The sequence below is a fragment of the Erpetoichthys calabaricus genome, chromosome 2, assembly GCF_900747795.2.
Source record: "Erpetoichthys calabaricus chromosome 2, fErpCal1.3, whole genome shotgun sequence".
Lineage (NCBI taxonomy): Eukaryota > Metazoa > Chordata > Cladistia > Polypteriformes > Polypteridae > Erpetoichthys > Erpetoichthys calabaricus.
This window is the reverse complement of record NC_041395.2, coordinates 253,262,290-253,402,718: the sequence shown is the minus strand read 5'-3', so window position 1 is coordinate 253,402,718 and position 140,429 is coordinate 253,262,290. Positions and strand designations below refer to the sequence as shown.

At 38.0% G+C, this 140,429-nt stretch overlaps 2 protein-coding genes across 5 annotated transcripts; one reads left to right on the top strand and one right to left on the bottom strand.

Moving 5' to 3' along the window:
- Positions 1-19,580: 19,580 nt before the first annotated feature.
- rtkn2 (rhotekin 2) lies at positions 19,581-102,020 on the bottom strand. The gene is made up of 12 exons (XM_051922836.1): positions 101,799-102,020; positions 68,642-68,841; positions 63,852-63,910; positions 62,826-62,879; positions 59,731-59,848; positions 57,026-57,223; positions 54,765-54,859; positions 50,999-51,105; positions 28,203-28,334; positions 23,334-23,499; positions 22,737-22,844; positions 19,581-20,941 (listed from the first exon to the last, which is right to left on the bottom strand). The coding sequence occupies exons 1-12, from the start codon at positions 101,931-101,933 to the stop codon at positions 20,382-20,384; spliced, it is 1,932 nt and encodes a 643-aa protein (XP_051778796.1). The 5' UTR covers positions 101,934-102,020; the 3' UTR covers positions 19,581-20,381.
- Positions 102,021-102,229: 209 nt separating this feature from the next.
- Positions 102,230-125,370, top strand: znf365 (zinc finger protein 365). 4 transcript variants are annotated; one of them, XM_028795379.2, is made up of 5 exons: positions 102,230-102,315; positions 106,695-107,401; positions 117,240-117,411; positions 118,837-118,883; positions 123,430-125,370. In XM_028795379.2, exons 2-5 carry the CDS (start codon positions 106,695-106,697, stop codon positions 123,629-123,631), a joined length of 1,128 nt encoding a protein of 375 aa, XP_028651212.2. In that variant the 5' UTR covers positions 102,230-102,315; the 3' UTR covers positions 123,632-125,370. The 4 variants fall into 4 exon arrangements, with proteins under 4 accessions (XP_028651212.2, XP_028651211.2, XP_028651213.2 ...); XM_028795378.2 differs by having other exon boundaries at positions 102,298-102,359; XM_028795380.2 differs by lacking the exon at positions 102,230-102,315 and adding an exon at positions 102,633-102,752.
- The last annotated feature ends 15,059 nt before the right edge of the window (positions 125,371-140,429 follow it).

Here is a 140,429-nt window from a genome sequence, read left to right as displayed (position 1 = left end):
TAATGTCTCCAAAATATATTTGTTAACTTACAGACAAGTACTACATAACTGTTTTTTACAAAGTCCTTGTTTTAACTTTAGGCAAGAACCATACGCGAGCCCCAGTTAGGATTTGAACTCGCATCAACTCACCTTACCGCTGCAGCAGGGACAACTGCTTTTATGCTTTGAGCCAAAGCAGTTCAGCAGACGAGTGAGTGACCAGATCGGCTGCTGACTGTGCAGATATCAATGACGTCATTATGCTAGCGTACCTCAAAATCATTTGACGGGTGCATTTGAAACAAGCCTCGAAGCTGTGCTTCGAGCTCCAGTGCTTCGAATGCTCGATACAATGTCGAAACCTCAGTATCAAGCGGCCCATCACTAATACACTGTATTGTCACACACGTGAGCATGGGAGCTAGCCACAGGGACCAAAAAAAAGGAATTCCATGCCCAGCCGGAGGGTGGTGGGGTGCATTCAACACTCTTATTTTGTCACTGCAGACCAGACACGGGAAATTCCACCTGAATATGAAGACATCACTTCCACCTCAGCTCTGAAGACATCACTTCCTGTCCCAGCCCCCAGGACCACATCACTTCCGCCAAACTCCCTATAAAAACCTACTCCCTTCCTCTGTTAATTAGTTCTGTTTTGGACTCTGTTCTGTACATTATTGTGCGGAATATTTTGCTTGTTTTGCAGCCATGGTCAAGTACATGGGTGGCTGCCCCAAACCTTTGTCTTGTGTCAAGACATCTTATTTTACAATTATACAATCATATGAAAAAGTTTGGGAACCCCTCTTGGCCTGCATAATAATTACTCTACTTTCAACAAAAAAGATAACAGTGGTATGTCTTTCATTTCCTAGGAACATCTGAGTACTGCGGTGTTTTCCAAACAAGGATTTTTAGTGAAGCAGTATTTAGTTTTATGAAATTAAATCAAATGTGAAAAACTGGCTGTGCAAAAATTTGGGTCCCCTTGTAATTTTGCTGATTTGAATGCATGTAACTGCTCAATACTGATTACTTACAACACCAAATTGGTTGGATTAGCTCGTTAAGCTGTGAACTTCATAGACAGGTGTGTCCACTCATGAGAAAAGGTATTTAAGGTTGTCGATTGCAACTTGTGCTTCCCTTTGACTCTCCTCTGAAGAGTGACAGCAAGGGATCATCAAATCAACTCTCAAAAGATCTGAAAACAAAGATTGTTCAGTTTCCTGGTTTAGGGGAAGGCTACAAAAAGCTATCTCAGAGGTTTAAACTGTCAGTTTCAACTGTAAGGAATGTAATCAAGAAATGGAAGGCCACAGGCACAGTTGCTATTAAACCCAGGTCTGGCAGGCCAAGAAAGATACAGGAGCAGCATATGCACAGGATTGTGAGAATGGTTACAGACAATCCACAGATCACCTCCAAAGACTTGCAAGAACATCTTGCTGCAGATGGTGTATCTGTACATCGTTCTACAATTCAGCGCAATTTGCACAAAGAACATATGTATGGCAGGGTGATGAGAAAGAAGCCCTTTCTGCACTCAGGCCACAAACAGAGTCACTTGTTGTATGCAAATGTTCATTTAGACAAGCCAGATTCATTTTGGAACAAAGTGCCTTGGACTGATGAGACAAAAATTGAGTTATTTGGTCATAACAAAAAGCGCTTTGCATGGCGGAAGAACACCGCATTCCAAGAAAAACACCTGCTACCTACTGTCAAATTTGGTGGAGGTTCTATCATGTTGTGGGGCTGTGTGGCTAGTTCAGGGACTGGGGCCCTTGTTAAAGTCGAGGGTCGGATGAATTCAGCCCAATATCAACAAATTCTTCAGGATAATGTTCAAGCATCAGTCACAAAGTTGAAGTTACACAGGGGTTGGATATTCCAATAAGACAATGACCCAAAACACAGTTCGAAATCTACAAAGGCATTCATGCAGAGGGAAAAGTACAATGTTCTGGAATGGCCGTCACAGTCCCCTGACTTGAATATCATTGAAAATCTATGGAATGATTTGAAGCAGGCTGTCCATGCTCGACAGCCATCAAATTTAACTGAACTGGAGAGATTTTGTATGAAAGAATGGTCAAAAATACCTCCATCCAGAATCCAGACACTCATCAAAGGCTACAGGAGGCATCTGGAGGCATCTAGAGGCTGTTATATTTGCAAAAGGAGGCTCAACTAAGTATTGATGTAATATCTCTGTTGGGGTGTCCAAATTTATGCACCTGTCTAATTTTGTTATGATGCATATTGCACATTTTCTGTTAATCCAATAAACTTAATGTCACTGCTGAAATACTACTGTTTCCATAAGGCATGTCATATATTAAAAGGAAGTTGCTACTTTGAAAGCTCAGCCAATGATAAACAAAAATCCAAAGAATTAAGAGGGGTTGCCAAACTTCTTCATATGACTGTATATACAGGATGGTCCAGATCTAATTATGCAATTATTGTATTGCATTAAAAGCTGCATAGTTAGATCTGGACCACCCTATATATATGACCACCCTATGTATATGTGTATACACACACATATTATATATATATATATATATAGATGTATAAAATGCTGTGGTCTGCAGTGTCAAATGCTGTGTTTAAGTCCATGAAGAACAGATATGTTGTTTCAGTCAGCATTAACCTGCAAATTATTATACTACTTTAACCAATACAATATCTGTACTATGATTTGCTCTAAGACCCGACTGAAACTTATTAAGAATAAAGCTTTTATTAAAGTATTAATTTAGCTGATTGAAAAAACTGCTTTTCTAGAATTGCATTTAAAAAAAAAGGCAGGTTAGATATAGCTTTAAAATTGTCAGACAGAAGAGTCAAGATTATTTTTCTTAATTAGAGGTTTAACTACTGGAGTCTTTAAAGACTCTGAAAAGAAGCCAGCACGTAATGAACATTTAACTATTTCTAGTGTCCTGTCAATTAGCACATGAGAAACTTTGTAGAAGAGGCCTCTTGGGGACTGGTCTAAGACACAGGTGGATGATTTAAGTTAGGCAATTATTGTGCAAAGATCAGGTAAACCTATTTTAGTAAAAGAGTTTAATTCACTATAATGAGCACTGTATGGTTCAAGAAGATTTGCCTTTGATAGATGTATTATATTTCATATGATATTGTTTATCTTTTTAAAAAAAGTGCTACAAATCCTCACTTTTTCCTCTTGAAGTTCTCAGAAGCCATTCCATTGATGAGCTGAATTAAAAGGCCATCAATAGTTGAAAACAATACTCTTGGACATCCCACATTATCTTTTTTAATTTTAGAAAGGTAAGCCTGTCTCTCAAGTCAGACTGCTGTGTTGTATTTAGTAGTAGGAGCCTTCGTTTTTTCGTAACAGACTACAGTGGAACCTCGGTTCACGACCATAATTCGTTCCAAAACTCTGGTCGTAAACCGATTTGGTCGTGAACCGAAGCAATTTCCCCCATAGGATTGTATGTAAATACAATGAATCCGTTCCAGACCATACGAACTGTATGTAAATATATAAACTTTTTAAGTTTTTAAGCACAAATATAGTTAATTAAACTAAATGTAAAAACATTGAACAACAGAGAAAACTAACATTGCAAGAGTTCGCTCTATACTGTAGCCTTATGACCGATCACTGTAAACACTCTTTTTAAATGAGTTTTAAGCACAGGGGAAAAAAAGGAACATTTGAACAAATCCGAACTTTATTTAAAAACCAACCATAAACCACCAAGAAAGTAACATTGAAGGAGTTCACGCTAATAGCCTTACAACCCGATCGCTGTGTAATCTTTTTTTTTAATGAGTTTTAAGCAATGGGAAAAAAATTAACATTTGAAAAATCAGAAATTTAAAAAACAACCAAGAATAGTAACATTGCAACAATTCACGCTACGAACCGAAAAATGAACATTTGAAAAATCCGTGATACAAAAACTAACCATAAACCACCAAGAAAACTAACCTTGCATGAGTCGAGTTCTGGCATGAAGTGAGGAGGAACTGGGTGGAGAACAATCCGGTCTCGTTGGAGTTGAAGGCTTGTTGCGGGATGTAGCCTTTGTCCTCCACTAATTTTATGAAATTTTTCACAAATTCTTTTGCAGCTTCAGCGTCGGAACTAGCAGCCTCTGCATGCCTTACCACACTATGAATTCCACTTCTCTTGCGAAACTTTTCAAACCATCCTCTACTGGCTTTAAATTCCTCACTTTCGCCACTAGTAGAAGGATAGTTTTGCAGCAAATCGCCATGAATCTTCCTGTCTTTCTCACATAACATTGCATCGCTTACGCTATCCCCTGCAAGTTGCTTCTCGTTCAGCCACACTAGCAACAGGTTTTCCACCTCTTCCAGCACTTGAGGCCTCTGCCTGGTTAACGCTGTAACTCCTTTTGCAACACCAGCTGCTTTAATAGATTCTTTCTGCTTTAGAATAGTCGAAATCGTAGATTTTGACTTCTTGTACTCGGCGCCAAGATCAGTAACACGAACGCCACGCTCATACTTTTCAATAATTTCTTTCTTTACTTCGATTTCAATTTTCTGCAAAACTTTCTTCTCACTCGCTTAGAAGCCATGGTTAACTGCAAAAGCACATGAAATACTATAGAGCACAAAGAGTTCACAGGTAAAGCACGCACGTCTGACTGAGAACAATGAACAGGGAGAGGCTGAACACGTGCTTAAATACAGTAATCGGCGCGTACGAACCAGAAGGGAAATGAAATAGAGCACAAAGAGTTCACAGCGAAAGCACGCACGCACGTGCAAGCACGCACATCTGACCGAGAACAATGCAACACGTGCGGAAATTATCTGTGCGCACAAACCGAAAGGGAAACTGGCTTGTTCGTATACTGAGTGTGTGGTCGTGAACCAAGGCAAAAGTTTGGCAAACTTTTTGGTCGTAAACCGATTTGTACGTGTACCGAAACGTTCGTGAACCGAGGTTCCACTGTACTTTAGTTTTCTTTTATTTTTGCTCAGTCTTCAGACCTTTTTGTTTAAGTTTAAACACTAAGCATGGTACTTTGATAGAGGAAGTTTTTTTTCAAAGGCTACTATGTCTCACCATATCGTTGAAAATTTCCATCTTACTGTTTACATTGCTGGCTGTATTAGGATAAGCACTAAATTCAAACTGACTAGATAGAACATAAGCAAACCGGGAAGCTACAGTGGAATAAAAGTAATATTCTTTAACAAGATGCAACTCTATTTTTACTCATTGATATTTCTACATAAAATAAAATCCAGAAATGATCAGACATACTAATTTCCATGACCTGCTGCATGTTGATTTGTAAACCTTTTTGAAATTCTTATGTCCAGATGTGTCCTCCTTTGTGTATCAGCTGGGTGACATGTTAACTGAGATCAGAAGAATGTAGTAAGTTAATAAACTCTCTTGCTCATACTATGTAGTGGTGTCTTAGTGGTTCTGTGTAGGTAAGACAGTCAGGCTCAGGGCAGGGGCAAAAGTGATCACAAACCACCTCTTCTCTCCTCTCTGCAGACCAGAGGATGAGTCCCAGGACAGACTATAAGGCATCTTTTGGAATGATCTTGGAATTACTGCCCCTTTCACCCTGGAATCCACTGAAATTGCAAAGGCACTGCCCTTGTAGACTTTGCTAATTTAGTATCAACAGATCAGTGAATGAGAAGCCCTTTTCCGACCCAGGGGCTTCACTCACACACCCATACCTGTATATATATATATATACATAAAACACTGTGGTGCTTTCAGAGATTTGCAGCACTCATAGATCACATAAGTGCCTGTTCTGTTTGTTTCTCTTTCTCTGCAAGATATCTATGAGTAGTGTAAATTTTGCTCAGAGTGGCAGAGACTTTTTAAAGGACTAATACAAAGAATATTTAGGCTTGTGAGAGTCAAGAGCGAACTATAAACAAAAACACAAAAGCCAAAATGAAATCCAAAAAATACAAAAAAACAACCATACGTGTCCACACACCATCAAGGCATCTCTTTGACACTCCAGAGGGTCTTTCCTTTGTCCATAGAGTAAAGTTCAGATACTTCTTGTGGGCACAGACATGTTTTATAGTGTCAGGCCGATGCCATCACACATCATGATGAATGATGGTTATTGTTGTTATAAATAGTAGGGTGCCTACCATGGAATATAAAGTAAAAGACCACACTTACTGTAACATAAAACAATAACACAAATAACAACAATAATAAATGTGGATGAATAAATAAATCAGGAGAACAAAAAACGTGTTCCTGACAATTATGCTCTCAACAGTGAGCACTGGCACAAGTCCAGTGATATCTTGATGGCACCCTTAATTACCACAGTCAGATGAGCTCTCAGTTGTATATATCTATGTGCTTTTGTTTTTGTTTTGTTTTTTGCAAATTTATGTAGGGTGTAGTGTAAGTGAAAAAACAAATGAAAGATTCCTAATTTAATGTGTAAAACTTTAAAAATGAAATGTGTGCTTTTACGTTGGACCAGTACAGAGCAGTGTACACATGGTATTAAATAAACAGCAGAAATGACATGAATATGCTTAGATGTCCTTTTATTATAAACACTAATTCATAATGTGAAATGTTTCCTGGTTATTTTAAGGTACGTGTGAACACCTAATAAATATTCAAACAGCACTTTGACTTAACTCAGATTGAGCTTACTCAGCCTCTGCAAACAATTTAGATTATTGGCATTTTCTCAAAAAAATGGAAACTGAAGAATTTATATCTGTTGACTTTTCTTTGTGATATAAAGTGATGACTAGAAAATTGCAAACATGTTTGCATGGGGCTGTGTAGTTTAATACAATACCCACTATAACACAGTGAAAAGAGACTAATTTACAATTTTAAACAGAGTTGCAAAGAATAATTGTTCTCCCCATGTCTGTGTGGATTTCCTCCCACGGTTCAAAGACATGCAGGTTAGGTGGATTGATGACACTAAACTGGCCTGTCTGGGCGTGTGTGTGTTTTTCCTTGTGATGTACTAAAGTAGAAGAAGAAGAAAGCCTTTATTGTCATTGTAACATAATTACAACAAAATTAAGAGCACCAATTCAACTGGTTACAAAAAGCAAAAACAACACTACTTTTCGTGAAACACAACCAATGTTACAACACCTGCCATGCACTCTATGCTTGCTGGGTTTGGCTCCAGCCCCCAACGGCCTTGCTCAGGATTAAGCAGGCTAATAAAATGCTATGGCATGGTTTCTTGTAACACAATAGTTTGTGTTACTGTCTCGTAGCACCAGGAGCTCTTGGTTTGTTTGCTTGCATGGTCACCAACGACGAGTCCTTTTGTTTTTAATTTTGAGTTTTCCTCTTAGAGCTCAAAGCCACAGATGTTAAAGTAACTGCCAACTCTAAACTAAACCAAGTGAGTGTTGGTTTACAGTAAGTTCAAGTGTGCCCTGCAATGGACTAGAGCCCCACACCCCTCGTCCAATGCAGCTATGGCATGGGAAAAATGAGTTCACAGTGTAGATGAATGGATCAATTTATATTGAAATTAACATATACAGTACTAGGAAATACTCAAACCTCAGTTCTTTAAAGAAAGATGGTTTATGTGTCTCTTTTTCCTGCTTACTATTACAGTTCTTCTGAATTTGGTGTCATGCATGGAGGCTGTCTGACAAGTTTAGCAAGTGCCTCAGTGGCCCTATATTCAAGCTGTCCTCTCAGTTCGGTATATGCAGCATTGTCTTGCCATCTCATCTTTTCTTGTTTGTCTTCAGTAAAACAGCTTCTGCTTTTGGCTTGAAGCTGAGCTGAGGTTGTGGGCCTTGTTGTTTTTCATGTTATAACAGTTTACATGACTTTGCTTTGTGATCAGGGGCATTGAACGTCTTTTGGTTGCAATGAAAAGGGCCATTGTGCTGTAAAGACCCGAGCAGACAGCTGTGTGTGCTTATTGCGCCCATATTGTGTATCCCAGAGTTGACGTGTGTCTGATTGGCCTGTGAAATGTGCTTCACTCTCAGCAGATGTCACCACTGTTCCTTTCCTGTCAGGCATAGTGTGTGTATGAGCCACTGTTTGCCATAAGAATAACCCGAGGCCAGATTACATTGCTGGAGTAGCTGGCACCTCCAAATTTTTGCTACAGGTGCACATGTCGCATTCATAAGCTCTTGATTAAGAATAGGGTCCAGTGGTCCATCAGCTTTTGTGTGACAGATGGACAACTCAGAATTTTATATACAATATATATACATTTCATTAACTCAGTTTTACTGATGCTTTTACACATATGTATATTTAATATCAACAAATAATGACTATTATTAAATAAAACAATATTTCTCAAACAATTGAGCTTATTATTTTATAGTTATGGGTTAGATTTCAGTTTCAATTTTATTAATCCAGTGTCCCCGATTCCAATCCCATGCCCAGTCAACATCCATGTGGAGTTTGTGTGTTCTCCCTGTGTGTTCATGTGTTTTCTTTCTAGTTTTAAATTGTTTTAAGCAAAGTTATATTTTTAATCTCAGTATTGAGAAAATTTAATAACAACTTATTTTATTTATAAAGAAACTATAACCTGCAAGTGTATATAACTTTAGGTATTAGGAAATCACAAAGCCAGCAAATCTGTGGTTGTTTTCCTTGTTCGTCTGCCAGAGCACAAAGACATTGAAGGCATATAATTTTTGCTTCTGCAAACCTCACAAGAGGAAATAAAGCCAAAAGCAGCATAAAAGAGACTCACATCTGAACCTTTCTCAACATAAACTCATAATACCCTAAATCTGATTACGCAAGGTAACAGTTACAGTACATCCTTCTAAAGAGCCAATAATATGTATCACCGCCTTGGAAATGTTCACATTTAATTGTAATATAACATTCAATCAAAGTGGATTTAATTTGGGTTTTTTGGCACTGATCAATAGGAAAAGACTTTAATTCAAAGTGAAAACAGATCTCTCAAAGTGGTCTAAATTAATTACAAGTACGTGTTTTCCAATAGTCTGCAGATCTCTTCATTGTCAGGCTTTATCACCCACTGCTTCCTGCTACTCTTATGCATTTTTATTATTCATTTCCTATGTGGTCAATGCCATCTTCTCTAATTGGAAATGTTGTATTGACTTTAAGAATCCAAACAGAATAAAACATCGTGATGTCATGGTGGCTTTGGTTAAGAAAGTGTACCTTGAAGAATCATTTTTTCAAATCTTCATTTTTTTATCTTTTGATATTCTCCTTTGCTAAATTTTGATGCCATTTTTTTATTGGTGCCTTTGCTTTTTGCAGATTATTTTCTTTACTTAGTGTTTGAGCATATCTGATTTTTCTTCTGCTTTTGTTTTGTTGGTCTCTCTTTCTACAACTCACTGTAGTTCTTCTTTTTAATACCATATGATGAACTCTTATGTAAACTCCTGTTATCACGACCTTGGTGACTTATCAGCACTTTATGTTTTTTATATGTGCCAGCTGAGCTGAGATAATAATGTACTAGGATAGCCGGGGTGTGAGAGACATCTGATGAATTTAAAGGCTATTCGTAAAAATAGTACTACAAATTTAACAAAGAGTACTCTGTGATGTATACATGCAATGCAGTCATCTGTATAGCACCACCTGTTGTTATGTCATTGAACTGCATTCAGCAACACAATTTTTAACTACATAGTCAAGCTTATTCATCTGTCACCAATTAATCAAAACGTGTGCTTTTGGGATGCTTCAGGAATCACAAACAGACCCATAAACATGTAATCTTCACGTAGACTAGGCTGGTATCATCATTGTCAGTTTTTGGTTTTTTTTGTTTCCATTGTTTGTGGCCATTTGTGTCAATAAACCCCTTCCGGGGTTTTCAACTCAGAGAAACATTTTTCAACATTTTTAAATTTAGCAAGATAAAAATAAAAGTGTTTTTTTCCCCCCATTATCTCACAGCTCCATTTTGTTTTTCTTGTGGGCTGTGCTGTTTTCTGACAATTGCATGGTTCTTTTCCATAATGATATTTCCCAGAATTCCCTGGGGCTGTGTGACCTGTGACATCATCTGTGTGACTGTATAAAGGTTAGCACAAGTGCTTCCAGACTATCCAGGTTGGATTAAAAAAAAAAGCACACTAATTATTGGTGACCTTTACTTTGTTATGGTTTCTGGTTTAAAGGCATTCCTTTGTGACTTTTTTGAATTTGATTTGTCCCTTGGCTAGATGAAAGATAGGCTTGATTTCCAGTTATTTGCCATGGTATGGGTTTTGTTTATGTCTCCTCTCCTGTACCATTAATAAAAACATTCTTTCTACATACATATATCTATATATATATATATATATATATATATATATATATACATACATATACACACACACACACACATCCATCTATATATCTATCTATATATATACTGTATATATATCTATCTATCTACTGTACTCTCTCTCTCTATATATATATATATATATAAATAAAACAGAATGTCTGTCAGTATGTTCTCTATACAATCCTACATCCCTTTGACTGATCTCGACCAAACTTTGCATAGTTGGTCTCTAGGACCATAAGGAGAAGATAGACTACTTTGAAACCCAAAAGTTTGACCTCAGGGGTACCAGTGGGTTTTTTTTATTCATGTGTGCTACATTTTGTACATCTGTGCCACTTTCTGGCTCAGAACAAGTGAAACAGTCAAACAGACTGAAGCAGGGTAGCAGACAAAATGACCAGAACTTAACATGACTTACCCAGGTAACGCCGTGTGCTGCTTCTAGATAGATAGATAGATAGATAGATAGATAGATAGATAGATAGATAGATAGATAGATAGATAGATACTTTATTAATCCCAAGGGGAAATTCACATACTCCAGCAGCAGCATAGTATAATACAAAAAAGATTAACATGCACTTTTGTAGGGGGTGTTGGGTGAGGCTTGATCGAGAGTGGAAGTGCAGCACAACACAAAGGAGAATCAAAGGGTTGTTGTTTAACTCCTGCTTTGCCAGTTTTTCTTCATAATTTAAGCACTATGAACTGTCCACCTTGAACTAAGAGGACAGTTCAGACTTGACAGAGTTCATGTTTACAAAGCAGCAGTCTCACTAGAATTCTGGAATCCAATTGTACCCAAAAAGAACAAATGTTTGACTCACAAAAGCAGAGATATTGATAGGAAGGCAGCGTTGATGACGGATGGGGCGGCTAGCAATAACAACGGGGTCACTATTTAAAATAGACATCAACCTTTGCTTTCTATCCTTAGCTCATTCCACAAATATACCTGGACAACACTTGGTACTTCGGCTAGTCATTATATAAAAAAGAGATGAAGAAATTTCTAGAAATTATATCTTATATAAAATATGCAATTTTTGTCCTTTATCTGTTTTACAATGATCAGTAAGATATAAAAGTGATTTGAGAGACTGCTTTTGTTAAAAAGATTAATCAGGGTGGAACTTTTTTAAATGTTAAATGGTGATACATAACTATCTTAATGAAAAGACCATTGAAATAAATGTTAAAAAAAATAAACATTTATCTCAAATGAAGTGACAACATGGCATTTCATTAGACTATTTTATTATGTAAACCTTCTGAACTAATTTACTCCTCAGGTCACTGAAAAAATCACCTGTGCAGACAATGCAAATTAAAGTAGGTAAATACAATTACAAATAGAAAAAAAAATGGAAGAATCCCTAATGGAGGTGAACTTATCGAATGCTGGATTATGAAACATTTAGAGGTCAGTCTGTTCTGAATATTTTATTTGTACTGTTAATACATACATGTTCTTGTGAGGGGTTCTTAACTGGCTAAGTGATTAGCAAACAACAAAAAAAATGAAACAGAGATCATTCTATTACTAGGATGGAGTTCCCATAACATTCCAATAGTAATTGGAAGTTTCCAGAACATTCAAGCATTAAGTAGTAGTTTTAAGATCATTCCAATAGTAATTGGAAGTTTCCAGAACATTCAAGCATTAAGTAGTAGTTTTAAGATCATTCCAATAGTAATTGGAAGTTTCCAGAACATTCAAGCATTAAGTAGTAGTTATAAGATCATTCTAGTAGTAAGTATAAGTTACTAAGTTATAAGTTTCTGTTTAAGCCCTTTTTGATGACAGAGTCTCAGCAGAAACAAAGGGAAAGATGTTGGAAAGCTTGCAGTAGCCACCATTACCAGATATTCCTCCGTATTTTAAGCGGACAGGAATCTGAACAGCAGAAGTTGGAGGATCTGGTAAGAGAAATAACATCATCTGTCTTTGATGTCCTTATGGAAAAAGGCAAAGAAACGTCTCAGTCATTACTCAAAATCGCCAGAACAATGGACTAATGATTCAATCTTCAACAAATTTTGCAAACTAACAGCACACATTACAGTAGTGAATGCCGCAGCTGAAAGAGGAATAAGTCTCATCAAAAAGTACAATGATATACTGACAAAAGACAAGGAACAGAAATCGTTTATTCAACTGGTTACAAACCATCAAAAGAATTTTCAAACTTCATAAAAAGACCACGTTAATGTTGTAGATCTACACGTGCGAGTAGTTGTCTGCTGCCAAGTTCAAATAACATAAAAACTGCCAAATAGACTGACCTCTAAATGTTGTATATTTCTGTAAAAAGTTTGTGTGTTTGTGATAAATATGATAAAGAATAAAACTAGCCTTGTAGAGAACATGAATCTGTTAGTTGATTTTTTTTTTTCCTTTTTGAACAGCCAAATTATTACATGCGGCCACTGATGACTGTTACTTTACTCAAAAAAATTTTTAATGTACCTTTCATAATAGTTTGTATCTGTATATACTTCAACTGGATTACATTTACATTTGGCATTAAAATGAGTCTTGTTTGTTCAACTTTATCTGCATAGTACATTTAACTGCAAACTATTTAGTTCTGCAAAAATAAAAGCAATCAGAAAAATGTGTGCCTTTGACAAATAAAGGTTTTAGTTCTTTTGTGGGAGTTTTCCTGCACTAATTCCACATGTGTCTGCCTGTCGTTTAGTGTTTAAATGAAGTTCTCTAGTTAAAGGAAACAAATAAAACACTGGTGTAATTTCCTGCCTTGTATAGACATTTTGTTCAGCTTTGAGCCATGTGTTGTGGTTGTTCTGGTAGAGTGATGCCCACTTTCCCAATTATATTGACAATTCTGGTGATTGCAATCCTACAGATGCATTGGGTATAGAAATGATGCTCGGTAACATTCCTCCACGTCACTTGATGCATGGGTTGTCTTAGCCTCATCTGTAGGAATCAAGAAACACAAAATGGTGGTTGCAAACAAACACAAGGGGCATTGTGTTACAGTGTGGGACATTTTCCAGCAGAAAAAAAAAACACATTAATGTGCACAATTGTGCATTTTCATGCATAAAATATGCAGCTTGGTACAGTTTTTGAAAACCTCGCATTGCTTATCTGTGGTAATGTGAAAAAAATATAAAATATAACTGGTTTCATTGTTGTGCTATGGATACATTATGCAGTTGTTGAAAAGTATGCAGATATGAAGGAGGCTTTAGGAAGCAATGTTAATTGTTTTCCACCCCAAAAACCCTGTAAAAAATCCTCTTTAGTGAGGTTTGTGTTTTATAGTTGGTAAACTGCATACAAAATGTATTTGAGTGTTAATTTTGCATAAACTATTTTTTTTTTTTTTTTTTTTTTATATGTGAAACAAAACCAACTAAACTTTACTGAGCAGCTAATTATGTCTTTTATGCTGTTGATTAACCAGGCAAGGAATTGTGTTGAGAACCCTATAGGAACTACAGTACACCAAGAATGCAGGTGGACAGTTTAAAATGAGTCTTTTTTTTTTTTTTTACAAAGTTAAAGAATAATTTTACCAAAGGAATACAATACAGCATTCTGAATAGGAGGATCAACTAGCTATTACAGAGGTCTATATTATTTTATAATTATTTATTTTATATATATAACCTTCACCTCCAATACTTTGTTCATTTAGAAATTTCGAGAAATAACCATCTCACTATTTGGACTGCTGTATTGTATTTTATTTATATACTTAAGATTGCTCAAGTTTTTCTATTTCCATAGTAGATGATTTTTAGATTTTAGAGTTCATAGTTTTTTTCCTGGGGCTACTATGCTGAAGAACAGCCTTTGGTCAACCATTAAGATTAACCACTTGGCTATTTAAATTGACAGAAAAAAGTACTGACCATTAATCCATCCATCTATCCATCCATTATCCAACCTGCTATATCCTAACTACAGGGTCACAGGGGTCTGCTGGAGCCAATCCCAGCCAACACAGGGCATAAGGCAGGAAACAAACCCCGGGCAGGGTGCCAGCCAGCAGGGCACACACACACACCAAGCACACAACTAGGGACAATTTAGAATCGTCAATGCACCTAACCTGCATGTCTTTGGAAGGAAACTGGAGTACCCGGAGGAAACCCACGCAGACACGGGGAGAACATGCAAACTCCACGCAGGGAGGACCCGGGAGGCGAACCCAGGTCCCCAGGTCTCCCAACTGCGAGGCAGAAGAGCTACCCACTGCGCCACCGTGCCACCCATACGGATACTATCAAATTATATATAAGGATTATAGACCACCGTTAATTTTTTATTAACAAAATGAAATTCTGTCGGCTTATTGCTCAGTGACCATAAAATACTAAAATAAATAAAACTTCCTTAAAATACATACTTAAATATGTACATACACACATATATATAAAATGTGTGTGTGTGTATATATATCTCTCTATTATAAAAAAAAATCCTGGAAAGAAAAAAGCAGGGCGACAATACGTGATCTTCTCGGAAGTTCTCGGAAGACATTTAAAAGACCCGCAAGACAAAAAAAGACTGGCCACGGAGCGTCTTGCGGGGACCGCAAACATGAGACTTGGCACCAAGAGATTGTCCCAGGGCCGTCTCGCAGGGTCGTGGAACATGAGATTCTTGCAAGACACGCCCTACTTTCAAACGATATCAGATAAGAGCACGGCCATCAAAACGCTCAGTCATGGAAAGGCACGTAGCACACACAGATCTTGTGCTCTCGGCACATATAAAATGTATAAGGACAATACGCTCTAGATGAAACATCAACAACTAAAAGCAAAGAAGAAACAGCAGCACTGAGAAAAGAGACCCAAAAGCGTTGGAGAGAAAAAAAGGCAGATAAGAGATTATGAAAGCAGTGGAATTCGAAAGGCTCAAACAAACGATGGCGCGATACACATGCAGAGAAAGGTACAGAATATGAAAGCAGTAAAATTCGAAAGTATTGTAGCATCCTAGCCAGGCTGAAGCCTTTTCTGTTTTAAGTGACTGTTAGGTCCGATTGAGGGAAGGCGGAGTACAGCACAGAAGACTGAAAAAGTACTGACCATTAATCCATCCATCAATCCATTATCCAACCCGCTATATCCTAACTACAGGGTCACAGGGGTCTGCTGGAGCCAATCCCAGCCAACACAGGACGCAAGGCAGGAAACAAACCCCAGGCAGGGTGCCAGCCCACCGCAGGGCACACACACACACCAAGCACACACTAGGGACAATTTAGAATCGCCAATGCACCTAACCTGCATGTCTTTGGACTGTGGGAGGAACATGCAAACTCCATGCAGGGAGGACCCGGGAAGCGAACCCGGGTCTCCTAACTGCGGGGTAGCAGCGCTACCCACTGCGCCACAGTGCCGCCCCTGACCATTAATAATACTTTAAAAAGGGGAGACAGACACTGCATCAAAATAACATCTATTAAAATATTTTCATGACAGATTCTTATTTAAAATGAAGCTATTTACATTTATATCAAACTACACTGTTTCTAGCACATCTGCAGTTAGTTATTAAAGTAACAATATAGAGGAGTTTGTAGTTAGTCATACTTCAGTTTCTTTATATTTTAATATGTGTTGGTAACTACTGTTATACAAATCGATAGACAGTCACACTTTGCTACCTTGCTGCTATTTGAAAGAATCTTGCAGCCTTGCCTGCTTGTGTTCAAGCCATTCTATCTGTATAAGTGTATTCATTTCCCACAAAAAGTCAGAGTTGTTCACAAATCTAATGCAGTAATTTACATAGAAAAAGTTCAACCAATTGTTCAGAGACATGATTTTACTGTTTTTTTGGCCTGATCTAATAAACATCAGCAGAAGGAGATGAAGAGGGACAAGAAGTTATACGACTGGCAATCACCACACCATGGTGGATGGAAGTACAGATAAATTAGACATGGCCCTCCCTTACTAAGGTTAGGAAAAATATCACTTGGTCTGATAACTCTTGTTTCCTGCAACTCCAAATTAAAGTGGTGGAGTGGAGTATGGCAATAATCCCAAGAGTTTGTGGATTCATTCTGTTGGGTGTCAACAGTTCAAGTGAATAGCAGCAGCACAACGTTGTGAGATATATTTTCATGACACGCATTGTGTTTTTTGATACTAATAGAAATACTGTATTTTTGAATGCCACACAATATATGAATATTCTGCAACTGCTGATCTGCGTCTCATTGGAGCAAAAGCAAATCAGTCAGAGAATGAACTGTTTTACAGCAATAGAGCTCCATTATACTAGGCTAGGAAAACCTTGGAACAGTTCTAGGAAATTCACTGTGAATTTAGCTTAACGCTATAACCTCTTCAATTAGATCAAGCAACTCAGTGGATGGCTGGAACATGCTATTTGAAACAGAAGTGCTCTTCCAATTACTTTGTCTCTACTATGCAGTGAATGCAGGACACTGAACCGTACTGTGAAGACTTTGTTAAATTCATGTGTCCAGGCTTGTGGAACAATTTAGGTCAACTAAAAAAGTAGCCACTCGCTGCATTTTTAATTTTGCAAATTTCCCAGATTTTTAAAATATAGAACTTACAGAAGAAGAGGACAGACAAAAGAAAATGACAGATAAAGATATAGTTTGCAGTCTGAATGAATGAATAGCTGTTTATACTCCAGGGGAGTGAGAAAGACAAAAGAGTGTGCTTAAAGCAAAACATAATCTGTCTTTTTGCCATAAATCCATGAATAAACCATGTCAATCAAGATAAATAACTTCTAATTCAGGAATGCTCTATTCTTTGTCGTCTTCATACTTGCTTTCTACATGCAGTTGCACAGAATAAGAAACATCAAACAGAGCAAGGATAAAGCAGCTGTCACAGCCTGGAAGCAAAACCCAAATAGACAGATACTGAGAGAGTGAAATAACTTGTTTTCCATAAGTAACACTGTGCTACTTGGTTCTTTACAGATACTAGTATAACATCTCAATTTGCTAAATGTTATTGTAAAAAAAAAACAGTTCAAAATAATAGTGCTCGTCTGCCAAAGGCATCTGTCATTAGTCTTCTCGAAAGTATACTTTATATTTCATTTAATATAAATACCATGATATCAAATTCAGGGTAGCAGGGGGATGGAGCCTATGCTAGCAGCATCAGACACCAAGACAAATCTTTACCTAATTCTCCACTGCACAGGGGTAAGGACCTGACCCTGCAGTAAGTGCCAGCTCATTGCACAGTATAACACATTTACACACTACAGTTACTTGTGTTGGACCAAAATTAAGTCTTCTCTAGACACACAGCTTATGTACGTGGTAGGTAAACCATAGTATGTAGAGAAGAAACCACTCAGACACAAGAGGATGTTCAATTAATGGGAATTATCATACCCAACAATGTTTTGATTGTTAGGTTAGAGTGTTATTATTAGTTGGGTAGATATTTATCTAGGACGTCATATGTATTATTTAAAGCACAAAATAATAAGGCTTACTAAACACCAAGACAAATCAGAGTTCAGCAAAACAAATGATCTTCCAGTTAAAGTCTCTGAATCATACAAGTTCTTGGCAGATATTTCATCGGGCTTAATATTTCTTATGACATACAATTAGTTTATTTTGGCTCTGGTATTGTTCAGATACATTTATGACAAGAAGGAATACAACCAGTTCTCATAATACTACTATTTCATTCATAATTGTATTTTTGCTAGAGTCTTGAAACCCATTTTCAGCTCAGTTACTTTGTTTTCAAGTACAATTTTATTTTACGGCTATAGGATAATTTCCACGGCAGAAATATACTTAACTGCACACAAAAGACAGAACACAGGAATACAAGTTAATGTAAATATTCATATATAAGTGCTTTAACTTGTTCCTGTTTCTTTATAGACATACTGTATTATAGGCTGGAGTTGTAATAATCAGTGCCGTTTACTTATCATTAATCCCTTTGGCCACAAAAATTCAGAACACACACAGTATGATGCTATGGCCAAACCTGACCATTTGTTGCTTCTCTTTTGGGTGGGGCTGATTTTAGGAAGTAATTTTTGATCAATTGATTTTTTGTTCAAGGCTCACATGAGGGTCTGTTAAACTGAATCTTTGCTTGTTTGAAGTAGCCAATATCTTCTAATATTTTAATTGTCCTGGCCTTCTTTGTAGACATAAATTTCTTGTTTCTACTAATCCTTAATTCTGCCAATTAAAAACTAATTTTTTTCAAATTAGTCTTTTTCTGAATCCAGCATCCTGGTTAAAACCATATGTCTGAATAAGTGTGTCCTACCATGGCCTGGCACTAGTGCCTGCTTTGTACCAGACACTGCTAGGACAGGATTAGACCCTAAATTGGATTAAATAAGTTTGAGATAATTATAATACTTTGATATCTCCTGTAAATTACAGTTTCAAATACGTTTGTATTATCAAATTGCGCTTCCAGGGATTCCAAATTTCCTTAAATATTCTCTTGTTGCCTAGAGATACTTTTGCTTCTACAGCACCTGCTTAAAGTATGGATAAAACTTAAATAGACAAGGCAAGCTGCTGACTCACCTTACATTCTGTAAAACAAAAAAAAAAAATCCTGTCTGCTACACAAGGGCACATTGTGCACTTAGCCAGATGGATACAGTCTTGTCCGTATTGATAAGGTACAGCCTCAGAATCCTCATGCTGCGAGCTCCCTTCTGTTTCAGTCACCTCAGGACAATGGACCTGTTAAGAGGATAAAGTGACAGGGCTGTCATTTCAGCACTGGATGACTCAGGTCTCCATTAAACCACATACAAATGCCCTTCTTGCCTACTGTCTACATTCTTACATAATTTCACTCAGGGTCACTCTCAGCCCTAGTTTAATTTGCCTGAAGCAGACTGTTCCTCTGAGGCTATTTCACTGGAATATTTGCCCATAGCTTAAGTGCCATAAGCCAGTAATATTCTGCATAAATGTCAGACATATGAAAAAGCATATTATATACTGTATATAATATACATACAGTATATAAATGTATAATCTTAATAAAAGATGCTTTGTTGGAATGTTAGTTTAAGAGGCATATATTCCATAATCCATACCAGCAAAAAATATTTCAGTAGGAGAAACTAAATAGATTAGAAAGCAAAACTAAGATTTCATTTATAAATTACACAAGGCAGTACTGAGTAGCAATTATGTGGAACTTCATGTTGGCATTAACCAATATACTGCAGTTATAACAGTTAATGCTTGAAGAAAGAACTTATGAAATGAACAGACTCATTCCTAATGAAGGCATACTAAAAGTATTTATTCTGGAGGACCACAGGAAAACCACAAAAGTGCAAAGCCAGTAAAAACAATTCCAGAGCAAGAGCCAGATGTATCATGTTAAAACAAGAGTTGAGACAATTACAGAGATTAATTCCAGCATTCAGTATTTAGCAGAACTTTACATCCAGGAAATTCTAAAAGCTGTTCCCAGAATAAACTGTTTTAAATTACCATACAGCATGAAGCAAAAAAAAAATCCTAGTAACTATTCTGGTTTAAAAAATAACTAAAAATTGTTTCAGTTAGTGTAAATGAGTACAGAGCAACAGCTCTACTTAAGGATAATAACTATCATTATAAAAGTATAAAAAAATAAATGTACCGTATTCTAAACATTACAAATGTAAACTGCATTTTGTAGGGAAAATTCACTAATTAACGGAAAAAAACTACTTCTGTGACAGACATTTTGCATAAAATAAATGTCCTCTTAAAAACAAACCTTTATTCACATGATTTATGTTATATGTTATAGCTACACAAATAATCATGTTATACTAGTGGTTGTAATGTTTATATTATTAAAAAAACTGTGCAAAATTCATAAAAAAAGATGTATACAAAATATTTAACACATTAAAAGATGAATGTCAATGGTTATTTCTGGAAAACTTCCAGCTTCTTTTAATGACAGGACATTAAAAAAGTCACATAAAATACATCACATTTTTTTCTCCGATTTCTAAGACAATTATGGCTCAAATTGTGAACAGAATCATGTCACATGTGCAGTTTAAATTCACCAAATAAACTGGCATTAATCTTGAACCGGTAACCAGCTTCTGGGATTGATCTTTTCCTTGAATGATTTATGCTTCAGCCTTGGAGCAGGAACGGGCCTGTTAAGTTTCCCTGTGTATTCATTCTCTAGTGTTTCCTGCTCATCACCAGAGATAACTCTGTGATTCTGATTATTTTTCCGAGGGGGAATTAGGGGTTTCTGGAATTGCTGCATAATTGCTGAAAATTTACTGTCAAAAGATGAGGCTTTAACTTGTGCCTCAGTTTTTTTCCAAGCATTTTCTTTATTTAGCCGGTTGCTTTCACCATTTTCAGTAGTGTATACAAGCTTGTTAGGCGGTGGTGGTGGAGGAGCTCTTCTCTTTTTGGTGGCATCAGTAGAGAGGTTCTCACAGCTTTTGCTTGGAGATAAAATGCTTTTTTGGACAACCATTGTATGAGTGCCTTCAAATAAGGCACCCCAGGGAGGCAAATCTGCATCCTTCACTTGTTTCAGCAGAAACTGTCCATTTGTCTCTTCTATTTTGTTATGGATAATATCTGTCAATCCTTCCACCTTCAAAGGAGAATCAATGCCTGTGAAGAAAAAGCACAAAAACAAAACAGAACTGTGTCACATGATTCATGTAAAAGTCTGTGATAAATTGTTCACAATTATCTGAGGCCTAATATTATACACCATAGGAAACACACATGGAAGAAAAATAACTATTTACCAAGCAAGGCACAAAAAGCCCTCTATTTTAATTAGAAACATTCTAACAGATTTTTGTCTACTGGTATTTCCTGCCATCTTCAGAAATACTAACCTCATCTCCAAACACTAATCAAAAACTGTACTTTGTTTAATAATCTCTCTCGGAAATACACAAGCTGCTTGGAGACAGATTGTAGCAGAATGTTATGTAAAATAATGTGCAGCAAAATCCAGCCTGAATGCAAATGAAATGGTTCACTATTGAAATTATTAAAAATAAAAAATCTAATATAGCGAAAAGGAATGAAAGATTGATTTTAACCTCATGTAATTAAATGTATGAGTTCTATGTAACATTGTATGTGCTACATACAGCATTTAGTCAGATGCCATAGCCTCATCCCATTCTTCAAATCTACATAGCTTGATGTTTTAAATAACTGAAGCCATTCATTAGGATATAGGCTAGAGGAAATATAAAACAGGAAGTATATACCTGTACAAAAAATATACAATAAAAAAAATACTCTTTCACTCACATTTCTGTTACGCTAAAAACCACCAATGTTTTATTTACAGATTATAATGATTCAATATTCCTCTACCTGTACACTTAAAATTTGAGAAATTTGAACTACAATTAGCCATACACCCCCCCCCCCCCCGATAATCCACAACAAAACATTACACAATGCAATTTTTCATCAATTATATTAGAATCTGCCATCGAGTTATTTCAGCCACCACCAGCCTATATGACACTATAAATAGTACTAAAAACATGGATTTTTATGTTTTCTACTAATACATGTCACTTCATTTTATTAGCAGTGTTATTTATAATGCAGCTCAGCTCAGTATTACAAAAATATATAATAAACAAAATTGTTATAAATGAGTCCTAAGTGACTAAAAAATTAAAAAACCTCCAGTGTTCAAAACAGTAAACTAAATGTCTGAACACACCTGAATGTGCATTTCCTTACTTGTTACTTTTTGGTTGGCATTTATACTTTATTATACCCAAGATGTCTATTTCTTTTGTTTCTTATTTTTGTTAATAACTGCCTCTCACAAGGATGCCATCATCCAAGTCAAATTACATCCATTTTCCCCAGTAGCACATCATTTTATACTACTGAGTGAAACTGTTATACTGTATTTGTCTATTTATGTCACATTGAAGTGTTAAGCTGATGAAGCTAGCCTTCTTTGACAAATAAAACTGTTAAGGTTGGTTGCTGCTGCACTAAAGAAAGACAAAAAATGATTTGCTGTAGACTGAAAATTGAACAATTTATTACTTTGTCAATTACTCACAGAAAGGTCTTCAAAAAGTTTTTTGAGCTATAAAAATCACACATGGCACTGTTCATTAGTATGAGGCAACTTGGGCCTCCTATTATCCATATCCACACCATTTAAGGATAAACCCCATTTTGTCAAAACACGCTACTATTTTACTGTACTGCATTGTCATTTCTCAATTGAACACATGCTATAGTTTGATGGATTTGATGTATAATCTATAGGGCTTTATTGTGCATGCTTTAATGGGTATGAATAGAAATTTATCATCTAATTTATTCAAGTTCAAATTACAAAGTTTTTTAAAAAATTTTTTTAACACTTGCTTTATCAGTATCTTTGTAAAATGTGCCATATTAAACTTACTTAAATCATGGTACACGGAAGCTGCTTGTTTTGTGAGAAACAAAGGAGGTTTTTTTGGAGACATTATCTCAATCTTCATAAGCTCCTCACAGCAATGTTTCCACTGGCCTAAAAAAAAGCATTTATTTCATTGTCAAATACAGAACTGTAAACCACTCCAAAGAAAGCTTAAAATGAGGTGTAACTTGTAGTAATGGCAGTATTATGTACAAAACCACAAAAAAGCATAATAATAAAGGCATTGGGGGCAATATTCAGTGCTTTATGATAGTAAAGAAAGTTTGGTTTGCAGGAAAGTACAGTAGGTCAAAAATAGAGTTATATTAATGTATGAATTTTTGGACTGCTCCTTTTTTTGGAAGTTGAATTAACCACTTTTATAACATTTGTCTTTGACCTCTCAGTACTTGGCGGCCACATTAGAACGTTCCATGATAGGAATGCACATTCAAAATATTTAACTGACATCTTTAAAGCTTTCACTAAAAGTTTTTATTTTAGGCATTGTAGCTCGGGCAATTATAAATAAGATTAAAAAATGAAAGTACCGGTAGATGGTTTTTTGACTTTTCTTTTTGATTCAAATTGTACACTTACTAAGATCATAAAAATGTTGCCAAAAAGCTTCCATCCATTTTTGAAGGTCTTCTCTAGAATCTGCAACAAATACATTCACCATGGCCTGCCCTGCAATACGGTTAATAATGGTGAAACTGCTAGTCCTTTTCTTCTGGTCTTTGTCCACAGCGCGAATCCTTGTATCCTGTTCAGGACAGATAAACACATCTACATGATTAGTTATAACTAGTCTGGAGCATTTTATTTCATGTACATAACTAGCTTAAAAGGACAGAGTTCAAGCTTTAGACACAGAGATACATACACGAGCAGTCACCCTTTAAGATTACTGCTAATTTTTGAGTTCCAGTTATACAAAATGTTACTGTATATGTTGCTCTCAAGCTAACACTAAATGCATAACACAAGACAAACAGATCAAAGTATATTTTTGTGCTTATAGATAAATGAATAGGTAAAGATTGACAAAAATAATGGTGCACAAAATTAACACAAAACAATAAGTCCATTGTCTCTATGGGCCTTGGTACACACTGGATCAGTTCTGTTTATTGACACTCTTACCACCTTTGTACCACAACAGCACTATTCACTCTCTTCTTAAGAACCTCTTTTTGCAATTTTGGGGCTCTCTTCTACATGCCAATCAAGGCCATGTCCTAACTTACCTCACAACTCCAACAACTAGAACGAGTTTTTAAGCTCCTGCCAAGGACCACTTCATAGGTAATCCCCATGATAATTTTCAGAAGCAAGAATGTCATCTGAACCACCTTCTAGAAATTGCACCTTACCATAAGGCCACATTGTGTTACATTTAATAGTAAATTAAATATCTTGTTATAGTACACAACAAAAGAAATTTGGCAAATGAGAGGAGACTATTTGGTCCATCAAGCCCCCTTGTTTAGCTAATAGTTAAAATGTTTCAATATCTCATCCAGATTCTTCTTAAAGGTTGTCACGGTTTCTGCTTCAACTACATGTCTTGGTGGTTTGTTCCAGAGTCCCACAACTATTTGCATAAAGAAATGCTTCCTGGCTTTAGTTTTAAATGCATTCCCCTTAATTTCCACTGATGTCCTCGAGTACATGATTCACCCTTAAGATGAAAGAATCCTGCTGGATCTACTTTATCAGTAGCATGGTTGGTAATTTTGTTCAGATAATCAAGTGGGAGAAGTTTACTTATCAAATCCTAGGTGTTTGAAATGTTAAACTGGTAGTGGTCTCACAGTTGCGTACATTTTTAGAAATTGGGCAGATAAAAACTTGTCTTGAACAAACTAAAGTAGTAGAAAATCTCAAATTTTATCTTTTTTGTTTTTACGGAGTTTTCCCAAACCCAGCCACAAGGGATGCACAAACCAGTGTGTTTCTTTGTGCCGGTCCCAAGCCCGGATAAATGGGGAGGGTTACGTCAGGAAGGGCATTCTGTGTAAAATTTTGCCAAATCAATATGCAGACAACAATACAAATTTCCATACCGGATTGGTCGAGCTCCGGGTTAACAACGACCGCCACCAGTAGTTAGCCAACAGGGCTGCTGTTGGTCAAAGAAGAAGAAGGAGAAGAAGAGGGGGGAGATGTGTCCGGAGGCAGGAGGAGAGGAGGAAAGTAAAGAGAGTGGAACTGAGGGTAGGAACTTTGAATGTTGGCAGAATGACTGGTAAGGGGAGAGAGTTAGCAGATATGATGAAGAGAAGGAAGGCTGACAAATTGTACGTGCAAGAGACTAAACTGAAGGGGAGTAAGGCCAGGTGGATTGGAGGTGGATTCAAATTGTTCTATCATGGTGTGGATGGGAGGAGAAACGGGGTAGGAGTTATTCTGAAGGAACAGTATGTCAAGAGTGTTTTGGAGGTGAAAAGAGTGTCAGGCAGAGTAATGATTATGAAGCTGGAAATTGGAGGTGTGATGATGAATGTTGTTAGTGCATATGCACCACAAGTTGGGTGTGCAATGGATGAGAAAGGAGATTTTTGGAGTGAGTTGGATGAAGTGATGAACAATGTACCCAAGGGACAGAAAGTGGTGATTGGAGCGGATTTCAATAGGCATGTTGGTGAAGGGAACAGTGGAGATGAGGAGGTGATGGGTAGGTATGGTGTCAAGGAGAGGAATGAAGAAGGTCAGAGGATAGTGGTTTTTGCCAAAAGGATGGACATGGCTGTGGTGAATACATATTTTAAGAAAAGGGAGGAACATAGGGTGACATACAAGAGTAGAGGAAGATGCACACAGGTAGGTTACATCCTATGCAGAAGAGTTGATCTGAAGGAGACTGAAGACTGTAAAGTGGTAGCAGGGGGAAGTGTAGTTAAGCAGCATAGGATGGTGGTCTGTAGGATGACGTTGGAGATCAACAAGAGGAAGAGAGTGAGTGCAGAGCCAAGGATCAAATGGTGGAAGTTGAAAAAGGAAGACTGCAAGTTTGAGTTTAGGGAGAAGGTGAAACAGGCACTGGGTGGCAGTGAAGAGTTACCAGACAGGTGGGAAACTACAGCAGATGTAGTAAGGGTGACAGCAAGAAGGGTGCTTGGCGTGACATCTGCAAAGAGGAAGGAGAAAAAGGAAACCTGGTGGTGGAATGAGGAAATACAGGAGAGTATACAGAGGAAGAGGATGGCAAAGAAGAAGTGGGGTAGTCAGAGAGATGCAGAAAGTAGACAAGAGTACAAGGAGATAAGGCACAAGGTGAAGAGAGAGGTGGCAAAGGCTAAAGAAAAAGCGTACAATGAGTTGTATGAGAGGTTGGACACTAAGGAGGAAATAAAGGACCTGTACCGATTGGCTAGACAGAGGGACCGAGCTGGGAAAGATGTGCAGCAGGTTAGGGTGATAAAGGATAAAGATGGAAACATACTCACAAGCGAGAAGAGTGTGTTGAGCAGATGGAAACAGTAGTTTGTGAGGCTGATGAATGAAGAGAAAGAGAGAGAGAAGAGGCTGGATGATGTGGATATAGTAAATCAGGTAGTGCAACGGATTAGCAAGGAGGAAGTAAGGACAGCTATGAAGAGGATGAAAAATGGAAAGGCCGTTGGTCCAGATGATATACATATGGAAGCATGGAGGCGTTTAGGAGAGATGGCAGTGGAGTTTTTAACCAGATTGTTTAATAGAATCTTGGAAAGTGAGTGGATGCCCGAGGAGTGGAGAAGAAGTGTACTGGTGTCGATATTTAAGAATAAGGGGGATGTGCAGGACTGCAGTAACTACAGGGGAATAAAATTGATGAGCCACAGCATGAAGTTATGGGAAAGATTAGTGGAACCTAGGTTAAGAAGTGAGGTGATGATTATTGAGCAGCAGTATGGTTTCATGCCAAGAAAGAGCACCACAGATGCAATGTTTGCTCTGAGGATGTTGATGGAGAAGTTTAGAGAAGGCCAGAAGGAGTCTCATTGCGTCTTTGTGGACCTGGAGAAAGCATATGACAGGGTGCCTCGAGGAGCTGTGGTATTGTATGAGGAAGTCTGGAGTGGCAGAGAAGTACGTAAGAGTTGTACAGGATATGTATGACGGAAGTGTGACAGTGATGAGGTCTGCGGTAGGAGTGGCAGATGCATTCAAGTTGGAGGTGAGATTACATCAGGGATCTGCTAGGGAGCAGGTTGAGGAGACCCTGGAGAGAGGAGATATGCTCTAGAGAGGGAGGTCAGTGGAATGGTGAGGATGCAGGGAGTAGAGCTGGCAAAGGTGGATGAGTTTAAATACTTGGGATCAACAGTACAGAGTAATGGGGATTGTGGAAGAGAGGTGAAAAAGAGAGTGCAGGCAGGGTGGAATGGGTGGAGAAGAGTGTCAAGAGTAATTTGTGATAGATGGGTATCAGCAAGAGTGAAAGGGAAGGTCTACAGGACGGTAGTGAGACCAGCTATGTTATATGGGTTGGACGGTGGTTCTGACCAGAAAGCAGGAGACAGAGCTGGAGGTAGCAGCGTTAAAGATGTTAAGATTTGAACTGGGTGTGACAAGGATGGATAGGATTAGAAATGAGTACATTAGAGGGTCAGCGCACGTTGGACGGTTAGGAGACAAAGTCAGAGAGGCGAGATTGCGTTGGTTTGGACATGTGCAGAGGAGAGATGCTGGGTATATTGGGAGAAGGATGCTAAGGATAGAGCTGCCATTAAAGAGGAAAAGAGGAAGGCCTAAGTGAAGGTTTATGGATGTGGTGAGAGAGGACATGCAGGTGATGGGTGTAACAGAGCAGGATGGAGAGGACAGAAAGATATGGAAGAAGATGATCCGCTGTGGCAACCCCTAATTGGAGCAGCCGAAAGAAGAAGGAGTTTTCCCTAATTTGTCTTTTAAGGTACGAATAAGAAGCTATGATAGCCCATTGAGGATCAAGAACCAAGAAAAGAAAGTTAGGTGTGACATAAAAAGTGGATTTCATAAAATATAGTATAAAAAAATAAATCTAATACATAATGCTAAATGTGTGCTTATGTTTGCAAATCTATACCACTGAACGTTTCTCTGCAAAATTTTGCACAGATTCCCCATTTGTACAGGGGAAGACTAGGATTCGTTCCAAAATTTAATTTGTACCCCACTCTAGGCAACGCCAGTTACCCCTGCTTGTGTAGATCCAGTATGCAGATACACACAACATTCAATATATATGCATACCAAATTTTGAATAGATTCCCCCATTTGTACAGGTGAACACCACAGCCTATATATTTTTGTTCTGAAGTTTAGTTTTTGTTTTCACCACAGGCAGCATTGGGTACCCCTATTAGTACATTATAAAACAGAAATAACTAAAGAGAAACAAAGCCAGGGAAAAAATAAAAATTACATCAAAACAATCTTAAATTCCATAGGAACCTCACAGTGAGATGATAAAGCATACTGTTTTTTACAGAATTTTACCTTATTTACTGGAATAATTAAGGCTGGTTCGACTTTAGCTGCAATTTCTTCGGGGGTGTAGTAACAGAACAAGCTACCTCCTCTGAGAACACAATAAAGTCTGCTGCAGCTGATGACACCTGCAATTGTTTGCTGAAATACAAAGGGGGTAATTAAATGAAAGGCACAAGCAAACATCTTTTTTGATTCCTGACCACATGATTCAACCGCATCAACATATTGTAAGGAAAAGTAATTAAAAAAAAAAAATACAAAAATACTTTCTATAAATACCACAACAAATACAGTTTGACAAAAGTAAACATATATTGCACATTCTTTGCATTATTCCATTGTAAAGATGCATTCTTTTAAAAGACATTAAGTTTATAAAGAATTTTTATTCTAAAGTACAGAAAATTCAAAGAAGCATATGAAATGACCATAAAACAGTAATTAATCCCTGACATCCCTGCTTGCTTTAACTTGTGTTAAGAGTTTAAAATGACTAATCGCACAAAAAATACTGTATATTTAACCCCAATTGCTTTTTGCACTGGAATGCAATGTGATGCCTAATACAAACCAGGACTGAGACATGCTGTTCATTTAAATAGGTATTATTTGAGTTACATGTCAAGTTACACCTAAAAAAAGAACAGAAGCCTTCTGTGAAAAAGAAGAATGCTAAATGTAGCTTGGTTTGGGAGCATTTTGAGTGAAATATTGACAAAATTTGCTGCAAACTGTGTAATACTGTGCTTGGTTAACAAATGCAGTACTTCTAAAATGCTATACATATATACAAAACAAGCATACCGCTTGTAAGGTTGTACTTCAGCACATGCCATATCAGTAGCACTAGCAAGTGAAATCTGTTGTAACTAGCAAAGGAAATCGAACCAGTGGTATGATTGAGATGTATCTTGCTCTATGTGACAGACAGCAACGAAAATCAGTTATGTTGATCCAGTGTACCACACTCCATCTAGAAGCACTGTCAGCAGCTGTATAGAAAATAATTTATTCAGAAAGCGCAAGAGCTGAAAACCTAGAAAGCCACAGTCAATTAGCTTGCACTTGCACAGTGTCTCTTGGACTATGCTAACAAACAAAAAAAATTATTGGAATAATGTGACCCTAGATAGATAAAAACTGACAGATGAAATTGGTGGTATTCCAAGAGCAAAAATTTTCTAACCAGACATTTTTTTTTGTTGTTTATTTCGCCTTATACAATTTCTTGTATTAGGAATTTGTTAGTTTTCGCATACCCCTTGGGGTCAGAGCGCAGGGTCAGCCATTGTACAGCGCCCCGGAGCAATTACAGGTTAAGGGTCTTGCTCAAGGGCCCAGCAGAGTAGGATCTCTTTTGGCAGTGACGGGGATTCGAACCGGCAACCTTCAGAATATCAGCACAGATCCTTAGCAGCTGAATAGGGCTGTCATATGGAATATCGCTATCTGGATATAATTAGAATGTGTGTAAAATATATTGTATTATATTATATTATATAATATATAAGCAAAAACAGACATTCTAATACAAACAAGAGTACTTTTTTCCTTGCTTAAATTTTGGCATTACATTACTCAAGCTGAGCTCTGTAAATATTGTTTTATTAGTCAAATCTGTAATCTACATTGAAGTATTAGTACTTTGAATAATTAGCTTTAATCATTATTAGTAAGACTTGACTTCTAACAGCAAAATGAAGCATAGCTGAGGAAAGTCAACATTGATTAATAATTGCTGTCATCATGATTGAGCAATCACAAGTGATTCTGACACACTTTCGTAAGTGCATTATAGGTAGATAAAGGCAGTAAGTACAGCTACACTTTCTCTTTGATTACATCAGTATGTACTCAAAGGAAACTCAGATTTTGTGAATGGGCTGTGTCTAAAAATGTCATATTCATTTGAAAGCTGTATTTTTCAAATGCCTCTTTTAAGTAACTTTGCAGGAGTCATATGCACTTCATACTTTTCATGTTTACCACAAGCAAAAAAGTAAGATTAAATAAAAAATGCATAAAAAAACAGTACCTACAGTACAAATGTGCAGAGAAGCATCCAGAATTTTTCAACCTACATTTTAATATATATTCAAATACATATTTATTTTTAATTTGAATATACAAACTTAACTTTTTGGCTAATCTGTTAACCCTTTAGCTGACAGCCTTCCTAAGATGCTGTTACTATGCAAGGTTCAGAACATGCAAGCAAGGTGCTTGTGTGCAGAAAAGTGTTTATAATGCAGAAAAACTTAGCAGCCACTATGAGTAATTCACCCAGGATTTGGTGTCATGTTTTGTTCATGCATTGCAGCTCAAAGTGGTTGGCTATTAAACATGTATCTTAACTGTGGAGAAAGGAAGCAGCTCTTCTCAGTATCCAGTCTAACAGATAGCAGGCTGCAGAAGAACCCAGAACATCAGTGTATTCCTATCCCTAAACACAAAAAGCATAAAACCCTGTCAGTAATGTAAAGAGACCTTCATTGTAAGGAGAACATCCAATGTGTTTTACAGTAATAAATTGCTTGGTTATCATAAATATTTTCTCATTAAAACTGAATAGAAATATAAAATATTATATTACATTATATAGCACATTCTTCAATAATTTAATAGTCATATTTTTAATAATATTAAAAAGTTTGGAGGGATATTTTATACTCATGGGGAATTTCACCCAAATATTAACTGGGCTAGCCCTACAAATATTGAAAAACAAGAACAGGAGTATCTGAATGTAATCAGTGACTACTCTGACGTTAAAACGTCAACCTGTACAGATTTAGTATTTTGCAATAAAAGGGATAGAATTCAGTGGCAGATGTGACTGAGCTTTTAGGATCTAATGACTTTAACATAATAAATACATTTGTGTATTGGCAGAATACATATTCCTAAACTAAAACTGTGAAGTTTAAATATAGCAGGACACAGAGCAGATGCACAAAAATTTAAATAAGACAAAATGAAATAGGCTTTTAAGTGTCAACAGAGTTGAGCAGATGTACAGATGGATAAAAAGTATTTTACACACCATGCAGGCCAGGTTTATCACAGATTTAGAAGCAGTAATAAACTGAAATAATTTATAGGGGTAAATTAAGGGCTAAAAAGAATAGTATTTGTATATGGTGTAAAAGACTAAAAAACTCCAGCACTTACCACAGGAGTTATGAAAGTATGAACGCAATAAAAAAATTTAAATATTAATTGAGAAAGCTAAAAAGGTAGTTACAGGGAAATACTGCAGAAAAGGTGACCCTAACAGATTCTTTCAGTATTTTAGTAGTTAAAGAGCAGTAACGGAGGAGGGGGAATATGTATGTATGTATGTGTATATATATATATATATATATATATATATATATATGAAATAGTTTACTGTCAAATAATGCAAAGAGTACACAACACGTGTTTCGCCCTAATTTTGGGCTCATCGGGCGTACACACTCACTGCACCCCCCTCTTGGGGAATCGAACCTCAGACGTCAGCGCCAGAGGCAAAGACTCTAACGTTGCACCACGGCGTGTGGTTCATTCATTTGACAGCATGTAGATCAGGGTCTAACATCCGCCATGGTGCCCTCTTTCAGTTCCGACAAGCAGATCACAGAATGGTTGAAATAGCTGACTTGCTGACCAACCACAAGCGTTACCAGGTAGATAACCACCCATACAATCAGATTGTGATTCAAATTACGAATGCCATGAATGTAATTACCCCAATCTTTTTACTTATGCCCTGACACTAACCTTCTCTATTCATCAACCCCCAGCCAGAATTTTCACTTTCAGCTCAAGTCAGGGTTGAAGATTTTATCTAGCAATAAGTTGTAAGGAATTTTATAGGTAACAATATATCATGATTTGAAATACTGTACATACATATCATGTGTGTTCAGTGTCTATAACGATTTGTGTAAATGTACAATGAAATAAGAAATATTAGGTCTTGTAGACACTAATCAAATGTATGTGTTTATTATATCAAACGCAATTGCTTCAATGTGATTTTTTATTTTTGTGACAATCGCACTTATGCGACGCTGAGGTAATTACAACAGCACACAGACATTATTTGTTGTTAAGCATTAAGTTTTACAACTAGCAAATTTACAGACTGTTACTCAAATGAAAAGTATTTCTTATATCAAATATAACTGCTTGAATGTGAAAAACACTCATGAATATGTCTTTATCTGAAAACAATTTTTGGATTTCACAGTCTTTACTCATTCACAACAACATAACATCTGAAAAATCTCTTTTTGTTCAGTTTTATTTTTGAATAAAAGCACACTTTTTTTAGTTATACCATTTGTGAAAGTGTTTTATATTTCAAGACATGCGGAGAGATAAATAGTACAGAGAGATCAGTACCCCGATATATACAATTGTCAAATTCAGATGTTGACAGTTTCTACACACCCAAGGACACTCCTTCCTACATTTATGACAGATGTACCTGTTACACTGTACACACCACTCTGTACTATGGTTTCTATTACAGTGAAGGAGCATATGGTATTGAGTTTACTTTCCAGGGGGAGGTGGAGGTCTTGGAACAGGAGCTCGTCATCAAAGATGCAACCTTTTTTCTTTTTCCATCGCCTTTTCTTGTAAGAAGAGACAAATAAGTTCCTCTGCAAGGTGAGCCACGAACACTCTTCTTCGTACACACCTTGTACAGTACACATGTGTGTTTATCTTCACCAGGTCAAGCATGTTAAAGAACATTGCAATCGGCCACCTGTGTGTTCCTGCTCACACCACTCACACCCATGTCCCCAGTTATTCCTATCGTTTTGCATACTCCACTCATACCCATGTCCACAGTTATTCCCAGTTTTTGTGTACTCGTAATGGTGGAATCTTTTTCACAGGTAGCACATTGTATGAAAAGTACTCTGTGGTGTTTCAATAGAATGGAAGAATATAGGCTTTATTCTCATACGTTCAACAGGATTATTTTCAGTTGTTCCCCGTAATTTTTTTTTTTTGGGACACATCAGTGTTATATTATTACAATATTTATAACATTGTTAATATTATTTCATTCTTACTTTTGTGATACTTTTATAATCTAAATATGAAGCTTATGTCATGTTAGGGCAATTATAACAGCACTGATGAATACTTTGTCTTTTCAGCACTAACTTTTACAAATACAATAAATTTACACAGAGTGTTACAGACTCAAATCAAATGTATGTTTTTATTATATAATAATAGTTTTACATATATATATAGCACTTTTCTCACTACTCAAAGCACTCCATGCAGGAAGGACTCACACATGTATAGTAATATATAAACCTATATATGTTAAGATGAACTGTGGCCCCAGCACTAATCCCCATTGAGCACCATTTTTATCATCGCTTATTTCTGAAAAAATTCATATTATATATATATACATATACATATACATATATGGTTGAAATAGTTTACTGTCAAATAAATGCAAAGAGTACGCGACACGTGTTTCGCCCTCATTCTGGGCTCATCAGGCGTACACACTCCACTGCACTCCCTCTCGGGAATCGAACCTCGGACGTCAGTGCCAGAGGCGATGCCCCTAACGTTGCGCCACGGCGTGTGGTTCGTTTATTTGACAGCATGTAGATCGGGGTAATTACATTCACGGCATTCGTAGTCTGTGTCGCTGACGTCCGAGGTTCAATTCCCAAGAGGGAGTGCAGTGGAGTGTGTACGCCTGATGAGCCCAGAATGAGGGCGAAACACGTGTCGCGTACTCTTTGCATTTATTTGACAGTAAACTATTTCAACCATTCTATGATCTGCTCCTCACAAACTGAGGGCACCGTGGCGGATGTTAGCAGATTGCTGGCCAACCACAAGCGTTACCTGGTAGGTAACCACTCATACAATCAGATTGTGACACAGACTACGAATGCAGTGAATATATATATATATAAACAGTTTGGATAAAAGTATGAATAAGCTAGTGTGCAAAAGATGAGCTATTCATCTGCAGACATTTCCTGATTTTTATCCCGGAGTGTCATCTGCAGGATGCTATTCACTGTACAGCCAATTATCTCCCGATATGGTCTGTCAACTTCTTATTATCCTGGCCAGATCAGCCCATGCAGCCTTGCCCTCCTTTGCAGTTGAGATCCACTCCAAGAGAGTTGCATCCGCCAGCTCCAGAGAAAACAACAAACTTAATGTTGTGCCACTTAGACAATAGAATTAAAACGCTGCATATTAATCATTCCTGTTGGCTTACTACTTTTCAAAACACTTCTCATTTGAAGCACGCTTCATATCATATTCCTTCACATACAAGAACGTCATTAAACTCAATCATTGTGTGTCCTTCAAAAGGAACAACATACACATATACCATGACATCTCATCTTATCATATCCCATACATAAAATAACACTATTCATATTTCATCTATGTAAACAACTGAATTTCAGAGGGGCTTTGATATAAAATTTTCATAAATAATTGTGATGGACATACTAACTTTCTGACTGTTATCAGACAACCTGTGGCAAATGCAAATTGCATACAGAACTGCAACTACTGCATTAATAAGGTCACATGTTTAAGGCTAATTATTCAAAACCTCTGTAACACTAGTTAAGTTTGAAAATGATGCTAAACTAGGTGGAAAGGCAAATAATGTAGAATTAGCTAAATCATTACAGAGAGACCTGGGTAACATACAGATTTGTGCAGATATGTGATAGATGAATTTTAATCTATGTAAATGTACATCTGAATCAACCAAACATGTGGCTTTGCTAGAATTCATGGTGCCCTGAGAAGACCAGACTGAAGAACACAAATAAATGCAAGCCAAGTATGGTGGCAGAGTGCTGGAGCAAGGGATGGAAGGGCAGGTGTTAGCCTGTGGAAGTGGGATGCAGAGGTTTCACAGGCCAATCTCCTCATTGAACCCTAGTACTGGGGTGTTGTACCGTGTTAGCCATTATGAATGTAGAGAAAAGCCAAGCAAAATGACACCTTTTATTGGCTAACTAAAAAGATTACAGTATGCAAGCTTTCGAGGCAACTCAGGCCCTGAGTTGCCTCGAAAGCTTGCATACTGTAATCTTTTTAGTTAGCCAATAAAAGGTGTCATTTTGCTTGGCTTTTCTCTACACTCATTGAACCCTGAAACTCCTTGACATATCTGGACTGCACAAAAGAGTAATCAACAAAATTCTTTAAAACTTCTGAAAAAAGACTTCTAGGTGGCTTTGGAAGGGTGAATGTTGGTGTACTGTAATGCACTATTACTACTACAGGGGCTTCATCATCCCCTGCTGGGCTACCCAGGTGAAGGTGTCTGGTGATCAAAGACCATTAACACCCCAAGATCTCTAATTTATCACTGAGGTGTCCAAGCTGTATCACAAGGTGTTTTACAAAAACTAATATGGTATATATAAGAAAATAGAAATATTGGATGAGAAAATGCAATAAGAGGTCATTTTGAGTGGGACCTAGCTAGGGGTTATAGTGAATTTTTCACTTTCTATATCTAGGCAGCATACAGAAAGCTAGTAGGATGTTAAGATAAATAACACCATGTGCAGAGCACAAGTTCAAGGCAGGTTTTGCTCAAGTTATATGGATAGATGAACAGATAGTATTTTATTTGTCCCAAAAGGGAAATTTTGCTTTTAATCAAAGCTCAATAAATTAATAAATATTATAATATATGACAACAACTCTCTCTCAACCAGATACCAGAATGATTGAAAAAAATAAAAACTTCTAAATTGGCTAAAGACTAAAAAGAGCAGTCACAGTCACAGTGAGGCAATATAAAGGTGTATTGTTGTCTGTATATATGAAGCCATTGGTATATACGCAGCTCCAGCAGCATTTTTGACACAGTTCTAGTGTGTCAGAGAGAGGATGTGCAGTATTGTTTATAATGTAATGTTTTCATTCTCTACTACCTCAAGGGGGTCCAGATCGTGTCCCATAACTAACCCTTCCTTTATAATTTACTTGTTGATTTGGCTGTCGTCTCCTGAAGTGATGATACCGGCCCAGCTAACCACAGCATAATTACAGTGGCTATCAGAGAGTTGGAGAATAAGTAAAATATCTCAGTACCCACGTCAAAGGAGTGCAGTCTTCAAAGGAATAATGACTGGATACAGAAGTTGTTTGGTACATCAAAAATCAGTAACCAGTTCCTTGGGTTTACTAATGTCAAGGTGTAGACAATTCGTTCTACACCAAGAAACAAAATTATCCACAAGACTTCTATACTCTCACATCCCTGATCGATATACACCATAAGTGTAAAATCATCTAAGAATTTCTCCAAGTAACGTGACCTGGTGCTGTAGTTATAGTCCAAGGTGACGACAGAAGGTCACAGGACTGTTCCTTGTGGTACTCCACTCCTGAGGTCTCACCCGGAGTACAGTGTACGGTTTTGGTCTCTATATTACAAAAATGTCCTTGTAGCATTTGAGAAAATCCAAAGAAGAGACACTAGGCTAATTCCAGGACTGAGAGCTATAAAGAAAGATTAAAATGAGCTGAACCATTTCAGTTTAAGCAAGCAGATTAAGAGGTGACACATTGAAGTGTTTAGAATTCTGAAAGACAATTAGTACAGTGGTCCCAAGCTGTTTCTTTAAAATTAATTCTTCAAAATGAGCACAGGGACACAGTTTTGAAAATTGCAAAGGCAGATCTCATTCAAAGGTTGGAAAGTTTTTCTTCACTCAAAGAACCATAGACACATGAAACAAATTACCAAGTAGCGTGGTAGACAGTAGGCTATGAATATCTTTACTTGATGTTATTTTGGAGAAATCAGATGAATAGGATAGGTAAGCTTGTTGAGCTTAATGGCATGTTCTTGTCACAATATTCTAATCAGACCTCCATACTAAATGAGCAGAGCTGATGTGACCATTTCACTGAGTGGTGGTTCCATTATAATTTACTTGACCCTGTTATTCCTTTACTTAAAATAATAACATTGCATTTTTCTTTTTTATACAGGAAGTCTTCCAGACCAGAAAAAGACTAGGAGCAAGTTAATCTTTAAGTGAAAGTGGAAGCCTAGACATATAATTACACATTGAAAAGGTGCACTAGTAAAAACATAAGAAAAAGTAGCATATACAGTAGGAAGGCCAAAAACTACATTAACATATTAAAAAGTTGCTTCAGTTGTTCAATAAGTACAATCACTCAGAATTCTAAATTAATCCTGACAAAAAGGAACAAGTTAAAATAATTAATTTCATTAAGGTAAATAGCTGCTTAACTGTAGTAAAAACAAGCTCTGGTTCTTACCTTTTCTTAATTTAGGCTTGTGTGTCTCTCTGTGACAAGCTGAAGCAAGAAATTTGAGTTGCATAAGGCTTTTATTTTGCAAGTGAGCTTGGAATTCTCAGTTTTCTAGATACTCCTAGGAAAAGATTCAGGACTCAGCAGTTTATTAAGGGGGCACTAAAGATTTAATTTCCATTTCACTATTTGTAGTACTAGGGTGTTGTACCGTGTTAGCCATTATGAATGTAGAGAAAAGCCAAACAAAATGACACCTTTTATTGGCTAACTAAAAAGATTACAATATGCAAGCTTTCGAGGCAACTCAGGCCCCTTCTTCAGGCAAGATGTAATACAGAAACTGGAGTTCACTATATTTATATACACACTCTAGGACAAGAAACAACATTGGTAAATATTTAAATGAGAAATTTTAAATGTAAAAAATTAATAGATTCATTCAGGCTAGGGTTAATTTAACAAGAGAGAAAAGAACAATGTATTGTCAAGATCTCTGGATAAGATAACTGTCCAACAAAGTCTTTTGAAGTTTCATAATGAGTTTTTTCAAAACAATGTGGGTCTGTAGACAGGTTGTCTGTCATTCTGAGAGATGTAAACAATCCTCATATCTGGCCATAAAACTCTTGTCTTTATTCAATCCATGTTGTAAAGTATTACATTTTAGCATGAGTTTAACTTCCCATTCTTTTCTCTCTTGCTGTGTTTTGAAGTTGCCCATAAGCACTGTGACTTTAAAGTCCTTCTCACAGTGTCCATGGCTGTTGAAGTGGGCCGCTACAGGAACATCTGTGTTGCCATGTTTAATGTGGAACCTGTGTAAATTCATTCTCTGGCGGAGTGTTTGTCCAGTTTCTCCCACATAGAGTGCAGTGTCAGGATATTTCATGCAGAAAATTAGGTAGACTACATCAGATGATCTGCAGGAAAATGATCCCTTTATGTGATGTTCAAGTCGGCAGTGTGGTATAACTATACGGTCTGTATCATAGATGTGGGCACATGTTTTGCATCTTTTCTGTAGGCATGGAGATGTGCCGTTTTCTGTTGGTTCACTTAGGGAGCCTAGGACAATTAATTGTTGAAGGTTTGGTGGTTGTCTGTATGCCAGGAGGGGAGGTTCAGGAAATACATTTTTCAGTTCTTTTATAATTTTTAGAAGTGTTTCAAGATGTGGGTTGTAGGTGACAACAAGGGGATGCGATCCTTGTTGTCTTTGTTTTTATATTCCAGAAGGTTGTCTCTGGGTATGGCAGTAGCTATTCTTATTTGAGTGTCTGTTGTTTTGGGGGTGTAACCTTGTCTGATGAAATCTTGTCTGAGCTCCTGCAGTTGTTGATCCCGGTCTGTCGGGTCTGAGCAAATACGATTGCTATTGGTATTACAAAAGACTCCAGAAACTCCTTATTGTCAACAAAAAGAAAAAGCTGCATAGACTACGAGATAAAGCTGGACACTTAATAGCAAAAAACAAAGAGCAACAGACCTGCATTGTTAATCTCTCCTCATACATACCAAATTAAGCAGAGATGTCGGTACTTACAAAGGGACTCTCATATTGTCCTGCAAAGCCCATTGACAACATCAGACTCTGCAGTGATATGGAAGAATTCTTCAGAAAACTCAGACTAAAAGAATTTTTCCACAAGAAAGAAAACAGTAACACACAGGAACCAACAACAAGCAGTTACAACAACCCCACCAATAAATCCACATGGACGCCAGAAACTGGCAGAAACTCTACCCTGGATAATTATATAGACTGCTTCCGACAGAGAGTGAAAACAGGAATCTTAAACAGGCAACAAAATCGGATAGAAAACATTACTAGGGATGAGCGGAGAGTCATACATTCACTAAGGGAAAATACAGAAATCATTATCAGCAGACAAAGGGGGTGCTTTAGTCATCATGAACACATCAGATTATATACAGGAGGCACAAAGACAATTGTCCAATACTATGCATTATTACAAACTGCAAGACGACCCAACAGATCTCTACAAAAAGGAACTAAAAAAAATAGTAAGTAGCTTTCCTCTTGACATCAGGGATCATGTAAATAGTTTAATTCCTGAGAACCCCAAAATGGGTTACTTCTACATGTTTCCTAAAATCCACAAAGAAGGGAACCCAGGAAGGCCTATAATCTCAGGAATTGGCTCCCTTACAGAAAATGTTTCAGGTTGGGTGGAGCACATCCTTAAACCCCTCACCCGTAATACAACCAGCTACATCCAGGACACCACTGACTTTTTAAAAAAACTGTCTGCTTTAGGCCCCTTACCTGAGGGAACCTTACTGGCCACAATGGATGTTGAGGCACTTTACACTAACATCCCCCATGATGATGGCATATTGGCATGTGAAATGTACCTCAAACAACATGATTTACCCACAAAGCCAGTAATAGAAATGATGAAATTCACTCTGACACATAATCTATTCTCTTTTGGACAGGATTGCTACTTGCAACAAATGGGGACTGCAATGGGCTGTCGGTTTGCACCTCACTATGCAAATCTTTTTATGGCAAAATTGGAGGAAGATTTCATGTCAATGTGCATTGTAAAACCAATGTTGTACCTCTGTTACATAGATGACATCTTCATAATCTGGACTGCCAGTGAGAAGGACCTCCTCCATTTTCATAATGAATATAATTGTTTTCACCCCAACATAAAGCTGAAGCTGAATTACTCAAAAACAGAGTAAACAGAAGTCAGCTTCCTTGACACCACCGTTCAACTGAAAGACAACACCCTTGTAACTTCTATTTTTCACAAACCGACAGACAGACGGACCTACCTGAAAAGTGATAGCTTCCACCCCAAGCATATAAGGCGCTCCATTATTTTCAGCCAAGCAATACAGTACAATCGTATTTGCTCAGACCCGACAGACCGGGATCAACAACTGCAGGAGCTCAGACAAGATTTCATCAGACAAGGTTACACCCCCAAAACAACAGACACTCAAATAAGAAGAGCTACTGCCATACCCAGAGACAACCTTCTGGAATATAAAAACAAAGACAACAAGGATCGCATCCCCCTTGTTGTCACCTACAACCCACATCTTGAAACACTTCGAAAAATTATAAAAGAACTTCAGCCAATACTAAACAATGACCAAACACTGAAAAAAGTATTTCCTGAACCTCCCCTCCTGGCATACAGACAACCACCAAACCTTCAACAATTAATTGTCCTAGGCTCCCTAAGTGAACCAACAGAAAATGGCGCATCTCCATGCCTACAGAAAAGATGCAAAACATGTGCCCACATCTATGATACAGACCGTATAGTTATACCACACTGCCGACTTGAACATCACATAAAGGGATCATTTTCCTGCAGATCATCTGATGTAGTCTACCTAATTTTCTGCATGAAATGTCCTGACACTGCACTCTATGTGGGAGAAACTGGACAAACACTCCGCCAGAGAATGAATTTACACAGGTTCCACATTAAACATGGCAACACAGATGTTCCTGTAGCGGCCCACTTCAACAGCCATGGACACTGTGAGAAGGACTTTAAAGTCACAGTGCTTATGGGCAACTTCAAAACACAGCAAGAGAGAAAAGAATGGGAAGTTAAACTCATGCTAAAATGTAATACTTTACAACATGGATTGAATAGAGACAAGAGTTTTATGGCCAGATATGAGGATTGTTTACATCTCTCAGAATGACAGACAACCTGTCTACAGACCCACATTGTTTTGAAAAAACTCATTACAAACTTCAAAAGACTTTGTTGGACAGTTATCTTATCCAGAGATCTTGACAATACATTGTTCTTTTCTCTCTTGTTAAATTAACCCTAGCCTGAATGAATCTATTAATTTTTTACATTTAAAATTTCTCATTTAAATATTTACCAATGTTGTTTCTTGTCCTAGAGTGTGTATATAAACATAGGGAACTCCAGTTTCTGTATTACATCTTGCCTGAAGAAGGGGCCCGAGTTGCCTCGAAAGCTTGCATATTGTAATCTTTTTAGTTAGCCAATAAAAGGTGTCATTTTGCTTGGCTTTTCTCTACATTTCACTATTCTATATTTATTGATGAAATGCATTTATTTTAAAATGTAAACAAAAAAAAAATTCAAGCAAACATTATATTACCTTACTCAGCATTTGTACTTGGACGATGCATAGCTATACTGTATGGCAATAGAAATGCGAGAGACAGACTCCTAGTTTAATCAGAATCCTTTATACTTCTTATAGCAGCCTTTCTAATAGTCAAATTTCAATGTGCATGAATTTTTAGTAAATTGAAAATAAAACAATTGCATACCACTACATACAATCAATCTCTTTTAAAAATAAAGAAATCACTGCTGTATGTGAGGCTCAGTTCTCCTTCTCTATCCTAATACTGTTGCTGCTGCTACAGTATTTGTCATAAGTTTTAATTAATTCAATATTGTTTTTAATTGTATAATGGTATTTATATGGGAAAAGTATTTGTGGACAGTGCAGTGGCGAGAGGTTTGTGACACACAATCCCAGATTCATGGGTTCAAACTCAAGCACAAGCACTGCATGTACAATATGTATACATTGCACTGGTGTCTGCAAGCGAATTCTATCGGTACTCTGGTTTCTTATGTCATCCCCAGAGTACACTGATTGGTAAAGTTAAACAGACTCCTTGTAAATGAATATGAATAAGTCTACTTCATGATGGCATAGTACCCCTCAGAAAGATGGTTGCTGTCTTGCTCATATTCATGCTCACCTTGTAATGACATGTGGTTTTCAGTAAATGGGCGCTCCGGTTTCCTCCCACAGTCCAAAGACATGCGGGTTAGGTGGATTGGTGATTCTACATTGGCCCTAGTGTGTGCTTGGTGTGTGAGTGTGTTTGTGTGTGTCCTGCGGTGGGTTGGCACCCTGCCCAGGATTGGTTCCCTGCCTTGTGCCCTGTGTTGGCTGGGATTGGCTCCAGCAGACCCCCGTGACCCTGTGTTCGGATTCAGCGGGTTGGAAAATGGATGGATGGATGGATACACTAATAGAATGATTAAAAATATTTGATATATGCATGTTATTTCAAAGAGACATTTTGAAACTGCTATATTTTTAATAGTACAGAAATAATATTTTATCAAATGTATTTTTATAAAATAGTACATTTTATTAAAAAAAATAAACGTACTTATTATTAGGCATTACTGGATTAAAAAAAATGTGTAAAGAAAAATAATCATTTTCCAGTGCTTTTCATTTAGATAGCTAACCAATGTTAGCATGTCATTGGAACTAGCCTATTGAAGACAGCAATCCCTCATTATGATCATTGATATTATAAGAAAACAATCATATTTATCATGATTGTCAATCCAGTTTTCTTGGTGAAGTTCACAGCAGTAAAATGGTGAGCCGGGCTAACCAGGCCTCCATAGCCCAAGCAGCTTAATCTAGATCTTCCTTGAGAAAAGTCAGCTCCTCCCATGATGTTTTAAAACAATAATTCCTCCAGTATGCCTGAAGTCTGCCACTGTGGGCTGTACCGTTCTAAACCTTTTGTGAGAAGGACCTAGGGAGTACCATAAATACATGCCTAAACCCCCTCAACATGCTTCTCTCAAACAGAAGTAGTAGTTTTAACCAAGGTTTTCCAGTATTGCATAGCTCATCACCTTATCAAGAAGTGCAAGACCAGCAACTCTATGCAGCAATCTCAATTTGAACTTGCAATTTCATTCTTTAAGTTGAACCACTGCTATAAGCAAAGAAGATGATGAAATTTAGTTTAGTAAATCTAGTGTTTTTTCCATGGACTTTCCTCCTGCTTCATTGCCACAGTCCTGCACAAAATTCACAAATATAGTCCTGCACGCAGATTCACTGATCAAACTCACATTTACCATAACCACCCTTCACTTGGTGTAGTTGCTCACCCCATACCTACAGAGAACATGCTACTTCTTTTCAGGAGAGGACCATGACATCATTCTTCAAGGTACTAATTTTCATCCCAAACACATCATATTCATTTAACCTGGACCCAGAAGCCTATATTTTTGTGTCATCTTCCATAGGATAGCAGGGGGGTACATGATCATAAGTAGTTTTTTTTCTAAGTCCAAAGAGCACATGTAGACAGGGCTGGCAAACTCCTATGACCTCTTAAATATCTGTGCAAAGGCAAAAGAGTTGGTCAACTATTCCATGGCCAGGACAGAATCCAAATTGCTTTTTCCAAATCTGACAATCAACTATAGGAGTCTCTATTCCAATACTTTGTACATAGGCTTTCTCAGGAAAGCTGAGAAATGTTGGCCAACTATAACTGGAACACATTCTCTTATCTTCCTTTTTAAGAAATGGGGACCACCACCATCACCAGGCGCTGTCACTGCCTTCTACAGAACATTGAAGAAGCACATTATTTAAAACTACTCCATAACATCCAATGTTTTCAGTACTTCTTAACAGATCTCACATTCCAGTACAGCCTTGCCACTGCAAAGTTCTTCAGTCACTGCAGTGGCCACAGTCAGAGTGGCCATGTATCCATTCAGTTTAAAAGTTCCTCAAAATGCTCCTTCTCCCTCTCAACAATATCGCCAGGTAGTTTCAAGTTTTCTTATCCTTCCTGAGAACAGCCGTGGCAAAGTTCCACCTACACTTCCTGAATCACTGAATGTTTTGCCAGAACATTTTTGTGGCTGTCCAACAGTCATTGGCCATGGCCTCACCAAACTTCACCAACACTTGACCTCTGTTTTGCCCACTGCTACGGCAGCCACTTTTTTCTTCTCCTGGTAAATTTCAGTGAAAACTGGAGATCTTTGGCTAACATTGAACCAAAGGCCTCTTACTTCAATATAATAGTTTTTCTAATCACTCGTATTCTCCTTTGCTGCATAAGGAAGAGGCCACAACATGCACAAACAACATTTTGGCTACAGCTCCTTGTAGTTTTCTCCAATTATAAAATGTTAAACACAGTCCATTTGGACTCTATGTCTCTGACCTCTCCCAAAATGAAGAAACTCCTTTAGAGGTGGGAGTTAAATTCACCTTGAACAGAAGTGTCCACTAATCATGTCCTTGCATAACATCACTACCCATTTTGGTGTTCTAAATCTGTACTATGGGAACCCTATTTGTCTGAGCCAGCTCATCATTAAATGGTGATCAGTTGACAACTCAGTAAATCTCTTAACCTAAGCCTCAAGAACAAAGAGCCTTAGATTAGACTACACAACTACAAAGTGCTCCATTAACCTCTGGCCCAAGGCAGTCTGGTACAAGGCACACTTCTGAGTAATCCTGGTTTTCAAACATGGTATTCATTACAGACAGGCCTGGACAGCACATACATTCAGTAACAAATTAACACTTGGATTCTGATCAGATAAGTTGTTCTTCCCAATCATGCCAATCTAAGCATCTGTGTTATTTCCCAGTAGAAATACAGAGCCAGTAGGTTGCACCCTCATGTGCTACACTCAACCCATGCAACATAGACCTTGCCAGTGGAAATTGGGTCTATAGACAATGAACATTATACCAATAATGTTATATAAAATACATTACATTTGCCTTTAAGAATGTCAAAAAGAGTTACATATTCATAGTGTTACAGACTGGTTTTCATTGTTGCCTCATTGATCCATCATCATGGGTTTAAATCTTATGCAGGGTTGTTTCCATGTTCTCTGCATGTCTGAGTATTTTTTAGGTGTATTTGCATATAATACACAAAGCACCTTTTGTGAAAGCCCATGTCTGTCTGTCTGCATTAAACAACTCAACTCATTGTGGACTAATATTGTTGAGATGTGGCACACTAACACTTCAAAAAATTTGTCAAGACAGTTCAATTTTCATCCTTGAACAGATCACACTGTACAAAAGTTGGTTAATCCCTGTGCTTGATTCTATTAAAGTAGACCCTGGCCTGCCTTGAATAGGTTTATGCAGAAGTTGTAAAGTTATGTTTTATAGTCAGTTAATAAATATTTATAAAATGATGGCTGCTTAAAGTATTTGAAATTGTATGTCAATTTACTTAGAATTGTACTATAGTAGCACCATGATGTAAGTCAATGTATCCAGTATACAATTGGCCATATACGAGTACCACTTAATTAACACAGCATTTCCACTTAGTCACAGGACAGGGCTAATTTAAGATGATCTCATTTGCCCAATCAGCAGTGACACTTTTTAATTTTTCTAAAAGTACCATTTTAACAAACTAAAAACTCATGGTTCCACCGTTTGCATTTCAGTCTATCCATGTGTCCTGTGATGGGCTAATATCTTGTCCCCACCTTGTGCCATATGCTGTGGGCAACATGCTCCAGGCCCACAACCTTGTATGGATGAATGTATAACATTTTCAATATGTCAACATCCTTTAACCTCAGGTTTTAATTGATGAGAAGTATAACACCTTATTTATTTGAAAGTGCTATGGACCAGCAAATTGCAACGAACACTTGAATTAATTTTTTTTTGGGTAACAACACATCTCCTCTACCATAAAAGGATACTTTACTTTTGTTTACAACATCATGACTGCATTAACACTTGTTCAGCTGCAATAGTTAAGCTTCTAGCCTGGCTTCCCCTCACCCACACAAGGAGGCACAGTGATTAGCTCATCTGTACAAAAGCAAAACAGGCTTTATACATGTGTGTACAATTTGTACAGCTCTCTTCAGACTAGACTGGAGCTTCCATTATGTCAGCATTTTTACTAAATCAGACAGTGGAAGCAAATTGCTGGTATTGTATTCTTCATAGCATTGACATCATAAATTGTGTGTCATGTGATAGATCTGCAATATATTATCTGCAATCTGCTAGTATATGAGAATTTGTCAAAATGAGATTGTTCAATTATTAATCTGTCTTACTTCTCTGCTAACATTTTAAGTCTCAGGGAAAAAATGCATAGAGTAGACAACTGAAAATGTATGCAGTCAACTTATTTAACCATTAGAACATACTACATAGTATAGTATAAAGGAGATGAATGGGAGGATACATATCCTAGAAAAACATGCAAGCCCATGACACTGAACTTGTAAAACAGCCACTACACCACAGTCCCACCACATATATTGTACAATGGGTGGAGATATAAAAGTGCAGAATCAATTTCTGCTTACTAATTAGTGCATATTTGAATACATGAAAATATTATTTGGATAGGTGTAATCATTTTGAAAATTGTTATACTCATTTATATTCATATCAGTTTATTAATTTAAAAATATTTAATGTTAATACAGTTAATTTAGAAAATGTATAAACATTTAATATTGTCTTCCTAAAGCTAGACCACTTCATTTTTCTGTTTATTGTCACAATGAAGTTGACTGAAAACAAAGGTAGAATTTCTATTGATTTTTTAAATTATGTTCATGCAAAGTGAGCATTAGTTACAGTAATATAATATGTATAATTAAAAATTTTCAGGTACAGAATAAACCAGAATATTGCCTGTAAATCTGCCAAGAAAAAGGGAAAGGAGAAAAGCACCTCAATATGAAAAGACACACCTGTACATACATAAATACATTTCATTCATATTATACACTCAGTGAGCAAATTATTAGAAACACCTGTACACCTGCCTATCCATGCAATTATCTAATTTCCCAATCATGTGGCGGCAGAGCAATGTATAAAATCATACAGATACAGGCCAGGAGCTTCAGTTAATATTCATATTAAAACATCAGATTGGAAAAAATGTGACCTCATTGATTTTAGATGTGGCATGATTGTTGGTGCCAGACAGGCTGGTTTGAGTATTTCTGTAACTGCTGGGGGGGGTGGAGATGGGATGCTGGGGGTCAGAACTTGGCACCAACAGCCTGGATATATGCAGCCAACCTCTCTTGTGTCAACAGTCCAAACTGGCAGTGGTGCTGTAATTGTGTGAGGAATATTTTATCAATACACCAATCAATCATAACTTGAATGCCACAGCCAATTTGAGTATTGTTTATGAACATATGCATCCCTTCATGGCCACAGTTTAGCGATCGTCTATTGGCTACTTCCAGTATGATAATTGCAGGAAGTCACAAAGCAAAAGTCATCTCAAACTGATTCATCAACATGATGAGTTCAGTGTTCTTCAGTGACCTTCCCAGACTCTAGATCAGAATCCAAAAGAAAACCTTTCAAATATGCATAAACTGTGTGATGCAATCATGTCAACATAGACAAGAATCTCAAAAGAATATTCTAACCTCTTGTGGAATCCATAGCATGAGGTTGTTTTGAGAGTAAGAGGAGACACTTCCCTATCAGTAGTGTTCTTAACAATTGGCTAAGTGTAGAAAAATGGCATGTAATGGTAAACAATATAGAACAAAAGAAAAATTTTGCAAAATTAAAGCAGTAATGAAAAGCTAATTTTGCTTTAAAACAAAATATAATGTGTCTGCTATGACACTGCAAGTGAAAACTAACCATTTCTTTATGTTCTGACAATTTTATTCCAATACAGGGTTGAAGCTGTTTGGAGCCTATGCACTTCATCCAAGGACATACAGTGCATCTGGAAAGAATTCACAGCGCATCACTTTTTCCACATTTTGTTATGTTACTGCCTTATTCCAAAATGGATTAAATTCATTTTTTTCCTCAGAATTCTACACACAACACCCCATAATGACAATGTGAAAAAAAGTTTGAGGTTTTCGCAAATTTATTAAAAAAAAAAAAACTGAGAAATCACATATACATAAGTATTCACAGCCTTTGCTCAATACTTTGTCGATGCACCTTTGGTAGTAATTACAGCCTCAAGTCTTTTTGATTATGATGCCACAAGCTTGGCACACCTATCCTTGGCCAGTTTCGCCCATTCCTCTTTGCAGCACCTCTAAAGCTCCATCAGGTTGGATGGCAAGCATCGGTGCACAGCCATTTTAAGATCTCTCCAGAAATGTTCAATCGGATTCAAGTCTGGGTTCTGGCTGGGCCACTCAAGGACATTCACAGAGTTGTCCTGAAGCCACTCCTTTGATATCTTGGCTGTGTGCTTAGGGTCGTTGTCCTGCTGAAAGATGAATCGTCGCCCCAGTCTGAGGTCAAGAGCGCTCTGGAGCAAGTTTTCATCCAGGATGCCTCTGTACATTGCTGCAGTCATCTTTCCCTTTATCCTGACTAGTCTCCCAGTCCCTGCCGCTGAGAAACATCCCCACAGCATGATGCTGCCACCACCATGCTTCACTGTAGGGATGGTATTGGCCTGGTGATGAGCGGTGCCTGGTTTCTTCCAAACGTGACGCCTGGCATTCACACCAAAGACTTCAATCTTTGTCTCATCAGACCAGAGAATTTTTGTTTCTCATGGTCTGAGAGTCCTTCAGGTGCCTTTTGGCAAACTCCAGGTGGGCTGCCATGTGCCATTTACTAAGGAGTGGCTTTTGTCTGGCCACTCTACCATACAGGCCTGATTGGTGGATTGCTGCAGAGATGGTTGTCCTTCTGGAAGGTTCTCCTCTCTCCACAGAGGACCTCTGCAGCTCTGACAGAGTTACCATCGGGTTCTTGGTCACCTCCCTGACTAAGGCCCTTCTCCCCCGATCGCTCAGTTTAGATGGTCAGCCAGCTCTAGGAAGTGTCCTGGTGGTTTCGAACTTCTTCCACTTACAGATGATGGAGGCCACTGTGCTCATTGGGACCTTCAAAGCAGCAGAAATTTTTCTGTAACCTTCCCCAGATTTGTGCTTCGAGACAATCCTGTCTCAGAGGTCTACAGACAATCCTTTGACTTCATGCTTGGTTTGTGCTCTGACAGGAACTGTCAACTGTGGGACCTTATATAGACTAGTGTGTGCCTTTCCAAATCATGTCCAATCAACTGAATTTACCACAGGTGGACTCCAATTAAGCTGCAGAAACATCTCAAGGATGATCAGGGGAAACAGGATGCACCTGAGCTCAATTTTGAGCTTCATGGCAAAGGCTGTGAATACTTATGTACATGTGCTTTCACAATTTTTTTATTTTTAATAAATTTGCAAAAATCTCAAGTAAACTTTTTTCACGTTTTCATTATGGGGTTTTGTGTGTAGAATTCTGAGGAAAAAAATGAATTTAATCCATTTTGGAATAAGGCTGTAACATAACAAAATGTGGAAAAAGTGATGTGCTGTGAATACTTTTCGGATGCACTGTAGACTCACCATACCAAGCCAATTTAGAGTTACCTCTTGACAGAACATACATAGCATTTTTGAGTAAATTGAGAATATCCAGGCTGACACTTTTGGAATGTGCCAACTCAGCACAGACAATGCCTGGACAGGAACTGTAAATGAAGACTTTGAAACTGTGACACAATACAAATAGTTACTTGAGAGTTTTCAAAATAGCCATGTGGACATGTATAGACAATGAAATGCTTTAATGTAAAATAAAACAGTCAAATTTAAAAGTGTAGGTAGAATAAAAGTGTTCAGCAGTTTTACTCAATCTTATAGCTTGAAATTTGTCGGACTAAGTATTGTATATTCCTGCTGTAATTTAATAGAACATTTTAAATTGGCAAACTACTTTTTCTCTTAGCTTTAAAAGCTATACATTTTTTCAAGCTCCCTCCCACCTATTACAGGTGCCTCTTATTTCTCTGTGGTGGCAAAATAGAACCTGATAATTCATACTTAAGAAGAAAAAAAATATGCCTTTATTTATTTTACCATGAAAGTAGTATGTAAGTTTAAGAAGTTACTTATTTTATAATATACTATCCATGGGTTTATTAAAAAAAGAAATAGAAATTAAAATGTAATATATTCATAGTAAAACCAAACTGAGTTACAATTTCTATATATGCTCAGCTTTAACACAGTAGCTTGACCTGATATATTGATATCTGTTTGAGATCCAAGCACAGGAAATTAATTAAATATCTTCTGGATGGTTGATTTTCAAAAAATCTCTGGCATATACTAAGTAACCTGATAGATGTGAATGCTCTGGAGCATAAAATTATAACCTTGCTAGGAATGAAAAGTGCTTACTTGATACTACTACTTTCTTTAACTATTTTGTTACTTGTAGTTATTTTTATTTAAAAAAAATCATTTATAACATACCATTAACAAATCTGATATTTTGGTTGACCAACTTTTTTCTGTTTTTAATGTTTAGTATTTGGATTTCAAACCATTAGGTTGTGTGTTCAAATCCCACCACTGTCATTGTGTGACCCTAAGCAAGTCAGTTCACCTGCCTGTACTTCAACTGGAAAAAATAAATGTAACCAATTGTACCTCAAATGTTGCAAGTTGCTTTGGATAAAAGCGTCAGCCAAATAAAGAAATGTAAATGTATTGCCGCACTGCTACATGAAGCATTCATCCTCTTGCCAACAAGAGATTTTTTGCAAATTAACACACTGTATGACATCATTTATTCTTTCAAAACTATACGTTACCCACACTTTAGTCACAAAAAGAAACAGGTTGTAATAAAAATAAAATCACCTGCTGATTCAAGAAACCGCTCATCATATCCTGGGTCATGCATGCTGGCTGAGCAACCAGGCGACAGCAAACATTTCCATATAGAGGTAACCAGAAAGAAGCATCTTCTATTAAAGCAAGCGCATATACATACATTAAAAAAAAAAAAAAAAAAAAAAAAAGATGCAACTTAAAGAATAAAATATTTGCATAATAATGGTTAATGATTATGACATTCTTCTGCATCAACAAATATGTACTATGGAAAAAGAAAATCTTCTATTTCTTTTTAAATACCTTTTATCATTGGGTTATCTAGCTACTGTACTTTGGTTAACCAACAGATTCTGATTCTAATTCTGATTAACTTCAAACTGAACAACAGACCAGAATGTGCACTTTTGACTAAAGTTTTTAAACTGAAGTTTAACTAGATGATTATTATAAAAGAAAGTACAGTTAGTCAATGTTGAGTCCAATTTATGTTTAAATGTCCTTTCATCAAATTACAGGACATACTATGAAAGTGAGCAAAGTAAATTATAAGAAAGGCTGGGCATTAAATAGTACGTTTAGCAGTTGATTGAATTTATAATTATATGCTTCTTATCTTTCTTCTTCACTCTAAAATAAACAAAAAAAACTTTACAATCTAAAAACAATCAAATAATGCAAAATACTGTATTTTCAAAAGGGAAAATGTAATAAAATAAAAGGCATACATAACATTAGCAAGAGACAGCAGTTTGAGTTAGCTACATATTTTAACAAGCAGACATGCAGGAGTCAGACATACATGTGAAAGCTAACACTGTGTTCCTAAATATTTCTTTCTTTCACACATGCATGATGACGTAGCACAATCTCTCTTTTTGCACAAGTAACTTTTGCTTTGAGTAAACTAAACAAGTCACCAGATTACCTGGAAATGAACTTCACCGAGGGCTATGTTGTATTTATGAAACTGTTAGATTACATTAGTTGTACTAACAATTGGCAGTATTGCCTAGAAAATTACAAATGCATAAAATCCACACATACTTAAGCTTGATTAGTACTAAAAGCTGCATGTATATTTATGACTATGCATAAAACAGAACACAGTCCCAGCCAGGAATGCAATCCTGTTCCATTGTCATATGTCTTTTACAAACTCCATCCTATTAAGAGCTGACAAACTAGAAATAAACCTATCAATTCTTATTTGATATAGGAAAAAAAAATGAGTAATGGTTATTTCTACTCTAAAAAAAGAAAAAGAAACAAATTTACAGCAACAATGTTTCAACAACTGAATATTCATATGGCATATGCTTTCAACTGAAGAATGCTCAATAACTGAAACAGTAGGCAAATAATCTTCATCTGTTTGTTTCTTTTTCAGATACACACTAACACAGTCCCTCAATAACCTTATTCATACAGTGATGCTAAAAGGATACATCATTATAAGATATTTTTGAGTGTAGTGATAGATACCAGCTGGGGTGTGAAAGTATATCTGACAGATTTTATGCTGCTAGAACCAAAAGGGTCTATGCAAATCATGCACAGCCACAGTACAACATATCAGAACCGAGTACAAAGTAACAGAACGGAATTAGTGTGGTGACAGCTACTATTACATACAGTACAGTCTGGTAGTGCCAACACATTCTACTGGTATAGCAAGGATTGATGAAATATTTTAATAAAACAAAAACAATTAAAAAGGCAGAGAATCAGGTTGGTCCTTAGCATGGATTTTAATATTCTGGGCATATGAAACCACATGAGCAGACCTAGGCAAAGAATTTCAGAGAGTATAAGCTACAAAACCAAATGATAATTTCAGAAGAAGGTTTGAGAAATTAGGAAGCCCATCTTTAGGATATTTAAAAGATCAACTTTGTACCAGTATTACAAGGTATAACCAAATTGTGAAAGTCAGTACAAGAAAACCAGTGCAGTGGACTAATACGGTTACGGCATTTGGTTCAAATCAAGACCCTAGCTGAAGCATTCTGAACTTGTCATAACCCACTAAAACGTTTCACTTGGTACCATTAAAACAGAAGTAAAGCAGTCAACAATGATAAAGTATAGAAAAGTACTTTGGCATTAGATCAATACAGGTAGGGTCTGATCCATATTTTCTTTCATAAATTAACCTTTGAATACAGATTGGATTCAAACAGATGACAATTAAGTATGACCGCAGGTCTAAGTGAGACTCTATCGATTTCTTGAAGTGTCTAGGGGATGCCACCCACAAGAAGTTATTACATTTTCTCTGTATTGAAATTTGCAGTTATCCAGGATATTCATCCATAATTCTTTTTTATTTAAATTGCGCTGTTGAAGTGGTAATAGTAATGTGCAGAAGTGGAATAGGAGAGAATAATTCTGTATATACTGTAACTTACACAACTCATAACCATTATCAATTTTGGTGCAAAACTCAATTTTGGCCAGTCATCACATAAACATCTCTAAAATCCAGTCTTGCAAGTAATACAGTGCTGTTACCAAGAAACAGGGCTATATTTCATTATTCAACAATTTGCTCCATTTGAGATCAACGCAAATAAATGACTATATTATGCATAAAACATAACCAAACAACTTTTGCTATCCATGCTGGGGCTCTACTTCTGTAAGTGGATTCCACATCAAAAGAGAAAGAGAGAGAGGGAGAGAGAAAGAGAGTATCCTTGATCAAAAAAAAGTATGGTTTCAGTGTCCGTGCTGTGTGTGGTGAGAAGTAAAACTACTCTATATCTAGGTGGTATTTACCTGGAAAATTAGTTAATTCCTCTTCACTGAAGGTGTTGTCCCAGAAGCCAATACCAGGTTCTTGCATATTTAGAACTGCCCACATCAGGCAACTCATGCTCAACTGGCACTGCGGCTAAACTTAAATCCACTTTTTTCTTTGCGTATGGCTAGACCTCATGGTACCTTCAACCTGAGTCCATATGGACTATGGACCTGGGTTCGCTTCCCGGGCCCTCCCTGCGTGGAGTTTGCATGTTCTCCCCGTGTCTGCGTGGGTTTCCTCCGGGCACTCTGGTTTCCTCCCACAGTCCAAAGACATGCTGGTTAGGTGGATTGGCAATTCTAAATTGGTCCTAGTGTATGCTTGGTGTGTGGGTGTGTTTGTGTGTGTCCTGCGGTGGGTTGGCACCCTGCCCGGGATTGGTTCCTGCCTTGTGCCCTGTGTTGGCTGGGATTGGCTCCAGCAGACCCACATGACCCTGTGTTCGGATTCAGCGGGTTGGAAAATGGATGGATGGATGGATCTAACTGGCCACTTGGTAGGAAATGCTACCCCACAATTAGCCCTAGAAATATATTCCATTATCACCATCTTTTTTTGAGCAATCAATCCCCAACATAGCTCCAAAGATAAAATTGTGGCAAATAAGCTTCTCTACCATTCTAAGGTCACAAGTTTAGAAGAGGCATATTTCAATGACCTTTGTGTTTAATCAGATAAGTTGTATTACACTTTCTTAAAGCATTAGTGGTTCTGTTATTTTGATTTAGACCAAGTAGCAAGAACCCTAACGTTCAGAAAAAGACGAGGAAAAATATAGAATTCTCAAAGGTCTCCTTAACTTAAAGTTTTCCCAAAAGCAAGCCCAATATTTAATAAACCGTGTTCCATTTTTTTTATAACTAAACTACATACTGTATTTGACTAAATTAATGGATCCCCATGGTAGAGAGGAAACCCCAGATCTGTAAATTTTAACATTTTAGTTAAACAGTAACTCATATTTAGGTATGATTTATTATTACTTACCATGGCCTGTAATTTTCAGAGGATGTGACTGGAAGCTTCCTTCAGCATGTTCAAGAGACAAAGTTGTATCTGCAAGCAAGCTGTATTTTGCACTTCTACATTAAAATAGAGTGAGAGAGAGAAAGAAATAAAATGATTACATTGAAAAACTATTCAAATGACATTGATATTTTTAAATGTTTGCATAAGGAAAATGCTTCTTGGAATTGTTGGTTAGAATCTGTCATTTTTGTGGAGGAATTCTGGTCCATTCCTCAAAGCAAAGAGGCTTGGTCTAGTAGCTGATCAGTAACTGTAACTGATCATATGAAATCATGTCACAACTTTTGAATGTGTTTTGTATTGTAGATTTCATTTGACCAATCTAAAACAATGAATGTCTTCTTTGATATTTGTTATATACTCGCCCACATGTTTGAGATAAATATCTTACTGCATTAGCCATTTGGGCCTCAGTTTTAGCAGACTGAAAGATGTCCTGATATTATCCTGTTCAATTAACTGGTACAAAACAGAATTCCAGACTCCTTCAAAGCAAGATATCTCAATCCTGAGGCAGCAAACCATCCAATATCTTTTATTCTAATATCAACCTGCTTAAAAGTTGTATGACAAAGTTCTCATATTGGAATGTGGTATATGGTTTTCACCATACATACTAGGACCCAAGCAGCCAAGCTGCAACTTATTTAGTCAAATACTATTTCATCAGAAGTCCTGGCAGTTATCTACATTAAGTAATGCTAAGATAATGTAGACCTTGGTGTACAACTAACTCAGCAATTGCTGTCTTCTGGACTACACCTCCCATAAGTAATTTCCTACATTATTTCCTGGTTTGATCTTGAAATAATTTCATCAACAAAACAACTCCACTTCATGAAAAACAGTACATCTCCAACTATGGTTCATGAGATTAACCCATGTTTTACAAATGCTTTTGTACCTAATTTAAGAAGAACTGTGAATATTTTAAAAGGTTTAATAAAACCTAGGTCAGGACTGTATAGGATGAGAACATCGCTGTGGTGAGGAGAGCTAAAGTTTGTGAAATTTACAGAAATAAATAAATAAAAATACAAATTAACTTTTTCCGACAAGTACACTGGATGTTAGTTGTCACAACATTGCTATTGGCTAAAAAGCTGAAATTTCAACAGGGCATAACAACCTTATAGAAAAATGCTTTAACAGTGTGGCCGCTTGATATCTGATTTGCTCTTGATGAAATCAGCAAACTAGCTGTCGCAGTGCACTGCATGAACATCCAATCTTGCTGGAATGAGATTCCTAATCAAGGTCTAGCCTGTTCTTTAAATAGCAATGCTTAGTTCATATTACCATTAGCATGGATCTTCATTTTGCCTAAGGCACTGTGAGTAGTACGTTTTGTGCTTGCACTTTTATCTTAACATACAAGATCTTCTAAACATATTTCAGGATATCTTTTCAAAAAATGGATTAACTTGCAAATATTTCATTATTAAATGAACATAAGCAGATTTCACATTTTCTTAGATATCTTTATATATTTCCTTTATTTAACAGTTTTGTTTAATTTTGCTGTTTTAATTTTGTTTTGTTGTAATAGGCCTACATCTCGGTGTTTAATTGCCATAAGTTGTTACAGATATACTATTCAAGTACAGGTCTGATCCTGTCAGTCTTCCTCCAACATTTTTCCATAGATGACATTGATGACATTATTTTCCTTGTATTCATCCATCAAAATACAAAGTCAAATTCAGGCTAAACTTGGCATTTTAATCAGTCTGTTTGGTTTCATTGATATATATTTATCCTAGGAAAAAAAGATTACACAACTTATGATTGGACCAGATTTTATCACTATAGTTGTGTTACTTCTGTTGTAATCTTTGAAAATAAAATGTTTTAATATTAAACAATAAAGCCATCTAATCAGTAAATAATAATGTAAAGACTGTTGATGAGTAATTATTTCCAGCTACTTTAATATATCTCAAAGCCTCCCTATTTAGCAAAACAGTTATATAAAGGCCTCAGCACCATGGATGGCTGCAGAATACCACAAAGGCTTTTTAAGAGTAACTATAACAAAAATGCATGCATTACACAGGATGCATTTAAAATACCTATCCTAAATGGTAAATTTTTTATGGATAATAATTAGATATACTGCTTAAATTATTTTAAAACTCGAGAGCTGATATGGCTAAATACACTCAACATAACAGCTGAAATCAAATCTACTTGGCAAAATAAGGTATGAAAGCACATACTTTTCAATACTGGACTGTAGGAAATCTTCACTTTCCCTTCCCTCCAAAAGTAAGCACATTTTCCTTCCAGATGCCTTCCCGATTGAGGATCCAAGCTTCCTAGCCAGTTTTTTTGGAGTATTAACACCCATGGGCTCCTCTTCCAAACAGCAGCTATATAGCTGTAATGTTAGCTCAAAATTAGGCCCTGCTTCACTGCTGGAAAACACAGAATTCAACACTTTATTTTAAAAAAGTCATGCATACATTTCACAACAAATGAATGCATAGCTTCAAAAATAATCGTCTTCAAAATAAAATATATATTTTTCTTAATTAAACAAGTATTATTTTGAAGCTACACAGCTGCTGTAGTAGCTAGTGCTCCTGCCCACAAAGTCCTTCCATCAGTTAAGATTGTTATCAAGGAAATATTTTCCACATTACACAATATGTATATTTAAACATGCACTTAAGTAAGTATGCAAGTGTGAGAATTTTTCAAGCATTCACCTAAACTTATATGAAAGAGGAGGCCAAGAAAAACATACCTGTATTTATATATTACTTATATTTATAAAAGTCTGATGCAAAAGTAGTACTTCTCCTAAACTAGAAAGCAAATCAATGCCTTTGCCAAGTTAGATTCTGGTAGGAGGGTTTAAAGCCAAGGCAGATCATTGTGGTACCATCTGACAGTCAGCATTTGATAAAATACAACAATATAACCACCCTGCTGCTGAAAAAAATACATTGTCTTTGTACTGTCTAAACTGAAACAATACAACCACAACCACGTCAAGTTTACAATCGAATGGCTTTGAGATAAAAAAGGAAAAGCCACTATAAAATGGAAAGAATACAAGAATTACACAGCCCAAATGCAAGACACTGGGCCTGTCTAGTAGCACTCCCTACCATGCAGCCCGTTGTTTGCTGGACAGTGGAAGACCAGCAAAAAATTGAAAGAGAGAAAAAAAAAAAAGAAAAACACAACTATCTATATAAATTTTCTTTCCATACCAGGACTCTGCACTTTTTTTGAAACCGGGGTATAATACTGTTTTTTTCTTTTTTACAAAGTGGAAGGAGCACACATTAGTTTTCCTTGGTAGTTTTTCAAATTTTGTACCAACAACTGGTACTCCTCAGTGGTGAGTGAAGGTCAAGTTGCTGCTCAGCCCCATTCTGATTGGCATTGGTTGTATGCTCAAACCATTCCTGATATTGATTTCGTATTTTTCTAGATAAGAAATTATTTTGAGCATATAACAGTAAATTGGTAAAAAAAAAAAATGATAAATTGCTAAAAAAAGACAAAGTTTCAGGTTATTATTAACACCTTAATTAAAAGTTAAATTACCAAGGTAAGCTAAATACTAACTTTGCATAACATCTGGTGCACACACTGGCCCTTAATGCAGAAACACCATTGGTAAACAAAACCCAGGAGAATCAGCTGAGAGCAGCTAAGAACGTGATATTCGGCCCACATGTTGTGGTAACTAACTTTTAGGTAATAATCTGAGACAATACAAATTCAGTAAGAAACATATTTGAATGCTTGCTACATCTTTTTTACACTCTTGATTTTTCTGTTAAATTTCAAATTTCAGAGTTTGTCAAGCTGAGAATTTCAAGGATAGCTTTGGTATTACAAAAAAAAAAAAGGCTACAGACAGAAAGAAGAGGAAAGGAAGCAAAATTCTTTTTTGAGTTTTAACAGTTTGTGTTGTACATGCCACAGGGGTTGGAAGGGCATGGTTCCTTACCCTGACGGGAGGCTCCAAACAGGCAGATGGGGAGAGGAAGGAGCCATACCCGGAAATGATGGCCGGAGAAGATGGACGGATAGCCCACCAGAAGATGTCGTCGCTGGGGACTCTTTACTCTCCCAGGACGCTAGATGGCAGCGGCCCTGGATATCTGTGGCCAGTATGGAACCAGTAGGTCATGCTGGGAAGTGTAGTCAGGCAACACAGCCCTGCTGGGGTCCCTGAGTGTTGCAAGGGGGCGCTGCAGGGAGATGCACTCCCTACAATAAGACGTCTGTATGACCCGGAAGTACTTCCATCGGGCAGTCGCCCTGGCACTGGAAGTACTCCCGGGTCCTCAATAAAAGGGACCTCACTCCCTTGTCGGGGCGAATTGGAGCTGGGAGGAAGGAAGGCAACACTCAACTGGAGAAGGAGGGCAGTGCAGTGGTAAGAGTATTGTGGAGAGAGGAACTGTGGATTAGAGAGATAGAGAGATCATTTGTGCTACTTTGAGGTATTGTGAGAAGGAATTTGGGTGAATAAACCATCATTATTTGAACCCAGGACTCTGTGTGTGTTCATGTTGGGGTTTTGGGGCTGCTGATACCCCTTGTTTCCATCACAGTGTTCTCCATTATTTCATCACCCATGTGTGTTTCTTCATTTAATGAATCCTCTTGTATACTTTAGCTTTTTTTTGCATTATTAAGAGGATCACTCCACTAATTCTTTTGTGACAATGCTTTTGCTTTGAAATGTTTTGCCAACAAGTATCACTAAAAAGGTTTGGATCAGTTGCAAAATTACGAACATAAAATTGTTTTATAGGTAAACATAAAAAAAGGAACACTACTACAGATTATTACCGTAGTAATGACTAAAATGCAATAAATCATGTTAAGACAAGAAAAGCTTAATTTTATTACAAGTAATGTTAAATTTGTAAGATAAAAACTAATTAATACTTACAACAACATTAAATTGTCAAAACATATGTCGGTAACAGTTTTATCTACAACCACCATTTCAGTATCAAAAATTTCTGATCCAATTTTCATCATGCAAAAGGTTGCAACACGTGGACAGCCTGCATGAAAAAATAGATACTGTTCAGATTTCAATTATATGCATTCTGAAAGCAAATGATATATAGAACATGTTTTTTCTTACTACACAGCACCATTCATGACATTTCCATGCCTTTTCGGTATTCATCTTCTTTAAGATTTATGATTGATTTGTACCCCTATTTATTTGGAATAAAAAAATACTTGGGTTTAAACATTCAAGATGGAGGGAAATTTGGTATTACTAGACTCCAATCTGTCTTACTGGATAGTAAATGTGTAAGGAATGGGAATCTTGTATGAATTTTATTGCTATCTCAGTATGTAATAGCATAGGTTACTATGGAAACAAGATCTGTCATTTCTTCTAAATTCTTTGTCTCTGATGTGCATGCTATTATCCACAAACTGTCTGGAAAATGTTTTTTTCACCCATTTTCAGTAAAAACCCATTAAGAATTTGATACCAACACAAAATGCACTTTGATTTAATGTCATCACTGTTAACCGTACTCTACAAATTAAATAATGCATTTCACCTTCCTTGAAATAGACAGCATTTACTTTCTGGCATCTTTACAACATCAAAACACTTAGAAAACATACACATGGAAGATACTATTGGCCATTTGAAGACTTCAGTGGGAAATGAAACTTAACACAAAATGCAAAAGAAATATTTTGTTCATTGTAATATTCTTCAGTACCCAAAACTACCCACAGTATCTATTGTAGAGACCAAAATTAAATAATACTTCAGTTACAGGATGATTCAAAGACAAGAGTGGAAAGACACTTACCAAAAGTGTACATTTCCCATAATCTGTGCTAGACAGGTTTATACACTCTTGTGAAAATTAATTGAAACATGATATTCATATATCCACATCAGTACATGATATGACACCCTCAACTCTTAAGAAGCATCTGGATATGATTCAGCATGGAATTCACCAATTTTGAACAGTCTTAGAGGATTTTGGGGTCCCTGTACCAAACTTGTATTAGGGCCTGAATCATCATCTCCATGGTTGTCCAGTCCATTCCTCAAAGTCATTGCTTACAAATAGACCACACATTTTCACTTAGGTTCAGATCAGGAGAGTTTTCATGCCACTCCAGTATGTTGATTTGATTTTCATTGAAAACATTTTTTGTGTGAAATGGGGCCTGTTCTTGCTGAAAACAACTGGATCCAACAGGAAATAACTCTTTCAATTCGGAAAATCTTTTCTGTGGAGAAGTTCAACGTATTGTTGTAAGCATATCACACTCTCGGCCGAGTACAAGCAACCAATGCCATAACCACTGAAGCAACCCCAAAACAACTTTTGTGGGTGTTTCACGCACTCTGGAATATCATGTACTGATGCAAATATATGAATATCATTCATAACAAAAAAAATGAGCAAAACTGATTTTTGTCATTTTCAGAGATTGTTTCACTTAATTTGCACAAGGGTGTAATTTAAAAATCATGTACGATATTCATAATCTACATTTTGCCGACTATTACACCTAACCTGTGAGAAAGACAATCTGTCTCTGAGTCAAACTCTACAACTTTGTCGTAAGTTCAGGCTCTATTGAATATCTGTTTGCTTTGAGTGCTACCATTTTCTCTCTCTCAGGTACTTATCAACCCTTTACACAGGTATGCCTGTTGTAATATAATCCCTCTATTTTGTGACAACTTAAGAATGTCTCGTATTAAAAGAAACTAACTCAGCTATGCTAAAAAAGGGGTAGCCTTTTTTGAAAACAGCTATTCATTTTAAGCCCCAAGAGCTATGTTAAATCTTAGATCCCTTTCTATCTTCTCTTTGCTATCTAACTTTTCATTTATTTTATATACTGTATTTTATATTACACATACACACGCACATACACTCACTCACAAACACAGTATACACATACATACATAAAAAATGGGAACATTACTGGCACAACCAAAATGTTAACATGAGAAAAATGTGTTCAGAAATAAGCATAAATTCATACATGCACAACATTAAATACTTCATAGCATAAAGGCAACTGCTCATAAATCAACTGTAATACACCTATAATATCTAATATGCAGTATACATATTGAAAAGCAAACACAGACAAATAAACTCATTAATTTACAAGATCAGTAAATCTAAATTAGTGTTTTTCAATTGCTCCAAATAAGAAACACAGATTACATTAAACTCTGATTCTTAATTATTAGCCTATACCATATTGCCTATACTATAACTAGATTAATAAATCCTAGCAATAAACAGTCCACACTAACAAACAATTCCAACAATTAACAATCTAGTGTAAAACAACATCAACATGTCTATTTTTACTAGCAGAGCTGCATCAATGGCATTCTGTTTGCCTTGTTATTTTCCTTTGTGTGAATCATGCACCAAGAATCCATTTTCCAGCTTATCAAAAGGCACAAATGATCAGTGAATCATTAAAATATGCTTTTAGAAAATAAATAATAGCAATTTTACCACCTTTTTCTCTCAGCAAAAAAGACAGGAAATGTGTAGGCTCCTTTTCAAAAATACATTTATTTTTATATTGTGTGATATAGATAACCAGTATTTCAAAATTATTTTAAATAGATGGGGAAAAGACACATACCACACACAAACACACACACGCAGCTAAGCTGTATACCTTAATTAAAGTGTGAAGCTTGATTTAAAAGAAACACAAAGACAGAATATTTGTTTTCTTAAACTGTACAGACAGAAAAAAGCAACCAAATGCAAATAATATCTAATTAAAGTTGAAGGAGCTTTCATGTATGTTAAATTTTACCATGAATTCAGGAAATACAGTATGTATTTTCATTTTGATCTCAATCTATGAGCATATTGTGAAAGTCTAATTTTAGGCACAGCAGGTCAAGTATGCAGTTGCTATTTTAAGAATATTTGCAGTAAGCTTTGAAACCTGGTCTTCTACAGACTTGTACATTTTTTATTTCTTATTGTTTTTAATGGAACCTACATGCTTTGCTGTTAAAGTGATCCGAATCCTTCCACATTAAAGGTATTCGAATATCTAGAAGAAGGAGGAGAGAAAAAAAAAACACTATGAATTAATATATATGTAGATCATCAAGTTGACTTCATAGCACAAATTACATCTGGAATAAAGATTTTGAATTATTTGAGTACAAAAACAGTATAAAATTATACATATTATATATGCATACAATAGGATTGATTGCAGCACAGACCTGCAGTTGTTAGTTCTGCTCCCTAGACCAATCAAGCACATTGAATACAATTCCCATACATTTAGGCCATTATCTGCATAGTCTGCATATATATTCAGTGTTTGTAGGAGTTTTCCCTGGCTCCTTATCTTTTCCTTCCTTTTCCTGAAATTGTTATGATTGGGGGACTGTTTAGAACCAACCTATGTGTGTGAATGTGATTGTGTTCATTAAAATGGGTATATGATGAACTTATGCCCTGTAGAGGTTGGTTTCTGCATTGCACCCATTGCTGCCAAAATATGCACCAGCCTCCTTGAATTGGCAAGTTTCAGAAGTTTGTTAATTTAGAATACTATGTTACATACACATACTGTCAAATGTAACATATTTAATTTTCTAACTTTAAATGTACTGAAATGTTACTATGCTCAAAACATATTCTTGCCATTTTATTTTACAAAAAACATTTAGTGAACAGATCCTGCATTAGTGGTGCAACATTGGTCTCATCAGCCAGACAAAAAAAAAAAAAAAAAAAAAGACTATAGCATTTGTAGCCATACACACAAAAATGACAACAGCTAAGATGTAAACATTTTAAATGTAATTTCAGTTCCCTGGTTTTGAAAGGTTATAAATCAGCTCAGTTTAAGAACAACTTTCACATTGCAGAGAACATGACCAGATTATTCTTAATTTGCTGAACTGCACTATGTCATGATGACATATACAGTATAAACCTAATGTATTATACTTCTAGCCATTACCTTACTTAAAAGCATTGACTTGATATGTAAATTTGAAATTGCTACCTGATATTGCAACTTTTCCTTTGCATGCTGTACGCTCTTTGATAGCTACATCTGATGACCTGTAATCAGACAATAAGGGCTTAACATTCAGTGAACTTAAGAGCTAAAAACATACATTTGTAAACAATCGGACACAGAAAACTGAATATGTACTTTGTAATTACTGTAAATATAATCTGTGAGAATAACAGGTTAAACTTGAACAAAATATTAGGGAGATTTTGTACAGCAAATAATTACAGTATACCTAGTCAGCTTGTCCATAATTAGTCAGTTAAGACAATATTCAAGATAAATATAAAGTAACTTAAATAAAATTTATATCCAGTAACAACATTATTCCTATATACTTCATAAACTCATTCCTTTCCTTTGCTTCCTTAGAAGACAGTGATTCATATGTATAAATGACTTAAGATGAGATTTCAAAGGACTTTGATCATTACAAAAGCTTACCTAATTCATTTGTATATAGTATTTTAACTTTAAAATGAAAAGGTACACTAAAATTTGGACTGTGGATTCAGTACACAAAACTTACCACTCCAACTCCTCAATTTATGATACCACCAACTCCAACTCCTCTATTTGTAATTTAAGTCAATATATAGTACTGGTCAAATGTTTGAGGTCACTCAGAACTTTTCATGATTGTGATAGAAATTGATAACCTTTTTTATCAAGATACCATTAAATTGATTTAAAAATATAGCCAAGGTATTACTAGCATGTATAATGGCTATTACTGCTTAAAATTACAGATTTTTAATTTATACTCCCATTTTCAGAAGCAATTCCTCCAGTGTCCTAATTGCCAAAATTAACCCACTTTCTCAAGCAAAATCACTGTATTGTTGGCAGACTGAAGGTTATTTCATGTGACAGATTGCCAAGAAACAGAAAATTTCATACAAAGGTGTCTATTACTGTCTTGAGAGAAGAGGACGATAAGACAGTAAAAGAAAGGGGAAGGTCCAGATGGGCAACTTCATAAGAGGATACGAACATCAGAGTGTGTAGTTTGAGAAACAAATACCTTACAGAGTCCAAGTTGTCTTTTTCACTAAATACATACCAAATACCAGTGTCATCTGCAACACAGAAAGGGCGACTCTGGGATGTCAAGCGTAATATACTTTTCCAGTTATGTTCTGTCCAAAGTCTGTGCCCATTTTAACCTTTTTGTTTTATTTGCCAGTTTCACATATGGCTTTTTGTTTGAAACTCTGCCTTTAAGGCCAAATTCAAGAATTGTTTATTGACAGTGAGATTTGGCGTGAACGACAACTAGTAATGTGTTTGATTCTCAAACTACAGATTCTGATGTCCATTGCCCGTCTGGGCCTTCCCCTTTGTTTTCCTATTCTGGATAGATCCAGTTTGCCCTCTTGTCTCAGGACAGTAATTAACACCTTTGTATAAAATCTTCTGTTTCTTGGCAATCTGACACATCCTCCTTGCTTTTAAGGAAAGTTTTTAAAAACAAACTTAAGTTGGAAGTTATTCATTTTAGTCACAGATTCTTGACACAATCTTTTTTGAGGGATACATACAGTACATGTTCTCTTTCTATGCAAACAGTATCTCATGTAAGCTAAATGGAAGCTCTGTAAGGTAGAATATTGTGTATGTGTCTCTCGCTGCTTAACACAATATTACTTTTCAGTAGTTTTAAAAATAATCACCTGAGATGTGAAAATATGGAGTGTATATAATTTTGAGCCCTCCCCCCAATGTCACTAACAATGATAAACAAAGGAGCTGCGAGGCATTAGCTCTATGCAATATCCATCTGAAGATAAAAATCAATGAAACAGATGCTGAACCTTTCAAACTCATTCCAGAATGTTATGTTTTTTCTTTTTTTGGTGAAAATATGAATTTCCCCTTGGGATTAAAGTATCTATCTATCTATCTAAACACATTGTCTTGACTCCACCATTTATGTATTTTGCTGGTACAGTGACTAGAAATGAAGACAATAATGTATTTCTAATGTATTCATACTATTACAATACGGAGTCTGAATACACCACTTCCTGATTTATATACAACAGCTCTTACTATATAATCCAACATTCCTATTTTTTAATTACTTCTGCATATTGCCTGGAAGATGAGAATATTACCTCAACATTAACCTACAAATTTTCAGAGTTTGCTTCCTCTAGCTTGCAGTATGCATTTTGTATTTATAATTAATATTTTTATATGCATTTAGTACTTGCAGATTCTAAGTTCTGAAGACTAATTATTTTTATTGCCTCCTGTATTTTATGTCATCTATAAATTTCACAGGCTTACTCACTCACAATACCATAATCAATTTTGTTAATATAAATTAATGTAAGAGATCCATTAGATATACTCAACCAACATTCATGATCTCACCTTATGTGCAGCAGTTGTCATCTGTACACTTTGTCTTCTACCTATTAACCTTCTAGAAATCCAGTTTACCAAGTTACAGTACCTCTAACATTGGCTTCTAATTACAATCTTCACTGCAGAATTGTATTGTATGTTTTTCTGAAAACGTAAGCAAATAATGTTGTACGCTTTGCTTTTGTTTACTACTCAAAATGTCTGTACTGATTTTTTAATTGAAGTTTTCTCTCATAAACCACTGCTAAATACTTCTTAAGATTATTATTATTTCCATGCAAGAAATCTTGGAGTATTTTGTTTTTTATAATTTGAACAATGCCACTAAGATAAAAATATTGCAATTTGATCTACAACTAGTGGATACATTTTCAAGTTCTAGATTATTCTTTTTGCTTTCTGCAAATTGTTGTCACATTGCAACTTTCCTGTCATCAAGTACTTTTTCATCGGAAATGACTAATGTAATATATTTTTTTGTCTTAAGGTCTGCTGTTAGCCAAGAAACACACCTACACACATACCTCAAAACAGACCGCAGAGGACAAAACATTAAAACATTGGAGAAAATATCATTTAGCTTATCTTCTAATCCTAATTTAGCTTCTCAAAAAAAAAAAACTGCTGTAATTACATCACAGGAACAGTTTCTTCATCTTTGATGGAGGTCTTGGCTCTCCAGCTTTTTCCAGCTGGCTTGTTTCAGAGGAAAGGTCCAAAGGCTGGGTGGATTATTTGACCTTTAGCTGTATCTTGTTTTCAGATTTGTCTCTATATATCTACATTTCAAAAAGGCCTTGTTTCACAGCTCATATAGTTTGTCATATTCCGGGAACATGCTAAAAAAATTTTTTATATGAGCCCAAGCACAACCTAAATCAATATGCAAAATAAGTAAATAAAGCAAAAAATATGAATGCATAATCAAAGCAATAATCACAGTGACATACTAAATTACTGATTGTATTTGCTGGACACTATAATGTCTTTTATTTCCCTGAGCAGTACTTGGAGGATCAAAACAGTTCCAATGGTTTTGTTATTCAATGTACCTAGTATTTAGAGCAGATCTAACTGTTCTCTTTTAATTTTTTTTGTTTATTTTTACTCCTTACTTGGAATTCCATTTGTAATACTTGAGCAACATATTTATCTAGTTCTTTGGCTATTTTGTCCTCCTTTTCGATGAAAATTCCTTCTGTATCTGTGAGGCACGTAAGTTAAACCTCAGTTGCACTCATAAGAAATTTGGTATAGGTTAATTTTGCCTACCAACTGCACACAAAAAATTACTATATGAACATGTAAATTGACCTGGGGACCTGGGTTCGCTTCCCGGGTCCTCCCTGCGTGGAGTTTGCATGTTCTCCCCGTGTCTGCGTGGGTTTCCTCCGGGCGCTCCGGTTTCCTCCCACAGTCCAAAGAAATGCAGGTTAGGTGGATTGGCGATTCTAAATTGGCCCTAGTGTGTGCTTGGTGTGTGGGTGTGTTTGTGTGTGTCCTGCGGTGGGTTGGCACCCTGCCTGGGATTGGTTCCTGCCTTGTGCCCTGTGTTGGCTGGGATTGGCTCCAGCAGACCCCCGTGACCCTGTGTTTGGATTCAGCGGGTTGGAAAATGGATGGATGGAACATGTAAATTAAGACCCAAAAGAGGGTGATTACTCTACCAGTATATACAATTTTGAGAGCTTTAAGTACCCCTCAAAACATGTAATTAGCAAATGCTTGAAATACCATGATTATGTTAGTTTAATCTCAGATTATTTCTCAAGAACATTGTGAGATGTTATTGTTTTCCACTCATCATCCTCTTTTAAGCAAACCCATTTCAAATCTAATTCTAAAAATACTGTAGATTTCTGTGTTTGTTCAAGGAGTATAAGGATCAGTGGGAAAAAGTATGTATTATTTTGCATCCAAGCCATATAGCTATACATAAAAATAAACTTCAGCATCAACATAAGAGGTAGAGCTTTGAACATAGTAATTTATGTACACGGATCTGCTCACTTTGAAATAGAAGCATCATCTTATGAAAGCATTTTACATGAATTCTTATTAATAAACCAACTGTGCTTAGTACACTAGAAGTGCCCTAAATCAATGAGTGAATTTAATGATTTAAACAAATGAAAAGAAGTTGACACCTTAAGTAAAAGCCCAGTTTTTAGCTTACACACCAAACCTATACGTATTGCCCAGTTAAAGGCTGCACCAATTTAAGGATGCTATTTCTCATCAAAATTGTCTCAAAGAAGTTTACTAAGCATGTTCCACGCTTTTAAATCTTGACGCAGATTTTAGGTGATCTTTATTACCAAAAGGGAGGAAAGAGACCTTTTGACATCAAGATTTGAACCATAGATTTTAAAGGTGAGAGGAAGAAGTCTTAATTTGAAACTTACCTTCTCATTAGGCTGTTTGTAATCTGTGATTCTTTTTTTCTTTGTAGATCAGTCATATAGGCAAGAATGCGCGTGTTGCTGGTCATTACATTTTTAGAAGCATTTAAAATCTGCTCTCTTTGACTACTGGCAGCAAGGAGTTTTAATGCCCCCTCTCGCATTCTGATCTCAAAGTCTATTTTCTCCTGTATATGGCATTCCTACATTAAAACAGACACACAGAAATGACAAAAACTACATTTTAATGGAAAACGTGACTCAAAAAAAATATTGCCTTGAAATTTTTATTTACATTTAACACTAATGATAAAAGTACTAGGAAAGTATTACTTTCTACATAGTTGACAAGGCCTAAGACTACAAACACTTGACTAAATGTAGAAAATTGTGTTAAAACATGTACACCATTACAAATAACTTGTGTATACACCCTTAAAAGGGAGAATTGAATCAGGCCTTAATTTACATGTGAAGCCCCAAATAAATACTAAATGGACTGTATAATTGTAAAGAAAATCTATGGCACTGATCTTTTTATTCTGCAATTATTTGTGAAAAATATCCACATACATATAAATTTCAACAATTAACTTCCTTACTAAGTAAATGTAATGCTCTTCTTCAAATACAAATGAATTAATTCATCTGCCCAGTTTACCTTTACTTCTAAGATGGGGTTGAAAGGTACCATTGCCTCCTAAGCTTTCCTCCAGCACAGAGAAGAGACAAACGGTAAATGGAATTTCAGTCCAATAATTGGCACACATTTACCCCAATATATTTACATCTTGGGGATGTGGGAGAAAATAGAGAGAATTTTTAACATCCACAAAGGCAGTGGGCACTCCAGGTATGAACCACACCATGCAGCTATGAGGCAGCACTATTGTTCATCCTTAGAATTATTATATTAAAATATATATTTTGCAATTTGAGGTGTGATGCCCATAGTGCAAAGACCTAGTGTTCTCCTATTAGTGTGTGTGTGCAAATTTCTACTCAAATACTAAATGAATTAGCAAATCTAAATTGTATTCTTGTGATTAAGGTTTGGCGCCTCCTTGTTACCAGGATAGGCTCTAGTATGCACAGTAACAGTATCCCAGAAAAAGTGAGTGTGAATAATAATGTTTGAATGAATACTGATATCACATTTTACACATACTTTACCTGTACATAATCATTAATGTTATGAATGACATAGCCTTGTAGAATAGAGTTGCTTTCTGCCAAATGTTATTAAACTGTATTTCAGAAAGAACAGTAACATTTAGTGGTAATATTTTGTATAATGATAAGCAAGACAGTTTGCACAAATTTAAATTTGCAGCATAAAAAAAAAAGAGTTTCGCTTTGCAAGAAAAAAAAAAGACAAAAGCAATGTTGTTTTGCCAGCAGTGAAATTGGTGCCATTAGCACCTATGCTTTGAGTTAATCTGCAACTTATTTTTCACCATGTGCAAAAGCATGGCAAAATTCATTCTGGTGCGGAGTGTGAAAAGGTAGGAGAGGCAAGAGATTGCTTACTTGCAAGCACTCTGAAGGTGCTTCTCTGGTGCTAAAATCCACTGACCTAGTTTGTGGCCATCAGCGAGTCTTCAGGAAGCATCCTGGCTTGAAATAACTGACGAAGCTGGGGAAAGTGAGGGCAGGTGGTGTTACCTCTTACCCCAAATAAGTGGAGACAGATGGAATTGGTTGCATGAATATGTGAATATGTGCGTAGAAGTGTGCATGGCTTCACATGGCAGGAGAAGAGGAAGATTGGTGCGACACTGGAGAGTAAGCCAAAGAAGGAGATAGCTGCGGAATAGCCCTACGTGCACGCATCAATGCATTCCCAGCGTTCATTTAACACGTTCTCTGAGCAGGTCCTCAGAAATTAACACGACACGTGTGCGAGTTGCAGTCCCAGCAAAAAGTTGGGGGGCACAGTGATAAAAGTTGGAATGTGATATCAGAGTCTCCGTTTACTATCTATCTATCTATATATATATATATACAGTGGTGTGAAAAACTATTTGCCCCCTTCCTGATTTCTTATTCTTTTGCATGTTTGTCACACACAATGTTTCTGATCATCAAACACATTTAACCATTAGTCAAATATAACACAAGTAAACACAAAATGCAGTTTTTAAATGATGGTGTTTATTATTTAGGGAGAAAAAAAATCCAAACCTACATGGCCCTGTGTGAAAAAGTAATTGCCCCCTTGTTAAAAAATAACCTAACTGTGGTGTATCACACCTGAGTTCAATTTCCGTAGCCACCCCCAGGCCTGATTACTGCCACACCTGTTTCAATCAAGAAATCACTTAAATAGGAGCTTCCTGACACAGAGAAGTAGACCAAAAGCACCTCAAAAGCTAGACATCATGCCAAGATCCAAAGAAATTCAGGAACAAATGAGAACAGAAGTAATTGAGATCTATCAGTCTGGTAAAGGTTATAAAGCCATTTCTAAAGCTTTGGGACTCCAGCGAACCACAGTGAGAGCCATTATCCACAAATGGCAAAAACATGGAATAGTGGTGAACCTTCCCAGGAGTGGCCGGCCGACCAAAATTACCCCTAGAGCGCAGAGACGACTCATCCGAGAGGTCACAAAAGACCCCAGGACAACGTCTAAAGAACTGCAGGCCTCACTTGCCTCAATTAAGGTCAGTGTTCACGACTCCACCATAAGAAAGAGACTGGGCAAAAACGGCCTGCATGGCAGATTTCCAAGACGCAAACCACTGTTAAGCAAAAAGAACATTAGGGCTCGTCTCAATTTTGCTAAGAAACATCTCAATGATTGCCAAGACTTTTGGGAAAATACCTTGTGGACTGATGAGTCAAAAGTTGAACTTTTTGGAAGGCAAATGTCCCGTTACATCTGGCGTAAAAGGAACACAGCATTTCAGAAAAAGAACATCATACCAACAGTAAAATATGGTGGTGGTAGTGTGATGGTCTGGGGTTGTTTTGCTGCTTCAGGACCTGGAAGGCTTGCTGTGATAGATGGAACCATGAATTCTACTGTCTACCAAAAAATCCTGAAGGAGAATGTCCGGCCATCTGTTCGTCAACTCAGGCTGAAGCGATCTTGGGTGCTGCAACAGGACAATGACCCAAAACACACCAGCAAATCCACCTCTGAATGGCTGAAGAAAAACAAAATGAAGACTTTGGAGTGGCCTAGTCAAAGTCCTGACCTGAATCCAATTGCGATGCTATGGCATGACCTTAAAAAGGCGGTTCATGCTAGAAAACCCTCAAATAAAGCTGAATTACAACAATTTTGCAAAGATGAGTGGGCCAAAATTCCTCCAGAGCGCTGTAAAAGACTCATTGCACGTTATCGCAAACGCTTGATTGCAGTTATTGCTGCTAAGGGTGGCCCAACCAGTTATTAGGTTCAGGGGGCAATTACTTTTTCACACAGGGCCATGTAGTTTGGATTTTTTTTCTCCCTAAATAATAAAAAACACCATTTACAAACTGCATTTTGTGTTTACTTGTGTTATATTTGACTAATGGTTAAATGTGTTTGATGATCAGAAACATTTTGTGTGACAAACATGCAAAAGAATAAGAAATCAGGAAGGGGGCAAATAGTTTTTCACACCACTGTATATATAAACACACAGAGTACTGTGCAAAAGTTTTAGGCAGGTATGAAAAAATGCTGTAAACAAAGAATGCTTTCAGAAATATAAATAATGATTGTTTATTGTTATCAATTTCCATCCATCCATCCATTTTCCAACCCGCTGAATCCGAACACAGGGTCACGGGGGTCTGCTGGAGCCAATCCCAGCTAACACAAGGCACAAGGCAGGAACCAATCCAGGGCAGGGTGCCAACCCACCGCAGTGTTATCAATTTACAAAATGCAAAGTGAGCGAACAAAAGAAAAATCTAAGTCAAATCAATATTTGGTGTTACTACCTTTTGCCTTCAAACTAGCATCAATTCTTATAAGTACACTTGCACAAAGTCAGGGACTTTGTAGGATTATAGTCAGGTGTATGATCAACCAATTATACCAAACAGGTGCTAATGATCATCAATGTCACATGTAGGCTGAAACACAGTCATTAACTGAAACAAGCAGCTGTGTAGGAAGCTTAAAACTGGGTGAGGAACAGCCAAACTCTGCTACCAAGGTGAGGTTGTTCAAGACAGTTTCATGTCATGGCAAGATTGACCACAGCAACAAGACATAAGGTAGTTATACTGCATCAGCAAGGTCTCTCCCAGACAAAGATTTCAAAGCAGACTGGGGTTTCAAGATGTGCTGTTCAAGCTCTTTTGAAGCACAAAGAAATGGGCAACGTTGAGGATCGTAGACGCAGTGGTCGGCCAAGGAAACTTAGTGCAGCAGATGAAAGACACATCAAGCTTATTACCCTTCGAAATCGGAAGATGTCCAGCAGTGCCATCAGCTCAGAACTGGCAGAAACCAGTGGGACTCAGGTACACCCATCTACTGTCCGGAGAAGTCTGGCCAGAAGTGGTCTTCATGGAAGAGTTGCAGTCAAAAAGCCATACCTCCAACGTGGAAACAAAGCCAAGCGACTCAAGTATGCACGAAAACATAGGAACTGGGGTGCAGAAAAATGGCAGCAGGTGCTCTGGACTGATGAGTCAAAATTTGAAATATTTGGCTGTAGCAAAAGGCAGTTTGTTCATCGAAGGGCTGGAGAGCGGTACAATAATGAGTGTCTGCAGGCAACAGTGAAGCATGGTGAAGGTTCCTTGAACGTTTGGGGCTGCATTTCTGCAAATGGAGTTGGAGATTTGGTCAGGATTAATGGTGTTCTCAATGCTGAGAAATATAGGTAGATACTTATCCATCATGCAATACCATCAGGGAGGCGTATGATTGGCCCCAAATTTATTCTGCAGCAGGACAACAACCCCAAACATACAGCCAATGTCATTAAGAACTATCTTCAGCGTAAAGAAGAACAAGAAGTCCTGGAAGTGATGGTATGGTCCCCACAGAGCCCTGATCTCAACATCATCGAGTGTGTCTGGAATTACATGAAGAGACAGAAGGATGTGAGGAAGCCTACATCCACAGAAGATCTGTGGTTAGTTCTCCAAGATGTCTGGAACAACCTACCAGCCGAGTTCCTTCAAAAACTGTGTGCAAGTGTACGTAGAAGAAGTGATGCTGTTTTGAAGGCAAAGGGAGGTCACACTAAATATTGATTTGATTTTGATTTAGATTTCTCTTTTGTTCATTCACTGCATTTTGTTGATTGATGAAAATAAATGATTAACACTTCCATTTTTGAAAGCATTCTTTGTTTACAGCATTTTTTCACACCTGCCTAAAACTTTTGCACAGTAGTGTATATATATTGTAAGAAGAAACACCATAAGACTTTGCAAAGGTTTGGGGCAGCCACCCATATAATTTTTCCTGGCTGCAAAACTGTTGCAAAATCATAGACATGTTGACACAATCGAGTCCAAAACAGAACTGATTCATTATACACAAGATGGCAGCTTTAAAGGCCAGTAGAGGAAGTGATGTCATCAGGACCAGAACCAGAAGTGACATCGTTGGCTGCCCCAGAGCCAGGCGGGATTTCCCTAGAATGGTCTAGAAAAGATCGAGAGGGAGAATTAGTGCACTTCGCCACCCCCTGGTCCAGCATGGAATTACATGTACTCAAGCCCTGTAGTTGTCTCCTAAACACGCGTGTGTGACAATATATATATATATATATATATATATATATATATATTAAGAAAGCTGCTTTGAGGCTACTACAGGATCGATGTGCCTGCTTCAATGTTTGATGAATGGTTTGATATGGTGACGCAAAATGCCGATGTACAAATGCTTTTATATTTAAGCGTCGCACATTCCCCATCATAATGACACAATACATTTTAAAAGTCTCACACACCATCTTCTGTGCCGTCTTTTTTTTTTTTTTTGCACCTTCACCAGAGCAACATAACGTACAGCACTGTATTTGAGTCACAGAGAAAACAATTAAGGACACAGTGTAAGGGTGTATTTTGTGATTAACACTAGAATTACCAGAGCCTATGAGAAAACTCGTAAATTCGACCCACCTTAAATCTGTTTGCACCTCTCCCTCAGCGTCTTTTGTCCTGTAAATGTGCTGATTAAGACAAGCTACAAGCATGCTACTCCATCCTCCCACCGTCGCAGACCGTGCACAATGTTCTCCCAGCTCATGCCTTGATTGATTATCTGTGAGTGAAGTGCTGGAGTTTTAGAGTGGAAATAATAGATTGTTATTTGGAACACATGCATTTCATGTGTGTTCCGTTTCTACAGTAATCTGTGTAAACACATTGTTAAAACAGAAACTTTTTCATATTTTAGTAATAAATGTTAAAAAAATGTAGGCATAAACTATACAATGTGTGAAGCCTGAAGTCCAAAGATGAAATAAACACTTTCACAAAAGGTTCAAAGATGCTACAACAGCTTCCATGGCGTAGCGGTAAGATTTCCTGACTTGTAATCAAGAGTCCCCGGTTCGATCCCCACTGCCTCCTATATTTGCCGTTTTCAGTAGTGAGCTGCTCTTATTGTTAATATTATACAGCACACACATACATTTGGTTTGTGTCTGTAACAGCCGCTGTACATTTATAGTATTTGTGAAAGTTACCCTTTTGTTTTTCCACTTTTATTCTCTCAGTCACAACCACGATGCAGACTACTGCCTAGCCCAACCCCCCTCAGGGATCTGACGCTGTTACTTTTTATCTAAAACTGGGAATAACTATAGATGTGATTGATGTTTTGAGGTAATGGAACTGGACATTCTCTGATCTGGCTGGATAAAAGATATAGGTGTATATGATATTTGGAATAATTCATTTTATGACCTGTATAGTACATTTCGGAAAACATTATTCACATTATTCATATTCATTCGCATAACATCTTGCGGTAGTAATCACTGACTGTGTGTTTCGCATGGTTTTTTTTTCCCCGATCTTGCCAGTCCCCACATGTTGCCGTTTCTTTTGTACTCCAGGACATGCACAGGAAACAATGGTACAGAGAGATCAGTTCAGTGCTATATGCAATAATCAGATTCAAATGTTAACAGTTTACACACACCCAAGAACCGTACTTCCTACATTTACGACATGTGTACCCGTTGCAATGCACACACTTCTCTCTGTGTTGTGGTTTCTATTATACACCTGAAAGAAAGAGACAATATATGTGACATTTTGAAGAAATCATTTTATGACCTGAATAGTACCAATTAGAAAACAGCATCGCACTAATGCAATATTATTTGAAAACGAAGAGTGTCAGATCGGGTGTGAATTTATACTGGCGCTGTTACTTAGAGTCAGAGCAGGAGGGGCGGGGTTGGGTGGGGGGGCTGGTGTTAGAGTGTGATCGTGATTGAGAGAATAAAACTGAAAAAAGCTAACTTTTACAAGTACCATAAATTTATACCTAATGTCCCATATATTTGTCTCTTTCTTTTTTTTCTCCGTGCTGCAAGAACCACAGCACAGAGAGAAGTGTGCACATTGCAACAGGTACACATGTCGTAAATGTAGGAAGGACGGTTCTTGCATGTGTGTAAACTGTTAACATTTGAACCTGATGATTGCATATAGCACTGAACTGATCTCTCTGTACCATTCTTTCCTTTGCATGTCCTGGAGCACCCCGGTCCGCGGCCCACTACCGGTCCGCAGCCGTCTGACAGCTGGGCCGCGAGAGAACTGCCAGCAACGGAGACTAACTCAGACTTTTCAGAACGCTTGGCGGGCAGGGCTTTGCAGTGGCACAGAAAGAGGAGAGAGACCGAGGTGAGAGAGTATTACAACAAATTATTTTTATGGTCCCAACAGTTTCCCCATATGACACGAGTCTATAGAAATATCGTTACTAAGAAAGTACATTCAGCAGATACTTTCATTACAACAAAGTGACCTTGAAATGTTTGAATGAATCATCCACAGAGCAGTTAGATCTGTGGTGGCAGCTCAGATCCCCAAACAGAAACATTCTAAAAAAAAATTCTCTTTTCGAACTTTCCTCGTACTGTTTTTTTTTTTTTTGCTGTTTTTGTTTTCAGTGATACCTTTTGCCAAAAAAAGAAGATAAATCTTGGGTTGCAAACATATGCGAACTGCTGCATTTGAAGACAGTTCTTATGTGGTTCAGTGATGCTCGTTCAAGAAACATTCCTATTAATGCGACACTCAATCAAGAAAATGTGAGGTTTCTAAATTCTCTTGGGACCTCCGTCAACGGGACAACACGCCGAAGAGCATCCCGAAGTGGGCCGGTACCAAAAGAGTTCAGAAACCTCACAATATGAACTGGCATTCAGGCACTAGGGCACCCCACCTTTACCCACTCTGTAGACTCAGTATCCAGCCAGGCTGGAGGAGTGCTGGAGGAGCCTGAGGAGGAAAATCTGAGGCAGCAGTGGAGCAGCAGCACATGGGGCAGAGGCAGAAGATACCCGTTGTTCAAAGTGGCAGATAAAGTGGCTGCATTCAAAGCCAAACTTGATTTATGGGGCCAACAACTGAACATTGGGATTTTTGATATGTTTCAAACATTACAGGTTGTTAAAAATACCAAGCCAGGGCCTTCTTTCTCCCAGCTGGTGTATGATCACCTATCTCAGCTTTCAATAGAGTTTGAGCATTATTCCCAACCACAAAAGACCCCCGAAATGGGAAGGAATGGATCTGTGACCCATTTGTGAATAAGCCAAGTGAATCAACTTTGTCTGTGCATGAAGAGGATCAACTGCTTGAGGCTGCAAATGATGGTGGCCTTAAAAGTATGTTTGAGACAACTTCAAATCTCCATACATTTTGGATTAAAGTCAAGGCGGAATATCCTGAGGTTGCCACAAAAGCATTGATAAGTCTACTTCCATTTCCAACATCCTATCTTTGTAAGGCAGTGTTTTCTGCAGTGACAGCAACCAAAACGAGATTACGGAGTAGGCTGAATATAAGCATCACACTTCGTGTGTCACTGTCTTCCATCGTCCCCAAATGGGATTGTCTGGTTGCAAGAACATAAGCTTGGGGCTCCCACTGATTCTGCATTATGGTAAATTGTATAATTTCTTTTACGATATTAGAACTTGATAATAATAGAAATGTAATGTAAATTGTGTATAAAACTGCCCTACGAACTCGCCCCGAATCCTCAACCCACGATCCCTAGAAAAATTTGCTTCTAGTAAAGTGGTCCTTACTGTCAAAAAGGTTGGGGACCACTGTCCTGGAGTACAAAAGAAACAGCAACATGTGGGGACTGGCAAGATTGGGGAAAAAAAAAAAAACAAGCGAAACACACGCCCAGTAATTACTACCACAAGATGTTATGCGAATGAATATGAATAATATGAATAATGTTGCATCCATGCCACAATGTTTTCCGAAATGTACTATACAGGTCATAAAATGAGTTATTCCAAATATCATATATGCCTATATCTTTTATCCATCCAGATCAGAGAATTTCCAGTTCCATTGCCTCAAAACATTACTCACATCTACAGTTATTCCCAGTTTCAGATAAAAAGTAACAGCATCAGATCCCTGAGTTTGGGGGGTTGGGATTTGCGGGGGGCGGGGTGGTAGTCTGCATTGTGGTCGTGACTGAGAGAATTTAAAGTGAAAAAAAAAAAAATGGTAACTTTCACAAGTACTATATATGTACAGCAGCTGTTACAGACACACACCAAATGTATAACAGCAGCTTACTACTGAAAATGGCAAATATAGGAGGCAGTGGGGATCGAACCGGGAACTCTTGATTACAAGTCAGCAAATCTTACCACTACGCCACGGAACCTGTTGTAGCGTCTTTGGACCTTTTGTGAAAGTGTTTATTTGATCTTTGGACTTCAGGCTTCACACATTGTATAGTTTATGCCTACATTTTGTAACATTTATTACTAACATATGAAAACATTTGTTTTAATAATGTGTTTACACAGATGACTGTAGAAACAGAAAACACGTGAAATGCATGTGTTCCAAATAACGATCTATTGTTTCCACTCTAAAACTCCAGCACTTCAGTCCCAGATAATCAATCAAGGCATGAGCTGGGAGAACATGAGCTGTGCACAGTCTGCGACGGTGGGGGGATGGAATAGCAGGCTGCTTGCTGCTTGTCTTAATCGGCCCATTTATAGGACAAAAGATGCTGAGGGAGAGGTGCAAATGGATTTAACGTGGGCCGGATTTACGAGTTTTCTCATAGGCTCTGGTAATTCTAGTGTTAAAGTAGAAATTTCAGCTTTAATCTCGAAATGTCAACGTTAATCTCGTAGTTTACTTTATCATTAGGGTAAACCATCGTAAACCCAGTTGTTATCACTACGTGCTTCTGGGGCTTCCTCCTGACCTGACAGCAGCGGCAAGCAGCAATAGATCACCTCACAGAACACCTTAAATGTACTGTATGATATTCCAACTCTCTGCACATTTAGAATCCTTAGGCTTATACTTGATATCACTTTCATGATGAAATGCATTAAAGTATGTATGTTACATTTTACAGATAAATTGTTAATTTAAATAATGAATACTGTTAATAATTATACACATGGGTGTGACACGGTGGCAGAGGGGTAGCGCTGCTGTCTTGCAGGGAGTCACGTCGCTGGTGTTCCCTGCCTGGAGTTTACATGTTTTCCTGGTGGGTTTCCACAGTGTGCTCCGGTTTCCTTCCAAAGATATGCAGATTTGGGGATGCTAAAATGACACTAGTGTATGCGAGTGCTTGTATTCACCTTGCGATGCACTGATGCCCCTTCCAGGGATTGTTTCTGCCTTGTGCCCAATGCTAGCTGGACTGGACGCATCCCTGGACTGACGGATTTAATCATTAAACATCCTTTTCAGAGATATTGCAGCAAGGTGTCCTCGCAATTTAATGGATGTTTCAGGAAATTCACAACACAGTGAAGCCGAATGTTTCACTCGCGCTGCCACCTGGTGGAATCTTCCAGTGCACAAATATAAACAGTAAAACGCTTGCGTAGCAGTACCATCTGCTAGAGCATGCGTCGCGTGAAGTATAAACCTGGCCTTAGACAGCAATATTCCTTACTTTCCACCAAAATTTTGAAAATAGTAAGTGGAACAAAACCCTGATTTTTTGCACTGCTCTTCACTATTTTTGTATTATTCCTTAGCTTGTAATTAACCACAAATAATTACAGAATAAATGCCAAGCAATACACTTAATATTTCAGTTATCAAAGACTGTTGATAAATAACTTTGAGGGATGTCAAGAATGTAAACATGATCACACCTTTTTTTATAGGTGAAATCACCTGCTTTTACTTAATAGGGACTATGTAATTATCAACTTTTGATTAAAAAGGTCTTAAAACTTTTTCAAATTCTAATCTGACAAACTGTAGAAAAAAGATGAGAAATGGACAACTGTATGCAAATTTTTTATATAGCGTTAATATTTATGATGAAAACATCAGTCATAAGTAAGTATGAACTACTATGGGGGACATATGGGAAAGCTACACAAAATTATTAATTGCACTCCTTTAAAAAGCAAAGCTTAATAGATTTTTTGTTTTTTTATTAAGGGAATACAAAGTGACACAACTTCTTTATACTTGGAAAAAGGCTGCCTTTAGCAGTTTTACTTACCTCAAAAATGTTAAAGGATGAAAAACCAAAGTAGACAAACACTTTTTGAAACAAACCAATTATATGTGGTGACAGAAGACAAGTTAATAATTGGGTATAGGAATTTACTCACTAAAAACATGGAAAAGATTTGTGAAAAAAAATTTCAGACTAACAAAACACACTAAAATATTAACGTCAAGGTTAAAAAGTAACATGATGGCAAAAATAATTACTGCTGTCTATAATTACATATAACAAGCTGCTGATCTAAAAACATGTTTGACAGGTTTTCTAAATTTAAACTGGGTGAACATTTAAATTGTGAGTTTTCAAATCAGTTGTTTAAATTTATTTCTCAAAAATAAGAAAAAGTGAACAAATAAAATAACTGTTTGAACTAGATACAGAAAAAGGAAAAATGTAAAGGTGATGAAATTCTAGTCAAATCCAAAAAAAAAAACAAACATTCACCACACAAGGAAAGCTGAGCTGCTACTATGTACATAAACACCAGACAACACATGATTTTGCAATGCAATGACCAAACAAGATTTGAAACCTGGATAAAATCTTGAGGTTTTGTCTTTTTATATTTAACACAAAACTTTATTATTATTATTTTTGAATGTTTTTTTTTAAACTTCCCAAACTGTAATTTAGCTGATGCCAAAATCTTCCAATAAATTACCTTAATCAACAAAGTCCACAGAACACATTATTTATCACTAACTGAATTCACCAAAAGATTTCACCAGACAGAATCATCACTACAGTGCACGTTGTTACCTGTAGATTCTTAGAAATTTGTCATATGTACAAAAAGTTCATATCCTCTATAATGTGAAGAGTTTCATTTAGAGTACAATTCTGTTTCGTCTGATTTGCCTGCAATAACATTTGAAGCAAAGACATCAAGGTTTCATATTAATGTCAGTTTCAGTAAAAGCCATGGAAATGGGAAAGGAATACCAAGTTACAGTTTTCAAAGAAAATCCAGCAATCTTTCAATTATAACAGTTACTGTAATTTTCATGCACGGCCAGTAATTGTATTATCTTGGAATCACTTTTATTTTCAAGCAACCTTTTGTGAACAATGTGAACTGTCAACAACAACACAGTATTCTGTTTAGATGTGTATACTTTAGTAGATCTCTCAATTAATGCCTCAAAGATCGGTTTTATTTTTTAAAACGATTTCACACTACTCTGTGTGAAATGTCAGGTAAAATGCAAACACCTCAGACGTGAACTACATCATTTTAGCTCGTAATCTGCTCTCCATAAAGTGTTTCAGATAAAGGTTTGGTTAATCAGCACACTTCAGCTTCAAGCTTTAAAAATTAAGCCTTGATATACAAGAAGTGCAAAGAAAGACCGGAGCTTGTCATAAGTGACATCAGATGACATGTCCATATTGTTTCAGTTCGTGCGTTGCAGTGCAAGTCTTTTGGACACTGTCACAATTCTGTAATAGAATGCCTGTATCTTATGCATGTGTCTTAATCCCTAGAGATCAATGTATGGTACCTTTGAAAAGTTGCCCAGGCCTCTTTTTACATGATGCACATTTAGAAGTGGCATTACCGTTTTCCATTTGTGCAAATTCATCACCTTTGTATACTTCACTATCACTAGAGGCAGAATCTGTCGTGCTCACTGTCATTATTATAACAGAACAAATCCCTTTCTTCTTCACGTGCTTTGTTTCAACAGCCCATATGTAGCTCAAACGTCGCCCTCAGTCTCTGCATGCAATTCACTGTGGACATGCAATTAACATTGGACACATTACCTATATTACCTATTGGCCAGTATACCAGCAAAAACATTTCTTCGAGAAACAATGTAAATATATTTCTTCATACATCTTGAAAGATTCCGGGAGCCCGTGGGTCTTTATGACAATGAGGCGTGTCGCCTTCTTTGTACTTTTTCTTGTTGGGGCTTTATAAGCAGCTCGTACTTATTCTAACATATAGTTCAGATTAGTACTATGTCGGCTACATATACCAAATGAATGTTAAAGGGTGTCTTTGAAAAACCTAACAGCTATTGTGTACCAAATGCAACATATTATAGCAACAATTTCAGAAGGAGGCGCAGCAGGACAAGAAGCGGTTCTGTGCAACAGCACAACTCGACTGTATGCTGACGTGATCACAACCACACACTACATGACAGGTAGTTCTCCACGTTCTACCCCTCCCTCACCAGATTCATGTGTCCCAGAGTGGCCACACTGCATCCTGGACAAGATGCAATAGTACAGTAGGCCCCCGCAAAGTCGCTGTTCAGAGTTCGCAGCCTCAGTCATTTCGCTGATTTTTCCTTAGAACCTACAGTATCTAAAAATTGTTAGCGGAAACCGCAAATATCCTCCGCAATTTTTATGACTTTTTTCATGTCAATACTGTACTGTAGAGAGAACAGGAAGCAACTGTAGAGGAAAACACAGCTTGGGATGGTGAAAGTAGCCAATAGAATTTGAAACTGCAACTCCCAGCTGTCCCTGCAGTAGCTCTGATTGGTCTTCTGCTGAGGGTGTTGGGGTCAAAGGATTTCAGCACAACTTTTAAAAAGGGGGCCGGTGACCAAAAGCAAAAAAAAAAGTTTTTGTAATTTGTGTTTCAAGTTCCTGTCTGCCTTCTGTTAGTTTACCTGTACTTACTGTATTCGTTTTGTCCTGGATCGTTTCGTGGTTGGCATCTGGATTGTCTGCCGTCTGCCTGTGTACATGAGGACTGTATGTGAATTCATGGCCATCCTGCAAAGGAAGGAGCACTCCTGAACCCGTCCACCCATCTTCACCATTTCAGGAACTAGCGGTAGGACTATCTTTACATTCCCATTCAACATGTGAATCTCTGGACTATCTATTTTCATCATTACATTTCATCCGTTGCAGTTTTTCATGATTTATTGTGTGTGTTTTGTTTGTGCTTTGTTGTATTTAATGTGTAATCGCCATAAGGGGAACAGGGGTGGTATCGTTGTTTTCATTTATTTCATTTGTTTTCATTACATTATTTGCTGTTTGATTACTGATTTCTTTGTTTTTGATTCTGTTTGTGGGTGCGTGCGGCTCAGGCCAAGGCTGGGTGCGTCCCTGGAATCTTCCCCATAAAAATAAATAAATCACCGCCTTCTCGACGGTGTGAATCTTTGCGGCACCGGACCGCTACAGCATTATTCATTTCTCCTTGCTGATGATTGACTGTGATGCATCTCCAGCTGAGTGTTCTTGTGTTTTCCATTTTGTTCCTCTTAACCCTCAAACCGCCACAACAGGCTATAGTCATTCCCAGTGCCATTTGCAACCACGCAGGAGCTGATCAGTCAGTGACGTTCATTCATTGAGCAGCCAGCTCATGACCACTGCCAGCCCCATGTGAGCAGGGGGGCTGAACGCACCCCTAGAAAACACGGACACGCCTCAAAAAACCCCTCTTAAAAAACGATGATATGCTCTGTCACGTGACACTACACATACTGTACTTAAAAGCCTGAACAGCACCTGTACTTTTTGGCTGATTGCTTTGTTTCTCTTTCCTCCCACTGACATCCTCTGCTCCTGTTGGGGGTCCCGTTCCCATTGTGCTCCCCTATGATGTTTGTCTATTCTTTAATCGAGAAATAACTGCATATTGAGCTTGTTTTACTTCTGAAAGAGACATGTTTGTTTGAAGTGTTTGAATAAAGTTCCTGTCTCTACAATCTCCTGTGTTTCTGTGCAATTCTGTGACCCAAACGTGACACCCTGCAGCCTCACTGTCCCTGGGATTGAGCCACTGCACTAGACTAGCCTACAAGCATCAGCGCTTACCTCTGTGTGCCTGAGTGCAGCCAGTTCAAACGCAGTTAGCTCGGTGATTTACTGAATTTCATCCATGGCTTCAATTGCACCTTGTACATATTGTTCCAGTAGTTTTTTCAAATAGTTTTTACAGTTCATTGGCAGTGTGTAAAATGATCAGTGTTGCAGTAATTGTGATGCTCTTTGCATGAAAAAAAATGTGCTCCATTAAAATTTCACTCCTTCTTTGTGAATTGTGACGTTTACTTAAATTGCAGAAAAAAAATATTTGGCGTCTAGGGATGCATTAACCCCCAAGTATGTGGCAGATTAAGGGGTAAAGCCCCAAGATGCCACTGAAACGCCCTGCACCTTCTAAGGCTTCTGGCAATGAAAACGCACTTGCATGAATAAAAGCTCCTCAACAAACATCTCTAAAAAATCTGACATAGACAATAAGCTATGCTGCGTTAGCTACATATGTGCTTTCATCCAACTGCAATGCAAACCAAGAGCCGTTTTATAACTGTTCCAGTAATTGGTCTCCTACATCTTCAGCCATGTCAGATATCTGACAAACAGTGTCAATTTTACAGGCAGCTTCCTCACCAAGCAATTCCAGAACTATGTCTTTGGTCACCACTAATATTAGATCTTCTAAAAACAGTGCGAGCTTTCTTTGCACGGACAATGCGATATGATGCCAAAAAAAAAAAAAGATGCCTTCAGTGTCCTTTCTGATACCATTGTTTGCTGTGTGAAAGTGCTCACTTGTTTCACAAGCAGTGCTGATTTCCTTTGGAAAAAGCCAACATGTTTCCCAAAATCAGCTGGATGCTTTTGCTCTAACCTGGCTGCGCCGTAAGATGGCTGCACTAACGAGAGCTCCGAGTCATCTCAGCAAAAAGTTATTATTTATTTTCTTACTACTCACTCTTTTTGTGCGTTCTACTTTATCACACTTTCAGTATGACCGGCAAACACTATTGGAATTACGTTCATCAGCCAGTTTGGATTTTACAACAGTTTTTGATATCACGGACACTGTACTGCCTGGAGCCTTTTGCTTACTCGCGCGACGCCGAAGGAAAACAAAGAGGGGGAAACGCGCCGGAGTTCTGTGCCGAACCTGACAGAGAAACAACAAGCCTCCTCTGCCTAGCATCCTGCTCGCTAACGTTCAGTCTCTGGACAACAAATTAGATGAGCTGCGCGCACGGATAAAGCACCAGAAAGACATCACGAACTGCTGCGTTTTGGCGTTCACAGAGACATGGTTGGAGCCCAGCGTACCTGACTGCGCAGTCACACCAAACGGGTTCACAGTTTATCGGGGAGACAGAACGAAGGACTCAGGCAAGTCAAGGGGAGGGGGTGTGTGCTTTATGGTTAACTCTTCGTGGGCTAAGGATGTGTGTGTCTTAAAAACACACTGCTCACCGGTTCTTGAGCTGCTGACCATTAAAGTTAGACCCTTTTACCTCCTGAGGGAGTTCAGTTCAGTTCTCCTTTCAGTTGTTTACATCCCCCCACAAGCTGATAAAGCTTCGGCTATGGATGAACTGTATGATGCTATCAGTGGACTAGAGAACGCTAACTCAGAAGCAGCATTTATTGTGTTGGGAGACATTAACAGAGCAAACATGAAGAAAGTTCTCCCTAGATACTATCAGCACATCTCTCCCCCCACAAGAGGTGATCAAACACTGGATCATTGTTACACCTTATTCAAGGACTCCTACAAATCTCTCCCTCGACCAGCTTTTGGAAAAGCAGACCATTGCTCTATATTGCTGCTGCCTGCATATAAACAAAGACTTAAACAGGAAAAACCGGTTTACAGGAACATCTACAAATGGGACAGTGAAGCTGAGGGGGTCCTACAGGACTGCTTTGAAACAACTGATTGGGAGATGTTTGAGGATGCAGCTGATGGCAACATCAATGAATTCACAGACTCTGTCACAGGATATATCAGCAAGTGCATTGACGATGTTGTCACTAAAACCACCGTTTGCATATATCCTAACCAGAAACCCTGGGTAAATAGGGAGATCCGGGCTAAGCTCAAGGCGCGGACCTCTGCCTTTGGCTCAGGGGACTCTGATGCATACAAAGCAGCCAGATACGACCTCCGGAGGTCCATCAAGAAGGCCAAACGGGACTACAGGGACAAAGTGGAGTCAAGCTACCACAGCTCTGACACCAAGCGCCTGTGGAATGGACTGTGCTGCATCACTGACTATAAAAAGAAAAACACAGTCAGTGTTCAGCCCACTGCATGTCTTGCAGACGAGCTCAACACTTTCTATGCTCGTTTTGATGCAGCCAACAAAGAACAGGTGCTATATCCTCAAGGGGGCAGTGAGTCTGTCACTCTGATCCTTGAAACGTCTGATGTGAGAAGGTCCTTCAAAAAGGTCAATCCTCGCAAAGCTCCGGGACCAGATGGCATCCCAGGCCGTGCCCTCAGGGCGTGTGCTGACCAGCTAGCAGATGTGTTCACCAACATTTTCAATCTCTCCCTGAGGCAGTCAGTGGTCCCCACTTCCTTCAAGGCATCCACCATCATTCCTGTCCCAAAGAAACCGGTGGTCTCCTGTCTGAATGACTATCGCCCGGTTGCACTGACATCGGTCATTATGAAGTGTTTCGAGCAACTAGTCAAAGGTTACATCTGCTCCTCCCTCCCGGACACGCTGGATCCTCTCCAATTTGCTTACAGAGCAAACAGATCGACAGAGGATGCCATTGCGCTAACAATAAACACTGCCCTCACCCACCTGGAAAGAAGAAATACATATGCAAGAATGCTGTTCATAGATTACAGCTCGGCATTCAACACCATCATCCCCTCAAAACTCGTCTTGAAGCTTGACGACCTTGGGTTGGGGACGACCATCTGCAGATGGATTTTCTCTTTCCTCACAAACAGGCCCCAGGTGGTGAGAGTCGACAAACACACATCCTCATCACTCATTTTAAACACAGGAGTGCCGCAGGGCTGTGTGCTTAACCCCCTCTTGTATTCCTTGTTCACCCATGACTGTGTTGCAAAACACAACACAAACACCATCATCAAGTTTGCAGACGACACAACCATCATAGGCCTTATCACTGAGAACGATGAGACGGCCTACAGAGAGGAGGTGCTGGCATTGAGTAATTGGTGCCTAGATAACAACTTGTCTCTTAAACGTCAGCAAAACCAAGGAGATGATTGTGGACTATCGAAAACAACAAGGCAGAGAACACCAGGCCATCTACATCAGCGGCATAGAAGTTGAAAGGGTTAACAGCTTCAAGTTCCTCGGAGTAAACATCACCAAGGATCTCTCGTGGACCCTTCACATAGACACTGTGGTCAAGAAAGCTCGCCAGCGGCTCTACTTCCTGAGGAGGCTGAGGAAGTTTGGCATGAATGCCAACATCACCTCAAACTTTTACAGGAGTGTGGTCGAGAGTCTGCTAACGGGCTGCATTACCGTCTGGTATGGGAGCTGCTCTGCCAGCAGCCGGAAATCACTACAGAGAGTGGTGAAGGCAGCAGAGCACATCACGGGCAAGAGTCTTCCTGGCATTGAAGACATTTACCTCCATTGGTGCTTGCGTAAGACAAGCAGCATCATAAAGGACCACAGCCATCCAGCACACCAGCTGTTCTCCTTGTTACCGTCTGGCAGACGATACAGGAGTCTGGCTGCTCGGACTACAAGACTTAAGAACAGCTTTTACCACCAGGCCATTCGACTCCTCAACAGCAACACCTGAACACTTACACACACTTACATTACATCTACATTGCACTACATCTACATTGCACTACTCACACACAAACTGTACCTGCACACACTCAGAATACTGACTGGAACATGCATCTGCACTTTATGGAATATGCATCTGCACTTATAAAACATTATCTGTGCAATAACTGTCATTTGTACTTGCTGCTCATTCAACTCATATTGCTCTATAACTTCTTTTAAAACATACACATTTTATTTTATATGACTTGTCTATTTTTAACTTGTAATCTTTTTTTAAGCTTTATTGGATCTAGGCTGAGTGACTTGTTTTTCTCGTCATACACATTTCATTGTATGTTGACCCTGTGTTAACCTATATATGACAAATAAACCTAAACCTAACCTAATTTAAACTGATTTCCATCCATCCATCCATCCATCCTCTTCCGCTTATCTAAGGTCGGGTCGCGGGGGCAGCAGCTTGAGCAGAGATGCCCAGACTTCCCTCTCCCTGGCCACTTCTTCTAGTCCCTCCAGTGTGTCCTGGGTCTTCCCCGGGGCCTCCTCCCGGTTTGACGTGCCCGGAACACCTCACCAGGGAGGCGTCCAGGAGGCATCCTGATCAGATGTCCAAGCCACCTTATCTGACTCCTCTAGATGCGGAGGAGCAGCGGCTCTATTCTGAGCCCCTCCCGGATGACTGAGCGTCTCACCCTATCTTTAAGGGAAAGCCCAGACACCCTGCGGAGGAAACTCATTTCAACCGCTTGTATTCGCGATCTTGTTCTTTCGGTCACTACCCATAGCTCATGACCATAGGTGAGGGTAGGAACATAGATCGACTGGTAAATTGAGAGCTTCGCCTTGTGGCTCAGCTCCTTTTTCACCACGACAGACTGATGCAGAGCCCGTATTACTGCGGATGCCGTACCGATCCGCCTGTCAATCTCACGCTCCATTCTTCCCTCACTCGTGAACAAGACCCCCGAGATACTTGAACTCCTCCACTTGGGGCAGGATCTCGCTACCAACCCTGAGAGGGCACTCCACCCTTTTCCGGCTGAGGACCATGGTCTCGGATTTGGAGGTGCTGATTCTCATCCCAGCCGCTTCACACTCGGCTGCGAACCGATCCAGAGAGAGCTGAAGATCACGGCCTGATGAAGCAAACAGGACAACATCATCTGCAAAAAGCAGTGACCCAATCCTGAGTCCACCAAACCGGACCCCCTCAACGCCCTGGCTGCGCCTAGAAATTCTGTCCATAAAAGTTATGAACAGAATCGGTGACAAAGGGCAGCCCTGGCAGAGTCCAACTCTCACTGGAAACGGGTTCGACTTACTGCTGGCAATGCGGACCAAGCTCTGGCACCGATCGTACAAGGACCGAACAGCCCTTATCAGGGGGTCCGGTACCCCATACTCTCGGAATACCCCCCACAGGATTCCCCGAGGGACATGGTCGAATGCCTTTTCCAAGTCCACAAAACACATGTAGACTGGTTGGGAAAACTCCCATGCACCCTCCAGGATCCTGCTAAGGGTGTAGAGCTGGTCCACTGTTCCGCGACCAGGACGAAAACCACACTGTTCCTCCTGAATCCGAGGCTCGACTATCTGATGAACCCTCCTCTCCAGGACCCCCGAATAGACTTTTCCAGGGAGGCTGAGGAGTGTGATCCCTCTGTATTTGGAACACACCCTCCGGTCCCCTTTCTTAAAGAGGGGGACCACCACCCCGGTCTGCCAATCCAGAGGCACTGTCCCTGATGTCCATGCGATGTTGCAGAGGCGTGTCAACCAAGACAGTCCTACAACATCCAGAGCCTTGAGGAACTCCGAGCGTATCTCATCCACCCCTGGGGCCCTGCCACCAAGGAGTTTTTTGACCACCTCGGTGACCTCAGTCCCAGAGATGGGGGAGCCCACCTCTGAGTCCCCAGGCTTTGCTTCCTCATTGGAAGGCATGTTAGTGGGATTGAGGAGGTCTTCGAAGTACTCCCCCCACCGACCCACAACGTCCCGAGTCAAGGTCAGCAGCGCACCATCCCCACCATATACAGTGTTAACACTGCACTGCTTTCCCTTACTGAGATGCCGGATGGTGGACCAGAATCTCCTCGAAGCCGTCCGAAAGTCGTTATCCATGGCCTCCCCAAACTCCTCCCATGCCCGAGTTTTTGCCTCAGCAACCACCAAAGCCGCATTCCGCTTGGCCTGCCGGTACCTATCAGCTGCCTCCAGAGTCCCACAGGACAAAAGGGACCGGTAGGACTCCTTCTTCAGCTTGACGGCATCCCTCACCGCCGTTGTCCACCAACGGGTTCGGGGATTGCCGCCACGACAGGCACCGACCACCTTACGGCCACAGCTCCGGTCAGCAGCCTCAACAATAGAGGCACGGAACATGGCCCATTCGGACTCAATGTCCCCCACCTCCCTTGGGATGTGGTCGAAGTTCTGTCGGAGGTGGGAGTTGAAGCCACTTCTGACAGGGGGCTCTGCCAGACGTTCCCAGCAGACCCTCACAACACGTTTGGGCCTACCAGGCCTGACCGGCATCCTCCCACACCATTGAAGCCAACACACCACCAGGTGGTGATCAGTTGACAGCTCCGCCCCTCCCTTCACCAGAGTGTCCAAGACATGTGGCCGCAAGTCCGATGACACGACCACAAAGTCGATCATCGAACTGAGGCCTAGGGTGTCCTGGTGCCAAGTGCACATATGAACACCCCTATGCTTGAACATGGTGTTCGTTATGGACAATCCATGACGAGCACAGAAGTCCAATAACAAAACACTGCTCGGGTTCAGATTGGGGGGGCCATTCCTCCCAATCACGTCCTTCCAGGTTTCACTGTCATTGCCCACATGAGCATTGAAGTCTCCCAGCAGAACGAGGGAGTCCCCAGAAGGTATGCCCTCTAGCACCCCCTCCAGGGACTCCAAAAAGGGTGGGTACTCTGAACTGCTGTTCGGTGCATACGCACAAACAACAGTTAGGACCCGTTCCCCCACCAAGGCGGAGGGAGGCTACTCTCTTGTCCACCGGCTTAAATCCCAATGAACAGGCTCCAAGTCGGGGGGCAATAAGTATACCCACACCCGCTCTGCGCCTCTCACCGGGGGCAACTCCAGAGTGGTAGAGAGTCTAGCCCCTCTCAAGGAGATTGGTTTAAACTGATTTAAACATTTGTTTGACAGAATTTCCTTTCACAACAAACAAGGTATCTAAAGTAATCAAGTCTTTCTTTTTTCTTAGCCAGCACAAATCCGAACTCTTTGTATGACGCTCCATACTTTCTGGATTTAAATTTTGCTTGGAATATGACTCATTTGATGAATTTAAAGCAGAACTACAAGATGGTTTTCTTCAGTTTGTTTCCATTTTTAAAAATGGTTCTTCATTACATACAGTATGTTTTAGCATTCAACACACTATTGTCTAGCTTGCTGTGAACTACTTTAATGCCACAATGCAATGTGTGTACATCTACAGTGGCCTTCGAGTAGCATTTGAAAAACTTGTTTATTACCGGTAATAAGCATAACTGTCAAGTGCACTAATGAAGTGACAATGATGTGATTAAAATACAAGATGAACTAGAAAAATGCTTTATTATTTACAACTTTAGTAATAAAAGCTCATGGTTATTTCCCCCCTATTTCGCCGTGGACACCCTGACATGTCCCAGTGGTTCCCATGTTGGAAACCACTGTCCTAGAGTACCATGGCTGTTCATTTTTATTATTCTTTACATCTCTATTTGTTTTATATCCATTTATTACTCAGGTTTGCTTCTAAAAACAATTATCACTAATTTTACTTGCTTGCCAGGAACATACTGTATGTTCTCTTAATTCATTCACCCTGCTTCTACTCTAGCTTTTTAGACCTTTTAAGCCACTGGACAGTGGGCATTAACCTCCTACAGGAGACTCATCTTAAGTGAAGTGATGTGTCCAGAATGTTTAATCATTATTACGGAGTGGCTGCGTTCTACTGCTTGCTAAAAATTAATTGAAAATAGCAAAAATAGAAAAAGATAGCAGATCTAAAAGTGCCACTAAAATTCCTTAGTTCAATATAATTCAAGTAACTTTAAATAATGCCTTAAAAAACAAATTTTATTAGTTAAAATTGAATTAATTTCTTTAATATTCCATCATGTCGAGTTTCAGATTCATTGCACCCATGCTTGGTACTAAGGTGCTCACCTTGTTCCAAGTAAGCTGATGAGTATGCTCCTGTGTAAAAATTACCCCCTGCCAAAAAAAATTAAAAATAATATCACACTGTAACTAAACATCTGAAAGACGTCAACTCACATTTGCAAGTTTTTTAATTTAGTCATGTTTACACAAGAAAACATGAAATTTGCCTTCTCATTTGCATCTAATATTAGACAGTAACAAATATATCAAACAAATAGAGACAAGACAGGTTAAGGTAAGACAGTTTTGACAGTCTATATTTATCCAGAATGGTTACAGGATACATATCAAACCACTATCATTTTCTCCGATATTCCTTATTAAAAATCCACATGACAATAGGAAGAAAGGAATTTCTGGGGTGATTAGTGTGGGTTTTCAAAGTGACTATCCTTCCTGATTTACTGAAGTTAATTTCTACATGTAATGAATGTCTATCATCAGTTGAGATGATTTCCAGTTTCTTTAGCATTGTCTTCTGACCTGCACTTACCAAATCATTTACATCAACCCCAATAACTCTAGCTGCAAGCTTAGTAATCTGCTGGAGTTTTTCTAAATATTGGTTTGACAAACTACTAAACCAGGCAATGAAGTTGAAAGTGATAACAGACTGGATCATACTGTGATTAAAGGACATGAGGTCCTTATCTACCTTTATTTCAGTTAAGATTGTTAAGTAATTATATTCAGTCACTATTTCTATCTCCTCCTCCAGAACTACAATAGGTATACATGCAGAATTCTGTCTCTTAAAGTCAAATATAACTTCTTTGGTCTTTTAAGCATACAGAGAAAGATAGTTCTTATTGCACCAGTTTACCATACAGCCCACTTGACTTAGATAGTGGCTTTCATCCTCCCCATATGCGACCTATAAGCATGGTGTCATCAGCAAACTGGATAATAGAGCAGTGGTCATTGTTCTGTCTCAGGTCAGTTGTGTTCAGAATAAATAGTACTGTAATGGTGAAAAGACACACCCCTGCGGGCTTTCTGTGTTTGAATGAATAACTTTTGAAAAAGTGTCCTGTACTTTGACTGTCTGAACGATTTAAAAGAAAGTCATGAATCCATAATGTGATAAATGGTTTAACATTCATAGTGTTCAGTTTCACAGTCAGTATAGGAGGCTGGATGGTTTTGAACACTGAAGAAAAATCCAGAAATAGTGCTCTGATATATGAACTAGGTTTATCAAGAAAGGCGTAGATCTGAAGTAAGATAAAACATAGAGCATCTTCCACACACTTCTGTTTGCACAGTAGGAAAATTGGTTGTTATCTTGAAAGGACATTGTCTCAGTCATTAAAATGTTTTTCAACAAATGTTCAAAGAATTTAATTGGAATAGAGGCAAATGCCACTGATTTGTAGTCATTTAAACAGCTTGGCCATGGAAACCTTAGAAACTGGGGGTAATGATAGATTGTTTCCACAGCTGAGATACAATTCCACAGGTCAGAGACCAATTAAAAAAGCAAATGAAAAACTAGACAGAGCTGCTTAAAGCAGAACTTTAAGAGCCAACCTGATATGCTGTCTGGCCCCACTGCCCTGTTTGTTTTAGCCTGCAGCAAGCCTTTCTCTGCTTCAATTAAACTGAATTCTATCACAGCAGTATTCCAAGTGTTTTTATAAAGCATCTCCTTTAATTCTGCATTTTGGGTGCTGAAAGCTGGTAAATAAAAGTTCATCTGCTAAATGCTTACAGTCTTTGTCTACTAGAAAGTTCACATTCTTTTTAGAACCCAGTCCTGCTGTTGTTTTTGGTGCTTTACAAACTTCTTTGGATTATCATTAAACCACCTCTTGGTTTTTTCCCCATACATCTTTTTATTTTGTTTAATTAACCTGTTAATTCTTTGCTGTATATTTAGGTTTTCTTCTATCTTATTTTCTTGATGATAATGTTTCTCCATTAGTAATGCTTTAATCTCTTTAGTGATCCATAGTTTACTGTTTGGGTACACCTTGACTATTATTAACTCACAGAATTTCATATATTCACTTACAGTGCAAGTACCCTCATTTGGTGACTGTGAGGATGTCAGCAAATCCCAGTCAATATAGGAGAAGCATTCCAGCAGTTATTCTACACTGTCATTGCACAAGTTTTGCATTTTTTTTGTATGGCTGGTATTTCTTGTTTCAGTTTCTGTTTGTACTTCAGTAGTAGATGATTAACGTCATGGTCAGATGTACCCAGGGCTGCTCCATGACGCGATATGCAGCTGCCAGGGACATTTCCATAACACTTGTGTAGTGTTTTGTCTACTCTAGTATAAATATTCATGTACTGATGATAATGTGGTAATACGGATTCCAGATTATATAAATTAAAAATCACCCATCACAAGTCTAAAAGAGCTGGGTGATTTGGTTTCTACTTTCTGTATAGTTTTGAGAATTGTTTCAGCTGCAGCTCCCACATCAGCATGCAGTGGTATATAAACTACTGTCACAAGTAATTGATTAAATTTTCATGGTAGATAGTATGGGTGAAGTCTGATGGTAAGTAGTTCAATATTTGGCATGCAGATGTGCTCTTTTACAGTGATATTCTTGCACCACCTTTGGTTAATGTAAAGGCAGATTTTATAAAGCATCTTATAGAAATAATTACGTACAAACTAGTAAAAGAAAACAAAACTGCTTCATTCACATGATTTAAGAACAAACAATAGTCACAAAACACAGAGAGATGCACTGAGAGGTCTGCTACAGTGCAATGAGTGGTGAACATCTTTTTATTCTAAACTTTGTGGACCCTGAAGAAAATGCAACTCTATGCGAAATCTGTAGTATTCTATCTAAGTTCAGTCTTTTTTAATTATCTGCCCTTAGATGCTACCTTGCAGGGTACCCTTAAAACTGAGCAGGAGCTGAAAAGTGCCACTAAATCAGTGAAAATGTTTAAAGCCCTAGGATTGTACAATGTTTCTCTTGAACTGATGATGTCTTTCTGGGAATTCTCCCAGAATCTATTTCCTGTGCTTAATAAATCAGTTTCAAAAGGATCATGGAGACCTTGCATTATTATGGCTGTAATATTGTTATTCTTAATACAAGACAAAAGCACTAAATTCAGCTAGGTTTCAGGCCATCGTCCCTGATAAATTCTGGTTAACCTTTTAAGCTAAAATATTGAATGTTGTAATGTCTAAATTAGTACACCCTGACCAAACTGGTTTTATCCATTCCACATTAGCATCTGACAGTCTCTACAGATTGCTACACATAACTGATGGCACTTCCAGCATTGGCATTTGAGAGGCTCTCCTCATTAAATGCTGAAAAAATAGAGATTAGTAATAAAATTAGCATATGAGTGTCCTAAATCATATGGGATTTAAAGATTATTTTATTCAAATGATTAAAACACTATGTACAAACCCTTTGGCCGTAATTATGATGAACTTGTCAATATCTACTCCTTTCCTTGTTAAGGGATGCTCTATTCAGGGTTGCCCATTATCACCTTTGTTTTTTGTTTGGGCACTACAATCATTGGCTGCAGCAGTTCATAATTTGGAATCCATCATTCCCATAAAGGTCTATGATAAACAGATATGATGAGAACTACCTCCTCAGTCTTACATAGACTGGTGTGTGGCACAGGTAGTACTTTTGAGAAGACCAACTTTTTAGTTCTGTGCCTCAACTTGGCACTTAACTTTTTACATTTGGACAGGTTTTTAGGCGACTCATTAGGACTCCACTCACCTCAGAGTTATCTGAGACACTATCTAGCTCAACAAGGTCCTGAAAACAGTTGGTTGGAAAACTCAAATTCTGGGGTTATGCACACTATCTCCCCTAAAGGACACCTGTGCAAGATTTGCCAATTTTTTGGTTCAGCTGACATTTCCTGCAGCCGATCTCACTGAAGCTAGCTTCGAAAAGGTCCAGCATCATAAAGGTTTTGCATTGTGATAGTGTTGTTATTGAAATGGGTTTGAATGATAGTTAAGCCCCTTAAAAATCAAATCTAAATTATTTGAGTTTAATTATAGCACCTGTTTAATACTCAAAGAACTTCTCTAAGCCCTTGTATTTAATGTTAAAGCTCTCACTACAACACACTACTGACGCACTTTAAGCTGGCTGCTGATCTCTTACAAGACTTTCCCTTAAGCTTAACTGTTTTCCTAAGAGTCTGTTTCTTTGCTCCTTCCTTTTTCTTCTAACCCAACCAAATCAGTACCTTAACTACTTAAATGCCCTCCTTTATATCTGAGGCCTTTGCCCTCATTTTAATCCTAATATTCTGCCACCAGAATGGTGGTGAACTAAATGGTTAAGCCAGATTTATTTAACGATAACGAATCAGGAGATGAAACATACAGTCATGGCTGAAATTATCGGCACCCCTGGAATCTTCCCAGAAAATGCACCATTTCTCCCAGAAAATTGTTGCAATTACAAATGTTTTGCTATACACATATTTCCTTTATGTGCATTGAAACAACACAAAAAAACAGAAAAAAAAGCCAAATCTGATATCATTTCACACAAAACTCAAAAACCAGGCTGGACAAAATTATTGGCACCCTCAACTTAATATTTGGTTGCATGCCCTTTGGGAAAAAATAACTGAAATCAAGCGCTTTCTATAACCATCAACAAGTTACACCTCTCAACTGGAATTTCCGACCACTCTTCTTTTGCAAATTGCTCAAGGGGTCTCAGATTTGAAGGGCGCCTTCTCCCAACAGCAATTTTGAGATCTCTCCATAAGTGTTCAATCGGATTTAGATCCAGACACATTGCTGGCCACTTCAGAACTCTCCAGCGCTTTGTCTTCAACCATTTCTGGGTGCTTTTAGAGGTATGTTTGGGGTCATTGTCCTGCTGGAACACCCATGACCTCTGATGCAGACCCAGCTTTCTGACACTGGGCCCTACATTGTGCCCCTATATCTTTTGGTAGTCTTCAGATTTCATGATGCCTTGCACACAGTCAAGGCATCCAGTGCCAGAGGCAGCAAAACATCCCCAAAACATCTTAGATCCTCCACCACGTTTGACTGTAGGTACTGTGTTCTTTTCTTCGTTGGCCTCATTCCATTTTCTGTAAACAGTAGAATAATGAGCTTTACCAAAAAGCTCTACCTTGGTCTCATCTGTCCACAAGACATTCACCCAGAAGGATTTTGGCTTCCTCAAGTACATTTTGGCAAACTCTAGTCTGGCTTTTCTATGTTTCTGTGTCAGCAGTGGGGTCCTCCTGGCTCTCCTGCCATAGCGTTTCATTTCGTTCAGATGTCGACGGATAGTTTGAGCTGACACAGTTGCACCATGAGTCTGCAGAACAGCTTGAATATGTTTTGAAGTTGATTGGGGCTGTTTATCCACCATTCAGACTATCCTTCATTGCAGTCTTTTATCAATTTTTCTCTTCCGTCCACGTCCAGGGAGATTAGTTACAGTGCCATGTATTGTGAACTTCTTGATTATGTTGCGCACAGTGGACAAAGGAACATGAAGATCTCTGGAGATGTACTTGTAGCTTTGAGATTGATGATATTTTTCCACAATTTTTGTTCTCAAGTCCTCAGGCAATTCTCTGCTCTTCTTTCTGTTCTCCATGCTTAGTGTGGCACACTCAGACACACAACAGAAAGGTTGAGTCAACTTTTCTCCATTTTAACTGGCTTCAGGTGTGATTGCTATATTACCAGCACCTGTTTCTTGCCACAGGTGAGTTCAAATGAGCATCATATGCTTGAAATAAAACGAGTTACCCACAATTTTGAAAAGGTGCCAATAATTTTGTCCAGCCCATTTTTGGCGTTGTGTGTGACATGATGTCAGATTTGGCTTTTTTTCTCTGTTTTTTGTGTTGTTCCAATGCACATAAAGGAAATATGTGTATTTCAAAACGTTTTGTAATTGCAACAATTTTCTGGGAGAAACAGTGCATTTTTTGGTCGGCCATGACTGTAGTTAAAAGCCTTGCAAAGTTTGAAACCAGATGTCTAAGCTGATCTGTAAATCAAGCCCAATCAAAAAAACCAGAAATCGAAGTCAAAAGAAAACAAAAAGAAAAAACAAAACAAAACAAAAGTCCTGTGTCAAAACCAGAAGATATATAAATAAAATATCCTCGCCACTAAAGATTTTTATCCAGAATTCAGATAACCACAACTCTTTGAGCTGACCTTCATATTCTCTAACCTGGGGCATTATAGGTTTCAACCTTTGGTTGTTCTGCATAGAAACATGTTTAGAAATACATACATGAACTAATCTCAAAATGGTTTGATTAAAACTTCCTTTTATAGATTACCTGTACTCCAGTAATTTCATGTGCATCTATGTGGGAATATCATTAGGTCAACATAAGTGGACAAATAACAGAAACATCCAGAACTGAGACTTCATCTGGAAGACTGATGAGGAACAGGCACAACTAACCAGTTGTCATTTATATGAAAAATAAATTGCACTCCATACCGAGCAACCCTTATCTATCTAAAACACTTAGGAACTAATTCTCAAGTGCAATGGAAAAAAAACATTATCTGACAGCACTGATTCGGATTCAGGAGGAACAGTGTGGTTTTCGTCCTGGTCGCGGAACAGTGGACCAGCTCTATACCCTTAGCAGGGTCCTGGAGGGTGCATGGGAGTTTGCCCAACCAGTCTACATGTGTTTTGTGGACTTGGAAAAGGCATTCGACCATGTCCCTCGGGGAATCCTGTGGGGGGTACTCCGAGAGTATGGGGTACCGGCCCCCCTGATAAGGGCTGTTCGGTCCTTGTACGATCAGTGCCAGAGCTTGGTCCGCATTGCCGGCAGTAAGTCAAACCCGTTTCCAGTGAGAGTTGGACTCCGCCAGGGCTGCCCTTTGTCACCGATTCTGTTCATAACTTTTATGGACAGAATTTCTAGGCGCAGCCAGGGCGTTGAGGGGGTCCGGTTTGGTGGGCTCAGGATTGGGTCACTGCTTTTTGCAGATGATGTTGTCCTGTTTGCTTCATCAGGCCGTGATCTTCAGCTCTCTCTGGATCGGTTCGCAGCCGAGTGTGAAGCGGCTGGGATGAGAATCAGCACCTCCAAATCCGAGACCATGGTCCTCAGCCGGAAAAGGGTGGAGTGCCCTCTCAGGGTTGGTAGCGAGATCCTGCCCCAAGTGGAGGAGTTCAAGTATCTCGGGGTCTTGTTCACGAGTGAGGGAAGAATGGAGCGTGAGATCGACAGGCGGATCAGTGCAGCATCCGCAGTAATGCGGGCGCTGCATCGGTCTGTCGTGGTGAAAAAGGAGCTGAGCCGCAAGGCTCAGCTCTCAATTTACCAGTCGATCTATGTTCCTACCCTCACCTATGGTCATGAGCTATGGGTAGTGACCGAAAGAACGAGACCGCGAATACAAGCGGCTGAAATGAGTTTCCTCCGCAGGGTGTCTGGGCTTTCCCTTAAAGATAGGGTGAGAAGCTCAGTCATCCGGGAGGGGCTCAGAGTAGAGCCGCTGCTCCTCCGCATCGAGAGGAGTCAGATGAGGTGGCTCGGGCATCTGATCAGGATGCCTCCTGGATGCCTCCCTGGTGAGGTGTTCCGGGCACGTCTAACCGGGAGGAGGCCCTGGGGAAGACCCAGGACACGCTGGAGGGACTATGTCTCTCGACGGGCCTGGGAACGCCTTGGGATTCTCCCGGAAGAGCTAAAAGAAGTGGCCGGGGAGAGGGAAGTCTGGGCATCTCTGCTCAAGCTGCTGCCCCCGCGACCCGACCTCGGATAAGCGGAAGACAATGGATGGATGGATGGATGGATGACAGCACTGGAACTATAAAATCTAGGGTAGAAAATCTGAGTCCAAACAGAACATTAATAATAATTTTATAAGAAATAATAAATGAATGAATAAACTATATAGTATAAAAACTATCATCACTAATGTTCATTTTAAAAGTCCCAAGCAATGGGGTATTATCAAAAAATACTGATCGAGACTTCCATATTTTATTCTCTTAAATAAATAAACAACAACTTATTAAAATTCTGACCTTATAGACCCATGACTCTATTAAATGCTGACACCATGAGACTAGCAACATACTTGTTAACCTACTGGAAAAATAACTACTTACTGCTCACAGGAACAGGTTGGTTTTCTTAAGGATATCTGCATTTGTTGTTTTTTTTTTTTTAAAAATCTCTGTTGTCAAATGTAATATACTGTACATTAAAACTACTTCAAAGTATCCAAAGCTACTGTATTATTCCTGAACACAGATTTATAGGTTCGGGTTTGCCTGTTAAGATCTGGAAAAAATAAGAGTCAAATCCTGAAGCCACAGTTTGTAAAAATAAATATAAAAAACACATTTTTTTCATTTTAAATTATTCTTTTATTAACTTGGAAATTAATGACTTTGTTCACTTCTAAAATTACTCCACCTTAAAAATTAGGTACATAATAATTACAATACTCCATGATAAATGTAAAATCATAGTGTCTACAAAATAACTCAACATTAGACTGCCCTCCCAACAAAGCTAGCCTACATTTTTCTTCTTGGTTCAAGGAGCCTTTGAGGACAAAGTAATGGATATAAAACAGGAACCAGCCTAAGGTGCTAATTAAAAGGGCGCATAAGATGTGATTATGTTGATTTGAATTGTATTGAGAATGAAGGGTAAATTAAGGGGTAAGCTTATTAAGGCAAATTTCCTGTACAAATAACATATATAAAAATGAAGAAATCATGGGTAGAAACACCATTGTTTCAAATTGTTACTACAAACTCATATTTCAGCATAACCCTAATATTTAAATTAAAATGGCATTTGAAAAAGCAGGTCATGTTCAATCAATAAGCACGGTTTTGGCAGGTCACTAACACAGTTCATATACGGTACTTTTTGGCACAGGTAGGCAGCATATCATAAGGCTAACCAGCTGCACCAAAAATAAAAAACACTTTTTTTTTTGCTCAGTTCCCTTCACTCCAGACTGTGTGGATTCCTAAACTAAAGTAGTCATTAAACTAGCACTACACATACATAAATTAACGCAACATTCTGAAACACACTTAATTCAATTCAGGATCACGGTTGGTGCACCACAGCTTGTTCCACTTTCACTGGGCACAAGGCAAGAAACAACCCTAGTACTGGTGCCACCCCTTTGCACTGCCCTTCTCGCACACAATCACACTCTGATTTTAACATGAGCACTTTTCCATCTTTTCACCTGGCTCGTATACAGTATATATAGTACTGTGAAAACAAGTTTTTACAAGTGCAATGGGCTGATTCAGCTATACAAAAAAACTTGAGATTGCAGAATGAATCAACTTTAAACGGTACAACACCAGGTACAAATCGTGCGAATTTCTGTGCATAACCTAAACACGTGATTTTTGAATTATCAGTAAATACGACAATGTGATCGTCCTTCACAAATGCTTTATTTAGTCTCATTAAGTCTCACAAAGCACAAAAGACAACAATTTGCAACGAATGGGGGAACTACCGTGCGTTTCTTGGTCACACACTACCATGTAACAAAGTAAAAGAGGCGTTTTGATCTGATTTTTTTTTATATCTCCTTTAAAAAACCAAGACAGAATGGTTATATTTGCCTATTTTAGGACGTGCAAGTAAAAGTACTTTAGAGCGGACACAATTACAATATTTTAGAACAAATTGTTAAGATTTAATACAATGGGATGTAGGCAGGTCTATTTCTAATGCATTGTTTAAGCTAAGAAATCTCACCCCGTAGTTCTCACATTACCTCTTGTTGCACAAACAAGGCGCTCTCCCGAATTTTTTTCCTTTTGATTTCCATAGCGAGCGAAGAACAGCCAGATACGGTCGCTCTGGCTTTATTGTTCCGATTGAAAGTTTGAATATCCCGCGAATGTTCCATTTTTGTCAACCACTGTTAAACACCTCCGAGTCGCCTGCTAGTAATCGTTGAAGCGACAGTGGCCCGCCCCAAATCCTGACGGGGGAGGAGTTCCCTGTTTGTCTGGTGTGCAACAATACGAACACCCCACTTTTGAAATTTGAATTCATCATTGCATTTAAGAATGCCATACCTTTACACGATATAAAAATGTTCTTCTTTCTTGTTTAAATACTTTATCATAAAGGTAAAAACCACGTAAAGAATCGCACTGATAAGCAACTATGACGCTTAATCTGTTGCTATCTCTCCCTATCTATATCCCGAGATGGTTTGTTCCATGTGCGTCTGTGAATCCTGAAGGCTTGAAATTTAAAAGAGGTGGACTGGCACCACGCTAGAGGTAAATGTAATAAAGTGGTGCGTGCGTGGTAGAGGAATAAAAAGGTAATGCAATGTCTTCAGAGCAGTCAATAATTAATAAAATAAGAAGAGCTGCATCTGTCCATCAGTTGAGCTTAAGCAGAAAGCGAATTGATTTAGATGCCTCTTTTATAAGCTGACGTTAAAATAACGGCTTTTTCTTGTTTAAAAATATTTATTTATAATGCTCATTTATGTTTTCCTGTTACATTGCAAGTCTTTACAATTTGAAAAGTGAAACAGTTTGTTCTTAATTAAAAAATATGAAATGTTCGCGTAAGCAGCTTGTGTTTATTACGTGGCGGCTGCGGGGTGGGTTGAGCGTCAGACTGGTCAGCTGTCGAGTCGACTCTAGGAGCTTCCTTGCTGGAGCGGCTGTCTGCGGGTAAACGTCACCTATCCAGAGCGAGCATTCAGGTAAAATCAAAGCAGGCCTTCCAGAGAGAGCGTGTGTTGCATCCGACACGCCCACCTCGCCCAGGGTGAGGATCAACAGGGTCCCTTTACAAAACGTTGCATATTGGTACCGAATGTCAACTTTAGATTACAATAGGGAAGGTAGGAAATTGGAGCAAAACATTGGAAAATAAGAGAGAATATTTGATTATCTCCGTAACGGTTGGTAATGTGAATTGCGCTTTTCTCTTCTGTGGTATCATTTCATACGTGTAAGCGCTCAGTCTAATGACTTGCAAATTACGTTTTGAGGAACAGCCGTACTGTAGCCACAGGTTCTTCCAAAGATCGTTCGCTTTTCGTTGCTCGATGAGCCCCAACTAAAAAGCACAAGACGACCATCTAATTAGATAACGGAAAGAAGGCCGAAAGCTACGCTGCATACAATACTAAGACCGGTTTCATTTGTTTTAAACTGGAATGCAGGCTGGAAATGCTGTAAAAACTTTGCAGGTTAAGATTTTTTCTTACACGATTTAAAAAACCATGACGTGATTGAAAGCAGGGATTCGCATTCCCTTTGTGTGTACACACAAATTCAGATTCAAATTCTAAATTGGAGTATGAAGCCCCTCTTCAGTAAGGGATGGGTTTGATTAAAATATATTGCAGTGTTTTCATATAGTAAAGATTATGATGAATTTCTATTATAAACTTAACTTTCCACGTTTATCAGGGTAATTTGCCATACTAAAGCCTGGAAATATTGCATGTCATAATGAATCTGTAAAACTGTTGCAGAAATACTGTTTTCTTGTTATGTTTCTTCAGTCAATACTTAATACGGGAAAGTTAGGAAATGGATTGTTGAACATTTGATACTGACAATTTTTATTTTTTAACCTGTTATTTTCAGCACTGGCTGTGCTATTCATCTAAGCAATCAACATAGACATTGGTGTTAATGTCCACAGTGCACCATCTATTGGAAGGTATTTAGTAATGCATGTAGTAATAAAATAATTGCATTTGTCATTTCAACACATGGTGCATCACAAGCATTTGTACTAATAAAATACATTACTACAAATGTGTGTAATGTGCTATCTCTTGAAATAAAAAATGCAATTCATAGCTGTCTACCTTATGCTATTTGATATGGGATGGGATTGGTAAAAGCTGTTTTAATGTTTGTGAAGGTGGCACAGTGGTAGTGCTGCTGCCTTGCAGTAATGAGATAATGGGTTTGCTTCCAGGGTACTTCCTGACTGTGTTGACAGCTCTTTGAGTACAGTGAGAAAAGCACTATAAAAATATAAAGAATTTTTATTATTATTACTATCTGCCATCTTTTGGAATGTCAAATACAATGCAACTTATTACTAAAAATGTTTGTGATGTGCCATCTGTTGGAATGACAGTAACATATTAATTAGACGGATACACAATTAAAACTTGACTGGATGAATACTTTAGCTCTAAACACAAAAAGAAAATAAGGAATGTTAATTAAGTTTTATTTATTATTACTTCAGTTTAAAGAGGTTAATTAATGCCTGTAAGCTGTTTCAGCTAGTCAGTTTGTATAGTACACTTCCTAGCAAGTACTATTACTTTTCTGAAAATAATCACCCCCTATTGTTCTGCAAATGGTTGCAAGTTTTGGATAAATTTATATTTTTGTACCATGTGTCTATTTACAAGCCCAGGGAAGTGTAGAAAATTTCAAATTTAGCATAATTAAGTAGAATACATAATAAAGAGTAAAACATAATAATAAAACAACCAGCAACGCATACAAATAATATGTCCAGAGTCTGTCTTTGGCCAGATAGACAGCTAGTCAGTAGTATGTTCTGCTGAATAGCATAATGTGGACAAAGTGTCAATGGTTTGGGCCAGATAATGCAGCTGCTGGATCTGTTGTTGGTGATGACACATTCATTCCAATGCCCCATTCCTGGGTGAGAATGGATGACTTAATTTAAATGACAGAAGAGTAAGAAATGACAATGATTGTCCCATTCATTAAAACGTGACACTTTATGGACAGCAGATCTAATGAGTATTCTATGGTGAATAAATAACCTGTATTTGATTTATATGTTTGAACTAATGGCTCATTTCTAATATGGTTGCTTGCATCATTCCAGAGTTGCAGGGCCCTATAGCCAAGGGTCACTTTCCAACATTAGCTTATCCTAGGGATTTTAAGAACTGTAGCTAAAGGTTATATAGTAGAACCTCCTTGTCACCCTTACTGTTATGTTTTGAATTACTTGTAGTGTTGTAATCAAAACAATCTGACAGTAAAGCACATTTATTTTTGCCCAATATTAGTAAAATATGTCAGTTTTCTATGTCATGTAAATTAAGCAGCCATATTATTGAAATTTATGAGTTGGTGAGAGCAGTCTAATTTGGTGAAATGTAACTACTAAAGGTTCAACTTGTATTAAAAGATGACACCTAAATGTTATGAATATCAGTCATATTAAAAGTCATTTGTATCATGTTTCTGTGCAATATGTTGATGGGCTCAATCATCTGTAGCACATGAGGGCCCTGTAGCATGAAATGTAGTTTTCATATTACACATAATCTTTCTGTAACGTTTAGGAATGAGCTTTGACTTTTTTTTTTTCTTGTTTGTTTTACCTAATACAATGTCTTCTTTAAGGAATTGGTTAATTTTTGCATACCCCCTTGTGGTCAGAGAACAGGGTCAGCCATTGTACAGTGTACCTGAAGCAATTGCAGGTTAAGGGCCTTGCTCAAGGGCTCAACAGAGTAGGATCTCTTTTGGCAGTAATGGGAATTCAAACCAACTGCTTTCCAGGTACCAGCGCAGATCCTTAGCCTCAGAGCCACCACTCTAACCAAACATTGAATTTCATTATTGGTTATTGTTTTGTAGACATCTTTTGAGGAGGTAGACCAGATAGCATTCATCATCTGCAGAGGATGACATTTTTATGTGAAGTTCTCTGGTATAAACCTGGATTTTTGTTTATCTTAGTGGTGGCAAGTTATCCAGGTCCTGAGACAGTAAAGCATTCTCAAGTTGTGACAAAATCAACATAATGCTTGCTAGTTGTTTGATATAATGTTGTTATTAAAGAATATATTTATTTGTCAGACAAAAAAGGGCATGTATAAATCAAAAATGTAAATGTTTTACCTCTTGTATCTATAAAGTGTTCTCACACAAACCTTTGAATGTCCTCCAGATACAACTTTGGAAAACTTGATACAAACATCAATATTCTATTTGTTGAGAAAACTTGATAGAGTCCTGCAAATCTCTAAATATTGAGCTGTAATGCTGTGTGATTTCCTTTCTTTCCCTCTTTTTTGAGTGATTCTTTGAGAAGCCAGCTCTGAAAGGATTCACTATTGTTCCTTTTTGTTTTTTACTATTTTGGTGGATTTTTTTTTTTTTTTTTTAAACATTTTCAGTAAAGGTGTATTGTATGCAGTGTTGGAGCTATTCTTTTAATTTGTCATTTCTAAGCATTTACCATTCTGTTTCTCTTTTGGACAAACTGGTGTGTCACTAGGATCTAATATAGGTCTGTCGATATATTTTTACACTGTGTTTTGTGTCAACATTATGTTTTGTGTTTTGTTACGTCATTTTGCATTTACAATAAAAATGTTCTGTGTTTGTAAATGATGTTTAGGGCTGTGGGCTTGTATGTGGACATTCAATACATTAGAATAAATTGAGCTGAGCCGAAGTGAAAGTTGAGGAAAAATCAACTGGAATATGTGTTTAATAATCTGTAGAGTTGAATGTCGCTGATTAATCTTTGCTAGGGTAGTGGGAATTTATATGTGTAGTTTTATTCAGAAAGCTGTGTAGCAGATGTAAAAATAATTAAGCAGCAGAATTAAAATGCATTTGTACCTATGTTTAGAATTTTCATTCCTAAGCTTTTATTCATTTATTTTTTTTATTAGATGCAGCAAAAATTACTTGACCGAAAAAGGATTGTTTCCATGGAGTCATTTGCACAGAACATTATTCCTCCTTTACCATTTAGATGTCCTAGATGTGGTGAACATAGGCGATTCAGAAGCTTAGCATGTTTAAGAGCACATCTGGACTACAGCCACACCTTTGACACAGCAACCAGCCTCACCATGTACAGCCTGTCTTCAGGAGGCAAACCTCTAGATAGCACGCATGAGAAAACAATCACCTTTAGTGACAATGAGAGATACAAGCAGCATCTATTAAGTCTCAAAAGTCAGCCAAATGATGCAGAAAAAAAGAAGAAAAAAACTTTTAGTGTAGTTTCAGAAAGAAAAGTTACCCATGTCACTGAAGAGTTTCCAGATCGTCGTAAAACTTGGTACAGATCAGCATCATCAGGAAATCTTGCTGCTTCTGCTGTGATCATGAAGAGTCAAATGAAAGACTTGTTTAAAAGAGATGATTGTGCTGTTGAGGAGAAGAGATTAGAAAAGGTGATTGGTGAATTGGCACAGACAAACAGAGAGCTTGCTAATGCCCGTGCGCAATTTTTAGACTTGTCTCAAAAGAAGCAAGAAGTTCATGCCCGTGAGAGGGCACTGAGCAGGCAAGTTGATGTTGCAGTTGAAGTGATTGCTAATATGAGGCACCAGCTTCTGGAGTTTGAAAAAGCTTTGGAAAGAAAGGAACGGTATGTGTGTTTGAATATTTGTTTATGCCAGTGAACAGATATGTCTTGTACACTGTTTAATCACAGAAAAGGCTGCATGCTATAATGTTAAACATTTATTTTAAAATTAAATTTTATTATTTAATACAGCTTTTAGATAAATTGCCATAGGCATAGGTGTTCATTATTTGACAAATATTGTTAAAAATGTCAAAAAGAATTTGCCTAGAATGTGTTGTGCATTCATTTTTTAAAGAAATTAGTCAGATGTTATATTTATGTAACAAAGCCTTCAAGGCTTAACATGAAGTGGTCATCAAAGTCTCTGTAATAATTATGTATAAACAAATCCAAGACAGTTTCTGCCAGCATTGATCTTTTAAACCAGGCATTCCGATATTATTAGTTTGGTCTTATCAAATCAAGATTCAGTCAGTCAATCCGGAAGTTCTTATCTATTCAGAGATTAATAAACTGCCATCCTTCTGAGTTAGTCCCCAGTTATACCTGTCTGAGATACAGTAATATGGCCAGAAGGGGACTTCACCATTTCTCCTATGGGAATTTTTATGGCTATAACTGGCGCTGAACTATACAGAGTCCTCAATTTAGTTTATAATGGAACCCCCAAGCTTCTCATGCATTCACTATAGTAAAGCAGAACAAACTGTCCTATCTATCTATCTATCTATCTATCTATCTATCTATCTATCTATCTATCTATCTATCTAGGTGTGTATGTATATGTGTGTGTATATATAATATCTACAGTGGGTACGGAAAGTATTCAGACCCCCTTCAATTTTTCACTCTTTGTCATATTGCAGCCATTTGCTAAAATCATTTAAATTAATTTTTTCCCTCATTAATGTACACACAGCACCCCATATTGACAGACAAAAAAAAGAATTTTTGAAATTGTTGCAGATTTATTAAAAAAGAAAAACTAAAATATCACATGGTCCTAAGTATTCGGACCCTTTGCTCAGTATTTAGTAGAAGCACCCTTTTGAGCTAATACAGCCATGAGTCTTCTTGGGAAAGATGCAACAAGTTTTTCACACCTGGATTTGGGGATCCTCTGCCATTCCTCCTTGCAGATCCTCTCCAGTTCTGTCAGGTTGGATGGTAAACGTTGGTGGACAGCCATTTTTAGGTCTCTCCAGAGATGCTCAATTGGGTTAAAGTCAGGGCTCTGGCTGGGCCATTCAAGAACAGACACAGAGTTGTTGTGACGCCACTCCTTCGTTATTTTAGCTGTGTGCTTAGGGTCATTGTCTTGTTGGAAGGTAAACCTTCAGCCCAGTCTGAGGTCCTTAGCACTCTGGAGAAGGTTTTTGTCCAGGATATCCCTGTACTTGGCCGCATTCATGTTTCCCTCGATTGCAACCAGTCATCCTGTCCCTGCAACTGAAAAATACCCCCACAGCATGATGCTGCCACCACCATGCTTCACTGTGGGGACTGTATTGGACAAGTGATGAGCAGTGCCTGGTTGTCTCCACACATACCGCTTAGAATTAAGGCCAAAAAGTTCTATCTTGGTCTCATCAGACCAGAGAATCTTATTTCTCACCATCTTAGAGTCCTTCAGGTGTCTTTTAGCAAACTCCATGCGGGCTGGCATGTGTCTTGCACTGAGGTATGTGTGGAGGCAACCAGGCACTGCTCATCACTTGTCCACTTGGGTGGTTACCTACCAGGTAACGCTTATGGTTAGCCAGCAAGTCAGCTCGAAGTGATCACTCGAGTGAAGGCAGCTTCACAAAAAAACAGATCCTTAACAAACTGTTATTGGTATATTTTCCCTCAATTTTAAAAGGTTTTCTTTTCTTCTTAATAAAAATTTAAAAGCAGTACTTCGCCGGTGCGAAGCGCGGGGATTTGAGCGACTGACGCATACAGACATATTCATGAGTGCAGGTACTTCAGAAAGAAAGCAACGTGTAAACCTAAACTTTAAATTAAGTTCATAGACCTACAAAAGGTTGCCATTTATTTTGAGGCAAGATTGCTTTTCTCATGTACAACTATACGTTGCATTCTTAACAGTAAGCTTGCACAGCTTGGTCATATTACAACCTGAGTGCTGAACTGACAACGTCGTATACAAACAGAACTATAACAATTGTAATAAACAAACAAAAAAAAAAAAGCGAAGAACCCTTGGATTTAATAAAAAGGCTCCTTCCTTGGCGAAGCAAGGAAAAAGGAAGACCTTATATGGCGTTCGTTTATAAAACAGCGGAAAAGCTGTGTTAAGGCTGCTTCACAAAAAAACAGATCCTTAACAAATTGCTATTGGGATATTTTCCCTCAATTTAAAAAGCTTTTCTTCTTAATAAAAATTTAAAAGCAGTACTTCGCGGGGATTTAGAGATATATATATATATTTAGAGATATATATATATATATATATATATATATATATATATATATATATATATATATATATATATATATATTTATATTTAAGGGCGGCACGGTGGCGCAGTGGGTAGCGCTGCTGCCTCGCAGTTGGAAGACCTGGGGACCCGGGTTCGCTTCCCGGGTCCTCCCTGCGTGGAGTTTGCATGTTCTCCCCGTATCTGCGTGGGTTTCCTCCGGGCGCTCCGGTTTCCTCCCACAGTCCAAAGACATGCAGGTTAGGTGGATTGGCGATTCTAAATTGGCCCTAGTGTGTGCTTGGTGTGTGGGTGTGTTTGTGTGTGTCCTGCGGTGGGTTGGCACCCTGCCCGGGATTGGTTCCTGCCTTGTGCCCTGTGTTGGCTGGGATTGGCTCCGGCAGACCCCCGTGACCCTGTGTTCGGATTCAGCGGGTTGGAAAATGGATGGATGGATGGATATTTATATTTATATATATATATATTTATATTTTTATATATATATATATATATATATATATATATAATGTATACACATATCTACATATGTATATCAAAATACCCGCGCTTTAAAATTTTTATTAAGAAGAAAAGTAAACCTTTTTAAACCGAGGGAAAATGTATCAATAATTATTTGTTAAGGATCTCTTTGTATAGCACTTTGTCAGTTCACCCCTCTGCTTGTAATATGACCAAGCTGTGTGGTAGCTTACTGTTGAGCATGCAACGTACAGTTGGCCATGTGAAAAGCAGTCCTGCCTCAAATCAATGCCAACCTTTTGTAGGGTCTGTCCCTGAGACTTATTAATTGTCATTACGAAGCAGAGCCTTAGTGGAAATTGTAGGCATTTGAATTGAAATGGGAGATCAGAGGGTATAACGGGGATGCGAGGAATAAAAACTCTCTCCCCTGAGCCACCGCCAATAAAAATAGTTGCCTCAATGAGGTTGTTTTGCAGACACGTGACCTGAAGTCTCGTGCCGTCACAAAGTTTCAGTGGCTGTACGCAAATCCACAATCGGTTTCATATTCTGTTCGTACCTTATCAATTGTGTTATTTGTTTTTTGAACAGGTTTGATTCATCGAAGTGATCACTCCTGCTGCGTTCAGTCACTTCACGTGATCCGCTCTCTTGTGTGATGTTGCGATGTCCACGGGTTTATTAAATGTTAGCTAAGACCCGGTAGTTAAAAGTGTCTTCTCATTAAACTTGTATCTCGCGAATATGGCATTGCAAACGGCAGCGGGTCAGTTCATGTGCTTACATGGGAGGCATGATGACGCGATATATTTTGATATATATCAAAATACCCGCGCTTCGCAGCGGCGAAGTACTGCTTTAATGTTTTTATTAAGAAGAAAAGTAAACCTTTTTAAACTGAGGGAAAATGAATCAATAATTATTTGTTAAGGATCTCTTTGTACATCACGGTGTCAGTTCGCCCCTCTGGTTGTAATATGACCAAGCTGTGTGCTGAGCTTACTCTTGAGCATGCAACGTACAGTTGGCCATGTGAAAAGCAGTCCTGCCTCAAATCAATGCCAACCTTTTGTAGGGTCTGTCCCTGAGACTTATTGTCATTGCGAAGCAGAGCCTTAGTGGAAATTGGAGGCGTTTGAATTGAAATGGGAGATCAGAGGGTATAACGGGGATGCGAGGAATAAAAACTCTCTCCCCTGAGCCACCGCCAGTAAAAATAGTTGCCTCAATGACATTCTTTTGCAGACACGTGACCTGAAGTCTCGTGCCGTCACAAAGTTTCAGTGGCTGTACGCAAATCCACAATCGGTTTCATATTGTTTTCGTACCTTATCAATTGTGTAATGTGTTTTTTTGAACAGGTTTGATTCATCGAAGTGATCACTCCTGCTGCGTTCAGTCACTTCACGTGAGCCGCTGTCTTGTGTGATGTTGCGATGTCCACAGGTTTATTTAATGACCCGGCAGTTAAAAGTATCTCGCTACAGCAATTTTAACTCTATTACAAAGTGATCCAAACTGTCGTTTATACCTCGTGTCTTCTCATTAAACTTGTATCTCGCGAATATGGCATTGCAAACGGCAGCGGGTCAGTTCACGTGCTTACGTGGGAGGCGTGATGACGCGATATATTTTGATATATATCAAAATACCCGCGCTTCGCAGCGGCGAAGTACTGCTTTAAAAATTTTATTAAGAAGAAAAGTAAACCTTTTTAAACTGAGGAAAATGAACCGGTTGTAATATGACCAAGCTGTGTGCTGAGTTTACTCTTGAGCATGAAATCTAACGTGGTTTGTGCCCTTCAGAATGAAAACAGTTTGCATTTACCTCTTTAATAAAAGGCGAGCTTTTAAGCCTGACAAATCACCCCGTAAATGCACACGTTTAATTGCACATGTGTTAATATGTATACTTACACAGTATTAAAAGACACTCAACAATTAACGTTATTTACCTTTGTTCCCGCGTTTGATAAAAGGCGAGCTTTTAAGCCTGAGAAATCACCCCGTAAATGCACACGTTTAATTGCACATGTGTTAATATGTATGCTTACACAGTATTAAAAGACACTCAAAAATTAACGTCATTTACCTTCGTTCCCGCGTTTGACTCGTGCTGTAAATCTCTTTCTTGTTTTTAGTTCACGTGATTACGTAGGAGGCGTGATGACGCGATACGTGACTCCACCTCCTCCATTAGAGTATATGGACAAAAAACAGGTTCCAGTTATGACCATTACACGTAGAATTTCGAAATGAAACCTGCCTAATTTTTGTAAGTAAGCTGTAAGGAATGAGCCTGCCAAATTTCAGCCTTCTACCTACACGGGAAGTTGGAGAATTAGTGATGAGTCAGTCAGTGAGGGCTTTGCCTTTTATTAGTATAGATAATTATAATTGTGGGATACAGCCCTGACACAGACAAACCTATGGTTCAAACACCAACACACATATATTCATATTTACAGTGAAACCGCACACAACCAGCTACTCCTGTACTCTCAACCCCAAAATCCAGGCCTCTCACAATGCCTCTCTTCAGGTCCACCTCCACTCCTCTCTTCTCCTACAGAGCTCTGTCTTTCATCCTCCCAACTCCAGCCCTCGAATGTAGGGAGGTGGCCCCTTTTATATGCATCCGGACGTGCTCCAGGTGCCTCCCAATAAGCTACTGCCAGCACTCCCTGGTGTGGCGGAAGTGCCGGCTGTGCACCCGGAAGCACTCCAGGTGTCCCTGGTCGTCTTCCCCCCAGCACTTCTGGGTGTGACAGAAGTGCTGAGGGCCAGGGCTCCTCAGGCATCGGGGCGCCCCCTGGCGGTGACTACGGGCCCCTATAGGGTTGAGCTTCCATGCTCCTTTACCGTGGTCCCCATAGCCACCAGGGCGGTCAGCCCCTTAAAGTCTGAAGGAGGTCTAATCCCTCCTCCGGTCCTTCCGGGCGTCCCGGCTGGGTACCACCCCCAGCCGCTCGCCACAATATATATATAATATATATAAATAATATAAAAATGGGAATTGATTAAAAATAATTGTGATTAATCACATCTAATATTAAAACATGTAATTATAAAATTAATACATAAAGGAAGTAAATAAACAATCACAAAGTTAATGTAGGAGCAACACAAAGACATTAAAAAAATTAATGCCATAGTTTAAACTTAAAAAACTTAAAGTTCATGTTTAAGGTTATTGTTTAACAAATACTACTTGAGCAAGTACAGCCAGAATTCGAATGCCTTCTTAAAAGGCAATAAGAAAACAAGGCCAATGTATTAATTATCAAATTGGCATAGCATATGAGATACAGACGTGTTAAAGTAAAAAAAAGATCTAAATGACTGTTGGCTTTGAATGCACTGCTAAAGACTGAATTAATTGCAAGACTGAATTAACTGCAAGAATACACATCTCATAAATGAGCATACAGTACAGTAAATTTATGTTAAATCTGCAAATACTATGCTCAATTGTTCATCACCATCAACGACTTGATAATTATACTCTGCATAAGTGTTTTTCAACTGGTGCACCATGGAAATAACAGTGTAATGCCCCCGGGTCCAGACCTCTACCTACACTTTTACTCCTTGCATGCAAAAAAAGATCTCATTAGCTGCTGTCTCACTTCAAAACTGACACCGTGCATTATTAGGATGGTTATGTTGTGTTCTTTGCATAAATTAGTGAAGATGCTGCAAACAGGAATAATGGGTAGGGATAATCATGGTTGTAGTGCCACGCAGAGATAACTTATTTAGCACTTATGTGATATGACATTGATTCGATCTTCTTACAAAAACATGAAATTAAAAAAAAAAAAAAGCTTAATTTTTACCTTTGCAGCTTTTCTGTATTGCACCAGGACTGCCATAACCCCCACCCTCCCACTCCGCTGCACCTATATCAGTATGCATAAATCAAGGAAAATGAATACCAGTGATACGTTTTGACATGAGGTGTATTGTTGTGAAGCGTGTAATACGACATGTTAAACCTCCATCCATCCATCCATTTTCCAACCCACTGAATCCGAACACAGGGTCATGGGGGTCTGCTGGAGCCAATCCCAGCCAACACAGGGCACAAGGCAGGAACCAATCCCGGGCAGGGTGCCAACCCACCGCAGGACACACACAAACACACCCACACACTAAGCATACACTAGGGCTAATTTAGAATCGCTAATCCACCTAACCAGCATGTCTTTGGACTGTGGGAGGAAACTGGAGCGCCCGGAGGAAACCCACACCGACACGGGGAGAACATGCAAACTCCACGCAGGGAGGACCCGGGAAGTGAACCCAGGTCCCCAGGTCACCCAACTGCGAGGCAGCAGTGCTACCCACTGCGCCACCGTGCCGCCCATGTTAAACCTTTAATGTTATTTCATAAAATTTTTAAAGGTAGTATATTAATATGGTACTGCAAGTGTATGTTATTGTTTAGGTACACACTTAACTTTTTTTTATATTTGAGGCATTTGCCTCATTGCCAGCCCTGAATGTGACTATTTTTTAATGCGTTAAATGAGTGGCATTAACTGAGGAGTGCACATTGACATTCCCAGGTCTAAAGTGTATGTGTGTGTATATATATATATATATATATATATATATATATATATATATATATACACAGTGAAACCTCGGGTCACGACCATATTTCATTCCATAACTCTGGTCGCAACCCGATTTGGTCATGACCCGAAGTAATTTCCCCCATAGGATTGTATGTAAATACAATTAAAACTTTCTGGACTGTACGAGCTGTATGTAAATATATATACGCTCTCTCGCGCTCTATCTCACTCGCTCGCTCGCTGCACATGGAGAGACTGAACACGTGCGGAAATCATTGGCGTGTACGAACCGGAAGGGAAACTGGCTTGTTCGTCACCCGAGTGCGTGGTCGTGAATAGATGCAAAATTTTGCCGAACTTTTTGGTCATAACCCGATTTGTATGTGATCCGAGGGTTCCACTGTGTGTGTGTGTGTGTGTGTGTGTGTGTGTGTGTGTGTGTGTGTGTGTGTGTGTGTGTATATATATATATATATATATATATATATATATATATATATATATATATATATATATATATATATATATATATATATATATATATATATATATATATATATATATATATATATATACAGTGTGTAAAATATAAATATAAATATATATATATATATATATAATATTGTGGCACCCGGCTGGAGTTCATGCCCGGACGGGATGCCCAGGAGGACCAGAGGAGGGCTTGTGCCTCCTCCAGAACACGAGGGGGTGTCCTCCCTGGATGCTGTGGGGGCCACTGGTACAGTGCTTGGAAGCTCTACCCGGTAGGGGCCCGTGGTCACCGCCAGGGGGCGCCCCGATGCCTTGGGAGCCCTGGACCTCAGCACTTCCGCCACACCTGGAAGTGCTGGGGGGAAGAGGATAGGGGACACCCGGAAGACTTCCGGATGCACCGCCAGAGCTTCCGCCACACAGGTGTGGCTGCAGAAGCTCCTCAGGATGCACCTGGAGTCCATCCAGGACGTATAAGAGGGGCCGCCTCCCTCCAGTCAGGGGTAAGAGTCAGCTGCAATACGACGAAGCTTGGTGGAGAGGAGTGGAGGCGGACCAGAGACTGTAAAGGCATTGTGAGTGTGGCCAAGGACTTAAGGGGTGATTGGTGCTGAGGCACTGGGATTGTGCACTTCTACTGTAAATATTATGCACAATAAACGTGTGTGTGTGGTGAAACCAACATGTCTACCTACCTGTGTCCAGGCTGTTCCCCACAATATATTTGTGGATGCTAGAGGTGCTGTTGCCCCATTAAACCCACCAGACAGACGTCCACGACGCATGTTAAAAGCACCAAGAAGATTCTTTAATAATAATTCTTCAATAAAGTGCACAAAGCACCGCACACTCCACAATTCTTCCAATAATAATAATCATCAATAATCACAATCCTCCACTCCCAGCAACTCCGTTCCTCTACCACCCAACTCCAGCTCTCCTGCTGGTATTCCCAGAGTCCTTTAAATTGTCCATGACCCGGAAGTGTTTCTTCTCCGAGTCAAATGTCACATCATCCTTCAAGTATCCCGGAAGTACTGTGGCTTCCGTCCTTGTGACTCCAAAGTACTTCCGGGTTGTTGTACCAATAATAGTCCCCAGGTTCTTGGTGAGCTCCCCCTGGCGGCACCCACGGCATCCAACAGGGCTGATGAAACGGACTCCCTGTCCCATGATGCCCTGAGGGAATCCGGGGAACCATTTCCGTTCAGGGAAGCTGCCATCTAGCATCTTGGGGGGCTACTTTTCCTCCTTTCCTCTGTTGTGGGACATCCCGGCCAGACTGAAACACCGGCCGTCCATCACAATATATATATTGTGTAAAATAAATACTGTATGTACAAAATTTGTGCATGTACTGTAGTAAAATTCAGAAAATTTACATTTTTATGTGAATAATACTGTATATTGCATCTAATAATCTTAACAAAGGACACATTTAACTGAGTAAGCATATGCCCTGCAGTACTGCTGGGATAGGATAAGCAGTTTTTAGAAAATTAATTGATGGATGATATTAGAATAAACTAGATGTATGGATTAATGATATTCAAATAAGTATACCGTGCATATATAAGTGTACCTGCATTATAATTAAAAAAGACACAAATTATTCAAAAAGAAATATATTTATCATTGCTTCTCGCTATGCTTCTTGTTGGTATATTTTATTTAAAATGAGCATTTGCCTTTCTTGATTAAGATACCATTTAATTGATTTAAAAGTATTTCCAAGACTTTAGGAATACCAGTTCCTTGCGCTGGTAAGTAAAATTAATTGCTGATGGCATTGGTAATTTGGTGGATATTTAAAGAAACCAACTGTTTCTCAAACTACAAACTTTGATGTACTTATTCTCTTGTTCAGTTGTATGCATATTGTATATATAACTTTTTTTTTCTTCTTTATTACTAGGGAGGTGATCAGTATCCACAGCTTTTTAGAAGCTGCAGTCCAGCATGAAATGTGTGGTAAAGCAAGACTTCAGCATTTCATAGAGTATCTTCTGTGGCGAATTGACTTGGCGGAGAGACACCTAGAATACTATCAGAGGTCATCAAGGCATGCAAACATCAAAAAATATATTGTAAGTTATGTTGGCAGCTACCCATGGATATATAGATATTTTAAATGTAAAGCAATCTTTATTAGTTTATATACTTAAGAAGGTTTACTGTTTTGTATTGAAAGTAGTAGAGTCTCTTTTATCTTTGGTTAGGCCTGAAACAGAAAAATTGTTTGTGAACTTAAATTACACTTTTTATGTTCTTTGTGCAGCTGATCACTTAGGAGCTATTTCAGCTTTACCTAGAAATGCTTTTATGTAAAGTAGTTAATATAAATAATTTTTATTATTACCAAAAATATATAATTTATGTATATTTTTCTCTCTCTCAAAGTAAAATTCAACATCTTATGATGAAGTTCCATTAGCCTTTGATACCATAAAATTCATGAAGTATTCCTTTTAAAAGCCTTCTTAGAAAAACTTGCCACTTCTTTTTGCCCATTTCCTAATGTGTTGTGGCAAATAGACAACTGTATTTTTTAATTCACCTATGTATAATTTATATTTTTATATAAATAAAAAGCCAGATATCAATTTGCAAGGCTCTGTATAGTAAATTATGTACTGTGAGGCACTCCAGTACTACAGACAAATGCATCTAAACTATGAAAAGAATGATAAAGGTTTGTTAGCTGACATAAAAAATGTTTTTGCTTTTGTTTGTATTAATAAAAAAGTGACTATACATGTCCTCAACATTCCCCGCATTCCGACTTTCTATAAAATTGTTTATTACAGTTGGCTGTACTTTTTTACCTTTTCAAATCTTTCCTTCAACAGCTGTGTATTTTGTTTTTTAACAATGTATTCTTTATTTTTCTTTTATAGTTCATTCACAGAGAGATCTATTATGTGAAACTTTTCACTTCTTTCCCAGTACATATGAGTGTGTTTGTAGCCATATATGATTGAGTTTCTTCTTACTTATCCACACTTTTAAATCCACTAGTCTGAGTTATTATTAAGTTAATTGAGGCTTATTATACTTTTTACAAATCAAAAGTAGAAGAATTAAGAGACAGTGATTACTGTTACTATGTTAGAGATCCAGAGACCTAGGTTTAATTTCTTGTCCAGTCTCCGTTTGCATAAAGTTTAAATGTTCTTTGTATTTCTTTGCATTTTTTACAGATAGTGTTTTTTGGCTTGCAATTTAGGCAAACTAGCAGCTCAAAACTGGCCCAGTATGAGTAAGGGTGGCCATTTGAGTGTTTGCCCTATGGTGGATTGCCATTCCAGCCAATGGTTTATATTGCCATTATATGTTTTTGCCCCCTGTAATGTGGAAAGCGTGTTTATGATTAGATCTTCTGGAATCAGAATTACAGAAATGAAGTGTTTTGAAATTAAGAAATAAATCCAGAGATTTTTACTTAATGATCCTTTAATAGATTATACATTGTGCCATGTGTAAAAATTGACATTAAAAATGCGATTTTATAGGTCAACAAGAATGTTGAAAATACAAGTCAAAGATATACTAAAGCCTGGTGAGTACTTTTTATATCCGTTTCCTAAATTAATTTGGTGTAATCACACTCTTGAATAATAATTAAAATTATTAGTTAATTTGTTGGTATACATTTTTGAATCCAGCTCTGTTCATTTACTTCAGACTAAACCATCACAAAAACAAATTCATTTTGCTCTTTGATTTTTGTACTACATTTTATTATTATTTTTTTTAATTTCTCTGTTATTTATCTGTCTTTTAAAATTAAACTTTATCGAATGGTTGGTTTATTGGTTGGTTCTTGAAAACCAAAGGTCTCAAGGGTCTATTACAATTACATTCATCAATTGCCCTTTTCTTCCTTGTTTGCTACATATTGTTTGACTGCATTCCAGTTTGTTGATATGAGAATGTCTCCCATGACCTTTGTCTTTCAATGGTTCTAACTGAATAATTATACTAGAGCACTTTTTTCTGCAATTTTCTTTCCTTCCCAGTTTCCTATATATATTATAAATGATTAAAAATAGTAAGGCTATGCTTAAAAAATGTAAGTGAACTTCTTCTTAACACTCCTAAAAGCTGCATAAAACTTTGTAATTTAGAATTTTCTTTGGACTGTCTTGCTTGTAGCCTATTAAATTGGCAATTTGGTACTAACATTGTCCATTATACTTGCATAACTTTCCCCACTGACTGACATTTTATTAAAACTTTCTACAGTTTCAGAAGTGGATCTCCTGAATATATACAGTATATGAATATCTGTATACAGTTAGGTCCATAAATATTTGGAGAGAGACAAATTTTTTCTAATTTTGGTTCTGTACATTACCACAATGAATTTTAAATGAAACGACTCAGATGCAGTTGAAGTTCAGACTTTCAGCTTTAATCCAGTGGGGTGAACAAAACGATTGCATAAAAATGTGAGGCAACTAAAGCATTTTTTGAACACAATCCCTTCATTTCAGGGGCTCAAAAGTAATTGGACAATTGACTCAAAGGCTATTTCATGGGCAGGTGTGGGCAAGTCCGTCATTATCAATTAAGCAGATAAAAGGCCTGGAGTTGATTTGAGGTGTGGTGCTTGCATGTGGAAGATTTTGCTGTGAACAGACAACATGCGGTCAAAGGAGCTCTCCATGCAGGTGAAAGAAGCCATCCTTAAGCGGCGAAAACAGAAAAAACCCATGGTTGATTACCAATTGGGCTTCTAGCAATGAGGGCATCATCTCTTTGCAGCAGGTTCTCTTCATTCCAGCTTCACTAACTTAACCCTCTTCTCACAATTGCATGTCTTTGCTCAGAGATGCTGGATTCAGAGTGAGAACACGCAACTAAGAGGGACACCTTCCTTAGGAATTTCTTACCAGTCACAGCACTGACGATAATGAGCGTCCCATGTCAGGTTCTTTGTAGTCAGAATTTATTTTAGCGGACTGAACCTTGTGGATTAGAATAGATAAATTTAATGGATGCACATGTATTATGGTCAAACCCAAATCTGTGCAATACAGTAAACAGATAACTCCATTTGACTCTGTCAAAAACTTTTCCTGTGTTAAGAGACGGCAGAATCTCTGAAAACTGCAGGGAAGTATATTACGTTAAACCTTGCACAACATTTGGTATTATAAACAGGAGCACTTTTTCTATAAAGTTTCACAAAGATCTAAACGTTTCACAATGATCATAATATCATTAATTAGAAGAGAAATTGCCCTAGTGATCTGGTGGGTCTTTATTATTCTTTAGAAAGAATGTGAATGATGCCTGATGTTTCTGGTAGAATGTTATGCTAGAAAACATTACCAGAATTAAACAGTGATAATTAAGCAGAACTCATTTTATAGAATTCTACCTGCTACCAGTCTAAGTCTGTGGGTTTGCCACTTTGCAGTGCATTTACAGGATCTAAGTTTAGAGAGCATCAAGAGTGTGTTTAATTCATTTATGCAGATTGTGTCCAAGTTTGTTATGTGTGTTTTATCAAAAAAGCATTAACTTTTTTAGTTTTTTCCTAAATTACACTCTTAATATATATATATATAAGGTGGTAGTGATTCTTTATGTTCCCTGGTTTTAGTTCCTGCTGTGTTGCTAATCTCTACTACTGAATTCAGTAGTAAATTCCTTTATATATACTGTAAAAAAAAAAATATATATATATATTGTGGACGAAAAAGGCACACTGGAAAGCAGACGGATAATATTTTCTCAATTCACTTTATTTATTCATTCGGAGTCGCATTAAGTAGAGATTCAAAAGAGTATAACTTATTGCCGCAAAGCTCAATTGAACCCTGATCAAAAGCCAGGAGGGGTTTTTTATACTTCAGCATCTCATGATTAATAAGACAGAAAGAACATCCTTATCAAACCAGTAAAGTTAAACAATATGTCTGTTGAGCTAAGCATTATCTGTGTTTTGGAAGCTAAGCACAGGAGAGACGCCTTTGCATAAACCACATGTACTTTCTGCAGCCTTGTGACCTTGTCCCTGAAACATTCACTCTGAGAAAGGGAAAAACAAGAAACAGCTTACATTTTATTCATCTGGACACTATTTCTCCTGAACCCTGGAATAATATATTTTTGTTAGTTCATAAGCCAAAGCGTCTCTCACTGGCAAGTTACAAAATAGTTATTATAAAGATTCTAATTTACTAAACACACAAAATACATGGTGCTGAGGAGAACATTCTTCTTCTACAATATATATATATATATATATATATATAATTATAATATATAAAATTATAATACAATATTTGCTATGTAAAATATTATTGGTCTTTTTTCTGTGTTTTTAGTAATGAGAGCATAGTTTGAAAAGGATTTCTATTCTTCTACAGTAGTCAAGAGGTTAAATTTGTTTTTGTAATGCCAACATTTCTTTTTGTAAAGTGCATCATTCTTCAGTCTTGCATATTCTTGTTTGGCCAAAGCAATCTTAGAGGTTAGTTTTGACACCCATCTAATCTTTGCTTCATTTTTATGTGAAACATATAAGATGATTTGTCCCCTTAGAAATTCCAAAGTGTTTTTGTTGATATTTATGGAGAAAGATCATTCATTTACACCAATAAAGTCTCAAGCCCTTTTGTACTTGTAAGAGCTCATATATTGAATTTAATGCAAGTGCTTCCGGAATGAATTCTTTATCATTTGTATTTGGTGCATATATATTAACCAGAGTCAGTTTAGAGTCATAGAAATTCCCCATGGCAATAATATACCACTCCTCTGTGTCTGATACTATGTCAGTGGCTATGAATGGAATTTCTGTATGAATTAAAATTCCCACTCCACTGGTGGTTTTACCATATTTGGAGTTTAAAATGATATCTGACCAGCCTAATCTTTCTTGAGCTGATTAGGTAGATCTCCTGCAAAAGTATTTTCTGTGCTGTCAGAGATATAAGGTGTGAACAAAAGGTTTGAACACACTTTTTTTTTCCTTTTTCCTTGTAAAGCTATGCTTGACAAAAGTTGGAAGTTCCAGCTAACACAACTGAATGAGTCATTTTTCTCAGTGCTAGCTTTATTAGTAGTCAGCTTCAGTCATTACTTCTATCTCTTGAGCTTTTGAAATGCTTTACTACAGTGACTGTTTCAGCCCAGAGGATCTTACTGATAACTCATTATGTTGTGTTTTGGTGTCTGAAGCTTCCACTCATTTGTAGGATCATCCTTCATTTGCTCTCAACTCCTTAGCAGGCCTGGATTCAACTCTTTCAAATTGTCACAGAATTGGTAAATGTCAACGAGCTGCTTGACCATGCAACATATTTTTATAACTCTTTTATCCCTATTTACAAAACTACATTAAATCAATTCTTATGAAATACAGTATGTAATATTTAACAAAGTAAAACTTCGTCAGAAAAAAAGTGACCTAATTCCCCACAGTGTTAAAATATTTTAAAAGTATAGTTCAATTTATTGGAATGGGCCATAACTCTGTAGCTACTATTGGGCAGTACATAATCCCCTTATTTGGGAAGTGTAGCTCTTTATAAACATTCCAGTTTTGAGATGTTGGACTCTATTTTTTTGTGTGTGTGTGTCTGTGTGTGTGTGTAGAGAAACACCAGCCACCCTGAAACCTTGAGAACATTTCAAAATAAAGTCTGCTCCCTGTTTGTGTTATGTATTTCACTTGGCTATACAATCCCCTACTAGCAAACACACATCTACCTGATCTAAACAGAAGTCATTTTTTCTTTTCTATATGATCATAGGCATCTGTTAATTGATATCTGCCTGACTATATACCTTTGACTGATTTGCCAAAGGAAACACTATGGTCTTCGTGACACAGCATACCTCCAGCACACTAGCCACCCCAGCATAGTAATGTTTTTGCTATGGCATTTAGAAATATTTGTAAAATATTTGACACCCATCTAATCTTTGATTAATTTTTATGTGAAACATGATTTGTCCCCTTAGAAATTTCAAAGTGTTTTTGTTGATATTTATTGAGAAAGATCTGCACAAAAATATTTTTGAAATGTCATATTGTAATGTATGTGACTGAAACTGCTTACTAATTATGTTCACCTTTTTTATTACAGGTCATCAGGAGATCATCTAGCATTTACTATTCTTCCTGAAAAAAAACATTCACAGAATGGAAGCAGTTCCAGACAATCAGTAAACATTTCAAGTTCCAGTAAAGTAGAGAGCGGTAGCAAAGATATCAGGAACCCCCAAAGAGCAACAAATGATTATGCAACATTTGTACATGGTTATTCTGCTCATAAAAAGCAAGAATAAAACATGCTATGCGAGTTGCGAGTAAGCTTTATAATTGATGCTACTGGAACTATGCTTAACTGCAGACATTCCTTATCCCCAGTCTCTGCCTAGCGAAAGAGAAGGTTTAGGCTTTTATAGTAAATCTTCCAATGTGCTATTGGCTGTTTATTTTTAATCAAGAAGTTTAGTACTATTGTTTTTGTTTGTTTTTTTTTTGGAACAGTGAAAGTTGATGAAGAATGCTACAAATTCAGTCAAGTGAATGTATTAATAAAATACAAGTACATTTTTTAACCCTGTTAATGCAGAAATTGCACAATTACTTTATCAGAAAATGAAGGCTAGCCTTGGACCTTTACAGTTAGTGCTGTCTTTTTTAAATGTTGAGATGTATTCATTCTGTTTGTTGAGCAAATGTATTTAAGATACAGTACCTGTTACATACATTTTTGAAAGAGAAAAGTACTGTTTGCCATTAAATCTTATACTTTTTGTCTACCACTAAGGCTGCCTTGGCTAAGTTAAAGAAGCACCAGTTTAAATACATTACTGTTGATCAGATTCCCTGCTTTAAGTAGGAATCCCAATTTATAGACCATGCCATTTCTAATTTTGCTAGTGTTCAGTTCTTTTGTATTCTACAACAACAACAACATTTATTTATGTAGCACATTTTCATACAAATAATCTAGCTGAAAGTGCTTTACATGATGAAGAAAAGTGAAAAAAAGACAAAGTAAGAATTAAAATAAGACAACACTAATTAATATAGAGTAAGAGTAAGGTCCAATGGCCAGGGAGGACAGAAAAAACAAAAAAACTCCTGACGGCTGGAGAAAAAAAAAAAAAAATCTGCAAGCGTTCCAGACCATGAGACCGCCCATCCCCTGCTGGGCATTCTACCTAACATAAATGAACAGTCCTCATTGTATTTAGGATTCTCATGGAAGGACTTAATGATGAAGGTCATGTAGACTGCTGACTTTTAATCCATCAATGTAGGAACATCATGGTGCTTTGATTAGGTGGTGGTGGCGCAGGTTGCCACCACAGAAAACCGGGGAAAAAAAATAGAAGAGAGAGTAGGGGTTAGTACGGATTTTAGAGCCACCATGAATAGTTATGATAATTAATTTAATATACAGATCATCAAGATTAAACTAAAATGAAGCTATGAGAAAGCCATGTTAAAGTAATGAGTTTTTAGCAGTTTTTTTTAAAGTGCTCCACTGTATTAGCCTGGCGAATTCCTATTGGCAGGCTATTGCAGATTTTAGGTGCATAACAGCAGAAGGCCGCCTCACCACTTCTTTTAAGTTTAACTCTTGGAATTCTAAGCAGACACTCATTTGAAGATCTAAGGTTACGATTTGGAATATACAGTAAGGTGTCAGACATTCCGATATATAAGATGGAGCGAGATTATTTAAGGCTTTATAAACCATAAGCAGTATTTTAAAGTCAATTCTGAATGACACAGGTAACCAGTGTAGTGACATCAAAACTGGAGAAATGTGCTCGGATTTTCTTTTCCTAGTTAGGATTCTAGCAGCTGCATTCTGCACTAGTTACAAACAATTGCAGGGCATTTTAATTAGTATTTTTATTAATGATGTTTTTAAAATGCTTTTCTAATTTCAAATGCAAGGTCACTGGGTTGTTTCAATCAATTTACAGTTAAGGAACATATATCTATTTGATTTAAAAACCTATTTTTCCAATTCATGGCTACAGGGGACTAGAGCCTATTTTGACAGAATTAAATACAGGGAAGGAGTCCATCGCATAGCTTTCATGTGCACACGTACTAAAACTCACTCATACAGGCACACTTCACATTCACCAGTCAACCTTCCATGCATGTGTTACAAACAGATGAAATTCACTACACCCAAAGAAAATCTCAGGTTGACACAAGGAAGAACGTGGCAAGTTCAGACTGTGGAGCTGAATGGAAGCAAATTAATTCTATCTGTCGGTATAGTTTAACATTTTTCTTAGCATTTAAATTCATTTTTAAAGAAAGCCTGTACTATACATTTCGTTGGTGTGCGTAAGTATTCATTCTAATTGAAGACCGTTGAAATAAGTTATTTTGTTAAAGTGGGTTTTCTGTGAGTACTCTGGTTTCCTTTAAAATCCAAAACACAGCATTTTAGGGAAACTGAAAGTTCTAAATTCGTGAGGATTGATTGAGTGGGTGTGAATGCAAGTGTGAAACTGTGCCCAGTAATGGACTGGGGTCTCTGCTACGACTGCCTTTGGTTTCTTTGACTCAATGATCAAAAAGGTGGTGCTTAAAATATTTCTGTAACAATGAGAAGACTAATCATACAATTTGTATTTTCTTCTTTTCTACAAATATTATTTCCCTATAACTGATTAAAACATTTTTTTTTCTTAAATCACTTGTATTTTCCAGTTTTGGTAATAAATATTGTGGGAATAAAATTAAAAGCAAGGCTGTTTACACTGGCACTTTAGTATGAATTTCAATTAAGGACACTGAAATGGAGAAGTGTGTTTTTTACCTTCTTTTAATGCTTTTTTTAAGCCATGAAAAGATGTAGTCAGAAGTAAAATCAATCTTGTATTAAAAGTGAGTAGTTCTTTCTTTTTTATGTATATTAAGCTTCTCCATAGTACTTCAGGCATTAATATAAAATTAATATGAGCACTTTTCCATAAATGGGGGAAGATTCTTTTCTTTGAACAATCCACTCCCCATATCAGAAAGGATGCTTGGAATTATGCTTCTATAATCATGTAATCATCGTATTTTTCAGTATTTATCTCTCTTAAATATCAGTTGATAAAGTAAAAATGTAGGTCATCTGGTGAAATCTGTGAAGAGTTACTGTACATGTTTCAAATGGCTGTTAATATGCAATACCATTCTGTATATAGTGCACTGAATCACTTTTTGCTTGTAATTTACTGGAGAAACAATTTAATGGTAGCTGTTTCAGGAAAATCTTTCCAGTGATGAAATGTAAATGTTTAACTTTACAAGCATTTTAAGTCTGTTTTTTTTTTTTTACAGCAGTATTAGAAAGTTTTAAAGAAGTAAATTTTAATCAAAACTACAAACATAGGAAACAGCAAGTGTTCCACATAATGTATTGACCATAATGTAGCACTACTTTTATTTACTTATTTTTTATTGTTTCTTGTTTTATTTTTAACTTCATACCCCATCTCCCCTAGCATTTTATATGGGAAAAGTATTCATTACATCATGTGACAGTGAAAGTATTATTTAACTAGTATTCTGTATTTAATGAAAGTATTTGAAAAATCTGACAGTATTGAAAGAAGCCTACCAAGCTAAACCAGTTTACCTGTTACAATTGCTCTAAATTAAAATAGCTCAGTTCTTCTGTGGTAATTTTATTCTGTTACTTTTGTGCTGAAATAAAATATTCATAAAACAAGTCTGTTTTGATGGAATATTTTTGATATTTTAGAACTCTGCTATAAATTCAAAAATGCTTTGAAAGTGCTCCAGCATACATCATGCAAATACTGAACAGCAAGTAAAACTATGTCTGTAAAGTGTGAATTATATTGGAGAATGTTGTCTTGTTCATTATCTAGCAAACTGGCTTCACAAATCTTCCTGAAGATGTCCAATTATGCAAATATAACATTTATCAAACTCACGTAATCCAATTCCATGTTGGAACGTTTCCTGGCAGCACTGGGTGCAAGTCAGATAACAACCATGTACAGGCCACCAGTCCATAACAGGGCGCCCTTACATACACATACTCACACTGAGACTAATGTAGAGCTGCTAATTACCTGCCCTGCACGGAATTTGGAGAAACCCCCCCCCCCCACAAGATAGAAATAAATATTTAAAGTAAAATTAGAGTGGTTAGTCCTACTAGTTTACATCTACAAAGTCCTCATTTGGAATTCTGGCACTGGTATAATTTATGCAGAGAGTACTTGTTCTTACTTAAATGGGTGCATGTGTTTTCCTCCCACATGCCAAAGATTATTTGTTTTTTCTGGTTTGAGTGCGTTAGTCAGCCCTGTAACCTTGTGGCATTGGAACCAAGGGCTTCATCCTGCCCTGTGCTCAGTGCCTCCAGTGTAGGCTCTGACCGTGTTAACCCTAAATAGGATTAAACAGTGTTGATAGTGGATTGTAATAATGCTGATTGGCAATGCTAACCATTCTACACAACTAAGCAGATATTTTCCAGTTAAAATTAAACTTGATTCAATGTTTTGTGCAGAGCGAATTTGCATGAACTTTCTATCAAATTATTAGCAAGGATCGTCTCCATTTTTATTTTTACTATAATTAAATTGTAGACTTCGTACTAGCAGTAATGATATGTATACAAATCACAATGAACATTTTGCTGTGGCTCCTACCAACATGCAATGTGTCACGACTCTCCAAGTCCAGGATAAACAAGAATGTATTTGAATACATGACTTAATTTTATTAAACAAAGTACAAATCAACTTGGACAGATACACAGACAGTTGTGCTTTTATTAATTTTGATTGTGATTGTGCTGGGTATTCTAACACTTCAACAAAATCCCAAGTATTTCTGGTGTCTTTGGCAGAACAACAGCTTGGCAGTATAGAGGTGGCACAAAGTTGCACAGCAGGATATGAGAAACATAATAGAGAAGGGTTAGTAACAGTTCATAATTCTTATAATACAGTACTTACATTTTCCACTATTAAATACTAAACAGAAATGCAATAAGAAGGGATAATCAGCAACTCTACTAATCAGTGTCCTGCAAAGCGAAGATTTTACCTGCAATTTGGTCCATTCGTTATGAGACTTTTGCCGTTCTCTATTTTTAGCCGAGGGGACTGTTTAACATCATACCCTTGGTTTATTGTATTAGGATTGTACTCGTATACTTTATCTGCTTCTCCATGGATACTGATTAAAATAATTCCCTGGGATTATGCTTTCGGAATGTTTAAGATTATATTCTAGGTTTATAGTATTTGGACTGTATTGTCAAAAGATATCTCTAATCCTTCTACACCAGTTTTGGGGGGCTTGTTTTGTTTTGAATGTGCTCTGTCTCTAGAGATATCAGAAGACTGGGACTTTGTGAAGTGTGATCTAGCTTCATGTGGGGAGGCAAAATGGGGGGGGGGGGGCAGGAGAGGCTGAGGGAGGAGAGAAAGAGAGCAAGCTGTTTCTAATCATTTTTACCCCCATAATTGTAATTTCCAACACAACGATAGGCTTCATAGCAGTAACTCCTGGCAAAAATGGAAATTAAGGTTAAAGCCGTCTTATGTAATAATGTACTACCTTAATTTAAGACTACAAAATGTCAACAAAATCAGAATTCAGAAGTAATGTCTCTATGGCCAAACAGTAATGTTTGGGAGCTGGAATGTCAAAGGTCTCAATCATGAATTAAAAAGAAAGAAAGTATTCTCTCACCTAACATGTCTAAACGCCAAGATAGTATTTTTACAGGAGACTCACTTATTAAGCAAGGATCAGTTTCAGTTGCAAAGAGATTGGACTGGCCAAATATTCCATTCCAGCTATACAAAGAAAAGGCGTGGGAATCTTAATACATAGAACAATTTCATTTATAGTAAAAGATGTAGTATCTGATTCTGATGGACGATTTGTGATTGTTATGAGTAATTTGTTTAACAATAAATTGATTTTGGTAAATATCTATGCACCCAATGTGGATGATCGAGACTTCATCCAAAACGCATTTGCATCCATTCCTAATGTGAACAGTTATAAAGTTATAATAGCTGCTGACTTTTACTGTTTTTTAAATCCAAACCTGGATAGATCTTCAGCCACTGTGGCGATAACATCTAATACTGCAAAAACAATTACACAGTTTATAATTGATCATAACTTAACAGACCCATGGAGATTTCTAAATCCAATCTCAAGAACATATTCCTTCTTCTCACCAGTACAACATTGTTACTGAAGAATTGATTATTTCTTTATAGATAACAATTTTTTACCTACGATCAAATCTTGCAAGTACGACGCTATTGTTATATTCAACCTTGCCCCTCTAATCATGAATATCAAATCATTATGCCCCATATACTCATTTTGCAGCTGGCGTCTAAACTCGCTTTTATTAGCTGACGAGAACTGTACAGAATTTATATCCAAGAAAACTGATTTTTTTAGAGACAAGTACATCATCTGAGGCCTCTGCAGGAATACTCTGGGAAACTCTGAAGGCATTTTCAAGAGGACAGATTATTTCTTTTATTAGATTAAAAATAAATCTTAAACCAGGAAGGCATCACATACAATCAGTGAAATTACCAGAACAAATCAAGAACACACCAGATCCTCAAATGAGGCACTTTAAAGGAAAAGACAGGCTTTGCAATCAGAACTCAACCTCTTGACAACAAAAGAAACGTAACAACTCATTTGTGTGACATAATTACTATGAACATGGTGAGAAGGCTAATAAGATCTTAGCTCAACAAATCCACAAGCAGGAAGTTTGCAGTGCAGTACCTGTAATTACCAACACAGACGGAGACAAAATCATTGAATATAAAAATATAATGCACACATTTAGAGACTAATATAAGCCCTTATCTAATGTGTGTTTTGATGTATTACAGATACCACAACTAGATACACTCAGTGGAGAGGAATTGGATAAACTTCTGACACTCTCAGAATTACTCGATGCTAAAGTCACTTCAGAGTGGGAGAGCAACAGGCCCTGATGGCTACCTTGCTGAATTTTATAAAAAAGTTTTCAATTAAATTAGCTCCCCTTTTATTAGTAACATTTATAGAAGCCAGAGACAATAAAATTCTACCTCAGTCTTTCTGCTAAGCATTAATTACCATATTTCCTAAGAAAAATAAAGATTTATTACAATGTGCATCATACAGACCAGTATCACTTCTGAATAATGATGTTAAGATATTCTACAAAGTTCTAGCTAGAAGGACTGAGAAAGTGCTTTCTTCAATAATTTCACAAGACCAAACCAGATTTATTAAAGGTAGACACTTAGCTTCCAATCTTCAAAGCCTGTTTAATGTAATATCAAAGTCTAACACCCTGGAGATATTATCTCTGGATGCAGAAAAAGCATTCGATATGGATGGATGGGACTACCTATTCACTACATTGCACACATTTGGGTTTGGCCCAAACATGTGTGCAAGGATCAAACTACTGTATACCAGTCCAGAAGCATCAGTTTTTATTAACAACATTATTTCAGAATACTTCCAACTAGAAATTGGTACTAGACAAGAATGCCCCCTGTCACCACTGCTACTTGCAATCACTATTGAGCCATTGGCTGTTCACTTTCTAAATGTTTTTAAGATAAAGGGGATTATCAGAGAAGGACCTGAACAGAAAATATCACTATATGCAGATGATATGGTACTATATATATCAGATACACAAAATATTGTGCCTGCAGTCCTAACCGCACTACCAGAATTCAAATGATATCTGGCCTCAAAATTAATTTGAATAAAAGTGTGCTTTTTCCAGTGAACTCTCTAGCACGCAACATTAGATTGGATACCTTCCCTTTTATCAACACAGATCAGTTTAAATACCTATGAGTAAACATCACAAGTAAACATAAAGTTATTTTTCTACAAAATTTTGCTTCTGCAGGGAAAAATGTAAACATACATAGATGGTCTACCCTCCATCTCACTTTAGTACGAGAATTAACACTGTCAAAATGAATATATTTTCTAAGCTTCTTTTTAAGCAACCGGGTTAGAACAAAAACCTGCAGCCACTGCGGACCTCCAGGACTGTGATTGAGGACCCCTGGCGTACAGGATTAAATCATGTAGAGATTCTTGCACTGAGAAATAATGTTTTTGCATCCAATGAACAATTACACTCCAAATTTAGCTTCCCATCAACACAATTTTTATACTATTTCCAAATTAGAAACTTTGCTAAACAAAATCTACCAAATTTTCCTTGCTTCCTACCTATTTCTATTCCAAGAAAAAAATATTGATCAGTCCTGAGGACTCAGACAGCATTTCTAAAATATATAAAAGCATTTTAAAGTCCCTTCCCTTTAAAGATCCCAGAGTACAGTGGGAAAAGGATCTCTTACTCAACATTTCAGAAAAGAAGTGGAAGGCAGCCATGCACAGAATTCATTCTAGCTTCGTATGCACACTGCATGCACATATTCAACTTAATATCTTTTATGAAAGACATCTATCTCATTTAAAATTGTCCAAAATGTTTCCAGGGCAAGATCCAACCTGCGAAAGTTGCAATCGAGCTCTAGCCTCATTGGGCCATATGTTTTGGGTGTACACCAAATTAAATTTTAAAAAATTTTTTTGAATTTTTGGTTTACTTTATTTATGGTGATGACGCACATCTGTTTCCCCAGGATTATGAACCCTTTTACAGCCCTGAAGAAGGATTTACTTTGTGTGAAACACATCAGCCAGACTTCACTGTGAGTTGTGGTGTTTACTGCAGCCTTTTGTTAGAGATTCTGATTGTTCAATAATGGATTATCTACTCACTAGACAAAGAGCTCGTTTCGACAACATAAGATGAAACGGGCACGAGTTTGTGTCAGTAGTGTATGAGGAACAAATGATAAGTAAGAAATAAATAAAGTGATGGAAGTAATGATAATTAACTAAGAGGTTTGGGATATGTATGGCTTTATCACGGCAAAAAATACTGTACACTTAAAAAAGACATGCTATCTATGACAACGTTTTTTGTTTGTATACTGGAGGCCTGTCAGTATGCAACTAAAGTTGTAAAATCTCTCTGTAGACTACATTTTTTGTGAAGACACTCTCACTGTTTGGTAGTAATTTCCTTTGATGTGGCCCATCTTTAACTTGCACCTTCACATCACTCGCCCGCTGAAAGTACTTAATAATAATATGTTCTTACATATTATTTTGAGTGTGAGGGTTGGCTGTGATCGGGGCTAATATTATACGCCTGGGTGGAAGGATTTGGGACTTCAGATTAATAATCCCGAAATCCGCCGCCTGCCGCGATGAAGCAAATTTTCTCTTTAGAGGCATTTGTATAAGTTGGAAGTGAGACAAACTTTGAAATGTTTAAGTCATGAATGTACTTGTTGAAGACAGTTGTATAATGCGTAGGCTAAATCCGCCGTCTGCCGCAATGTTGGGGTTGGATGCGCAGAAGGTGACTGCACATTTGGCTTCGGACGGACGTTCGTCGAATGAAGCAAATTTTCTCTTTGGAGGCATTTGTATAAGTTGGAATTGAGATGAACTTTGAAATGTTTAAGTCATGAATGTACCTGTTGAAGACAGTTGTATAATGTGTAGGCTAAATCTGCCGCTTGCCGCGATGCTGGGCTTGGATTTTGGTCTCGTAAGGTTTTTCAGGCAGCGGCGCAGAAGGCAACTGCGCATTCGGCTTCGGACTGACGTCAGTGAGTGCGCAGAAGGCGACTGCGCATTCGGCTTCAGACGGACGTGAGTGAGTGAGTGAGTGAGTGAGTGAGTGAGTGAGTGAGTGAGTGAGTGAGTGAGTGAGTGAGTGAGTGAGTGAGGAGGCAGGCGAATTATGTATAAGATTGTGGACTACTGATACAGACTTTGGTCACTGTATTAATTTCCTATTGTTTTATGATTGAATGGTTCCAATTTGTTATATAAAAACATCTGTCCATAGGAAACAACAAAATGTCTGGCATCTGTGACCAGGTGTAATGTTGTCTGGTGTTCACAAGAGGGCTGCAATGTCCGATGAACAAAAGCAACAAGAAGCACAAAGAAAAAGGGATTTAAAGGTTAGCATATCTGGTAAACAGAAGTTCCTAAATGCATGATGCGATCGAAACAGACTTACCATTGTGCCCATTTTAATAAAATGGAGTTTCAATATGCTAGTTAAGATTTTGTCATTGTCTATTATTTATTATACTGTATATACACAGATTTATGATATTTAACTGTTATTAAACTGTTTGTGTCAATAGTATCCGTATTATGCATGATAATGAATTTAAATCTGAACACACACTCATGCATGATTCACTGCTACCTATGTGTATATATGATGTCGTCAGCATGGAGTGCAGTTGTGCCATACAAGTGTCCACTCCTTGAATATGCAGTGAACTCAGCTTATGGCCTTATAGATCATTAATTCTATTCTGAGACTTGTGGATTTTTTATTAATAGGATATCTTTCCATTTACACAAGCAAATCAGGAACATAAAAGTTTTGTCAGTACAAAGCATAATTAAAAGAGAATATATCATGCTAACTGTGTTGGCTCTGAATAGACAAAATCAATTCAGTTCTGCATTAGGCAGATTTTAGTTAATTGCATTTCATTTAATCTCCTGATGTAAAGTTTTAAAAAGATACCCTGATCTCAAAATTGGAAATTAAAAGGTAATCCAGACATGACACAAATCCATGACACAATTGCACTCTGACACAGTATTCTTACTGAGCCTTTGTGTTTTTTTCCATTTAAAAATAGGTTCCTCTATGCCTTCTCACAATGATATGTTGGAATTGTATTTAAAAATATTTTTTACAAGGATTTTAGGTCACGCTCTATAAAGCTTGTAATTCAGATGATGTTTATTCCTCTTAACACTTGAAAGCAAATGGCAAAGTAAATTCTGCTATAGGGCACTGAAGCATTAGAGCTCATTCAATTAGAAATTACCTTAATTTTTGTTCTTGTATATGGTTTCCAACCCTTTAGATCTACTTGAGGTAAATAATGCCACTCTATCCTTTTGATTTTGCGTCACCAAATGCTTGCTCTTATTTGCTTTTGCGTCAGTCTTTGTTGACTATTTCTGCACATCCTGCCTGAAGTGTTTAGAACAGACCATCTCAAGTGTGGATGCAGAAGGCTTCAGGAACTACATCAAACTATCTTGGATCAAGCATGCAATATACAATATGTGTGACTCTCATAACATGTTCATTTATATTTCACTTTAAAATATATTGTTTTAAGAGTCACTTCTAATATTTTGTAATGCTTTTGTCTTATAAGGAAATTACATTTTACAAAAAGTACCATCAAGGTTTCCATGAAAATATGCTAGCAAATATGTTTTACAGTGTAGTTTATTTTATTTGTTACATTCTGCTAAACTAGATTTTTTTTGGCATGCACATTTTTGGTGAAGTAGCCAATATACCACATGTGTTTAGGTTAAATGTATGTCCTGTCATTTTCCAGTCTGCCTGCTCTTAATATATACTTGGTGTTGTGGAGTGCAAGATAAGACTTCAACTTGTATGGAAGGCAAGATCTTTGAATGATAAAGATGCAAAAAAGTAAAAAACCCTGGCCACAAACAACATAAGCTTTAAAAAAAAGGAAAAAAATTATACAGAAAATTGAAATCATTCCACCAAGAACACAGTGGCAAGATTAGTGACATCAATCAACTTGATAGCATGAACTTTGGAGAAAATCAGAAGTCCTGAAGAAATCAACACAATCACAGGCCTACATAGACATGGTAAGGATGGATGGTGAGGGTGCTGCAACCTTGACTTGTGAGCACAGCAAATCAAATCAAATTTCATTTGGGACATACAAATTATACATAGAGTATAATATTAGTGAAATGCTTAGATTCTGGCACTTTCGAGTTGTACAAATAATGATTTTCCCATCATGTGTCTATTGCTGAACCCGCTTAAACCACCTCAGGTTCATGGGAGCTGGAGCCCATAATTTATTTGAAATTATGCATGTTAATTTTTTCATAAAGCAAAATTATTATGTTTTTTTATTATTTTGAAAATTTCCCCCTCATTTTTGCAATGTCATCACAACCCATTTTATAAATGAAATGTCCAAATTGCCCAATCACTGCCATTTTGAACTGTTTTCACCACTTTGTTATTGGTGATGGTGCCATTGCAAGTGATGTGGTCAGGCATCAGCACGAATGTGATATCATCACATTTAAGACAGAGGTACAAAGCACATGGTGTCAGGTTTTTGGATTTTGTAACCAATCATTCATGTAAAATACTATTAGGTAAAGGCACATTTAGTTAACATTTTGAACTTCTAATCTTTGAATCCTTGACTTTGATTTTTGCCTAACTTTTTGGTTTTGCTTACTGGCTGTCTATGACTTTTTGATTCTGATATTCACCTACACCTTTGGCTACTCTTTCAAATAAACAGAACAATCTAGACGAGAACAGTTCTTTCAGTTCAACCAAACTCACCAGTCCTATCCAATTAATTCTAGTCTAGTTTTGAAAGTCCCTACACTCCTAATGTCTACCACATTACTTGGTAACATATTCCATGTGTCTGTGGTTCTCTGTGTGAAGAAAAAATTTTGAATGTTTCCAACATATCCCTGTGTTCTTAATGAACTCATTTTAGAATAGCTGTACTAATTCCCTTCCCAATTTTAAACACTTCAATCATGTCTCCTCTTAATTTTCTTTTGCTTAAACTGAAAACACTCAGCTCTTTTAATCTTTCCTCATAACTCATCCCCTGCAGACTTGGATATAGACAAGTTGCTCTTCTCTGGACTTTGCCCAGCACTACTATGTCCTTTTTGAAATGTGGAGGGCAAAACTGTACACAGTTTCTATGTCTCTAAGTCATAGTCCACTTAATTAACTCAGTTTAGGACAGACCATTTTTCATTGTTTGGCCTCAGTAATAGCCATCATCATCTGATGCAAAAAAGTAAGAAATCCTGGCCACAAATAACAGTAGCTTTAAAAAAAGAAAAGACAAAAAATTATACAGAAAATTGAAATCGTTCCACCAAGAATCAGAAGAATTTAAAACCTTTGCAGACATTTTTGTGTTCTTTTGGACAAGTAATTAATTTTAGGGCAAAGAAGAGATCAGCAAATGTCTTGTTAGGAGGAAGTGGCAAAGGAATTCTCAGTACACAAGCTGAGGTCAGTTAAACATTAAGTTGATCTTCCATCAGAACTGAAATGCAAATCAGTAAACAGAGTTAGAAAATCTCATTTAACTAGCAAGTATTTGGAACATGGGAGGAAACCCCATGCAGATACATGATAAATGTGGATTCAAATCCAGGCACTGGGCAAGTAATCAGTGTTCACTAACTGCACCATTATACCAGCCTTGTGTTTATTGGTGCTATTATTATTATTAGCTCTACTGCTGCTTCTAAACAAGGTAACTTCTCATACTAAATCTTTTACACTGTAATTTTTTCAAAGCATTTCTTACTTTGAGATATTTTCTATGAGGTGTCAAAGGAAATACAGAGCCTTCAGACAGTATTCAGACCGCTTCACTTTTTTCACATTTTGTTATGATGCAACCTCATGCTAAAGTAAATTAAACTAATTATTTCTCTTATATCAAGCAACACTCAATATGCCAGAATGGCAAAGTGAAAACAAACTATTTGCAAATTTATTAAAAATAAAAAACTGATATATTACATTGGCATAAGTATGCAGACTCTTGAAGCACCTTTGGTAGAGATTACTTCCTGGACTCTTCTTGGGTATGACATGACAAGTTTCTCACTACTGGCTTTAGGGATTTCCTAGCATTTTTCTCAGCAAATCCATTCAAGCTCTGTCAGATTGTATGGAGGCTGACAGTGAACAACTCTTTTCAGGTTTCTCCAGTGATGTTTGTCTGGGCTCTGACTGGGCCACTCAAGAACATTCACAGAGTTAACCCTAAGTCACTCCTATGCTGCCTTTGCTTTGTACATAAGATCATTGTCCTGTTGAAAGGTGGTCCATCACAGCCAAGTCTGAGGTTGTCTGAGGTTTCATTAAGGGTGTCATTACACTTTGTTCCATTCAGCATTCCATCATCCCTGACTAGTTTCCCAGTCCCTGCCATTGACAAACAATCCCACAGCATAATGCTGCCACTACCATGCTTCACTGTTGGAATGGTATTGCACAGGTTACGAGTGGTGTTTGGTTTCCTTCAGACACAATGGTTAGAACTAAGGCCAAACAGTTCAATTTTTGTTTCATGAGACCACATAATCTTATTGTCTGAGATTTCTTTATGTGCCTTTATGAAAACTTCATGCAGTCTCTAAAGTGTCATTAGGCAAATCTGCCAAAAAGTCTAAATTTGTAGTGCGTGGCAGTGGTAGTTATCCTTCTAAAAGTTACTCCCATCTCCACATGGGTTTTCTGGAGTTCAGCCAGACTGATCATCAGGTTCTTGGTCACCTTTCTTACCAAGGCCCTTCTCTCACTGTTGTCCAGTTTGGTCAGCTGGCCAGCTCGAGGAAGAGTCGTGGTTGTTCCAGACCTCTTCTATTTAAGGATTATGGAGGTCATTATGCTCTTGTGAATCTTCAATGCTGCACAATTTATTGTAACCCTCCCCAGACCTGTATCGACACAGTCCTGTCTCTTAGCTCTGCAAGCAATTCCTTCAATCTTGTGGTTTGGTTTTAACTCAATTGTGGGACCTTATCAAGTGAATTAACCACAGGTAGACTCCAATCAAGGTATAGAAATATCTCAATGATGATCAATAGAATGAGATCCACGTGAGGCAAATTTCAACTGTCATGGCAAAAGGACTGAATACTTGTGTCAATGTGACATTTCAGTTTTTTATTTTTAATACATTTGTAAAAATACTAAAATTATGTTTTCACCTTGTCATTTTGGGGTATTGAATGTTGTTTGAAGAGGAAAAAAATAGTTAAATGTGTTTAGCATGAGGCTGCATAGCATAACATATAAAAAGTGAAGTGGTTTGAATACTTTCTGGTGGCACTGTACAAGCAACTATAACTATATATACTGCTCAAAAAAATTAAAGGAACACATTTTAATCACAGTATAGCATCAATTCAATGAAACTTCTGGGATATTGATGTGGTCAGTGTGGGAAGCATACCCCCAGACACAGACAGACAGACACCAGAATGTCCAAACACACTTCTTTTATTTTCTTTCAGCACCACAATGCCTTCCTTCACCAACTCTTTCGTCTTCTCTTTCTCTTTCTCTCTTCTTCTCTTCTCCCCTTCAACCTTCTCTCTCTTTCTCTCTTCTTCTTTCTCTTCTTCTTCTCTTTCACCTTCAACCTCCTCTCGCCCTCCTCACAAGCTTCATCTTCTTCCTCCCAACTCTGGCTCTCTTAGTGGAGGGAGGCGGCCCCTTTTATTATGACCTAGATGAGCCCCAGGTGCTCCCCCTGACATCCCTTCCTGGTGTGGCGGAAGTGTCAGGAGAGCACCTGGAAGCACACCGGGTGCCCTTGGGATTACTTCCGGCAGCACTTCCTGGTGTGGTGGAAGTGCTGCCATCCAGGACTCCCTAACTGTCCGGGTGCCCCCTGGCGGTGGCCACGTCTTCTTATAGTGGTGAGTGTCCTGGCTCCATTCCTGTGGCCCCCAATTAGGCCCGGGCGGTTGCCCTCTCGTGGCCGAGGAGAAGTATCGTCCAACTCGGGGACTGTCCAGGCGTCCCAGCCAGGCAGTATCCCCGCTCATCCGTGACATCAGTTAAGTAGCAGAAGGGGTTGTTAATCAATTTCAGCTGCTTTAGTGTTAATGAAAATAACAACAGGTGCACTAGAGGGGTACCAATAAGACAACCCCCAAAACAAGAATGGTTTAACAGGTGGAGGCCACTGACATTTTTCCCTCCTCATCTTTTCTGACTGTTTTTTCACTAGTTTTGCATTTGGCTACGGTCAGTGTCACTACTGGTAGCATGAGGCGATACCTGGACCCTACAGAGGTTGCACAGGCAGTCCAACTACTACAGGATGGCACATCAATATGTGATATTGCCAGAAGGTTTGCTGTGTCTCCCAGAACAGTCTCAAGGGCATGGAGGAGATTCCAGGAGACAGGCAGTTACCCTAGGAGAGCTGGACAGAACCGTAGAAGGTCCTTAACCCATCAGCAGGACCAGTATCTGCTCCTTTGGGCAAGGAGAAACAGGAGGAGCACTGCCAGAGCCCTACAAAATGACCTCCAGCAGGCCACTGGTGTGAATGTCTCTGACCAAACAATCAGAAACAGACTTCATGAGGGTGGCCTGAGGACCCAATGTCCACTAGTGGGCCCTGTGCTCACTGCCTGGCACTGTAGAGGTTGATTGGTATATGCCATAGAATACCAGAATTGGCAGGTCCACCACTGGCTCCCTGTGCTTTTCACAGATGAGAGCAGGTTCACCCTGAGCACATGTGACAGACGTGAAAGAGTCTGGAGAAGCCGTGGAGAACATTATGCTGCCTGTAACATTGTTCAGCAGGACCGGTTTGGTTGTGGGTCAGTGATGGTCTAGGGAGGCATATCCATGGAGGGACGCACAGACCTCTACAGGCTAGACAACGGCACCTTGACATTAGGTATCAGGATGAAATCTTTGTCAGACCCTTTGCTGGTGCAGTGGGACCAGGTTTCCTCCTGGTGCACGACAATGCTGGCCTCATGTAGCAAGAGTATGCAGACAGTTCCTGGAGGATGAAGGAATTGATGCCATTGACTGGCCCCCATGCTCACCTGACCTAAATCCAATAGAACACCTCTGGAAAATTATGTTTTGGTCCATCCAACGCTGCCAGGTTGCACCACGGACTGTCCAGGAGCTCAGTTATGCTCTGTCGTCTCATTAGGAGCATGCCCCGATGTTGTCAGGCATGCATACAAGCATGTGGGGGCCATACAAACTACTGAGTACAATTTTGAGTTGCTGCAATGAAATTTTGGCAAAATGGACTAGCCTGCTGCAGCATTTTTTCACTTTAATTTTCAGGGTGTCTTTGAATTCAGCCTTCTGTAGGTAGGTTGATAATTTCCATT

What these genes read in the sequence shown, in the direction of transcription:
- rtkn2 (XM_051922836.1), bottom strand. Translation starts at nt 101,933, where the DNA reads ATGGAACATTCGCGGGATATTCAAACTTTCAATCGGAACAATAAAGCC. An exon ending in TAATTATTCCAGTAAATAAG is followed by an intron (nt 23,500 to 28,202) that starts GTAAAATTCTGT and finishes TGTCCTGAACAG; the next exon opens with GATACAAGGATTCGCGCTGT. An exon ending in TTCCGTGTACCATGATTTAA is followed by an intron (nt 20,942 to 22,736) that starts GTAAGTTTAATA and finishes TTTTCTTCACAG; the next exon opens with GCATTGATTCTCCTTTGAAG.
- znf365 (XM_028795379.2), top strand. Translation starts at nt 106,695, where the DNA reads ATGCAGCAAAAATTACTTGACCGAAAAAGGATTGTTTCCATGGAGTCA. An exon ending in GCTTTGGAAAGAAAGGAACG is followed by an intron (nt 107,402 to 117,239) that starts GTATGTGTGTTT and finishes CTTTATTACTAG; the next exon opens with GGAGGTGATCAGTATCCACA. An exon ending in CAAAGATATACTAAAGCCTG is followed by an intron (nt 118,884 to 123,429) that starts GTGAGTACTTTT and finishes TTTTTATTACAG; the next exon opens with GTCATCAGGAGATCATCTAG.